Source organism: Triplophysa dalaica, chromosome 9, assembly GCF_015846415.1.
Source record: "Triplophysa dalaica isolate WHDGS20190420 chromosome 9, ASM1584641v1, whole genome shotgun sequence".
Taxonomy (NCBI): domain Eukaryota; kingdom Metazoa; phylum Chordata; class Actinopteri; order Cypriniformes; family Nemacheilidae; genus Triplophysa; species Triplophysa dalaica.
In genome coordinates, this window is record NC_079550.1 from 4,782,737 (window position 1) to 4,926,915 (window position 144,179).

At 40.9% G+C, this 144,179-nt stretch overlaps 6 protein-coding genes and 2 pseudogenes across 11 annotated transcripts; 1 reads left to right on the forward strand and 7 right to left on the reverse strand.

Annotated features, from left to right (window-relative positions):
- The first annotated feature begins 4,269 nt into the window (after positions 1 to 4,269).
- Positions 4,270 to 11,522, forward strand: LOC130429101 (uncharacterized). Its single transcript, XM_056757465.1, has 12 exons — positions 4,270 to 4,584; positions 4,675 to 5,083; positions 8,322 to 8,496; positions 8,714 to 8,888; positions 8,983 to 9,250; positions 9,338 to 9,515; positions 9,661 to 9,737; positions 9,831 to 10,011; positions 10,147 to 10,395; positions 10,503 to 10,674; positions 10,771 to 10,919; positions 11,043 to 11,522. The coding sequence occupies exons 2-12, from the start codon at positions 4,799 to 4,801 to the stop codon at positions 11,249 to 11,251; spliced, it is 2,118 nt and encodes a 705-aa protein (XP_056613443.1). The 5' UTR covers positions 4,270 to 4,584; positions 4,675 to 4,798; the 3' UTR covers positions 11,252 to 11,522.
- Positions 11,523 to 15,243: 3,721 nt separating this feature from the next.
- Positions 15,244 to 53,047, reverse strand: LOC130429261 (alpha-actinin-4). Of its 4 annotated transcripts, none has more exons than XM_056757726.1 (21): positions 52,732 to 53,047; positions 30,511 to 30,625; positions 29,924 to 30,043; positions 28,941 to 29,027; positions 28,728 to 28,815; positions 28,296 to 28,374; positions 27,957 to 28,038; positions 25,892 to 25,977; positions 24,250 to 24,342; positions 23,933 to 24,163; positions 23,686 to 23,833; positions 23,357 to 23,507; positions 23,095 to 23,203; positions 22,866 to 23,006; positions 22,031 to 22,213; positions 21,799 to 21,933; positions 21,530 to 21,709; positions 21,300 to 21,446; positions 20,034 to 20,099; positions 19,402 to 19,560; positions 15,244 to 17,300 (listed from the first exon to the last, which is right to left on the reverse strand). In XM_056757726.1, exons 1-21 carry the CDS (start codon positions 52,864 to 52,866, stop codon positions 17,142 to 17,144), a joined length of 2,694 nt encoding a protein of 897 aa, XP_056613704.1. In that variant the 5' UTR covers positions 52,867 to 53,047; the 3' UTR covers positions 15,244 to 17,141. The 4 variants fall into 4 exon arrangements, with proteins under 4 accessions (XP_056613704.1, XP_056613702.1, XP_056613701.1 ...); XM_056757724.1 differs by lacking the exon at positions 20,034 to 20,099 and adding an exon at positions 20,428 to 20,508; XM_056757723.1 differs by lacking the exons at positions 20,034 to 20,099; positions 25,892 to 25,977 and adding exons at positions 20,428 to 20,508; positions 26,374 to 26,459 and having other exon boundaries at positions 52,732 to 53,046.
- A 1,103-nt stretch (positions 53,048 to 54,150) lies between these two features.
- LOC130428708 (calpain-3-like) lies at positions 54,151 to 62,958 on the reverse strand. The gene is made up of 20 exons (XM_056756901.1): positions 62,755 to 62,958; positions 60,874 to 60,943; positions 60,451 to 60,569; positions 60,238 to 60,371; positions 59,963 to 60,134; positions 59,207 to 59,278; positions 58,785 to 58,876; positions 58,602 to 58,676; positions 58,391 to 58,530; positions 58,166 to 58,311; positions 57,895 to 58,067; positions 57,654 to 57,696; positions 57,486 to 57,560; positions 57,341 to 57,401; positions 57,048 to 57,112; positions 56,417 to 56,485; positions 56,037 to 56,115; positions 55,682 to 55,798; positions 55,341 to 55,399; positions 54,151 to 55,169 (listed from the first exon to the last, which is right to left on the reverse strand). Exons 1-20 carry the CDS (start codon positions 62,956 to 62,958, stop codon positions 55,143 to 55,145), a joined length of 1,992 nt encoding a protein of 663 aa, XP_056612879.1. The 3' UTR covers positions 54,151 to 55,142.
- A 26,064-nt stretch (positions 62,959 to 89,022) lies between these two features.
- LOC130429001 (uncharacterized) lies at positions 89,023 to 92,533 on the reverse strand. Of its 2 annotated transcripts, XM_056757335.1 has the most exons (5): positions 92,127 to 92,533; positions 91,017 to 91,686; positions 90,815 to 90,934; positions 90,609 to 90,728; positions 90,315 to 90,518 (listed from the first exon to the last, which is right to left on the reverse strand). In XM_056757335.1, exons 1-5 carry the CDS (start codon positions 92,202 to 92,204, stop codon positions 90,442 to 90,444), a joined length of 1,065 nt encoding a protein of 354 aa, XP_056613313.1. In that variant the 5' UTR covers positions 92,205 to 92,533; the 3' UTR covers positions 90,315 to 90,441. The 2 variants fall into 2 exon arrangements, with proteins under 2 accessions (XP_056613314.1, XP_056613313.1); XM_056757336.1 differs by lacking the exons at positions 90,815 to 90,934; positions 91,017 to 91,686; positions 92,127 to 92,533 and adding an exon at positions 89,023 to 89,993 and having other exon boundaries at positions 90,078 to 90,518; positions 90,609 to 90,704.
- A 10,037-nt stretch (positions 92,534 to 102,570) lies between these two features.
- Positions 102,571 to 105,999, reverse strand: LOC130428988 (titin-like). Of its 2 annotated transcripts, XM_056757319.1 has the most exons (8): positions 105,564 to 105,999; positions 105,076 to 105,210; positions 104,541 to 104,709; positions 104,339 to 104,458; positions 104,133 to 104,252; positions 103,980 to 104,042; positions 103,602 to 103,901; positions 102,571 to 103,517 (listed from the first exon to the last, which is right to left on the reverse strand). In XM_056757319.1, the coding sequence occupies exons 1-8, from the start codon at positions 105,639 to 105,641 to the stop codon at positions 102,880 to 102,882; spliced, it is 1,623 nt and encodes a 540-aa protein (XP_056613297.1). In that variant the 5' UTR covers positions 105,642 to 105,999; the 3' UTR covers positions 102,571 to 102,879. The 2 variants fall into 2 exon arrangements, with proteins under 2 accessions (XP_056613297.1, XP_056613296.1); XM_056757318.1 differs by having other exon boundaries at positions 104,541 to 105,210.
- Positions 106,000 to 112,116: 6,117 nt separating this feature from the next.
- LOC130428710 (uncharacterized) lies at positions 112,117 to 116,421 on the reverse strand (annotated as a pseudogene).
- A 783-nt stretch (positions 116,422 to 117,204) lies between these two features.
- Positions 117,205 to 120,692, reverse strand: LOC130428244 (titin-like). The gene is made up of 7 exons (XM_056756101.1): positions 120,293 to 120,692; positions 119,175 to 119,844; positions 118,973 to 119,092; positions 118,767 to 118,886; positions 118,614 to 118,676; positions 118,236 to 118,535; positions 117,205 to 118,151 (listed from the first exon to the last, which is right to left on the reverse strand). Exons 1-7 carry the CDS (start codon positions 120,368 to 120,370, stop codon positions 117,514 to 117,516), a joined length of 1,989 nt encoding a protein of 662 aa, XP_056612079.1. The 5' UTR covers positions 120,371 to 120,692; the 3' UTR covers positions 117,205 to 117,513.
- Positions 120,693 to 126,765: 6,073 nt separating this feature from the next.
- On the reverse strand, positions 126,766 to 139,043 carry LOC130428711 (calcium-activated chloride channel regulator 4A-like; annotated as a pseudogene).
- Positions 139,044 to 144,179: the final 5,136 nt, after the last annotated feature.

The following is a 144,179-nucleotide window of genomic DNA, read 5'->3' on the forward strand; positions in this document are numbered from 1 at the left end:
ACTCTGCGTACATACACATCTATAAAACACTCGCACATACATACAAACTCTGCGTACATACACATTTATTAAATACTCGCACATAAATACAAAATATGACACGCTTTAGTTTGCATATGTGGATGTTTGTGAACTTTTCAGTGTAAACAGAAGACATTTCAGTGTAAATGGAAGTATTCTTCATTTAGATCAGCATGAATCTGAGAGAGATAATAGCCTTAACATTTATTAGTACTTTGCTTGTGCAACCCAGCTAACAAACGTTCGCCTAACGTTAGTTTTTGGTTCCCAGAACGTTATTTTCTACGTTCGTTTTTGGTTCTCCAGGAAAGTTTTCTTTATGTTAGAACGTTAGTTTCTGGTTCCCATAACATTCTGGGACGTTACTCTAACGTTATAGAAACCATGAACCTAACGTTTTATTTCCGTAAACATAACCAAAAGCAAAACAAAAAAAACTTTCTGAGAACGTTAGCCTAAAATATTTTTCTCGCGTCCGTTTGGCCTTACTAAACGTCAGTAATGAATACATCAATGCTGTGTTTTTATCCATCGCTTGTCTAATCTAATTAAAGTAAGTAAAATAAATCATCACACACAATATGGAGGATGAAATCAATGCATTATATTATTCTTTTCGCCTATTAATTCCGGTTTCATTTCTGAAGTAGCCGATTTAAACAGCGCAGTATATAATTTATAATTAAACTACACTGTGTGCAGGCCAACCTCAACATTAGACATTTTAGATATTTAAATAAAATAACCAATGACTTAACATAAGATGTATTGGTATGGATTTCAAATTAGTGCGCACATGTTTTTCATATGTGTTTGCTTGAACATCCAAAAGTATACATGTATATGTGAGCCATGTATATATGTGTATGCACGCTCGTTTAGGGTCGTTTGAATTAAACCCTATAGGGCTCCTCATAGTAAATAGATTGTACTCTCATAGTAAATAGATGGTACGGACGTGGTCACTTTACTAACCTTTCTGTTTTAGTTGAACTGCTGACAATTTGAGGTCAATAAATAAATTCAAATCACTAATTATGTATTGCGGTTATTTAATTGCTTCTTTTGTGCCATACATATATTTATATTCTATCCTGTGTTGTTTGGTGTATAACTTACATATATTTACGTTTTTATATACAACTTAAATGTCACTGCACACACATATAACAGCCTATAACATCACTTATGTCTTAAATACGTTTTAATACAGAATTTTAAAGAAGATATTTATCAAATAAAATGTATTAATTAAAAAGGGTTTAAACTATGTTTTTCATGCTTCAATGTAACCATTATATTTCCAAAATGCACATATGTGGATAAGGGAGCAATTAAAGGCATGGTTAGAATACCAAAGGACATTAAAGAGACCTTTGTACTGACTCAAGCAGAGATGAACAGCCCTAAAAGGACAACCTTTCCGGGCATTAAATTAAAAACTTCCAGCTTCTTGCGTCATGAACAGCCCTGTGGCAGCAGTGGAGTCATTCAGGTTCCTGGGCACCACCATTTCTAAGGACCTGAAGTGGGACAATCACATTGGCTTCATTGCTAAAAAAGCCCAGCAGGGTATGTACTTCTTACATGAGCTGAAGAAGTTCAACCTACCACAAACTCTACCACAAACAGTTTTACTCAGCAGTCATATAGTCTGTCTTCTGCACATCCATCACTGTCTGATTTGGCTCAGCCACAAAGTCAGACATCAGAGGACTACAGAGGATGGTTCTTCTGACTGCTGAGAAGATCACTGGACCTCCCCTGCCCACCCTCCAAGAACTCTATACATCCAGAGTGAGGAAAATGGCTCAGAAAATCCTCCTGGACCTCTCACATCCAAGTCATCATCTCATCACAATGCTGCCGTCTGGTCGGCGCTACAGAGCACTGAGCACCAAAACAACCAGACAAAAAATAGCTTCTTCCCTCAGGCCATCTACCTCTTGAACAGTTCAATGTTTTATACCCAGCGTGAAATTATGTTTATTATATTGTATTTCTTATTTTTATACCCTTAGGCCCTTAAATAAATCATCTGTGTACTGTATTCTATTGTGTTATGGTCTCTGTGTACTGTTGTATGTGTTTCTGTGTACTGGATGCTCCTGTCACCAAAACAAATTCCTTATATGTGCAAACATACATACTCGGCAATAAAGCTCTTTCTGATTCTGATATTAAAAAATAGGAATAAATAAAAGAGTGTGTGGTTTTCAGTCATCATTTCTTTTATGATATCATATGGAATATACAGTGGTCGAAAGTTAACATACCTTGCAAAATCCTAAAAAAATTAAAATGTATTCAAATAAGTGTCATTTTAAAGATTTGTTTTTATTTTAGTAATGCCCTGAACAAATTATTTCACATATATTCCACAAAACAGAATAATAACCGAATATATAAAAAATCACCCCGTTCAAAAGTTTACATATTTCTTATTCTTATAATACTGTACGATGTACCTGGACAATCAATTATAGTTTTTGTGTTGTCTGGTTGTTGTCTAAGAGTTTTTTGTTTATGAGCCATTTAACTTGTACACTGATCTTCAGAAAAATCCTCCAGGTCCTGCACATGTTCTTTGATGTTCAGTATATTCTGCCTTTCCGACCTCTGTCCAGCAGTAACTCTGATGTTGATCTTTACACACTGACATATAATAGTTGTGTATGAGTCCTTGTTGTCAGTCTGTAAAGATGAATCTATCATTGTATAGTCACAGCTGGCATTGGTCAAACCTGCAAGAAAGTGCTGAAAAATCAAAGACCGGGGAACAGTTTAATGGAACAGGACAACTTTAAACTCTTAAGCCTGGCTCAGACTACAGGAGTTTTAAAATCCTAACAGATTTTAAATCTGGTTGCAGCTCACTCATAAGGAGAATCTTATCAGATTCTCTTATGTAAAATCCTAAACCTGGCTCAGACTACAGGAGTTTTAAAATCCTGACAGATTTGAAATTCACGTTGCAGCTCACACATAAGGAGAATCTTATCAGATTCTCTTATGTAAAATCTTAAACCTGGCATTACATCTACATTTGAATCTCTTTTTCAAGCACTACAAAAATAGGTTTGCCCTTTGTAAACTCGCATTTATGAATGTGAAATGTCAAGAGAAGAAACCTTGGGGGTAAAGTTGTGTTTATGAATAAGACTAAATGTAGCAAGTTCAAAAATTAAAATTAATTGATTGGATTTTTTTATTTCATAATTGCACATCATAAGACATTTTAAGACACCCAAATACAGGATAATATTAAGATTATCATACCAACGGACGCCTCTTACGTCATCTCACCGGGAAACAGAAGTAAACAAAGCGACATCGCAGTTAATTTCACGTGATCTATTTGTCCTATTATGAAAAAAGTGTATTTCTACGATAGATGAAGGAAATGCAGCGGCTATGCAACAGGTCTTGAGTGTGTAACTGTACCCGTTTAACTGTACTACGGCTTATCCGCGGTGAAAAGCAGATGTTTCGGTAGCAATTCAAAAGTAAGGGATTTATACGTTACTGTAGCAAAACTGTAGCAAGGTGTGTAACATTCAATCCTGGAATTCTGTGTCTTTGTCGCGCTCTGAATGATTCTCTGTCTGTCAGTCCAAAGCCGCTGAGACGTATTTTAAGCAGGTGATGCTATAATGCTTTTTTGCTAGGGCTGAAGTTATGACTGTGCTTTAGGCGAGCTGGTTAAGTTTAATGTTAATAAATAACGGAAGAAAACAATTGTCGCTGCCGAACTAAGATGAATGCCAATGAATTCCGTTGTTGTTGTCATGTCATTGTTTTTCCAGGTCACATACTGTATTAAGAATCAGGTGTATGACTTTTGACCACCATACTGTATATCTCTTCGTAGGCCTGTCTATATGTAATGTGCAGGGCAAATTTCAAAGTAAACGAAAGGCAATATGGTGCTGTATAATCCTTGGTAATATTAAAATCCTCCTATGTGATAAGAGGAAGCCAATCCAATCCAGTCCGTAAAGGTTCTTTGACAGTTTACAAGTTAAAACGTGGATTCTGTGACGAAAGATGAGATGACAACCTATGACATGGGACTGACATCACAACCAACGTATCACTAAGAGCTTCTACGTTTGCCTACGTACATGCCAACGTACAATTACGATCTCATTCACGAACAAATGTTATGTGTGACGTTTGCATAGGTATTTGATTACCTAACAGCGCATCATCCCTCACGCAAAAAATGGACGTCTGATGTTCATATACGTATATAGCAACGTGCCATCGCATCACAAATGCAAATATAATCTTAAACAGAGCAACGCTATTGGCTGGTATACGGTCTGAAGCGAACACCCGAACTCAACATTCGTATTTACGCGTCCAAATTTCACGCGTTTCGTGTTAAACGTATTGTCCCCGTTCGCGTTCCATACTATACAACGTGAACAACGCGTGAGCACGCCCCCGTGGGTGGCAAAACACTCTCAGTTCCGCACCACATTTTAGTGTCCACGTACACCCGAAATCCTTTGTAAGTCGTAGTGAAATCTTAAGGATCACCGTCGAGTCCAGCTGCTTGTAAGTTCTGCAAATAATTGGACGTTTTAGTCCCGGTTTCTTTGTTTCTCCTATTCTTCTAAGCCGTTTTGCTTGGTGTTTCCCCCCCAGGGGAGCATGTCCCGACGTGTTCACTTGGCAAAGTGACGTCAATGCACAACCTCTATATAACAACACTTCACAATGTAGACAGAAGGTCTTTAATTCTCATTGTTGTAGTGTTGACGCCGCCGCCATGTCGTGGAGACGCTGTGTGTTTCGTTGTGAAAGCAAATCTACATTGTTTGCCCTTCCAAAGGATGACACAACTAGAAATAAGTGGTTGAAGTTTATTTACAACACTATTCCATTACAGTACAATCCAAATATTCTAGTGTGTGCAGCACATTTTACAGACGATTGCTTCCTGAACCTGGGAGAGTACAAGGCCGGCTGTGCACAAAGGCTATTTTTAAAAAGTAAGCCAGTTCTAACCATTCCAACTTTGCAAGGACAGTCCGGGACTTCAGACCCAAAGTCTGTAAGTAATTTTTTTGTTAAAATGGTTTGCTACGGACTAACAAGAATGTTTGTGATTGTATCGCGTGTTGTTTGTAGCGCATGTTTGTCATTTCTACGATCACAAATGCAGAAATGTGCGCAACGCGGGGGAAAAGGAAGTCTTTTATGTTGCTAGGCAGCAACCGAAACAGTTGTACTGTCAGTCAAGGAATATAGCGCGAGCTCTCTAGTTGCTATTAACTGTCATATTAGCAGAGACTTTAAAACCGGTACAAGCAGAGGGTGATAGCTCCGACCCAGCCATCACAAGTTTCTCCTCCTTTCAGTCTGTCATGAAAAATTCGGCCACCGTGTGATCTGTGTACGTTTAGGACCCAATCTAGTAGGTAGTGGTTATGCCTTATCACAAAGTTATCTCGATATGGTGTTGTTGCATCCCTTCTTACAGAACTTTGGGGGTAAATTATATAAAAGTGACTTCAACGTTACTTACCCTGTTAGTAATGATTTAAATTGTATGTGTTGTAAGAAATTGTCATTGGAGGAAGTTAAGTTGGCCATTAATAACTTAAAAAATGAAGCACCAGGTAGTGACGGGCTGAATTCAGAACAATATTATACTTTTTGTGACCCTTTGTCTGAATTTTTGTTGGCGGTTTACTACGAAGAATTTCGGTAATGGATGCCTTCCGTCATCAATGAGTTATTACTCTAATAGCTTACAAAAATCTCAAAAATATCCTCTTTTGGTTGACAATTGGGGCCCAATTACATTATTAAATAATGAATGACTACAAAATATTGACATGTATTCTGGCATTAAATATGGTCTGGATGACTTGATTGATGTCATATCTAATAATATTAGGTTAGTTCTTGATTTGATTATCGTGATTTAGCGTTAGACCTTGCTTTAATTATGTTTTTCAGACTTCCAAAAAACTTTGGATACAACTAGCCATGCTTTCATCTTTAGTGTATTAAGTTTTTTGATGCAGTTAAAACATATGTAAGTAGACATAGTTGTGTTAAACTTGTATATGAAGAGTTTGGTTCCAAATTGAGAACTCCATTTAAAAAATATATATAAATCTATAAACAAAATTTCTCACCTCACCGTTGTGTAATTTTAAATAATCCGTACTGTTTACAAAAAATAAATCACTATTTTTTGAGAGGTTGTATTTTAATGAATTTTTTTGTTAATCAATTGACTGATGATAATTGGCGATTTTATTACTTTTTGGAATTTTCTAAGAAGTTGGATTTTGGATTTTCATTATAAGAATATAACAATATATTTAATCATGCCATTCCTAGTGGTATAACAATCCTTTCCGAAATGTCTGATCTCTTCCACACAAATATATATTATTAACAAACAAGATAAAGGAAATCACATTTAAAATATTACATAGTTGTAATCCCTGTAATTGCGTACTAATAAATATATGGAAAGTAGGGAAAACAAATGTACATTCTGTAATATGGACGAAACAATTATTCATCTTTTTGTGAATGTTTTTTTACAGCTTTTTGGAATGAGTTGTGTACCTGTCTTTCAGAAAATACAAATGTCAGAATATATTTACCTTTACTTTCTTACTACCTTACTATCTTTTTTTCTTTATCATAATTGTATCAATATATTGTTGGTAAAATATATATTATTATTTGGTAAAAGTTGTTACTGCTATTGTCATTTTTTGGGTTGATTTAATTCCAATATGTTGTCCTTGGTGGGCATAAAAAACAATAAAAAAATTCAAGTCAAAAATTACTCTCAATTTTTAATCTTAAATAATTCCCCACTCTGGCTAAAGTTATTTATTTTATTTATTTATTTTTTCTTCCTTGTATTATTTAGATTTTTGTGAAGTCTAACTATCAATATTGTTCTCAATAGTGTCAATTCAATTCAAGTTTATTTATATAGCGCTTTTCACAATGTGCATTTTTCCAAAGCAGCTTTACAGGGGCAAACAGGAAAAACAGAAAAGTTAAAACACAGCACAGTGCATGGTGTTTATACAACGAGTAAGATCATTCTAATCAATAATATCTAATTTCTAATTAAATAAATAAATGAATGAATGCAGTCTCCCGGTGAGCAGGCCAACACTGCCCTGCTGTGGCGAGGAACCCAAACTCCAATGATTGATTAATGGAGAAAAAAACCTGGGGAGAAACCAGGCTCTGTATGTTATGGTTTATTGGCATTAATGATAAACCTTTTTTTTTGGCTAACCGAAGCTTCGTCAGCTTCTGGCGAGCTAAATACACTGGGTAAAATAAAAGCATTAAAACGACATGCTAAAATTTAAGTAAACAAAAACATGAGCATATAAGCTTGATGTTACATACACGCCAGAATTAATGGGTCAACATCAAAGTTCTAGTTTGGTGAACTCTCCGACCTGTGAAATCAATAGAAGATCAAGACATAACAACATTGACCTCTCGCTACAGAAATGTAAAAGAAGAAGGAATCACTCCCGCAGAACCATCCAAACAAATTTCGCATGGTCATCTCTAATCGTTTAATTAATCTGAATGTTTTCTGTAAGAATTGCAATCTTGCACTGAAAAGAGTACCCATTAGAAGTTATTTAGGTAATAGGATCATGCGGGGTCCTAAGACTCCAACCGTTACTCAAAATGTGTTCCTCAGCGGGCTTGAGTCCTTGTGTCCTCGCTCTACGTCATCAATAACCGTCAAATACCAGTTCCAATCCTCAAGAACCGAGAAAGTATCCGGATGTGCTCTCGATATCAAGGATGCATCGTATGCAGCCTTGCGTGCCCACGTAATCGGCTTGAAGTCAGAGAAGTCTCTGCGGCGCCTCAATCCAAGTTTTGTTTTTATGAAGCTGCCTTGCAAGACCGGTCTCCACAAGAACACAAGTCCGTTCTTTGCTTTTGTGGAATTGAGAAACGTCCATGATTTCTCAAGACACCAGACGTTCCAAGCAACTGTGAAGTTCCGTCACTACAACGGAAGCCCCGCCTCTCCATTAATTAGATAGGACCGAGTGCTCAAGAAAGGCCGAAGTGTGCGTTCACAGTCCTCCCTGTTTACCATTTTCAGGGTTCTCACCTCCTATGATTTAATGTGGTAGCATCACTACTGTGACGCCAGCTTGTTTCTCTCCCACACATGCTCTGCATGATGTAGCCTATATGTTTGTTTATGTGTCAGAAGTAATCGTAATGTCACCATTATTTGTTTTTCTACTTGTTTTTCTGGTTTGTTTTAGAGTACATCTCAGCAGGGTTACCGTTTAGAACAATTATTAACTTCATCTCGAAGTCATGATGTTGGTTCTCAGACGGACAGTATTGAAACATTGGCTGCAGCGTCTCCAAAGACACGTTCAATTGGCACACAGCTGTCTTGGGGTACCTTGATGGAAAGGCACGTTCGGAGCAAAGGTATTTCACACGTAGTAATGTTCATGTTCATGTATTCAACAATAAATGCATTACTTAGTTGTTTATTATTGTAAAACTGAATGTAACCTTCTAGAAAATCCAGTACAATTAAGTGTTGCATGCGTAGCACGGTAGATGTTATTTCTTATGTTTAAATTATCTAAATACTTTGATTAAAATACACACTTTTTCCTTGCGGCTACGGTTTCTTCTTTAGATGTAGGTACTGAAGCTGCTCCCAGTTTCATTTCTTCATCTCCCATCAAAGCCGCTTCTTTCACACCACGCAAAAGGGCTTGTCTTGAGTTGGATGAAGAAGAGGAAGAAACAGTTTACGACAATTCCATGAATAACCCAGATGAATCAGTTGTTACAGAGGAGTCAGACTTATGGTAGTTTTTTAACCTTTTCATTTTTATGTTCATTTATTTTGGCAATTTGTAAATTTGACTTAATATAATAAATGTTTTTTTTGTCTTACTTTAGGCAGCAGACCGCAAGCAATGTCTCAAAATACATTGTTTTTGAAAGCTGCCTCCGAGAGTTATTTGACACATGCCCAATTTGCAAAACAAAGTGCCATGTGCACTTTCGACGAATGGGCACCTATGTGTCATACACCCAGCTTTGCCCAAAGTGCAGTTATTACAGAAAGTGGGAGAGTCAGCCTGTCATTGGAAGTACCCCTGTTGGAAACCTACTGGTGTCCGCAGCTATTTGCTTTAATGGTGCATCCTACTTTAAATTCAAAAAGGTGCTTTTATTACCCTTCTGATCATATTTCCGTTTCAGTCAAGCTTCTATTAATATATAGTTTATAATGCTTTTTATCATTTTTTAGATTTGCAACTCCATGCAGCTTCGGATCATACACTATGATTCATTTAGGAGACATACTAGGAACTACCTAGAGCCTGCTATTGTGCACAAGTGGAATGTGGATCAGAACAAACTTTTCAGGAAGTTGCAAGAAGGGAGAAAAGTTGCAGTTGCTGGAGAAATGAGGGCTGTTTCAACAGGTAAGTTTATATTTAGATCTAATGATATGTTTATTTGGAGTCTTCTGATTATTATTTGGATCACCAAAAACAGCACAACATAACATGGGATAGTACTGGTGTGGGCATGATGTGGGAGAGAAAATTCAGTCTTACTTTTTTTCAGGGGACACCGCAAAGTTCGGCAGCTACACCTTGATGCACCTGGACAGCAATACTATTCTTGACATGCAGCTTGTTCATGTACACTTAATTTATATCTTAAACTCCACAATGTTAACATATAAGAAGTATAACTTTGTAGGTTTAGGCCTTTAAAATTTTGTTTACACCCAGTGCAACAAGGTAGGTGGTAGCTACCACATGGAGAAGGAGGGCTTGAAGCGTTGTCTAGACCATCTGGACTCTAATGGTTTAGCTGTGGAATACATCATAACGGGTCGTCATCCAAAGATCCAGAAGTTTCTTAGAGAGTGCAACATCGTACAGTTCTACGATGTGTGGCACTTCGAAAAAGGTGACTACTAAGCTTTGTCATTACAGACCACTGTTGGTCACATAATACACAAACACTTTTTTTTCCTGTTGTTATGATTATTTTATGATGTTAATCTTTGTACCACTCATACACAATATTAATACTTTGTAACAGGTTTGTCTAAAAAGTTGGACAAACTTTCGCAAAAAAAGGGGTGTGAGATATTGAAGAAGTGGGTGCCCAGCATCAAGAATCACGTATATTGGAGTGCTATGTCGTCTACATCTGGTCCAGAGAAGGTGGCAAAATATACTTCGATCCTCAACCACATCCAAAATATACACATTCATGAGAACCCTGTATTCCCAAAATGTGTACACGCAGACAAACAGACTATAGATCCCAGAAAATGGTTCCAATCAGGTATGTATCACAATTTTTTTTTATTTTATAATGTGAACAAGTTTAAAAAAGCTTTCTACTATTAATATTAATTAAATGATTAATACTGTCTCTCTTTCTCATTCAAGGGTCAATGCCTCTCTACAAAGTAGAAAAGATCATGAACAATAAGCGAGTCCTGAAGGATGTGGAAAACCTCAGTCACCATTACCAGACTTCTTCACTAGAAGCCTTTCACAGTGTGCTCCTGCGTTTTGCCCCTAAGAATGTTGTTTTTCCTTTCATTGGAATGTTGTGCAGGTATAATATATCATAAAGATGATATCGAAATAATGAATATGCTTGATTATCTTTGTTTATGCATTCTTTTACGTATATTTAATCATTGTACTGCAGGTTGTACCTTGCAGCAATGCACTACAATGAAAATGGAGACCGTGAACAGGCAGTAACAACGCCAGGACAAGCAATGTACAAAATTGTTTTCCCCAAGTCAAAGAAGGGTGAAGCCACTGCAAAGCCACAAAAAACAGCCCCTTCATATGGTATGTTATATAATGCGTTTCATTATCATACACTTACAAATACAATCTACACTTAGTAATGCATTTGATTGTAACAACAGTAATATATACAATAAATTTTCCTTCTGTATCGTATATTTACAGACTATGAAACTGAGTTGATGAAGCTCGTCTTTGAGGAGGTGTTTGCAGACCCTGCACCATTTGTGGAGAAGGTGAAACAAATCCCCTTTCCTGCACCCCTGTCCTCTCCGTTTGAAAGACCTTTGAAGGAGGAAGTTGTTCACCCGCAAATGTCACGCTTCAGTCGAGGGGCGGTCAGAAGCCAACAAACTGTCCATCCGAATGCGTAGTACAACGCAGGACGAGAGAACAACTCTGAGGTTCTGTCCTAAATGGCACCAGCTTACAAAGCTTCAATAGACGAGATATCTGTACTGCCTTTAAAGACGGATGTTACCGTTATAACATTTTACAATTTCCTCCAAAATGTGTACATATTTACATCTGTATGACTTATTTTTATAAACAAATATTTTGATGAAAAATCTTCGGTTAATTTTATTTAAAAGAAATACTGGTGTGTAAAAAGCAAATGCAAGAAAATGACTTTTCCCTTTTGTATTTCCAAGCGTACTTTTTTTTTACAGTTTTCACATTTGCACCTACACATAAACAGTAAGAGAACATCAGTATGTTCTAAAACTTAACTTTTGCATCCTGCTCAAGTCGTGCTGGCAAAGTTGATGTATCAGCTTGCTCATCTGTATTTTCCATATCAGATTCGGGCTCAAATTGATACTACGATGAGATTTTATCAACTGTTAGCGTCCGTACAATCGCTCTCGAAGCTGATGTTCCAAATATGGGAAGGGCTGTTACATTTCCATCACATGCTTGAGGCATTCGGCCAATAACAATGCACTGACTTAGCTAGCTAACCGTTTTTAGGGCCCACCATGCAATTCTGAGCGATAAGCTTTGTAACGAACCATTTCAGAGAGGTGGGGCAAAGCGGAGCAACATTCCATTGCATTACACCAAATATCCTAAGGAATTAGCAGAGAAGGAGCTAGGTCATTTGACACCTTTAGTAACGCCTTTGTCTATTCCAATGTTTTACTTGAAAGAAAGAACACATTTGCCTATAAACCTGTTTCTGCCAGGTTTGCAATAACAGCAGCAGGAGACTGTAAAACCTCAACAACACCAGCTCTGTCAGAGAACAAGGCAGTTCTGCAGACCAGAGAACTATCTGACAATGTTATAACTAAATGAAAATAAAAACACACTGAGTGGACTCAGGTGGTTGGTTTAATACCAGATGAGATACATGCCACTAACTTGTAGAAAGGTGTGCATATTTGAATCAAGCATTTTTTTCTTTAGCCGCCTAATACATGCCTTGAAAAATGTGGGATTTAAGACAAAAAAACTTAAATCACATTTGGGCTTGTGTTTTTGAAGTTTCTCTTTCCATTTTTTTAACAAGATAATTCTGAATAATAATTGATTAATATTTGCCAAAACCACATAAAAGTATTTATATTTGAAGTAAGGTGAAGCCACGGCATAAGTCCCTTCAAAATCCACTTTGCAAAATAGCAATGCAGTATGTAAAATGACAATGCATTTATGTCTTTAAATATACATTTATAATAACATAGCCTGTGCAATGTTGCATGTGCAACATTAGGTGCAAAATAAAAATTAAATAATATAATTTACATTTGTCATTTCCTACACTACTTTTAATATGTAATTTAAATGGATATTGTATCGCTCTTTAAGTTGAAAATGAAAATGCACTCCCCAAAATGATCATATAGCCAAGATAGCATCATTGCCAAAAGGCAGAGCCTTAATGTGCAACAGTCTCAAACTCAACTCAACTTTATTTATATAGCACTTTTTACAATTTTCATTGTTGAAAAGCAGCTGTACATGAGACACATTGACTACAAGTAAAACAACTGAAGTCATACACCTGTTAAAACAAGAAAAAGGTGAAAACACAAAAGACAAACATACAAATACTCCACACACACAATGAAAGCACACATTTGAGATAAAGCAGAGAGACCCACAGGTCAAATATTACACAGACTATAAATTCCTATATGCAATATTAATTATGTAAAACTTCTGAATTCTAAAGCAGCCCCCCCAGCCAGGCAAATAGTGCAAAACAGTATGCAAACGGTGGCGAGGAACCCAAAACTCCAATCGAGAAAAAAAACCTCAGGAGAACCCAGGCCCAACCAGGGGATTCCAGTTCCCATCTGGCAAAAGCTGCTGCCTCTGCACAAGCTCAACAGTGCTTGCACAACAAGGCTAAATAAAAAATAAATAAACTTACTAATAAGGTAAATTATAGATTTAAGATTATCATTAACAATCTAATAGCTTTTGAAATTTTGTTGTGAAATCGTGTTAAGTCGCCACGTCCTTTATCCAGCTCTATCATCTCAGCTCTTGTCAGGTCACCGCTTCCCATTCTCAGCTCTGCCATCAGGTCTGGGCATGAACTGCATCCTGCGGTAACCTTGGAACAAAGAGACAAGACTGGCTGAGAGTAGAGTACATTCGGCACTCTTTGATGCAACAAGTACATCATTTGTTGTTGGAAGTGTTCCTGGTTCCGGTTGATCTAAATAATGTAGCCTAAAACCTCTGAGGATTAATATTATGGAAGTGTAGTGTATGCAAGATTAAAAAGATGCAGTCAGACATAGCTGATAAAAGCATTAAATACCTTGCACACTACACAAAACAGCATAAAAGTGCTTCTTAAGATTATTAGGTGTCTGTAGATGATAAAACTAGTAGCTACATTGTTAGAACATCTTGCAGAAAATGATCTGCCATATTATGCGGTGAGCTCGCTATGCTGAAAATCTCATGTTGTCTTTGTCATATGCGTGCAGACGAGTTTTCATCATAAACACATTCAGTATTTTGACTTTTGTCTTTTTAGTCATAATATCTTCGACACTTATTCAGAAAATTTCCGTTTTTTGGGACTGTCCAGCCCAATCAAGACCCATCCATGTGGAAAAACCCAAGTACACCTGTCTGTACTGTGGAACTTTCATGCTGGAGGCAATGTAAGAGAGATTTTACACAAAAATACGTAAACATTGCCAGGGTGAAGATTTTGGTTTCTTATTCATCCAGGTGCCGCCGATTGGGCTGTTGGGATGTATGTCCAATCGCTTGGATCGAACCCATGACATTGCTAGCGCCATGCTCTAACCACTGAGCCACAGGAAAGCTTTAATCTTCAACTTAAAGAGCGTTAAAATATGCATTTTAATAGCATATTAAAATTAAGTGTATGAACTGAAAAATTTAAATTATTTGATTGAATTTTCATTTTGCGCCTAGTGTTGCACATATGTTGTTTTAAATGTATATTTAAGGACATAAATGCGTTGCGATTTGAAAATTGCTACCAATATGCTTCCTAGGTCTACTATTACTGTAGGTTTAGTTAGCAAAAATAACAGTAGCTATATTAATGCTGAAATTTCTGCACAATAATGTAATTAAGGAATAGGCCTATTGCTTTAAATTTTTAAGTGAAAATATTTAATTATAAATTAAATGTCAAACCCAGCATGATACCCCAGATACTGCAACTGTCTGGATCTGAGCTTGTGCTCACTTCACCGTACTAGTGTACGCTGTCGAGTGTCGCTACAATGGCCTTTTCTGAAAGGCAATAACCTTTAAAACATTAAGAAACTCCCAGTCACGTTTCATTCGTATTAAACAAGACAGCCGAAGGATTACACTGCCAAAATCACCCTCAGAAAACCCCACTCCCTGCCTCAGGAAGGCTAATGGCAAGTTAACACCTACTATTGGAGGTTTTCTATTCTAAATACCGGCCATTCAAAACAAATTTTTATACATCTAATATAATATAATTACTTAAACTGTTAAGTAGACATTGAGCTTTATATAAACAGCATTTACCTCACTAGATTATACAGATTCCCTTGAAATTGCGCATCAAATTTTATGACTGAAATTAAAAATGGCCTAAAAGAGAAAGTCAGTAAATTTTGTCAGATTTGGCTCATGTCAACCAATTTGACGTTTGGGCTTCACTTTCAAAACAATCAATCTTTTAAAACCTATTGCCTTGACTATACATTATAAATTAACATTTCAAAACGTAATAAAAAAAAAAGAGGACTTGTAGTAATTTTCTGTGACAACTACACTTTGCCATCAATGCTATTGATAGACATCATTCTTAAACCCAATAATTTGACAGTTTTGTTCTAAATGTTAAGCTTTTGCTTAATTCCTAGCAAGCAGGGACACAGACAAATCATTCCAAGTGGTAATATTTTATAAGGAAACTTTATGTGTGCATGTGAAATTCACTTTTCATTTCAAGACAGAAAGCCGTTTTTGCAAATTTCCAGTACAGCAGATAAGGTTTGATATTAAAGAGTATAAAAAGAAAGAACAAAATCTGACTCCAAATGCTTTTATTCAGCTTTGCAGACGTTAAGAGCAGGCTTTTGGTCCAAGAATTGGGAAACCATCTGTCCAACCTCTCCTTTACCCTTACTTTGTTCTCACTTGCAGAAATCGAACACTTTTGATTGCAAATCACCCCTGCCATTCATTATTGAGCATGGTTGCTATCAGACATATGATTGCATAGATTTATTCAACAGTAATTTAATTTTAATTAAGACATAATGGAATGTTCATTAAGACTTCAGCTCCCCCACTCCTTCTCAACCTCCAGAGCTGTACATTGGGTCCCTGCCCTTTTCCTGTAGAAAGAGGAAAAATGAGCGTACAACGAAAGGAAAAAGAAAGAAAACGTGTGGGAGAAAGCTTATCCTGCACCTGCCAGGCACATTGCTTATTTCTAACTATTTTTTTTTTTAATTCAATAGCCGTGTCGTCATTGACACTACTAGAGGGGTCAGTACAAGGCTATGTTGCTCACATCATCAACAAAGCTCTTACATTGACATTCAGTAATATTTTAGAAACAATTAGAGATGGGTGTCATTATAAGTTACAGGTAGATAAATCCATAAGGAACACGACTGGGTCTAGAATCAATGAGGATGCTGTATTTATCGATTGTGTGGGGAAAAAAATAACAGCAGGTACTTTTGTAACTTCATTGTTCAACCCCAAAATAAAATCAAACCAGTTCTTCGCAGGGGTGAAACTGCACATTTTACAAAACCTCCATCATATGAAGCCCTATGTAACCACATGACCGTTTCGTGTACTGGAAAACAAGTATATACAGCGTCGAATCCCGCTAACTCAAAATTGCTGGAGAGGAGAGATATAAAAAGAGGAAAAAGCTGAGGTTAGATTTTCGAAGAGTTCCACTTATCCAGCAAAATGGGTTAAGAGGGCATGTCGCAAAAATCTATATCAAATCACTTTGACTCATTCTCTTCACTTTCCTACGATATACAGCTTTGCTATCTGTCAAACAACATATCCCAAACCAAACCTCCCTCCCCACCAACCCCAGCAAGAAAACAACAAAATTAAAAAGAAAATGGCATGTTAAGTGGAAAAGCTCATGCCCTCCCGGACAGGCAAAGGGTGCAGGTTAAGAGTGCAGGCATAGACTGCAACCAAGGCCAACTCTTTAAACTCACTTTAAGTAGATTCAAATTCAAAAATATCTTTTTATATTCAAGTGGCCTAAAGAGAAAACGTTATGTGTCTTTACATTACTGCTGGTATAAGAAAAAAAATTCCTTGTGCACCTTCAATTGTATTATATACATCAAGATAATGTGGTTAAATGAAATGAGTTTAAAGAGCCTGAGCGCCAGCAGCAATCCAGTCCCTCACACCCTCAACCTTGACACTCTGAACCTGTAATAATCATCTCCTATATCTTTAATCTCCATTCCTTAAGCTCTCTAAGACTGATATGAGTTACACTGAATCAAAAGTTGTTGCAAGCTTCATCAACAGATATTAGCTCCTCCCACAATGCCATGCTAAGCCCTTCCCCTACATCTATCCCCCCGCCCCTCAGATGTGCTATTAAGTCCCATTTCCAACACTCTTAAATATCTTCCTCTTCCTCAGGAGCGCTGATCTCTTTAAGGACTAGATGGGTGAGAAAAAGGCAGCATCATCCAGTGTTCTCATCTATTTAGTCTGAGAAGATCAGCACAGGAGAAAGAGAGAGAGAGAAGGAGAGAGCGCTGCTCCAGAGTTCTGGAGTTGCCCTTAGAGGTCGCTCTCTCCGTACAGGGCGGTGGAGAAGGACATGTAGTCAAGTGCACCCGGGATGCCGTCTGGGCCTGTATATGGTGCCATTCGGGCAATGCAGTATTCCGCCTGGTCGGGAGGAAGCTCGCGCCTCAACTCTTCTGCTGTGATGTAGTTCTGAAAGAGAAGAACGGATGAATAATAGTTTTAAACTAGGGATAGACGGATATGTACATTTTGGGGCGATAACCAATAATTATTTGATATTGGAAGCTGATAACCGATATATTGGCCGATATACAGTATCCTAATATTCATATAAAATTCCCTAAGACTTAAACAAAAGGCAAAAAGTGAAGAACTGATTTATATGAAAAAATTCACTGCAGAAAACAAGGAAAACCGTTAGTTCTCTTTTTTCCCCGGAAAATCATGTACAAAGTAATGCTGTAGTACTCAAGACGTTTTTTATGGTCTCGGATTTGCACCTCGGATTTGTTGGTATTTGAACTCCGACTTGTCTCGGACGTGGTCATTGGTCTCGACAAATGTTCTAGTCGGTCTCGTCCGAGTCCAGCAATATACGTTTTATTTTCTCCTTCAAAACAAAACATTGATAGAACAATATTCTTGTGAACCGAAAACGAATGATTTGAAAACTGTTGCGGACTCTCGACTCAAGAACGAGTGCTGGGCCTGCTCATAAGTTCTCTCTTCACACAGCAGTTCAGCTCAGTGTGTGCTGTTGATGAACAAATATACCGGCGTTATTTAGTTACAAGTCCGCGGGACCGTCATGCACGCCAGAAAGTGGTAATTTAATTAATTTGTGGATAATATAAAGTGTTTGCGGGAGACGCTTAAACGCAAAGGATTGAGCGGAACTGGTTTGACCGGTTCACTAAAAAGAAAGAATGAACGATTCGTCTGCGGCGCGAACCAGAGAACATCAATCATTCATCTGGCATGATGTCAGCAAGCAGCAGCATACTACAATTTAGTTTTACAAACCATAAAGAATTTATCGAAAGTGCGCATAAAAAGAAAACTTTCCCCGAAACCTGTGGTACAACATCCAATTTCGTAAGACACCTGCAAAAGCATCACAAAGAGAGGTAAGTTAATGCCATGTTTCAGAGTTAGCATTTCAGGTTGAGTATTTTTATAAGCTTAGAAAGGTGGGCTTCAAGATAAGATTGATCGTATTTTTATTGTCATTGCGATATGAACTTGTTATATAAGGATGGGCACAGAAACGTGCTTTTAAACAAGCCGTGAGGCCTCTGCTCTTTCTGGCAGCTCCTCTATCGAAGATCGACGACGCACAGACGAACACACGCAATGAGGCCGGGCAGTCACACGCACGCACGCACGCACGCACGCACACACACACACAAAGGTGTTTATTGCTGCACATCCTTGCTGTTAGGAGGGCTGTTAAAAAAGTGGTTTATTTTTTGGTTACTTTTGGGGACACCAAGTAAACAGTTCTAGAATGGGAACATTTTCAAGTGTTTGCTGGTTATTTGTTACATTTTCTATTGGTAGAATAAAATTGTTATACTTCAGTAAAAAAAGATGAAGTTACACTTCGGCTTTGTGACTTTAGTGCTATACCAAAATAAAATAAAATTAACTTATTTTATCTGCTTTATGATCATAGCAAACAAAATGAAAATGATTATCTTAGAATGGAAGATATGCTTTCTCTTGCATCACATAATTATCAATAGTTATGTATGTGGTCTTGTAGTCATGATTGTCTCAATCGGACTCGGTCTTGACTTGGACTCAAACCTCTCTGGAGTTGGACTCGGTCTTGCCTCGGTCTCGACTAGTCCTGGTCTTGGACTTGACAACAGTGGACTTGACTACAGTCCTAGTACAAAGCCTACTTTAAACTACTTAACCTTTAAAAATTATAGATTTCTTCCAGAGCAACTCAGGAAAATGTTCTTAATAGCCACGAGTCTAACAGGTCTTCAGACATAAAGCATTCAGACAGCAGTCTTCATACTATACCTACGTCAACAATGTTTTGCTCATAGCAATAAGTGAATAATCATAATATAAAGACAGTACTGTAATGTAGTTGAACTGTGAGCATTGTGCAGCTGAAGTAGTTTAACCAGAGGAAATGATCAATGATTTATCGGCTATAATATATCGTCCTGAATTTTATTTTACTGGCCGATGCTGATATGGCCAATAATTTATCGTGCATCCCTATTTTAAAAGTTTTACATACATACTTGTATACTGACATAAACATTCTTACCTTGTCTCCAGCTAGGATCTTAAATGAGGCGATGACCTGGTCTGCGGTGTCTGTATCAGTCGTTTCCCTCGACATGAAGTCTATAAACGCTTGGAAGGTCACTGCGCCGCTGTTGTTGGGGTCAACGATGCCCATAATACGAGCAAATTCAGCATCAGCCTGAACACCAAAGGTAAGAGGTTAACCAAGAAAAATCCCATGGACCGCAGGTACACTCCTTTTGAAATTTTATTTATGGGCTTTGGTCACAGTAGACATTGTATTTTATGTAAATGAAAACAGGGTTGTTTGATAACGTTGATAAACTACTTACAATGATTAAAAAAACAATAGGACTAAACATTATGTTAAACAATTGCTATAGCTCTAGGATACATATCCTAATTTCTTGAATCGCGATATGTCATGCCACAATATTTTTCATTACACTCCTACAATGACACAGCAATAAAAGCTAATGAACAGACACATATCTATTCGATTTACTCGTATAAAGATCATTAAACATTGTCAAAACAAACTAAGAGAAAAAAAGCCAGGGCAACAAAAATTTTGAGAAAACATAATAAACAAAAGCAGAAGTGGGGATTTAGGGTAAATTGCATAGCAATATATAAAAGAGGTAGCAGTACCAGGCTGTTCCCAGTGGAAATAAGCAGAGCACGGAAATCGTCGCAGTCCATTACCCCTGTGCGCTTCTATGGAACGCAAGGTGTAGGATAAGGAGATAGGAAAAGAACAGGTGGACAGCAGAGAAATTGAGGATAAAGAATCAGAGGAAGTTTGAAAAGTCAGAATTGTGGAAAGTTATGTCAGGGAAAAGAAAAGTGCAAAAAGGAAAGAAAAGGGAAGCATTAAAAATAGTTAAAATCAAGAAATAACCTCAGCCGACCTGCAGAGGGCACCCTTTCTCCAGCAATAGCACAGGCGAGTGATTGAGCAAGCGAGTTAGTTATGATGGAACTAATGAGTGACACAAACAGACACCATGCACCCTAAAGCTTCCCCTTTTTGTGTGTTTTTTACCTGCTTGTTGTTTTCTACGTCGTAACCAAGACTGATCAAACAAGCCTTGAACTCCTCAGCTGCTAAGACGCCACTGTGGTCCTGTAGCACGCAATGAATGGCAGTGGACGGAAGAATCACAGCATGCAGATAAAGATCGGTGGTAGCGATACAGATTGACATGATGGCATGTTTGGGTTTGAAGTGGATGCATGACATAAAGAGATGGAGACAAAACATAGAAGACGTCAGACAATGACATGGACTGATGGCAAACAAAGATCTTACACAAACTACCTGAATTCTTATGAATGTCAAGCAGAAATGTATACTTAAATATTCTGAGAGCACTACATTTGCTTTTCCTTCTCTTAACTAAACCTATGTCTAACGTAAAACGCCTGGCATTAACTTTCCACCATCCACCAGGCAATACAGGTGATACAAATTTCAGGTCAGAGGTGTTTGACGCTGTGTATATTTTAAGAGATTTTTTCCTTCCCATTAGTGCCACAATAGATGGAGAAAATGAAACGAGGGAGAAGGTATTAAAACAAGTCCAACCAAAACTTTAAACTGAGATAAACTTCTATCATGCATCAATCACGCTGAAATTAAACACAGCCTTGACATGAGCAGCATGCGCTACATCTACCGCATTCACCTTTATATGAACATCTTTTTGTCTGTCTTGACAGTCTAAAATGACTCCTTTCTAATGGTATTACATTGTGTATTAAAGGAACTTTTAGAATAACTAAACAATTTTTTTGTTTGAAATGACATCAAGGTGAAACTCCGGAAATTCTTTTTTTACTAAAATATTCAATTAATACACTGATGGTAAAATAACTTCAAATGTCTTAAAAAATATATGCTTTTGAGTCCCTGACCTTGTCGAAGTGATTGAAGGATGTGCGGTACTCGTGAAGCTGCTCCTGACTGATGCCTTTAGCGTCACGAGTGAGAATCTGGTTCTCGATCTCGTTGATAGTGCGAGCGATCGTAGTGAGGAGTTGCTCCCAACCAACACGCAGATGCTAGAGAAACAAAGTAAAGTAGATGAAGTTGGTATTACAACAGTAATTTTCTGAAAATGTTGCAGTTTCTTGAAGATACATACCTCCATTGTATATGTGGTGTATTTGTTGTCAAATATAAGTGCTTCCTGAATGAGCTGATGGTCTCCCTCCAGTTGATCAATGTTGGGTTTGTATTCAATGATACTTTGCTCATACTGACGCAGATGGGTTAGTTGATCCTCCAACGTTCCATTCATCTCGATTGATATTCGGCCGATCTCCTACACAAACATCAAGACACAATACAAATTATCTAGCATATATTCTTTCCAAAAAGAAAAATAGTCAGAGTCTTGAAGAGTAACTATACCTCCATCTTGTTTTGTATCCATGGTCCGATCATATTGGCCTGGTTGGCAAACTGCCGTCTGAGATGGTCATTAGACTGCTGGCGAGAGAGTTCTTCCTGAAGAGCCTGATCACGCTGTGGTACCAGTTTTTGCACCTTTGTGAGGATAAAAGAGAGACCAGCAATACATCAATATCTGCAAACTCAACTGTGGTGGAAGGGCAGAAGTGCAGGCAGCTATTCGCTATCTTACCTTGTCCCACTTGCTGTCAATGCTCTGAGGGGTGATGGTGGTGTAGGGATTGTTTCCAGCCAGTTTGATGCCATTGTACTGAGCGATTTTCTGAACTTCAGAGTGGATGGCTTGGATAGCTTCCCGCTCTTTATTCGCCTCTGGAAGAGTGGACTTGAACTGCTCGTGAGCTGTTATCAGTCCCTAAAGAAAGAAAATAGTAAAAAAGCATTCCATTATTCCATTCTTAAAAGAGAGTGACCACAGATCCCAGCAATGATTCACAAAGGCCTTTAACGCAAAGAAAATAATATTAACAAGATGCGCCACTGCCGTTAAAATGAATGGCGAGGAATGCAACGCTCAATATGGCCGCTTCAGCAAAGGAAGTTCTGCCTTCCAGTAAAACGAACCAATAGTCAATCAATAAAGACTGATGATTCTTAGGGGTGGGGATCTCGTGAGGCGCTTGCCAGCTTGTGTACAGTAGATGAGGCGACATCAAAAAAGGTGTTTTTTTGCACAATTTAAGCTTAGCAAACTAAAGTTATGAGACGTTCATAGGACGCCATGTTAATTATTGATCGGAAAAAAGTGCATTTTAATTTTGTTTTTGCCAGTGATTTTAGAGATATCTGCCTTCCCCCATTCAAGTAGATAGGACTGTGGACTTGCTATGACATAAATAGCTGCCCAGAGGCGTTGCAAACATGGCCACCGAGTGGCATAACATCAGTAAACGGACTTTGTTTAAAGAAAACAAAAAGGAGATTCACAACCTAAATTACTTGCGTAAAAAATGATAGCTTTTCACGTTAAATGTTCCCTTACATTCCAAACATTGTAAGTGTTGTACCTGGATCTCCTCTATGTTGTGTACAATGAACATGTCTTGAAGATCCTCCATGGCCCCTTCCATCCAGTTGTTGAATGGTGCTGCTCTCTTGGCGTACTCCAGATAGAGTTCGTCAATGGACTCCAGCTGTTTCTCTGTCCTCTGCACACAACATATAAACACACAGTGTGATGAAGATCACATATAAATGTATCAAAAAAAAAAAAGCTCTTCTAAAAAGCGAACATACCTCAAGAGACTCTCTACGGCTCTGTGTAAGAGAACCCAGAGCATCCCACTGCTCACAGATGTTCTGACAGCGTGCATTAACACTTGGAGAGTCATAATAGTCCAGCTCACTAGAACATAAGCATAAGCCTGTTATTCTTTTTCAATATCGCGAAACATCATTTTTTTGATTTTCAGGCGTTTCTTAACTTTCAGCCCTTAAATTCTGTTAATTTCATTCATTAGCTCTCATTTTGATGGCTTTGTTTTTGCCATGTTCTCACTTGAGCTCCTGTGCGATGGCAGCAATCTGCTCCACTCGGTCCTGGTGAGCGGCGAGGTCGCTCTCGAACGCCTCGTGCTTCTTAAGAAGAGCTTTGATCTCAGATAGAGTCGCAGTCTCATAATCCTTCTGTGTTAGCATGGCCTCTTTACCTACAAACAATCACAGATATTCAAGTAATCATATGACTGAACGATGAACACGTCTTAATTGATAATTGTAGGGATAGGGATAAATAGAAAATGTGTATTGATGAAGGTGAATTTGAGCATGAGGCCAAACATAAGTTTGTGATCTTTGCATATGAAGGTATAGTTTCTGCAAGCATACCATCTGTCCAGCTCTCGTGGATAGCTGCTTTCTGGCGGAATTTTTCTGCGAGATGGTCAAGCCTCTCCAAACGACGGATTTCATTCAGTAGCCACTCTTCATAGCCTTTCTCTGCGCCTTCCAGTTTATGCCATGACCCGTTAATGTCCTAGAAAAAAGAAATAATCTTATCAGCCAAATGTTTTACTTTGTCAGATAAGTTGGTTAAGAGTAAACATTACAGGACGGGTTGTGAACAGTTTCTTACAGACACCATGCGTCCTTCAGATGGCATAAAGGCCGGTCGGTTGCTCAGACGAAGTTTGGTCTGCAATGTGTTGAAGTTGATCTCTAGCTGACACTTCTCCTGGACTTTGGGTGGTTTGTGAACGCGCCGATAGTCACGGAAATCTTCCAGTTTCTGCTGCATTTCTGTCATGGTCTTTTCTGGAGCACGGTTTTCCAACCATGGAATTGTCCTGCGTATCCACTCCAACAACTAAAGAAAATGAACGAGAGGTAGAATTAGAAACTAAACTGCAAACCAACTACAGGATCTTAAACAGCACAAACAAACAGACTTACATCACTAGCCAGCTTTTCGTAGTCTTCCATCAGGTGCTCGTTCTCTTGATTGACAGCCAACACCTTGCAGATACGATTGGCTGCCGTCTCAGCCTATCATGGTCAGAGTTAAAAAAGATTGAACCGACTGAAATGCTTTCCATATATCCCGGGTCTAAAGAATACATCATACAGCATACAGTGTACTACAAAAGTATATAGTGTACACTGTATGTCGTATGATACAGTATACACGGTATACTTCAATGAGTAATCCTTTTTAGCCGCCTTGAAAATAACTAAAGGATTATTATGATTTTGGTTTAGTCAATGGGTTTAGCTAAATGTGCTTTACATTTACATTCAAACGCACGAAAATGGCTTATTGATCACACAACAAAACAAAATTCCAAGTGTTGTCAGTTAATGTTGTACAACAAAACAAAATTCAAAGTGTTGTCAGTTAATGTTGTGCTACAAAACATTCGCATGCGTTAAAAATAGCCAAAAACATTGAAGAACCAGCTTAACATCAACATTACCAATGCTAACTCTTATGCTAATTGACGTTCCATGCAAACACCAAACTTGGTTAGTTTTGAAAACGTGTAATCTAACTGTAAAATACACATGCCATTTTCCAAATCAAATCTGCATTCTCAATTTTTATACCACTGCTGGAGGATCTCACCAGATTTCTTTACAGCATTAACTAACGCTGAAACAGAAAGTGTTCAAACTGCTCACAATAAATGCTAAAGCACATTAAAACCAATATTAAAAATAAAATGGCTGAAATGTCCTTTTGCCCTTTGTTTGGTTTAATGAATTTTAGCTGCAGTTGAGTCCATGTAAACAAAAGTTAAACTATGCGGTTTCTCTAGACCGGACTTTAGTATAACATAAATAACATATATTACAGTGGTTGAGTGTATTTGTGTAAAGACAGAACCAACAGCAACACCAGTGATTCTAATAGAATTCGTTTTTGTAAACTGCATTATGATTTTCCAATTTACACTCAATGTTGGTCACAGTTTGCATTTAAGTTTTGTGACCTCACAAACATATGCATCAATGAGTGCAAATACGGAACGCTAAATTTTTAATCTCAACAGCATTTAAAGAAAGTTCTGATAGACTGGTAAACCCAAATAAGCATGTTGACCAGAAAGAAAAAACGTGTATGTAAAGAAGATGGCAGTGAGTTTAGGAATAGTGAAGTCAAAAGCTGTAATGACCAGCCAGTGGCCTCTACTCTTAATGTGCTTTCACACCTGGTTTGTTTTCATTAAGTCCTGATGTCTTCACACTAGATTACGGATGTATATCATATCCTTTATTTTATGTTGCAAGTAGTAGTAATTGACCAGATGTTTAAGACTTAATCTATAACATACTGTGCCTTTGAATCAAAGTACATCATGAGAATAATGGGGACGTTGTTCATTATGATGTGATGTTATATTTCACAAACAACAGGTTTCGCACACGCCTCTAGACACACAGTCACATGCCACTTTAACCTAGATATGAAAAGCAATGCAGATAAGAGATTTAGCCGATTTTATCTAAAATCCCTCAAAATGGCCTTGAACAAACCAGGTCTGAAAGCGCCCTTTCAGAGTTATGGGGCAAACATCAGGGGTCAAAGGTTTCTCACCTTCTGAGCACCTGAGAAGGCGTGATAGAAACAGGAGACGTAGGTCATAATAGCCTTCTCATCCGGCCGCAGAGTGCCCACGATATCTATAGCAAAGCCAGCAGAAAGAGAGAGAGACAGCGGTGAAGCGAAGCGACCCAAAGCGTGTGAGTTCCCATTGAGTGAGCAAGTGGGTGACTGGGGGTCAGTCGGTTATGCAGAGACAATTTATGGGCTCCCCCACTGAAAGGAAAACGGCGTTCGGAGTCCGGCGTTATAACCATGGCAACCCGCGTAGTGAGAGAGAGAGCAAATCCGCTGTTGTAGACCAGAGGAGGGCGAGTCGAGACACATACGCATTGTGGCTAAAAGCCGCATGCGAGGAAGTGTATCTTCAACCAGCACCCCTTGGGTTATTCCAGTAATGGTGGAAAAAGCCATGCTGAAGAGGAGCTGGGGTCACAGAGGTCAAGGGTTAGGGGTCACGGGAGGGGGCAGGGTACCTTCTGGGCTCCAGAAAATGCATGGTAGAAACTGGACACATAGGTCATTATGGCTTTCTCATCTGGACGTGCAGTGTTCACTATGTCTGCAGGGAAACAAGAGTTATACACACCCGCACATACTGTTGGACATAACTAACCGTACACAACACACACGCGCAGTCAACAGCTGTTACACACTCAAATAACATACATGACATGAAAAGGACGACAGTGGGTTCATATCAAATTCACAAACTTTTTTCAGGTTAAACAAAAAACTGCATATAGAAAACTACGTTTCACTTTAATATAATTTAGATCCAAGATGTACACTGACAAGATGTAAGGGTGATCGGTCTTTTGTAGTAGCAGCATCAAAGAGATGGAATAAGTCTTCCTACCCATATTAGACTTGCCCCAACACTAAACTGTTTTAAAAAGTGGCTGAGGGCTTTTTTTTCTCTGTGTAGTCTACGAGACTGAAGGGTGTTGAGTTGTGTCATTGTATTGATTATTGTTTTATTGTCTTGATATCTGAATAAGTTATTGTCTTGTACAGGACTTTAGTGCAACGTCCTGTTATTTTAATAGTGCTTTATAAATCAAACAAAAAAAATGTATTGTTTTTGCATTTATGCTTTAAATTACCTTAAAATTAACAAATTATTATTATTATATATTACTTTTGTTCAGTGCCACTAATGGTCCAGAAATGACACGTGTCATCTCTAAATTCGACACTCATGAATAACATTTATGCCACAAATTTATAGTCGTGAACTGAATTAAAATGTAGTTCAATTTCTTCACTTAGTTGAACACAGTATCTTTAAAGTACTGGTGTTAACACTTTACCCAAAAAGGAAAATTCTGTCATCATTTACTCATATTAGAGTTCTTCCAAATCTGAATGATGAACAAAGAGAAAGATATTTGGAAGAATGCTTATAACCAGACAGAATTCGCCCCCCATTGACTCCCATAGTAGGAAAAAATTTTTTTGCTCTGTTGAACACAAACTAAGACATTTTGAAGAATGTAGGGCAACAAACACTTGTGGGGCAGTTTTGACTATCATTGTATTTTTCCTATTATGGAAGTAAATGGGGGGTGAATTTTTGGGTGAAGTATCCCTTTAAATACTACAGCATTCTCTTATTTTGAATTCTCTTTAGGATTGATTGATTGTATGTGAATTGGAATGCAGACATATGCGCGGGATTACCATTAAACACACATTCACGTATATACTGTATAAAGCACCAAAACAAAATTGGTGCAACAGCGTGAATCCTGGAGACATCATGCTCAAGGGAGAAACAACATAATGCTCAGGGGGGTTACCATGGTGACACACTGTTTGTGGAAGATATTAGGTGTGGGTGTTTGCAATGTCTGTGTGTCTGAGACCAGGAACAACTCCTGGAAATACAGGGCATGTACTGACAAGCCAAACACACTATTACACATAGACTCATTCACTTTCACACACTCACACAAACACACCTGAGCACGCAACACTCCAGTGCAGAAACACATAACATATAATATAAAAACATACGTGCAGACACACGCACACTAAAGAACAGAACAGGTTTTACCCTCTGCATCCAACATTTTTGGGATATCAAGGTATCGCTCTGCCACTTCAAAAGCATTGTTCAGATTGGTCACTGGGTCATCCTGTTAACACAAATGGAAATCAATGATATATATCTGTATTAAAAGACATAAAGTCTGTCTCAAATCGTTGTCTGCATCTTAAAAGAAACATCAGGAGATTTCCATTGAAGACTTCTGGAAGTATTTTTCTATATAACTACTTTAAGCTTAAAGTAAATTATTTAGATTCAATTTCGCTATGCAAATCTGTGTCCATTGCATTTTTGATTTTGTAAACATCTCAGCTTTAGTCTTTGTTTTTTTCATGATATACACACCTTTCTCAGTTTGTCATAATCAATGAGCTCTGGTCTGTGTCTATGGATCAGAGCATTGAAGGCAAGACCATCCTTCCAGCTGTACGGAGCGAAAATAACAGTCAAATAAACAGATGATACATATTTTTCACATTGTCCAGCAGAGGGCAACAGTAATGTGTTTCTGAACTGATGTGATTGTTGGACTATAAAATAAACAAAGTTTTGCAAAATATGGTAAAGGAACGGTTTTATACAGTTTAGTTAACAGTAAATGTAGTTTGAAGTTTATTTCAAATCGCTCTGTATCTCGTTAATTTGCTTATTCAAATAAAGCAATGTCCATAACAATAATGTATGCAAAACTCGCTTTAACACTCCCTGGATGTGAGAATCTATGAATAAGCATCAATCAAAAAAAGAGTCAGAAGTTAACATGAGTCTGATGCAGACCTGATATGGAAGTTTTGAACGTTGACATTCTTGTAAGGAGCAGTCTTTCTCTGACACCAGAGCAACAACCCTTCTTTAGCCGAGGTTTCTGTGGAGTGAAGAAAATGTATAAACAGACCATTACTGGGCATTTGTCTTCTGTCCCCCAAAGCACAACATTTAATTAAGCCGTTCAAAATTCTTCAGAAAATTTCTAGAGTCCAAAAACTATACCCTCCACTGAGATGTCCTGGATGGCAAAGCGGAGGATGATGGTCCAAATCATTCCCAGAGTCATCTTGGCGTTTCCATCCACAATTTCTACAAATGCGCACATAGACACAAAACCATCAATGAAAAGGAACAGCCTCTATTTATAAGATAGCTGCCGAAAAGGACAATTTGTTTGCCATTTTGATGCTGTCATGACTAGTTCTGGCGGTTTATGAGAACCGACACATACCATGACACTGTCTTTACCGCATAAAGCTGACTATAGATGCTGATTCAGATAAAAGACAGATTAAACCAATTCACCATGCTGATAGATGTTATAAAGACAAATCGGTAAACTTTACTTAAAGCATACATGTATAATGCATTATAAAACTGGTTTTAATGTGTTAATTATGCCATGTAGTTCACCTTATAATGCATTGTAATGTCTCATGAATAATTGTAATTACAGTAAACACATTATAACACTTTTTAATATTGATTACAATTCTTCACAACAACATTTACTTTTTGACAACACACATTATGAACAATTATAATCCATCTTACCCTTTATGATGCATTGTACATAAGGGCTTTAAGTAAAGTGTTATCAGCAAATCTATAAACAGCCTTCAAGCATTACTAACTTTGAGATTTTCAATTTTTCAGTACAAAATGATCTCAAATTATCTACATCCATATAAAGTGGTTCCGGCTAAATTAATGGCAGAAGTTAAGAGATTTGTGCCTTGTAATTACACAAGAAAAACAGCCTCTGTTTCTCAACCACTGCATAAATATGGAGGAGGATCAGAAAGGTCACAATTTCCCGAACGCACACGCACACAAACATGCATGTGTCTTTATACCGCCGTGGGATTTCACTTGGCAGGAAAGGCAGTGAAACGTCTGTCAATAAATGGCCTTTGGATTTCTGGTCACCATTGTATACACACAAAACACGTTGAAAGGATTTCAGTGCAGGAATGCATTTGTACCTTCGGCACCAATCGACACCAGTTTGACTCCTTTGCTGGCGATGAAGTCCAGCGCTTTGTTGACATTGTTGATCTTGTGCACTCTCATCTTGCCTCTTTCAGGTTTTGGTAATCTCTCCCCTACACACACACACACACACACACACACACACACACAAGCAATTAGTTGTCAAACTCCCCGATAACACATTTTCCAACAGCATTCTAAAGAGTCTGGTCACATTCTTCTCTGATAAACATCATAGACTATATTTTCTCTAGACAACTAAAGAAGATATTCTGAGAAAAGTCAATGGGGCCATGTTTTTTGGTTATCAACCTTCCTCAAAATATCCCTAGTTGTGTTCTGCAAAAGGAAGAGAGTCATGACATGTGGGTGAAGGTGAATAATGAAAAAAGTTTCTTATCATAGAAAAAAAATATATATTTTTAAGAACAGAGGTGCATATAACCGTAGCATGAACAACAGTCTGTCACACTATGGTATGAAGGTGTGGTGCATGAATGAAGAACGACCCACACAGATGAGTCTGATTACAATCTATTCCATTACACGGTGTCAGGTGATACGACTGAAGCTCACAGACCTGCGATGACCTCTAGGAGCAGCATTAGTTTGAGTCCATCTCTGAAATCCTCCTCGATGTTGTCGATTTGCGTTCCCGACTTCCGCAGGTGAGAGTTGCACCAAGCCGTGAAAGTCTAGAACAAACAGGAAGTTACGTCAGAGGAAGCGGGGCCATACAGTCAGGGGAACAGGAAATGGGTTTGCGTTCTGCTGCACCCTGGAATGTCCAAGATGTTTTGGAGGAAAATCGATGTGGGCATTTCCATTTCAGCATCTAATTCAAAGCAAAAAATTCCCTTCTTCTGAAAGTTTGACATGAGAAATCTGCGTATCTCTGTGCTTTAATATAATCTAGAGGAGAGAGCTGTTAAACTCAAAACACCTCAACATGAACAAGCATTTATAAACACAGAGACCAGCATCACATCACACTAGGAAAAGGGTCTCTGGGCCCGCAGCCTCTCCCGCTCGCTCTAATACAATGATTCCATTGAGTTTAGTGGATAATGAGCCCCTTCACCCACCCCCCTCGTACGACATCCACCTACCAGGGACAGGACTGCCAGAAAAACAATTCAGCATTCATTCACACACACACACACACACACACACACACACACACAGAGAGAGAGAGAGAGAGACACAGACACACATACCAGTCAGGAACGTGAACAGGTATATCCACACTGTAAACAAATGCCATTTGACAGGGTCTGCAAATACCTCTGCTTAAACAGGGGACTCTATATGTGTGGGTAGGGAAAGCCAAGCGGGATGTCTTTGATTAGTTGGGTGTGGGTGACATCATTCCATCACGCCACGTTGCAAGAATTTCAGAGAAAGAACCACTTACCCAAACATACGCTCTTTAGGCCAGATTCAAATTATATACAACTACAGGGTTGCCCCACACACTAAACGCACATACACCCCTCACAGAGTGAGAAATGTGGGTGATAACTGCTGTTGTCATGCTCTACCTGTGTGCGCTTAAATGCAGTCTAGGCAACCCTTGAAAATAAATGAAAGATTGATGTACCATACAGTCTTATTAATCGTATTATTTATAGGGCTGCTCGATGATGACGAGACCACAATTATATAACATCATTACTCTTTGGTTTTGGAAACAAAGTTAATAAATTGATCAATTATAAATAATAACAATAATAAATAGCCAATTTAACACTGAATTCAACTTTATCAATGTTTTACTTTTATTTGTATTTATTAAGTATAAATGCATAAATAAAAAAAGAACAAAAAAATGATCAGATCCTTTCAAAACGAAATGCAGCACAATTTTTTTTATACCACAATTATTTTGTTTTTATAATTGTTTGAGGACAAGATTTAAATTGAAAACAGATTACGATTAATTGCACACTCTTTACTTCATTTACAGTTAATACGTTTTTTATTAATGAGATTATCAACATTGGTCAATGGGCATGACAATAATCATTTGGTGCCTTGTGTCAGTACCAAAGAGTACCATCAATGGATAATAGCCAAATAATCACTCTAAACAGTCCGTAAGCATTGACCAATAAAACTGTTTGTTCGCCAGCAAATTCCAACAGCAGTATAATGTTTGGAAGACTTTGATAGGTGGGTGTGTGATCAGATGACATCAAAGAGTTTTGGAAATGAAATAAAACTCTCGGTTAAAGTGAACTGCCAGTGCCACTCCCTTCACAAGAATACATACGCAAGATAGAACTATAACCTTCCACAAACACATCCCTGAAGCACCAGTGTGAATGGCGCACGCGCGACTGACAGGTTTAGGTGTCAATGCACATAATGCAATTCCACAACTGCCTACCCAGCTCAGCATGCATGATAGTTCAATTCACTTGTATATCAATTCATATTTATTTAGGCTTAACGACATTTTTTCCTACGTTATTTTACCACAAGTTATTCAGCAACATTGAACACAAATACGAAAATTTACTCAAATAATATATAAATTGATTATCAAAATACAAAAACATATAGCTGCAGAGCTTGGCAAACAAACCGGCATAGAGGTTCTCCTTTTATCTAACGTTAATCCTGGACACATAGTCTCTGTCGAAGAACACAAAAATAAATTTTACAGGACTATGAGAATTGTGATGGACACTTGCACCTTTTATTTTAAATCCTGATTTGACTTTGTGTAAAGTGTAAATAATGTAACCAATCAATATTTTATAAAATATCTTCGACTGCAGCTCCTCAATTAAATCGTCAACACACAGCAGTGTTTGAGTATACATGATGCTAATGCAAACTTTTAAATGAATGTTCAATAATAACTAGTTTCTAAAATGCATTGTCATCTGCAACACAATCATTAGCATTCATCTCTAAAGAGGGTTGGGTGCAGCATGTGGGCTCGGACAGGACGATGGAAAAATGTGAGTGTCCTTTACACATTCTAAACAAAATACAACTTTAGCACAAGCTCAGTTTAAACGAAAGTAATGCAAGGTGTGAAGCTATGACATTTTTAACATAATTTGGAAACATTTCTTTAAGAACGGCATTGTTTTTAATACAAGCCGAACAACATAGGGGGAGCTAACAAGAGATCAAATTGAGGCAGATGCTTTATTCACATATCAGAAAACAATGTTAAATGTTTCTCAATGAAAAGTTTCAGTAATCCACAAAAAAACTAAACTCAACAATTGCCAAAATATTTACATTTAGCCTCACAATGCTTAAATAATGAAATACCCCAATCACCCAAAACCTTACAAAGGGTCTGAAGTATGTCTGGGTAAGTGCTTATGTAAAATCATCCTTTAGTAAAATATTTTACAAATCACTTACACAGATCATGTTCAAAGTTTATTAATCGACCAATATTTCAAATCTGAGCAGTCAACCCTGACATAGAAGCAATATTATATCAACAGAACACTAAGATGAAGAGAACAGAGGACAGGAAAAAAGAGAGGGAAGGCAACGGGGGGGTGTTGTCTCTGACTTCCATGCTCTACAGGAGTTGCTCTGGTGAATGCCATGTTTATTTTTTGATTTATTTATAGTATTTCCTCCCTTTGTGAGACTCCCAGCAGTGTTCGATGGGGTCGGGTTTCTTTCCAGACTGCATGAACTTTAACCCTTAAAGGATAAAATGGATTCTTTTCAAACCCCACAGGCAACACAAAGCGAGCGAACAGAAGCTAATAAAGATACAGATAAACACATGAAGTCATGAACAGTTGAAAGAATGCTAGACAGGAGTGCCTGACCTAGCATTTAGGAATGTGCAGGAATGAAAGACATCCCAATAACGCACAAGAGTGATTTTAAGAATGGTAGACATGCGTATCATATTCAGAGAAAGGTTACAAGAACAGGCGTGTTGGTTTAGAGACAGAGTGAAAACACTATGTCATGTCAACAATGTAAAGTGTCTGGTACATTTGCATTTCATTCTCAATACCAAAAGCATTCGCCCAACAAACACATGCGATGATAATCTTAGTTTTGTGCTTTAGATTTGACAAAATGCGTCTAGAGTCTAAAGTCGACCTCACTAACAAACTAGTCGGCCATCTAGATCCCTCCCAAGTGGTAAACATGTTTTTACACATGTAGATCCATGGTTGATATAGGAAGTTCTTAACTATCCCATAATCAGACCATCAAGAGTAAGATCAGCTACTCACCCTCTTAACATTTCAAACCTTTATGGATTTCTTTCTTCGACAAAAAGATATTTTGAAGACTGGTCCCCATTCACTTCTATTGTATAGACTAGACCAATGCAAGTCAGTGGGGGCTGTTAACAACATTTTTCAAAATATAATCTTTTGTGTTCTGCGGAAGAAAGACATACAGGATTAAAATCACAGGAGGGTAAGTATTGATAACAGATTTTTTTTGTGGGTGAACTTTAAATGTAACGTGTATGGTTTTATTACGGGATGTTACACAGGAAACATTTCTTTAGCCGAATAAACAAATGAAAATCTGTCTAGTATCAGCTGACCTTTGAGCCACAAAAAAGAAACCAAACAAGACAAACAATTTCACAATAGTTCATTCTGAAATCATTCTGGTGATTCATGTCTCCGTCAAGGAAAGGGCAGGGCTCCAGGTGTAATGATAACTATTCCTTTCACACGGGGAAGGAAGGAGGGTCCTCTCTCTCTCTCACACACCTAAAAGGAAATGCCTTGTCAGCCACAGAATGATCTGAATATATAGAATGGTTCATCTACACCGTCACGACCAGTAACAATCACCTCACCCCTTAACCTGACTTGATGACCCAAAGTAGATATCCTCACTGAGATGTGTGTGACAACACAAATAAAAATGCACTACAAAACAATGCAATTGTACTAAGAATTTGTACGGGCAGCAAGGTGGCTTGAGTTTTCCTGTAAACTGGTGAAGGTCTTTCCCGTTTCACAGGCCCAACGGTTAATCTGGCAGCCGATATGCTCATTTCCCTAAGTGATTCCCTCAGCGAAGGCTTTTTTTAGCACAGTACTTGTTTTGCACATTACGGTTTTGCCTGCAGAGTGGCACTTCACCAGCGCTGACTCACGGTTGGAGCGGGACTTTCTCAGGCCTGCTTTCACTAAGAAAAGAGAGTCGGATTAAACAGAGGCCTCATGGGGACACTGGAAATCCAGTCTGCCAATACGGTCATCCGACACACCGCAAAAGTCACTGCTCTGATCACCAACCCACCTGAAATTAAAGACTGAATATCAGACCCATTAAAAAAGTATCCTGCTGGAAAAAACTCTCAGAGTGCTCAGAACTAAATTAACAAAGTGGTTTACCTTATTAGGTACAACAAGAACGTAAGGGAAGTAAAAAGGCCATCAAGCCATGGCTAAGAATAAAACTGCAGAACTGATGAAACCACAAAGGCAGTTTCTATATGTCAAGAAACTTGCAATCAAGAAATCAGAAACTAAACAAACTTCAGTTCAAGAACTGAAAGATATTTTGACCTGGCCCACATTCTCTGACACTGGCTCAAAGGGCAAGCACAACCAACAGCGCATGGCAGCAGACCACAGATCAGATCTTCTCTCTCTGGATGGATTTGATGACTTGTTTGGTGACAGGAAAAGCCATTGTGTCTCTATTTCAGGGATTCACCGTCCTCAAATGTGGTTCAGTCATAATAAAGGGATGTTATTTTTCCGTGAAAGCAACTTACTCAACTATAAACCAATTTAAAACTTTAGGGGTAAAAATAAGGAACCTTGGATAATCTGTAATTTATACACTAAGGTAGCAAAAAAGGGCAGTTTCATTTCAAGATCGTATTATGTTGTAGTTGTAGTGTTTATTATTTTAAAAGCAAAAGCCGGACTGTTGTGCTGACTAAATAGAACTAAACTCAAAAAAAATCCATAGTTGGACCTAAATGCTATATGGTAAAAATAAAACAATAAATACTATCAAATATGGCTGGGTGAAAATCTTTTTTTTTTAATGTGGTCGATTCAACTTCGATTCTCAAAAGATGTGAATAGATTTTTATTCTTTTCCATTTCCGCAAGGACTGACGTTCATTAACGTGAATGGTTGTGCTACTACTATCCACTAGATGACTTTCTTTTTTACAACGGGTGGATGTTACAAAAGTGAGCATATCATTCATTGCTTAATTAAAGTGGCAGATGCGGGCTTGTCATCAAATTTAACATCACCTTTCACATGAAAGGCAGCGTTCATATGATTGCAGCCTATCTTTACAGCTAATTTTGGGAAAGTTATACTGCATCTTTAATTTAAAATAACCTGATCCTGTTTGATCCATTTCCGTTTCAATATACCCAAGTGTGTTAAAAGTTGAATATACAGGTTTGTGGCTCTTCATTTAATATTTTTATTCACCATTATAAAGTGAAATTTACTGATCTCTTTAAGAAATATCTATAGTATTTGTATTAATTCTATAATTAGTGACTTAAATCGAGAATTGAATCAAGAGCTTGTGAATCGGACTCGAAACAGCATAATCGATACAGAGGCTGTTCAGCTCTTCACAGCCCACTTGAGGATGGAATGTGCCTTTTCAGCATTTAAACAAACACTCATTCTCTGTCCTTCTCTGGGCTAATATTTACTGTGAAGAGCTCTAACAGTGTCCTCCTAGGAACAGGAAGGTTCTGGGGTCCCTTCATATTCCACATCACACCGGTCAATGAAGTTACACTTGATTTTTACTTTTAAACCAAACAAACAAATCATTTATGCTTCACCAGACGACAAAACACAATGTCCAAGCTATATGAAGTAACGGCACAGCCACATGAATAAAAATGTCAGTCACAGGAAACACAAACAATCTGGCGTCCAGTTATGCCCCAATATTTAAAACCCCAGTATGAGCAACAGCATCAACACTTGTCAATGCAAAAACCACTAGTGAAGGTGCTTGTAAGTTCTGCATGACCGATAATGTGGTATGGAGAGAGAGCGAGAGAGTGAAGCCTAACAGGTCAGTCCAGTCAGCCCTGTCTCGTGGTATTGTCATTATAACCGCCTCTTCCTGCATCGCTTGTAATGCTCACTTTCCCTTATAAGGCAACACACACTCAGTATTGCGTGACGCAATGGTCCGCACTTGGCCCCACCCCCTTTATCCCACAATGCATACAAAAGAAAACACACAGTTGCACCTGATCAAAAAGACCACACCCTTTCCTGCTTTGCAGTCCCGACTGACATCCAAAAAACACATCTCTAAAAGGAATTCGTCTAATATTGAAAAGTATGCATGCTCATTTATGTTTGTTTATCCTTCGGTTGCAGGAATGTGAAATATGAGGATGTCTGGCCCCCACAGCAGGGACGCTTTCAATGAGGCAGCAAAAAAACTGAAAGAACACAGGCGCCGGGTGGTGGTGGGGGTCAAAACTGCTGCGTCTGTGCTGTTCACAAACTTCAACCCCACTTCCTGTTCCTGTGAGAGCACATCAGCAGCAGCCTGTTGAGGACAACACAAGAGGTGTGTGTGTGTTTGCACTGTGTGTTGTGGTTAAGTGTTGCTTGATCTGTTCACAGTCACTTTAGTAAAACGGTTTGCGCTTCTCTACACAGACACACACACAAACTCCATGCCCCGCATCCTTTCAAACATTCCAGAGCTAATGAAGTCACACTATGCCACTGCTTAATCTGTCAGACACACACGCACACATATCTACATTAATCTGTTTCCTTAAAAAGATAAAAGTCTGAAGTACACAAACACAGTCTTTTACAATAGGTGTGGCAAGGCTTAAAATGAACCAACAGTGCATAGTGATACACTCATACACACACACTTGTGGTGGAAGTAAATCGGAGTGAGTTCATCTTTCTCGTCAGTGAAATGGCTTTTGTCGACATCTGTTTCTACACAGTGTGTAAGTATGTGTGATGTGGTAACCAGTATCGAAATAAACTGGGGATTGCAAGGCAGTTGGTGATACCAAACCAACATAGCTTCATAACCCTCAATGGCAATTTCAACTGCAAAAACTGTGTAAAGTAAATTAACAATTATTGTATTGGTAAAGTACAAAAACATTCAAAGCTGAGCCCAGTAGTCAAATTGTTTGTATTCTTATTTTATTTATATTAGGGATGCACCGAATATTCGGCCACCGAAAGACTTTTATCACCGAAACAACACGGCCGAAATGTTGTGATGACACAAACAGATACCGCTCCTTTGATGCATCTGTAGCGGACGTTATTCCTTTAATCGCAGCACTAAAGCGTCTCCTAAATTGCATGCACCCTCAGGGCTCTAGAGTGTGACCAATATTCCTTTACGTGTGTGAACCAGAGGTCGCGTAATCCCCAAAATTATTTGTCATTGACAGATTTTTTTTTACCAGTGACGGAAAAATCTGATGGCCGCCCGTCATTCTGGCAGATTACAATGAGGGCAATTTGTAAACACCCGTTTCCCTTCAGCGGGATATGCTCGTGAAGCTACCTACGTGTCGTTGTCATTTGACTGACTAGACATGTGATGCGATTTGGGAAAACCCGGATGTCGCGCTGGGACGCGGGAACGACAGTTCACCTATCAAAGTAAACCACATAATATGAAGAATGAAGAAGTATTAATGCACAGTTCCCGCCAGTCCTGTGTAAACTATGGCATGCAAAGGTTTTTATACATTGTTTTCGCGAGATGACAGAGCTCTCAGTCTACGGCACCAGAGTTATGCCCGCTCCACTGCTCACGCGAGCCGGACCGCGATCGCAAAATATACGAGAGATGATCTAAAGTCCAGACACTATGCAGACGATAAACAACTTAAAACTTGCTTCACTGCTTATTAGTTGATGTCCGTAATGTTTGTCACTTTCCTTGTGTAGTGATTATGGCAGAGCTCTCGTTCTTTAAACGAGCGCTGCACCATTTTCCTTACTTTCGTTTTATTCCAACGGTTTTGTACAGTATTTTTTTAGACTTCAACACTAGGACATGTTTTTTTTTACTAAATTGTTATAAGAGTAAGTCTCTTACCACTGTAAAGTGTTTTTTACTTGTGTTATTGGACTGTTGGGCTTTTATTTTCATAACTTAACTTTAAACACGTTTTTCTCAAAATTCCGTTCATGAACATCATAGCGCTTCAGACGACAGAATAAGTTGGTTATTCTATTCTTACGCTACTTATTATCAACTTTGCACATCTGCAATTCTTGGTGCATTTGTTGTTGTTAAAGTTCTACAGTTAACATATGGGCTGTGGGAGTCTTTGTTTGGATACACTATTATGTTGAAGGCCTACAGAGAAAATATTGTTGTATCTTTAAGCAGTTGGACTTGTTCTGAATGCACTTTCTTGTAGTAGTCCTACAGAGAAAAATGTAAAATGCACTTGATCTAAATGCACTTTGTTTTCACGAGAGGACATTTAATTGTTCAACTTTTCAGCAGGCCAGTAGACCTGTACATTATTATTTAATATACACATGAGTGGGGTCAAGTTAAACATCTTAGTTTAGTTTTATTTTATACTGTACATTGTTGCAATTTGCTAAATAAATATTTGCATAATTTGTCATTTATTTATTCTTTGAAACTTTAATATTTATGCAATTGCAATGCCTTGATTTTAGTAAAGTTAGTAGTCATAGCCATAAATGCAAGGGTACTAATAATTGGCCTAATTTCTTTCGGTGTTTCGGTTTTGGCCAAGGATTTTCCTTTCGGTGCATCCCTAATTTATATTGTTTTCTGTTTGTTTGTGACTTGGTTAAGATCTCTAGAAAATCTGGAAAAATCACATCCTGAAACGATCTGCACACTCACTCATCAGACATCAATGACCTTAGATTGAGGTGTTATATGTGTAACCCACCCGAGAAGCACACATCCCTCTTCGCAGAACCCCCCCCCAGGACAACCAGGAACCAGAACCACACACTTAAATGCCCAAGAACATACTGACCACTAGCACTCCAGCATGAAACCAAACGCCCGAGCGGAGATGTTTCGTAGCATGCGCAGTCAACAATCAAGATATGAAACCATCTTTTCAATCGCTGGAAAATTACAGACGTTCATTTAAAAGATGCAAAACAAGCAGGCTGCGGTGACATCACTACCGCCCCGTGTAGTGTACCTGGAGCCAACACACACATCTAGACAGGCTCAAGTGAACGATTGCACAATCTGATGCTTTTCACACATTGAGATCTCACACATCGACTCTCAAAAAGTGTCTAGGAAATATTTTAGCAGCAAGGCGGAAAATCAGTCAAATAAGCACACACTCTCCCCCACGAAGCAGACAGTGCTGTCTACAGGCAGGAAAACTGTTCAAATTGAGATTATTTGACTAATTTAAATCACCAGTTTATACTGAAAGCTAACAGAAAAAAACTTATCAATGAAATTATAGATGAACTCAACTGGATTTTGTGAATTTGATGCCTTATGCTTCTCATTCATAATAAACAACTGCCAAAAAGTAGACATAAAATAAGTTAACAACTAACATGAACTGAATATTGAATGAAATATGAAGAATGTTCACGTATAAATTAAAATCAGTTCAAATTTCATACTAAAACATGTGCTACCAATGTAAAACCGTATATTGAGATTAACGCAGAATAAGGAATGCTGCTAAAAAGTTAATTGATAGACAGTTTATGATACCTGCATAAATCTGCATAATTTAATCCTATTAAATTGAAATATTATGAAGCGTTACAGCCAGAAACAGGATGGTCATGAGCATATGAGCATTGCTGACTAAAAATATTCAAATTCATAATTTATTCTGTGCTTGATCATATTTTAGCGTCTATCATAAAAACACGAAAACTGACAGTACTACAGCTGACCGGATATCTATAACAAAAATGCATTCAAAATTACTGAGAGCACACGCACACACAAAAAAAACCCACAAGCCTGGCGACAAAAAGTCATTGATTTAATTTGAACACTAGTTTCCCATGAGGCAGCTGGTGCTCAGGGTCACATGTTTCCTTACAAATGAATGCTCAGAGTTCTCACCATAAGAGGTAACAAAACAGAAACCACAGGAACCACAACTTCCTCCTGTTAACAAGAGTATGACAAAGACATGAGCAGAAGACCTGAACATCTCTGCTGGGACTATTCACTTCAACGCATGTCAATATAGGTCAACACTTATGTAAAAATGCTCTTTCCTCAAATGCAATTTCATTTCATTACGACTCCAAAAAGTGCTGATCTACCGTAAAGGTAGCACGCATCTGCAGCCAAACCAAGGTTTGGAGGGAGCACAATGACATGCAGCCGCAAACCAAACCATATGCCACGTTGGAGGGGTCAAAGGTGATGGTTTTATAGCCTCCGAGCAAAACAGCATTATTTGATTAAAAGAGGTGACAAACTGCTTTCTGCCTCTATGTACAGAAAACATCTACTTAAATGATTGTGGCTAAAAAAACTAAATCAATTATCAGAACATCTGAAAGAAGAAATTTAAAACCTGATCAGATCAAATACTCAACAAGTCAAAGTCAATGAAATTTTTTAATCACCCATAGAAAAAATTGCATGACTTACAGAACTTTAAAATTCTCCAATAATTAGGTTTTTCATGCCCGAGGGAACCCATTTGCTAATTTATTTGATGTTGCCAGTACAACTCTTTTCGGAATTACTTTATTGCTTTCGGGTCTACTACAGTATTAGTGACTTCGGTTTTAGCCAGCCGTAAATGTCACGTCAGATGTCAAACAAAACAAATTCGATTTAACATATCAGTCAGGCGGTCTCTTCCTGTCGTAAGCGGGTGGTCTCTGACTGACAAGATTAAACTGAAGACAGGGTCGCGCCAATTCTGATGTCCGTCTTTACAATACAACAAAGACAAACTCACAATAGATAATGATGCCCTCGGGGGAACAGCTTACCCAATAAACATCAGCTGAGTGTGTCTTTGTGAATTTTATGGCGGGTAACGTCACTGGACGTGTACCTCGCGAGCAAAAAAGAACAAGGAGGTTTAAGAATTTCCATTTAAGCTCAGAAAGACTGAAAGAGTCGTAATAATGTACGAGGGCTGCAGTTATCAAATAATTTTGTAATCGAGTAATCTACAGAAAATTCCATCGATTTATCGAGTAATCAGATAAAACTTGTTTTTGGTAAAGTAAATAGCAATATTAAATATAGAAGAGAAAATAAGACATGTTTCTTAAAATGAACAACTAATTTGTTTCCTTTTTAAATTGGATAGGATTCATGCAACAATTACCTGATGGATTGATATTTTTCACAAAAGCAAAATATCATTGTCATACTGTGATATGTTCATGTCTGTGCATTTATAAACCCTATTCATTGCACTCAAACTAAAATTAAACAAAAAGAAATCCACACCTGCTGTTTTGGAGCATATCATTGTTATTCAATGTTCAGCTCTAGCATTCAAACAAAAGTAAGCTATCAACTGAGTATTTATCCAGGCAATGGTAAAAAGAAAGTAAATACGTTTAAAAAAAATCTTGTGTTGTTATGCCCCTCCGCATCCAAAGTCCGGTAAGTTTCTCACAGACTTGAACTGGCCATCGTGCTTTATCCCTTATATAAATAACGTATATTATTTAAAAGCCTTTACCTCGACGAGAATTCACATTGATTTAACGCTACATTTACATTGTCTCGGGTGACGGTCCTCCGGTCTCTGAGTAGTGTGGAATGATATGTTTTCTTTTGAGATGCTGCAGCATGGACGACGTGCTGTTGTGGAAAGCTAGCTCGATCCTGCAATGGACACACACCACTGTGTTCTCTTAAGTTTTCAACTTGAAATGATCCCAAACCTGGGACAGTTTCCGTCGTATTTCCTGGTTGATTCTTCGCAACCGTTACCGCTCGCATCCATTTGCATCCTGTGCCTGTGACTTCAAATGAAAACACCGCCTATCCTTGCGTCTCCTTCCGCTTTGTGCGTAACGTTAGCGCAATCGTCAAACATTAATAAAAAAAATGAGAAAAACGTTACGTGGGCTTTGAAATTTTAAAGATGCACTCGATTACACAAAAATACTCGATTAACATTGCTCTGCCTCGAAGCGTTGCAGCCCTTTAATGTGCATGTTTTTGACATTGTTCTCATCATGTGAATTTGGACCAAAGACTGTTCAGACAGACATAAAGAGTTACATTAAGATCACACAGTTACACAAAACACTTTATGACAGACTACACAGCTCCGTGACCAAACAACGGCAACTTCAGGCGAGACCTCAGCGCCAGGTCGGTTACGAGTGCTGACGTGATCACTTGGTGTGGGCAGATGAGATCCGTATAACTGATGACGTATAGATGCCTTTGATTTCTGGTTGGGTGACTCAGATGAGAAAAATGGGCATTATAATGACTCTGTGCAATTCAATTTGATATATGGATGATTGATAAAAAATATATATAAAACAGATTTATTTTCATGCTGCTTGAAAATTAGTGAAAAACATGCTTACAAAAAAATATTTCTAAAGAACTATTGCAAGAAAGAATATAATGAAATCATTCCTTGTATTAAGTGTACTGAGAAATCATAGGTCATTATTAATGATTAGAAAAATTAGTCATTTCAAAATCCTTGCGGTTGACACAACTTTACCTCTCTCAGATAAAACATAGAGCTGACAGACCCAGAGAGTAAATAGAGAGAACAGATTTAAAACAAGAAAGATTTTTTTTCTGATAGTATTTATAGAAGTGTTTCTTTGGCTGGGTGTGACTGAAGCAGGTCAGTTGACGTAATGAGACCCCAAAACGCCTCGTAGCATGACTGTCGGTATCAGTCACTCCCACTCACTGTTTTCAATTGGACACACCTGAACTCTCTCCAAACATCTACTAGAACAAACCAGAAATGGACTTGCTGAGCAATTCAATTCATGTTGATGAATTGGTGACCAAATCATCCACATTTTCTTCTAGTGAGCCAAGTTAGCCAACGTTATCATATAACACAATCTTGTGGTTTAAACAAGCAAGAAATATACATTTTAATACCTGCTGAAAGTCTTGTCAAAAAACTATTTAAATATGATTTTGTGACTCTGTAATTTATCATGAAATAAATATGCAAGTGTGTCATCAGTAATAATGGCAACACAGGAAGAACACAACCAGATGACCTTTCAGAAAAAAGTCAACACAGATTAAACCGATGTTATAATTCTTTGACTGGAGGCTGGCACACAGCGGAAGTGTCAAGTGATTATGCAGATTGTCAAATCCAACAAACTAAAAAAATAAACTAATATCTACAACAATTACTACATTTACATGCACCCTAATAATGTGATTATAATAGGATTTTGGCAATACACTGTGCTGTATATTATATATCCTGTAGGTGCTGTATCCTGTAAAATTGTAAAAAGCGCTATGTAAATAAAGTTGAGTTGAGGTCAGTGGTTAGAGCATGGCACTAACAACGGCAATGTCATGGGTTTGATCGGTTAAAAGCAAATGATTAGGATAGGATAATGCATTGCAAGTCGCTTTGGATAAAAGCATCTGCAAAAATGTAAATGCTCAGAATAATAAAACTTCCATGTAAACGGGAACAAAGAGAAGTTCTCATGTCATGGAATCATGTTACTGCGATTAAGACCTTATTATTATTATTATTGGAAATAATCGCATTATTGATGCGCATGTTAACGTAGTCAATAACTCCTGAACACTTTCATCTAAGCAGAAGCTCACACATACAGAGGTGCATCTGACACGCATGTCCTCACACCAACTTTACAGCTAAAAGACAACATGGTGTGAAATAAACATGTTAACGTCTGAGACTAAACCACAGTAAAACTGACACACAGTACAAGTACAAAATATCACTAAACCAAGTGTTACGCTCTACAGGAATAAACTTAGTTACTAAAAGCAGCATTATTTTAAGAAAATGATGTATGGTTCTGGTAATTTAACCTGGTAGTGTCAAGTACGATCAGAGGCACGGAATACAGAAATTTTCTGTGCAGTTACACTCTTTACACTCTAAACTAAAACAGTGTGTCCATTCAGTTCCAGCTCCTCACATGAATAACTGAATCCTCATTTGCATAACTGAGTCCTAATTGCTCTGTCAGTTTCACTTATGTTGTGTTTGCATGTGTAGCTACAACACTAAACTCCAGGAACTCATAGCATGATTATAAAGAAAAACTCAGTGACCACAAACACATAAGGATTACTTTATTCGGTTTATTTAACTACAAAGTTAACATTAACCGTATCGACCTGTTAATGCAAATTTTCATAGATGGCGATAAAGAGACAAGTTATAGAATGCAATTTATGTTTGAAACATAAAACTGAAGGTAACTTTACATTCATATCTTAACGCGTGCGTTTTTAAGTAAAAGAAAACTGACATTTTCCTCAAAATTGTACCTGAAAGTGTAACTTAAAGCGGCGGTGACATGCTATTTCACGCATTCTTTACCCTGTAAGATGTCCTGGCTTCTCTAGCTTAAGATTGTCAACTTGTCAAAAAACAAGTTGAACGTATGACTTATTTCTGTGCTCGATTCACTCTGCCAGGGTTCGTTCAGGTTTCGCAATTTTTTTTTCAAACAGAGATTCCCGTTTTTTAACAAGGAGTCTTAGTCCTTTTTTAGACAATTCTCCCGGAAAAGCACACCCAAGCTCCATCCAGTGAGCGAAAGAGCATACCCACATGCAAGTGTGAGTGAAATGTATGCCCACGCACCAACCAGTTTGTTTGCTCGCTGCATTTCGGTGATGAATGTTATATAAACGGTGGATATAAAACTGGATTTGGAGACAGATGGAGCAGTCCCAGTGCTAAAAGATGCCAGACATGAACCGCACGCGGCAAGTCAAACTAAATCATATGTCTGTGTTTTGTTGGCAATAGGCATGTTCGTGCACAATGTGAACAACACAAACTTATAGTGAATCAATTCAATGATATATTGTGTGCTCGTGCTGTAGTTATTGCTGTAGTAAATTATTATCATAAGCTTAACGTTATGAATCAGGGTAAGGTAAGGAGACAGCTTTAAACATTGATATTTGGTCTTGCTCAGTAACTGATTTTGGTTAATTTTTACCCAAACAAAGTGATGCATATAGCACATATGCATTTGGAAGATGCTTTTATCAAAGCGACTTACATTGCATTATCCTATACATTTATACTTAGGTATGTAAAATCCCCTGTGATCGAACCCTCAACCTTGTGTCGTTATCGCAATGCTCTTACCACTGAGCTACAGGAAAGCTCAGTTGTAAGATCACTCTCTCTATTTTTCTGTGTTTTTAACTGGCTCTTCCATGCTGATGGGTTGGAGACTTGTGTTGAACTAGACCGGTTAGTCTTATTGTTTGCTGTTGGCTAACTTCACCCAGGCTACGAGGAAAATGTGACATATGCAGTAAAGCAGGTGATGGGCGGGGTTTGTGAAACTACCTGCACAACAAAGTTACAAGTGTGATTTCAGCCGATAGAGGGCCGCTTGGGTAGCAGCAGCAGTATAATTCATCCAGCTAAGGGTTGTCCAACCACTAAAATTATTTCAGAGATATTATTATTTTAAGGTCGAAAAACTCTCTAGTGTTGCTTTAATACGTAATTTTGGCATTTCGTTAAATGACTGTAATATAGAGATTGAGACCCTAAACGCAATGCAGAATGCTACATTAGCTTACCCTTGTGGATCGTTGAGCAAATCATGACCGCTGTCTGCTCTTTTCTGTAAGATTTCCCAAACTCTCTGGTATTTTTAGTAGTTTTTTGTTTTGCTGCCGCTCATGTGTTGCGATGACAATGATGCTACAGCAGCTAACCCAACTATGACGATGAGCACTTAACTGCTGTGGAAAAGCAAACGTAGCCGAAGTGAAGTGAGCTGTACCGAGCAGATTCTTACTAACCCAGAAGGTACAATGCAATGAAAAAGAACCAATAGATAAACTAAAAATGTTAAGAACACAAAACACATTTTACATTCTCATATTAAATAGTAATTTCATTATGGCAGTGAAATTATGCAGTTTATACATTTCAGAAAAGCTAGTCGGCACCAAAGGACGACTGCCCATTAAAGGAGTGATGAATTAAAAAAAATTTTTTAGGAGGTAATCGTATTCACGCGAACATCATGTAAGTGTTAGAATTGAAAACGCCCTTGTTAATAAGATTACACATGTTATTGACACCAGGCTCAGCGAACGGCAGGTTCTGGAATGCACATACCAATGACGACGTTGATAGGTTGAACACCGCCTCTAAAGAAAAATATCAATGTCTACTTCTCTAGCCACGCCCACTGGTTCACGAATGTCAATTTTGAAGTGGCGTGTAACTAGATAGAGCGAGCAAGCAAAAACAAACATACCGTTAAAAATCCTTCGGATTCCGATATTACTAATGCGGGGTTAAAGTTTATTTTTAAAGACGTTCAAGCTCATGTGAGAAAAACTTGCAGTGTTTGTTTGTTTCATTTCTCAGAGGATTCCTTCGGGAACAAGGCAGAGATCGACACTGGATTTGTGAAAGACTAAAATTTAAAAGCAGTGCCGTGTCGTGAATATTGGATCCGATAGGAATGGTTAAGCAATCTTATGGCAGCAAAACATTTTTGTACTATGCGTCCCTATGCTTTGTTAGAGATCGCGTGATGAGCCCTGAGCACTATTCACATGAGATTAGTATTACCTGTATTATAATTTGTAATACTTGCAGAGGTTGTCTGTGATCTTAAGCCTGTGTGAACCACCATCTCTGTGATTTGGTGGACTCATAGATCATTTTTCAAGGTTTTATACACCGTTTGCGAATAATGGAGGCTGTTTTGAAGTGTTTTGGTATTATTTCGGATGCTGGGTGATATCCATTAGTTACCTGGAATCTCCCGTTTGTTTATTTGTCTCGTAACATTTGAGACCTGCGACCGCGGTGATCTTTCTTCCAGTTTGCGATCACCGGTCTCACATGCAGACAGGTACGGTCATATATCATTAAAAGCAAAACAACTTTAGCCTTTACAAACTATACTAGGGATGCACCGATGTGAATATTGTTGGCTGATAACGACAACAGACAATTCTTTAACGTTGGAAGTCGATAACCGATATATAGCCGAAAAAACAGTATCTCAATATTAATATAAGATTCCCTAAGACTGAGCCAAAAGGCCAAAAGTGATCAACTGCTTTTATTTGAAAACATTGACTACTGAAAACAAGCTAACCATTAGTTCTCTTTTTTCTCCCTCAAAATCATGTACCAAGCCTACTTTTCACTAGTTAACGGTTCTTTAACCTTCAAACTTTTCTGGTACATTTTTTATTTAATAAACAAATTGTAGATGTTCGTCCAGAGCAGCCCAGAAAATGTTTCTTTATTATTTACATGTCTAACAGGTCTTAAAACAGAAAGCATTCAGACAACTGTTTGATTCAAACAACATACTTTAGTTCCTATAATTTACACATTTGTAAATACTTTATCTACATACTGGGCCTACATCAACAAGCAACAATGTTTTGCTAATAGCAATAAATGAATGATCACAACAGAAAGACACTACTGTGCAGTATATTAACTGTGAGCAGCATGCAGCAGAAGTTTAACCAGAGGAAATTATTTATCGGCTATAATATATCGGCCTTAATTTAAACGTGTCACATGAAATACTGATGTGGGAAGGTCATTTATAAATAACAGGAGGTCTCCAGATAATACTGATGTAGTGTGAAAACTGTGAATGGTGCTGATGTGTAACCTAACGTTATGTCTCTAACCATATTCACAGAAGGCTCCAACTACTCAAACTGTTATCCAATCAAAGCAGTGAACGTTTACTTAAAAATTCTTAAATGTGGCACGCCCATTAAAACTGAGAATTTGCAGAGCTAGCCTCAAAACCGGTGTAGAAAATAGCCTACTTCTTATTGATTTTGATGATTTCAAATGGAAAAACCATGCGAATGTCATGAGTTGACCTCATATTAGAGGTGGGCGATATATATCGTCTGCGATAATATCGAGTTTGTTGTGTAAACGATGTGCAAATTCTCATTATCGAGTATTTAAATTACTCCGAAAAAACACGCATTAAAATGCCACACATTCAGAGGCTGCAGCAGGGCGTCACATGATTGCTGTTCTGCGCATACACGTCGTCATCTCTCTCACAGGCATAGTAAGCGAATGGCCGCCCGCAAGTTGAACACCGGCGCTGTGCCGAAATCTGTGACCCATCGAAATCTGTGACTAGAGAGCTGTATCGTAATTATTCACGCGAGAACGTGCCTGGCGCACGTGAACGCGAGCGCGGAAGGGGAGTTTCTTAACTGTTTACCTGACCGCCCACTCCACGATGACGTCATGTTGCCTCGCGCTCTTGTGTTTGTGTAGCTTATGCGCGAAGCCGACTTCTGGAGGAACAGAAGCGGCGACTGAATACTGCACAACAAGCTCTTTCATTTAAAAGACAAACCCGAATACATCCTGTATTATCATGACGGATTTGTCTTGGCTCATAATTTGAACTAAATCTACATGTGAACAGTGAGCAGTTTGCCTATAATGTTCTATAAAGTTTCAGAATCTGTCCATGCCAGTGTGTGCTTTAATAATAGTGACTATATTTTATTTGTCTGTAAATTGTGGACCTTGTTTACTTTGATGTCATTTGTTAACAAATGTATATTATATTATTTAAGATAATCTGATTTGGAAGTGCACCTTTTGGGCAGATTTTCCTTTTTATTTTTGTGCAATCTTTGTACCGGGCAGTACTTGAAGTTAGGTATTTGTTCAATAAGGCCATAGGTGGTAAGGCAATAAGGCCCTAAGGACACATGGTTGTGTGCAATATGTTACAGATCAGAGTACTTTATTTACAGATGCTATTTGTTCATTATTATTATTATTATTTCATCTTGCTTGTATGCTGCACAATTTACATTACAGCAGAGGTGTACAACTGAATGTTTACTCAGAGTTTGATGTTCTTACACTAGTTCAATTAGTATTTTGTATGTCTTTGAATTGTTTTTACTTCAATACTTACATGTTAAAGAAAATAAATAAGCAATGTTTTCATTTTACATTGTGCCCATTATTATCATCAGTGATGAATTAACTCTTTTTTTTAAATCTATTTAAATTGCCTTTTTAAATCACATTTTTAATGGATATCGTGTAATTATCGTTATCGTTAAAATCACCAAAAATATCTAGATATAATTTTTTGTCCATATCGCCCACCCCTACCTCATATAACAGTATAAAACAATAAACAAGCACAGTTCATAAAACTTTTAAAAAACACATGCTCTAATCATATAGAGCCAAGTTAAAAACCTTGCCTTTGTTAACACAATACACATTATGACTCAAATACTTAATTGACCGGACGCGACAGCGACCGTCAAGCAAGGCTACCGTAATACCGCAAGACGCTAAACCTCAACAAATACAGCGCTGTGAAGAGGTGAAACAGACCCTAAATAAAGCACGTGCATCATTGTAGAACTAAAAAAGAAAGACTGTCTTTGTAGATTCAAGAAGCCTTTAGCTGCGGTGATCATTTCACTCCTACAACACCTTAAAGAGGCCAGCATAAAGAAAGAGCGAGAGAAACACAGATAGAGCGAGAGAGACCTTTAAACACAGCTACTAAATCAACTGTACTCTACAAACACCAACCTTCCGTGTAAGCCCTGATGTCTGAAGAATTTTTATGATGGTCTATATTAGTTACTGACTGGAATACTTAACAGATCCAAACACAAAACAATAAAGCAATAAGGCACCCGAGGCCATGCGTTACAGTGATTTTACCAAGGATGCCATAAACCACCTTGTATGTGATAAAATCTCTGTATCGCACACAGGTTCTTTTAAAAAAGCCTACAACAGTTTATAACACTATTACAGTAAGATATAGAAAATATGACTTGTGCACATCCCCAATAGAACACGCTGAAAACATCAAGTGTGATACAATGATAGAACAAATAAAACAACTTTCTTAGAGTCATTAATAAACTGCAGATATTGAAATTATAAAGGGCAGATTAAACCCTCAAAGCACAAAACACAACGACTGCCTTAGACATCTCTTATCAAACACAACACCCAGCCACATAGATACAGCCAGCGAAACCACTGTCTTTTATTTCAATGCGCATATGCTCAGTTTTTCAATCCAAACAGGTTGTTTAATGGAGACAGAGACATTTGAAAGACCTTTTAGGCATTTTGGGTGGAGCAGAGAGGCAAGTCTTTGCCGGTCACAGGGCGTTTTGCATTTGTTAGAGTAATTTCAGTCTGTCACTGTTAAGGGGTATGACAGAGGAATAATCACACACACCTTGTTTCAGTAACATGAAATTGGGTAACGTTATCATGAAACTACGGGATTTGAATAGGAGATAAAGAAGACACATCGGTTTAGTAATCATGAGTGAACTTCAGCCTGTCTGTGAATATCCACCCACATGCAATAGAAATTCTGCAGTTAAAATGTCAATTTATGATCAAAGCGTGACAGACCATTTGCTACACACATACATTTTATACATGGACATATTGTATAGATTCAAATGTATTTATTCTACTTGCACCATCATACAGATGCCATCTAAGACATACATAGTCTAAAAACACTATTTTAATTTCATATAGAGTTTAACTGTGTTTAAGAAATTGCTTAACTCAAGCACACGCCCATTCTACGAAACCCCGCCCTCCAAAGCCATGTCAGCAAATCGGACGTTAGCAATCCCTAAAACAAAATGACTGACAGGTAGAAAACTACTTGTTGGCTTTTCAGTTAACTTTCATGCCGTTTACAAAGCCTAATGCTGTCACAGACACGAATGTGGTGTAAGGTAATAGGGACGATACACGTTTAAATATATTGCTTTAGAAATGTACAGTGTCCCTGCACTCGTGTCAAATAAATGTCTCGTTTATGGTCTCTCTCACAGACTGTGTAAAAGGTGGAGTTCGGGGCTCGGGTGAGTTAATCATTGGCTCTCGGTTTTTCTCCTGGCCAAACTTTGACCTCCAAACTCTGTTAAACCGACCGTGTCCCGCTGAGAAACGCTGTCATTCGCATTTCAAAAAACCTCAAATGTGCCCCAAAAGGACACACACCCAAAAAACGTCATTCAACCCTGAAGCATTCCTCAATGTTCCTCAATCACAATCATTGGTTTATTAAGCACCAGGGCACATTCAAAAACCTTGCTGCTGAAACACAGCAGACTCAAATGAAAGGATGTTTTTCCTATATTATCTTACACCCACAGCACTGCAGATAAACACCAGAAACATTATTTCTGAGGCAATTTAGGCTCTAAAATCTACAGCCATTTTAAATCCGGATGTCTGTTGACTAATGAAACCGAGACGAAGAAAATATCCAGTAGCGAATGAAACTGGCGCTAGTAAAACAGGTTCAGCCGTTACAGTGTATCTCTCTGACGCACGCACGCAAGATTCTGATACATTGTTACACTCGAAACGCGCGCTTTTGTTTAAAAACACACTCAATCACTCACTCGCTCACACACACACACACAAATAAAATGCCCAACTAGTAATAAATCATGCAATGCATACTGCAAAATACAATTAAGACAAATCTCTAATCCATTCCACACGGGCTCCTCTAACCCCTCACAGGCCCCTGCGGCGATCCTCGATCTTTCCCGATCCCCCAAACCCGTCCAAACACTTACCTTCCTTTGCTGTCTCTCCCAGGCCGGGTCGAGCAGCATGTCTCGGTCCCAGTCGTTTTCTTGCTCCATGTAGGTCTGTTGCGCGCCCGACGAATATTGGACTGGATTATTAGTAGCGGCGTGATAATCTACCATGTCAGAAACCTGAGTGCACCTCAAGGACTCTACCTGAAAGGTAAACGAACAAAAAAACTTGTCGTGTTCGTCGCCCTCAAAGCCTTTTGTCGCTGGGTGTTAAGTATGCTATCCGCTGCGTGGAATGACAGTATCCCCGCCGAGAGTGCGTTTCACCACCACCCGTCAGACAAAAATGGAGTAGGAGAGGGACGCGCCGCTCCCACTGAGGAGGAGGTAGGCCTAGAGACTCATGAATATTTAATTTACGTCGTCTTTTATTCACGAGATATCCGATCGTAGCTACGCCCACCAAACGGCCGGTATGGTGTCATTAAAATATTTGGAGAATATCAAATGTAACTTTTGTTTATTATATGAGAATGTTAACGGTGAGGTCTGAAAGAACACATCGGAAATCTGAGATTTAAAACAATGATCAAATAATCAACATTTTAATATAAAACAAATTATACCCTGAAACTCAGAAAATATTTTTGCCTATATATTAACTGACAATAAATTATATTATTTTGTGTACATTTGAAAATCTGTAAAATAATAATTGTTAATATTTACAATATAAGTTTAAAAAATAAAATTATTATATATGAATATCTGTTCATCACTGTTGTTCATTGTTATTTAGTTATAGTTAGTTAGTAATTAAAACAAGACATTTGTTTGTTTTTGTCTGTCTTCTGTTCTTACACAGGCACACACATACACGCTCCCTGACAAACAGGAAGAGTTAATCAATTATTTATGCACTTTCCACCAAACACTCACCAGCCCCTTTGTTGTTTCTTTAACTTTGATCGAAATGTCACACTTTTAGGTTTAATAACACGCATAGGTTTTTGACAATGCATAAACACGTATGCCTTGATTTTATTGTGGTTAGAAAGGGACGGACTCTCAGCCAGATATAAACTGCTTAATCCCAAAATTAAAATTTCATGGTCTGTCAGACAAGACGTGAAGTGGGTCAGCATCAGTTGTATAGGCCCAGTGAGCATATGCTGTTTACATTGCTTTTATTTAACAACAAACCAAAGAATAGAACCTCTGGTTCATTTTCTCATAATAAACACAATCTGAATTATTTATTACAAGGTGATTTATAGAGAACCTATTCTAGTATCTGTTGATCTAAATGCAAATGTTTTAGTGATTTATTGATTTGCAATTCAAACTAGCAGCGATGGTTATTAACACAACATGGATATTTTACAGATCCAATGCTTACAGACAATTCACGAACTGCACAATTTGAATGTGTTTATTGTTTGTTATCATTTTCACTCATATATGCTGTGAAAATGTATTCATATGAACAGAACAGGCCACCGGTACAGACAAGGAGGGAAATGTAAAAAAATCACAATTGTGTAAATGGCATGAATTAGAAACATTTGGTTAAATCTGAAGAAAAACTGATGTCAACATGCAGAAATCAAAGATATAAAATAAAGAAAAACTAGAGACGCACCGATATAACGGCCAATAATCGGTCGATAACATCAAATTTTCACGCTATCAGCTATTGAAAGATACAGCGATGATCCGGGTCAATATATCCTGACAATCAAGGACCAGAAATGCTATGAATTTGTGCTATGTGTAAAGAAAATGTAAAGAAACATCACCAGTTTGATGTTCATTATATGAATTAATAACATTCAAAGAGTTAAGAATAATCTTTAGAATTCAGAATTTCAAACATCGTCAACTACGGACACAGAGTTATTGCCTATCGATGGAGAAATTTGTATCGGTGTATCTCTAAACAAAACCGATGTCAACCTGCAAAAATGAAAAATGTAAAAAACCTGACACCATCATGCAAAAATTTTAATGTAAAGAAAAAAAAACTAGAGATGCATCAATATAACGGCCAATAATCGGTATCGGTCGATAAAGTAATTTTTGTTACACTATCGGCTATCATACGATAGTTCAAAAACAGCCAACGGTCAATGAGAAAAGTATATAAAAACTGATGTCATCATGCAAAAATAAAAAATGTAAAAGAAAATGTAACTAATATGAACATGCATAAATAAAAAATGTAAAATAATAAAAAATCTGATGTCAACATGCAGAAACAAGAAATATTAAGGATGCCAATTTTCATAGTAAAATGATTCAGTGAAGCACATTCATGATGTGTCTTTCATCTGCTGTGTGGTATACATCAAACTGTAGACCCTGACATGTAAACTTGGCTGGAACATGCCCAGATGAAGATGTTGTGTACAGTAGCTCCACGCGAGAGTCCCACAGCTGGTATGAGTTCAGTTGTACATGGTCATAGTCAAGAACTGCAAATAAAAAGGAAGGATTTCATGAATATTTTAAAGATTTTACTCAATGTTGTCATGTCACAAAATCACTAATGAAGAATTATAAGGGCTGGATTACATACATCAAAGAGTTTTAAAGTTAGGAATACACAATGTGTTTGTATTGAGGGTTCTCATGGAGTTTTTTACCTGACGGCATTTAATTGTAATACTTCCCATCTCCATGATATCAAAGGACCGAAACTTACCTGCAAAAGACAAACAAAAACACAGTATATACAGCGGCCATATAAATTGAATCCTAATTTTAAACAGATTATCATTTGTTTGTATTATTTGTATTGTATCATTTTAAATTTGTGTTGAAATATTTGACAATTTGTATAACATATGACAGAAGGTGGATGTATGCTTTGAACAGTATGTCCTGTAGCTATGTATTTGTGTGAAATTTGGTACATTTCGTCTTTCAAAAACATCTTTACAGTTGTGCAGTTAGAGTTTACTGTGATGTGTGCTTGTTCTCTTACTGATCATGCAGGCCAGTTTGAGGAGCAGGAAGAGGAATCCTGGGAAACTGACGGTCATATCTGGCTCTGTGTAACGCAGGCTGATCAGCTGCAGAATGAAATCATCCACCTTTATGCCTAGACCAGAGCAGACGATCACAGAGAAACACAACACATGAACGAACCGACATCTGACAGCTAGGTGTGTTAACACAAAAAAGAACAGATTCACTAGCCTGATATCATTGTAATATGATACCCATCACTTCATCAGTATTCTGAAGAAATTAACTTTTATGTCATTGTGTGTGTGTGTGTTTGTGTGTGTGTATAAAGGGTGTGTGTGTGTACATTTATATGAATGTGTCAGTTTCACCTGCTGCTGTTAGAGCGTCTGGGACTTCTTTGTGCTCCAGCGTGTGATTCTTGTTTTTGTCGAATTTCATGAAGATACACTAGAAAACAAAAAGATGGTGGCACAATCTTTTGCTCTAAAACTCTCTAAAGCCCTCTCAATGTATATGCTTCTTTATGACTATTGAAAGATGATTCAAATGATTTTTTTTTTAATATTTACAATATAAAGTAATATGTAGTTAATTTCTCTCTCCATCAGGTCACAGCAGAGCAGTGAACAGGTCAGGGGTAAAAGGTTAACCGATGATTTTGGGTTTACTCAACACACAACAACACAGCGTTAACAATCCTGAACAAAACCCAAATACTTTATTTCATCAAACAGAGAAACATCCTCACCGTCCACTGTCTGAGTTTTTCCCACAATGCCTGGAATTCCATCCAGTCGAGATGACCCGTTCCTTTGCTCTGATTGGTGGAGTTAAGGTAACATACCGATCTCCACCCAATCTGTTCAAACGCACCTTAAACCAGCACACCCACACTCACACACCTCACGCAACCGAGATAAGACACTGGCAATATTCCAAATCTATTAACACACAGTATAAAATACTGCTTACTACCCTTTATCATAATAATGTGAATGTGTTGAGGAACAATAATAACCACATTATTAAGATATGTTGGTTGACCTAAAAATAAAACTAACTACCCTGAAGCAATTTCAAACCTGTCTGACTTTCTGTCAAAAATATTTTTAAGAATGTTGATCACCAAATAACATTGACTTCTTACATATGGGCACAAAACTATTTCTCATAATCTCTTCTTTTGTGTTTCACAGTAGAAAGAGTCATATACAATTTTGAACAACATTAGGGTGAATGAACGATAACAGATTTTTTAAGGTACACTGTCCCTTTAAATCTATAACAAGTTTAAATTGAGGAAGCAAAGCTAATTATTAACTGTGAAAATCAACACTACGCTGTCAAGCATACTTGTTAGGACATAGCGTGGAGGATACGTCCATGAGCACCACAAAGCTCTTGCACATCTCCAAACTCAATTTCTTCTCACTGCCTCCAAAGACTGAACCAAAAGAAAAAGAGAAACTGTCACGAAACTTCCTCACTGGTTACCGGTTCACGTCCTGCGAAGTTTTCATCACTTCTCGCTGTACTAATACAAATACTGTAAGCGGAACTGTAAACCTTACCTCTCTTGCCAACAGCTTTATGCGTTAACATGCAAATCTATATGAAAAGCATTACAGAGATGAAAAACACAAAAAAGAGTTAAATGAAAACATGTTCTCACCTCCATTTGCGATTGCTTCCGTCAGCAGATTATACAGATCCAGTGGCCTACAGAAAGATCCCTACAGACACACATGTACAAACCATAAACACACGTATACTGTAATTATACGCATGCAATATGCAGAGGGGTAACATGTTTTCACCTTGGTACAGTGTTTCATGAAGAGATCTTTAGCTTCAGTAATAGACGGCAGTCCTGACAGACATGGAGACAATGGCTACAAAAAAGAAAAATGAAACAAGTGTATGATAAAAAGAAATCATCACAACAGTAATGCCATATTTATGCCAAATCATTTTGTAATTTTTACCCCAGAGAATGACGTTATATCCGTTACAGGCTTCTCAACAGGCCTGGAAGCACAGACATTCATCAACATACAGGTATCAGTTGCGTTTCATTTAGCTCTCAACTTAGATTTTCTTTTAAAATGATTGAGAAGAAACAACATCAAGTGAGAGAAAAATAACTTAGTTAATAAATGCATCTCTTTTCAAATTTTCATTTTTCATTCAATCTTCGACAGAGATGTGAGCGTGCGAGTCTCCTACACGGTGGGGTTTCCTTTTTCCGTCAGAACTCTCAGGAGATATTCTCCCGTCCTATTGGTCTCTGAGGTGGCAGGAATGATGATGTAATGACCAGGTGCCAAGCGTTCGCGCAACACAACCTCCCGGAAATGTTTGTTAGTGAACTGGATCACAGGTTCACCCTCAGATCCCACCTCATCAGAAACACACGTTTGAGAAAGTGCAGTTCATTTTTGAAAGCATCATCTGAGATCATAATAATGATATATATAAAACAGAAACAAACAAACACTTGTACCTTGTATACCCGCAAATCTACACACATCAGAAGGTTACGATGTTGTTTTTGCATGAGCGCCAACAGGAAAGAGCATGTTAGCTCTGGGTCACTGGGGTCATCGTCCTCCTCCAGCAGCGTGAGCTTGTACTGCTGTGGATCTGCACACACATACACACACTCAAAAATTATATGTGTATATGTTAGTTTGTGTATGTGTATATATGCACGGTTTTGTACCTTGAAAAGGGATCCATTTTCCGTGATACGATGTGCAGTGCCAAGGGCGCTTGATGGCGCCGCATGCACTCAACGTGTCATCGCTCAGGTGACACACCTCCATTTCCTGAAAGTTGTGCTGGAAGTCAGACAGAGCCATCCTGATGAAGAGAGAGAGAGATAACCATATGTAAACCAATCATAAAATGGCCTGAGTTAGGGTTAGGCTCACCAAAATTCCCCATCCTCCAGATTTTTTCTCTGCACTCGGTTCTGCTCTTCCTTGCTCACCCTAACCCACTCGATCCTACATACAAATTCACAACCTCAATACAAACACATACAAAAGTTACAACTAAAGCAGAGCAAACTTACGATTGAATACACACAATTAAACCAAAAAATAAACTAATACCCATATTTGTCACTCCAGGCTCCCTCCCACTCAGTTTTACCCCACGGGTTGTAAATCCGCACCAGCTCAACAGGACCAGTTTCAGTTTGTATCTAAAACGCATAAATCAAAGGTTGACTGAGACACTGCAGTGTGATATTGTCCAGTAGAGGGCGGGTTGTTCCATCGAAAATGTCCCATCCTTTAAAATGATTTAAAATCAATACTGGAAATGGAAGTCCCTGAATCAAGTACAATTCGTGGTGGTATAAAGTTACACCAGTTTCGCTGTGAAGTACAGCACATTTTAGCAAATGTAAAACATCATCTAGCAATTCTATGCATGTGATATCGCACCCTCTATTTCTTTATTTCATGGCGCCCTCTGCTGGAGTTATGGGTGTAAAAGGAGGTAGCGTGGAACGACAGGTAATTTGTCTTACCATCTCCAGACCCGTGACAGAATAAGCATGACCGTTTATAATCCCAAATCCATTATTTTCCCCAAAAGATCCCTACACAATCGAAACAGAGCAGAGATAACAGATCAAAATATCTGGATTTCCTGGAACACAGTTTAAATCCTTTAACAAGTAAAACACGAAGACATGCACAATATGTGTATTCTTACAAAAAGAGCTTCATGTTTTAAACCTAGCACATGTTATCCTTGAAGTGTGCATATGCAGTTCGGTGCCTCTATTGTGCATATGCAATGTTTATAGCCCACATCCGAATCTTCAAACAGATGGGCTAGAAAATTAAAAGTTTGACTACATACTATCACATGAAAATTACCATTAACATGGTCGTGAAAACACATTTGACTGCGTATTCATGAACTGAAATAAAAATCGTTCAACATACTGTATATAGCTACATTGAAACCATTAACAAGTCTTGATGTTCACAGAAAATCTAGAAAATAACTGTCTCATGCGAAGCATTCTGCGAACCAAAATTAGAAATAGTATGATGAGGACTTCTGGTTCCCAGAATGCTTTGCATGAGGCTGTTATTTTGTTATAGTTTTTTCTATAGACTTGCTAGCGATTAATGTTCTTTTATCTTTCAAAATTTTGCCAATAAATTAGATAAATCTTCCATAAATTACTGGCAACTGGCTGCATAACTACAACAAACATTTTTACTGTGTGGTGACTGTCCCTTTAAATAAGTGCCTTAAAGAGACAGTACACCTTGGATGTGGAGCAGTTGATGAGAGCTCCTTTCTGCAACAGGCGGCGTATGAAAAGGCCCAGATTGCAGGACGAAGGCGCCAAACGGATGAACTCTGTAATCCCACCAGTCATGTCCGCCATCGCCTCGTGAGAAAAACCCATGTTCAGAGCGGTATATCCACCCTTCAGCCTGAGACAGACAGACAGAGAGAGATGAAGTCAAGATGATGCAGTCAACACACAAAAAATAAAGGCTGTTGATGTGCATTCATTTCTCTCATATTATCACTAACTTGGCATAAGCTTTTTCCAGCAATGAGGTCCAGAACTCGTTTTTGTTTGAAGACTTCAGAAACATCAGCTGGCCATCACGCATGGGCAAACGGTCGTCCACTTGAACCTTACACCACTCGCCATACTGCCAAAACTACAGACACAACCGCACCCATTACCCCATGTGAACTTCAAGAACATCTTCACATCGTTTGCTATCATGTGACACAAACCTGAAAGAAGAAGCAGCCGTTGTATCCCTGCTGAAAGCTTTGACCCGGTGGGACAACACGTTCCATTAGAGACGGATATAGTGAGAGGGACGCCACCGCCGACAAGAACCAGCAGTCATCTGTGACACAGCAATACAACACAATAACATTCTCTGCTTAATGAATTTCCATCTGCTCCAAAAAATTGTTTGCTTCAAGGAGCCAAGAGACACAATACCAAACTGTGCTCTGTACAAGAATAAATTAAACGTTTGTTATTTTATTTTTTCAGGACACGCACACCACTGAGAAGCACTACTGTACTAAATATCTCATCTATCTGATACCTCAGCAGCTTTTATGAACCACTTGAACCTGAAGCACCTTTACATTGTCAATCTGGACTCTTATTGGTTAAATGATTCATGATTTAGCAAATCTCACTCAGATCTCCTTGGCAGATGTCCAAATGTGTGGCTCCATCCACGATGAACTGAGGAGACTCGCAGATCTCCTGCAGGTGAGACAGAAGTGAAAAAAAACAATGGATCTTTATAAAGAACAATTCAATTCAATTCAAGTTTATTTATATAGCACTTTTCACAATGTGTATTGTTTCAAAGCAGCTTTACAGGGGCAAACAGGAAAAACAGAAAAGTTAAAACACAGCACAGTGCATGGTATTTATACAACGAGTAAGATCATTCTAATAAATAATATCTAATTTCTAATTAAATAAATAAATGAATGAATGCAGTCTCCCGGTGAACAGGCCAACACTGCCCTGCTGTGGCAAAGGCACCCAAACTCCAATGATTGATTAATGGAGAAAAAAACCTCGGGAGAAACCAGGCTCAACCGGGAGGGCCAGATCCCCTCTGAAGTGTCATAGCTGCACTCAAACTGGTTACATGTGATTTTAGTTTAGCATTTAATACCAAATATTGTAACTTCAGCATTAATAAGACAAATAGTCCGTCTTTGTTCTTGGTTGGGGATGTAGTGGTCTGAGCTTGGATGGTCCGATGCTCATATTTCTCTTGGAACACAAGGAACACAAGAACACAAAGAACACCTTCTTTGAAACACAAATGTTGAGAAAACAAAAAGACTGGAAATGTGGAACAGAAAAAAATATGTATAACTACATGAATCCTGTGTTTTTTACATAGCAAAAAGTTAGAAAACAAACTTTTAATAATGTATTATTTTATATTGTTAATATTCATAGATACAAATATCTGGATTTCTTGGAACACAATTTAACAAGGAAAACATGAAGACATGCGCATACAAGAAAATTTGCACTCTTACAAGAGGAGCCTCATATTTAAAACTTGATATTAATATTTATACTTATGATATAAAATAGCCAAAAATTGAAATAGTTGCTGTCCATGGCACAGGACACATTGACAAATACTTGTAAATTTCCCATAAATAAATGTTTGATATCACAGATGTAAACCTGGAGCAATGGACACCCAAAAAAAAAAGATGCTTAAAAGGTTCCAAAAAGAACCAAGAACTTTGTTCTTACTTTTTATTAATCTGAAGAAGCTTTTTTCAGCACAAAGAACTTTTTTGAAACAGAATGGTTCTTCAGACATTGAAGGTTCTTTTGGAACCAAAATGTTCTTCTATGGCATCAAAAGAACCTTTTGAATCACCATGTGAATCACCATTTGTATCTCCTGGCATTATTTAAAATACCAAGATCTGTAGAAAACCATCTATGTCCAATGATTCAAGGAACCTAGAAATGAGCACAAGAACTTAAAATGTAGCATCAAGAACTCCATGACTCTCTAAACGTAAGCAGTGAAGATGACAAGCTTCATTAAATCATGTCATGAAATCAAACCATCATTACAAGATTTAAAATAATGTCCTCTGGGTGGTTTGTGCAGATGCGTGCCCGGACATCACCTGTGGTATTTGCCGTCACACATTGCATTACATTTGCGCATTTGGCAGATACATCCAGCACTCAAAGTTAAACCATTTTGCATGATTGTGCAGTATTATTGTGTTTTGTTCCTATTTCATTATATTATCTTTGAAAAACTATTTTTTTTCTAAATATCTTCATATTAACTATGGACGTGTTTCAATGTTTTGACCATAAAAATTAAAACAGAAACTAAAGAGACTGGAACTGTCAAAATAATCTGGGTTAACCTAATGATGACGCTACAGCATCTTCATTAAAACAGACTGAACTCTGAACTCAGTTTTTTACATTCTTAACATCTCATCAGCCATGAGATCTTTTCTGAATCTTTTTCAGGACATGAAGATTAGATTTTTGGGATGTCAACTCACCTTGGGTCGTTTTAAAATCACGTCGGAGTGAAAATTAAAAGTGGAATCCACGTAGGGTCCATCCTCTAGTTGGGTTTCAGAGGGAAACTCAAAGGTTGGGCTCTTCACTCGCTCAAAGACCTTCGAATAAGATTCAGACAAGCTTGATTTTCTTGATTCAGTTTCGTATTTAAACTCAATCTCCTGCTTCTCAAACAGGTTCATTGTTCTCAAATGTATGGATGGATAGACTGTATGTCAACACTCAACTGCGCGATTCTAGTGTGAGTGATCATCCTCGTCTCCAGTCTCTTATCTGCTCAGTCAGCTCCGCCCCCTGCTCTTACCTGTACACACCTGTACAAACTCTTACATACATGCAAATGTTTCTTTTGGCATCTTCGTTTTAATTTTATCATGGACTTCTGCTATTTTTTACTTGCCTAATAATATTTTCTATCCCCTGCCAATAACCACAGCCCCCAACTCCACCTAAAAATAAATCTTTCTACATCAGTACATCTACAACTAAGCATCATTTAGTTTTTACAGTGTTTACTAGTTTAACTCATTTATTTTTCTATTATAATCAAAGAACAAAAATAAAGTACAAAAATAAAGATAAATACGATCTGAGAACCCTGGTGAAAAAAACAGCATGTCCTGGGTTAGGTATGTTTTGATGCTGGTCTGCTGGTTTGTGTTGGTTTGCTGTTCCTTAGCTGGTTTAAGCCGGTGAGTTAACAGCACATGACCAGCTTAAACCAGCTAAGGACTAGCACATGACCAATTTACACCAGCACAAGCCAGCATTCAAATTTACCTAACCCAGCATATGCCGGGTTTTGCAATTCAATTAGCATTGCTACTCCCTTAAAACAATCTAGAAAATTCCCAAAAAGTTTTTCTCCAAAACATGTTGGCCACAATTATTTGCACACTTGTTTTCGAAACGTTCAAAGAACAGCTCTGAGTCTTTTGACGTAAATGTCTTCTTTTGTGTTCAACAGAACAACAAAATTTATAAAGTAACTTTTCCTACAATGGGGGTTAATGGGGGAAAGATCTGTTTGGTTATTAGCATTCTTCCTAATAAATGTCTCTGTTTTCATCAGAACAAAGACATTTAGTAATACATTATTTATCGGTGCACTTGTTACACATGTTTCATGTATTTACTATAGTATCAATATCAATGTTTGTTGATTTCAGGAACCTAGAAATAAGCAAAAGAACTTAAAATGTTTTATCAAGAACTCGTTGAATCTCTAAACTTAAGCATCATAGAGACTGCATTTGAATATAAGTGAAGATGACAGGCTTTGTCAAATCATGTCAAGAAGCTTTACCATCATAACAAGATTACATTTTTATTTCCTCAGGCTGGTTTGTGCAGACACATGCTCTGGAATCTTCTGTGATATTTGCATATTATATGCTCAATAACTAAGCCTACAGGATCTTATACATTCCAGCACTTTAAGTTGATGTTATAAAGTTACAACATTATATTGTTTGATGCCAACGAAATTAATGTGTATTATTGTGAGTAGTGTTATCATATAGGCTACTGTGTGTAAAAAGGTTGATTGGTTTATGACCCCCTGTCAAAGTTCTGTCAACCAATCACTCAAACGGAGACTTTTATGGCCTGTCAATCTTGATAACAGTTATGTTTTATGGCTGTTGGTGGGCACTCCTCTGACCCCAACCCTTCCTTCAGTGGGTCTATTTACCTACACCCCCCTCATCTCTCCCTAATCAAGAAATGTGTGTTCATCCTGTTTGATTTTACTATAGGCTATTTGTGAAATACTTTTGTAAATTAGAGAGATAAAATAAATGATTTATGGGGAATTTTCTTCTAAGAGTGTTGTTTCCTTGTTTTATGGCTTTTATCGTGCTATGAGTAAATTGAGACTTGAGGTTTGCAATCTTCTCAAAGTGTGACTGTCCCCCTACTATCTCAGGCAAGCCATTTGACCAGTGAATCAAAGTAAGGTGGGTTTTTTTATAATCTGTCAATCTTGTTTGACCATTTATATTTTACGACTCTTGTTGTTGTAGGCCTATCCGTAGTTTTCAATCTTCTCTGATGTCAACCTGATAATGGTTATGTGTTGTTTCATCTAAGAGTAAGTTGGTTCCAAGTTTAAGATTTTTATCTGATAAATGATTAAAGTTTTTGGGTCACCATTTTATCATTGTGTCACATATAAGGGGTGCGTTTCTAACAAATGGTATTCTCTTAAGACAATGACCCCCAAAAACTCAACTCAACTCAACTCAACTTTATTTATATAGCGCTTTTAACAATTTTCATTGTTACAAAGCAGCTGTACATGAGACACATTTAATACAAGTATGAATTCTAAAGCAGCCCCCCCGGCCAGGCAGAAAACAATATGCAAACGGTGGTGAGGAACCCAAAACTCCCATCGAGAAAAAAAACCTCAGGGGAACCCAGGCCCAACCAGGGGATTCCAGTTCCCCTCTGGCAAAAGCTGCTGCCTCTGCACAAGCTCATCAGTGCTTGCACAACAAGGCTTAATAAAAATATAAAAATTAAAGATTATCATTAACAATCTAATAGCATTTGAAATGTTGTAGAAAAAACAAAGTTGTCGCGTCCTTTATCCAGCTCTATCCTCTTAGCACTTGTCAGGTCACCGCTTCCCATTCTCAGCTCTGCCATCAGGTCTGGGCACGAACTGCATCCTGCGGTAACCTTGGAACAAAGAGACAAGACTGGCTGAGAGTAGAGTACTGTTCTGCACTCTTTGATGCAACAAGTACATCATTTTTTGTTGGATGTGTTCCTGGTTCCGGTTGATCTAAATAATGCAGCCTAAATCCTCTGAGGATTAATATTATGGAGGTGTAGTGTATGCAAGATTAAAAAGATGAGTCTTTAGTCTAGATTTAAACTGACAGAGTGTGTCTGCCTCCCGGACCGTGCAGGGAAGAATATTCCAAAGTTTAGGCGCTAGATAAGAAAAGGATCTACCACCTGCACTTGATTTTGAAATTCTAGGTATTACCAACTGACAGGACCCCTTAGAGCGTAATGTACGTGGAGGTCTGTAATACAATAGAAGTTCATTCAAATACTGCGGCGCTAGACCATGTAGGGCTTTATAGGTAATAAGCAAGATCTTAAAGTTAATGCGATGCTTTATAGGTAACCAGTGCAAGGTTGACAGAACCGGGGTTATATGCTCATACTTTTTTGTACGTGTAAGAACTTGAGCTGCCGCGTTTGAAAAAAGGGTTTGGATTTCCATCCTGACTGATTTTCTGGATATGTCTGTGTGTCTACGATCTGGTGTGACAGAAAATCTTTCATGTTTGTATTAGTAACTCCATTTGATATTTTGGCATAAAAAATATCAAACATGTACTAAATCTGGTTTAGGGATAAACTTTTAAAACCAGGAATAAGAAAAAAAAAACCGAATCAATATCTTCATCTTCAATTGTCATAGTTCTACACTGTTTTATTTTATAAATTTTAAGTTTCAGATGAAATCTTAAGATCTTCAAGAAGGATGGTGCTATTTTTTTGCCAGAAGGACGAGAGTCAATCGCAGTGTCACAAAAATATGGTTTTATTCACAACGGCAGAATATCACAATAAGTGATCTTTAACAATTTCCGAATTTGATAAATGAACACACTGCTGTGGCGCATTTCTCAAAACTAAACCATCCTCATCTCCAATTTCACTATCAAAAGAAGACTTAACCTCGCAGGTCATCACACAAGATGTAATAGGCTGTAATTTATTCTCAACATTCTCTGATAAAGATGTATGCAAATAATAAGCCTTCAACATATTAATGTGACACACGTGTGTCTGTCGCTTCCTATCGGGAGTGCTAATAACATAATCGGTTTCACTGATCCTTTTCACCACGGTGTATGGTCCAGAGAAACGTGCGGACAAAGCAGCTCCAGGAACTGGCAACAACACCAAAACTTCATCAACCGCTTGAAAACAACGAGTAACAGCCTTTCTATCAAAGCGCTGTTTCATTCCCTTCTGTGCTTTAGACAACGACTCGGTTGCTGGAGCGCAAGCACGATGGAACTGCTCTCGAAATGTACTTACATAGTCTAACACGTTCTGTTTAACAGATGACTCAGTCTTTAGCATTTGCTCTTTTAAGACTTTCAACGGCCCCCTGACTGAATGTCCAAAAACGAAATCTGCAGGACTAAATCCCAAGGACTCCTGTTGTCATGGTTCCACTACCATGTCATGTTTTATTCCTGTCTCAAGTGGAGCCATGGGATTGCCTGATGGTTTATGTAAGAAAGACATAGTTCTTTCTCGTGTCTCGTCATTGTTCCCTGCATCACGTTCCTCGTCAACCTCTCCTTAGTGCTAATCCCCAGCACCTGTTTCTCGTTATGATCCTGTGTCTGTCTCCCCTATAAAGAGTCCTCATGTTTCATTGTCCTGTGCTCGTGCATTGTTTGCTGTATGCTGTTCTTGTTCCTGTATGCTGTTCTTGTTCCTGTATGCTGTTCTTGTTCCTGTATGCTGTTCTTGTTCCTGTACCGCTGTTCTTGTTCCTGTACCGCTGTTCTTGTTCCTGTACCGCTGTTCTTGTTCCTGTACCGCTGTTCTTGTTCCTGTACCGCTGTTCTTGTTCCTGTACCGCTGTTCTTGTTCCTGTACCGCTGTTCTTGTTCCTGTAACGCTGTTCTTGTTCCTGTACCGCTGTTCTTGTTCCTGTACCGCTGTTCTTGTTCCTGTACCGCTGTTCTTGTTCCTGTACCGCTGTTCTTGTTCCTGTACCGCTGTTCTTGTTCCTGTACCGCTGTTCTTGTTCCTGTACCGCTGTTCTTGTTCCTGTACCGCTGTTCTTGTTCCTGTTTTCCGGTTCCCGATTCCTTCCTTCCTTTTATGGAGATGTGTTACAGTGGTGCCGAAACCCGGGAGGAAGGAATCGGGAACCGGAAAACATTAAACAACTTTTAATATAAATAATAACAGCCGGCGGCCCCTCACGGACGACCGCCGGCGAACAAAACATAAACATAAATACCAATATAAATACAAACGTAAAACAAGTTCGGGCCCGGTCCTCTCTCTTCGACGGTCCGGTCGCTCGTTCCTTTTATGCTCCCATCTCCTACGTGATTCGAGCCCGGTGTGCGCACAGCTGGCGCTAATTCACAATTACTCACCGGACTCGTACCACGGTCTCGCCCCGCCTACTCTACTACACCCACCATGGGTTTTTGTTTTGTTTATTGTTAAATAAATATCTGTTTCCATCAATACCGTCTGTGTCTGCCTGCACTTGGGTTCCCACGCCATGTCTCATACTGAGAATCATGACACCTGTCTTGACTCACGTACAGCAAACAAGACCAAAGGTACACCTAAATCCCAATCTTTCTGAGTATCCAAACAATACTTTTTAAGCATAGACTTTAGCGTTTGATGGAACCGTTCGAGCGCTCCTTGGCTTTCAGGATGATATGGAATCTAAGTACGATGAGTTATATTCAAAGTTTTCATGATTTGATTAAATAATGGGTAAGAGCGGATCTGGAAAGTGTGGCACGTCTTACAAAACCTTGACACACCTTTCTTTAACCCTGGCCAAAAGAAATGCTTAAGTATATGGTGGTAAGTTTTCCTAACTGCTAATTGTCCAGAAAGTTGATGATCGTGAGCCAGACTTAACACATGCTGTCTGTAATCTGTCGGAACAACAATCTGACATATTGTACTTACATCATCATCAGGTGAGTGAGTCACTCTCACACCATTTCCTCATAAGAATCTCCTTCTCTAAAAAATAAGAAATACAACAGAGGAAAAACATTTAGACAGACTCTCATAATTTTTCTGGGCCCCGGAAATCTGTTTCGCAAATAACCGGCAAAATCAAAGGTTTCTGATCTATCAGATCATTGGACTTTGAAATTGATCCCTTTTTCTCAACATCAGATTCCTATCGATACTCTAACCCCTCCTCAATAAACATCAGTAGCATAAAAGAATCATCCAAACCAACGTCATTATCTGATTTCTTACTTTGCGCTCGTGTAACTGCGCAAGCAAGAAAAATATCAGGATAAGTTACCGCTAACTCGTCAGACTCAAGAGTTATTTCAGGTTTGTCCAACACCTCTAACATTGGAAGTATTTTTCCTCCAGCCAAGTCATTTCCCAGAATAAAAGCAACGCAATAAATGGGCAGAGAAGGGTGTATGGCCACTTTCACAAACCCAGTGACGATCTCACTTTGCAAATGAACAAAATGTAATGGTACTTTAACTGTTCCCATTTCAAAACCTCTCACAAACACGTTTGAGCCACAATAGGATTTCTCCGGAATTGGCAACACAATGGACAATAGAAACGATTGTGCAGCTCCCGTATCACGCAACATCTGAATTTCCGCCTGATCGTCCGATTTTCCAGTCAAAGGAACCAAACCTTTCATCAAGAACGGTTTAAATCCATTATCAAGAACCTCCTGTCTAATTTCTGAACCAAAGATTTCTGGAACGGTCTTAATCAACCCCACATTTTTTTGTGGTGATTGCTGCTGTTTTCGTTTCAGCACAACACAATCCGCAATTAAATGTCCGGCCTTGTGACAATAGAAACATTCTCGAACCTCTTGTCGAAGATTACTGTTAACCTTTGGTCGAGAATATTGTGTCTGAGAAAATGTAACAGACGCAGTTTTCTCAGCACGTACGGGTGGAAATGCCACTTTGTGCATAAGCACAAATTCATCCGCTAATATTGCCGCATCAGAGACTGTAGAAACTTTTTGCTCATTTAAATATACTACAACACGTTCAGCTACACAAGATTTAAACTCCTCAAGTAACATTAATTACCTTAATGTCTTAAGATCTACCACTTTGCTTGCTACGCACCACTTATCAAAAAGAGTACTTTTATCCCTGACAAACTCGACAAATGTCTGACTGTTACTTTTCTTATGTCCTCTAAATCTTTGACGATATGCTTCTGGAACCAAGCACGAAGTATGGCTGTTTTCACTGACTCATATTTCAAGCCTTCCTCTAGAGAAAGAGTAGCGCAAACCTCTTGGGCTTTCCCAACTAATTTACATTGTACTAACAAAGACCAAACATCTTTTGGCCAACGAAGAGAAGAAGCAATCCGCTCAAAAGCATTGAAGGATGAATCAACTTCCGTTTCTCGAAACGGTGGCATCAGTGCTACATGTCTACTTACATCAAACGTGATCGAAGGAATATCCGTCACTAGAAGATTTTCTTGGACTAGATTTGACATCAGAGCCGGCCGTAATTCTTGACTCCTCCAGCTCTAACTGTCGTATACGAATCGCTTTATCGGTGTCAATTTCCGCCTTACGGATCTTGAAACGCAGTTCCATTTCGGCTTGTCGCACTTGGGCTTTCTCTTGAGCTTCTAGCTGCATTCGCTTTAAGCGAACTTTCCAACTTAAACTCTCTTGGGACCCACTAGAGAAAGGAGAATCGGGATCGAAAGGTGGTAAAACACTTTTAGCTTTGGTTTCATCCTCCGCCTCAGTCGTTACCCCTGCCCTTCGTCCTGACTCAACATACTCGGTCCCTCACTTTGATCAATCACGGACATAAGTTGCGAACCCGAAATAGACGTGCTTAACTCCTCCGTACCTTCCGTTCCTCTCACTACCAAAACTTTAAGCTCAACTAGTTTGCTATAAATTGTAAACTTAATATCCGGCTTATGAGCTTGTTTATCAACAGGATTTTGATAATAATCAGCCAGTGAAAACAAGTCCTTCTTTCGGCACTTCTCTAATTGTTCCAGAGACAGACTCTGACGGACAAAATTCTCCAAATCAAAACCTACCATGTTTACTCAACTGCTACTAAATACGCATGCTATATTATGCACCAACGAAACATATATCTCAAAACATGTAAGCCCTATACCATCGCACATTGACACACAACAAAATCATATAAATATTTAAATGGAAAGAAGGGACGTGAGCGGTGCTAAATCAAAGAAAGAAACAAAACAAAACACTTCTAATTCTTATAAAAAAAATCCCTCTAAATGTATTAACCCAAACCCAGACAAAAATAGACACTAACACAAAGGAACAAATCTTCCACATCAACGATGTCTTAACTAAACTATTCTCTCTAACTAAAAGTACTGAAGAAAACTTACATTGCATGGCACCCGCTCCTAACCTAGTGAAATAATACAACGTCTCGTATCCTACGTGTTTGACGGAATGTAGGTCACGTGACATTTTTCCTGTCCACTTCTCTCCCAATCAGATTTTTATCTGACAAACACACAATTTAGCTGCAAAAATTACCAAGACCGCGTTTTCACGACAGCCTTCTCTCTCTCGCCTCCTTTTCCGCAAGTAGTCACGAGGGTTCCTTTTAAGTGCTATAGCGATCGCTGATTGAACGATCAGATAGTGACATCATCCCAAAGGAAATTGAAACAGGTGGATTCACCGACCTAATGATATCTGTATAAACAACACAGAGAGAACAACAAAAACACAACCAACACAACTCACGGACGTAACAAACCCCCTGAGGGAGAATCCGGTAAATCCGCTTGAACAACCCCGGAGGGAGAACCTGATAAATCCACTCGAAATGACCTAAACGGAAGAAATGGAGCCTCCGGGGAGAACTCCTTTGAGCAGTCAACCAGCAAAGGTACCAAGATCGCGGGCACAATGATCTGTGTGAGAATGGGAGACCAAAGAAGGGTGCAAAAGAGAACTGGAGCCTTGACAAACAAAACATCTTGGTTACGTATGTAACCTCAGTTCCCTGATGGAGGGAACGAGACGTTGTGTTGAGAACGACAGATGGGGTTCGCTCTTGAGAACCAATAAACTCTGACTACTATAGAAAAGGCCAATGAAATAAGGAGAATGAAATTTGCATTCCGGGCTCCGCCCCCGGATGTCCGGTATGAAAGGAAGCCGGCATGGAGCATTCATTTTCCTCTTTTTCTGAAGAGCCTGAGATACTCTCAGGACTGCAGTAGAATACGATAAGTGTTTGTGGCATAAGGGATACGGGGTTGTGTCGAGAACGAGCTTGGCAAAAGGGTTGTGTCGAGAACGACAGATGGGGTTGCCTATGGAAAACGGCACAACGATGTATCACGTCACAATCTCTAGCGAAGTGACGGTAACAGGCCTGGGCGTGTCAGCTCGATGCTTTCGCGAAACTGTAACCTTCGAGTGTGGTGTTCGGGGGGTTCCAGAGCTTTCTTGGATGCCAGTCCTACATGTCGCCACGCAGGACGTGGGCTGACACCGGGTTTAACAGGGTCACCTGTTGACTCCACCGGAGGAGGCGTCGAGCAATTTGTGTTAGCTGCTGTGAGCGAACACCACCCTGATGATCTTTGTACACTACAGTTGTAGTGCTGTCCTCGGACCAGCACGTGCTTGTCTCGCACGAGAGACAAGTAGCACAGAACACAACTCATGGCAATTGATATGCCAGCTCAGGCGGAGGTTTGTCCAAAGCCCCTCCTTCGTGCCCGTTACAAACTGCACCGCACCCCTGCAGGGAGACATCAGTCGTCACCACGACCTGTCTCATAACCTGCTCAGAGGGACCTGAGTCCGTCGAAAAAGTTATGGAAGACTAGGGGTTATGGTGCGTCGGAAGCAGGGCGTCATCACCATGCACCTGCTTCCGGTTTGCCACGCTCTCCTCGGAACTCGACTCTGAAACCAGTGTTAGAGCGGTCTCATGGGCATCAACCCGCATTAACCGGGTTGGGGGTATTAACCCGCAAGGAGGCCATGTCCCAGGAGCCTCTGAATTGTTTCAGGGGGACCGCTGAATAAATTTCAGGCAGATCAACACTGGTTGGGCGTGTACTGCGGACAGTTACGCCGACATGGTGACAGAGTTGAGTTCCATACCGAGAAAGAGGATGCTCTGCACTGGGCAGAGCCTGCCCCTCTCTCGGTTGACCTGGAGTCCCAATCGATCTAGGTGCCGGAGCACCAGGTCCCTTTGTGTAAATAACAGATCTCACAACTGTGCCAAGATAGGCCAGTTGTTGAGATAGTTTAGTACCCGCACACCTTTCTCCCCTCAGGGAGAAAGGGCGGCTTCAACGATCTTCGTGAAGACCCGTGGAGACAGGAACTCTGTACTGATATGCCCGCCCCTTGAACTCAAACCTCTGTGAGCACCCTGAACGGCAGCTTGTGAAGGTGCTCTGTTCAGGGTACGCAGACCTATGGGGCAACCCGCCGTCTTACTTGGAAACGATGAAGTGCGGGTCTTGACCCACTGAACATCTTGGTTTTGAGGGACGAACTTGATGCCCGTTTTGCCAGAAGGGTGGTGATCTCTACCCGAAGTACGGAGGCGTCCCTGCTTCTGATAGAGGAAGAGATGATGCCCCAAAACTCTGGGAGAGTCTCTGGCGATCTGGATCGAGTAACCAAGACGGACCGCCCTCATTAGCCAGCGAGACAGTGTGGGCAGCTCTCAAGCTCCCAGGGACTGTGACAGGGTGACCAAGAGGGTGGTTTGCTTCATCATTCCACGGGGGGTGGTTCGTTGGCTGGCGGAGCTAACCGTCTGTCACGGGGGTCCCGGACGGTAGGTTGGCTCCGCCAACTTACCTGCCTGGCGGGACAGCTGCACGCACTGTCGGTTTGAGAGTGGTAGTAGCTGTCGTGTGTGTACGACCCTATGCCTTGCCAGGGCGTGAGGTCGCGTAAGCATACCCGGGGAGAACCAAAAAACTCTGCAAGTAAGTGGGCGCCAGGCCCTGAAAAGGGTCCGGCTTTGGTGACGAGGCAGGAGCCATCCTGTACCGACCGATCAGAGCCGTAGCTGTGAAGGTTCGGGCCCGATGTTGTTCTCCCTGGGGTCTTCCCCTCAGTGTCCCTTCTCCCGAGAAGGTTACTGATGGGGTGGAGGTTTCCCCCTCGACTTCCGCTTCCGGGGTGCCACACGGGAACCGGAGCCGAAGTGGTCCTGGGCTGCCGGGAAGCAGACATCAGGTGAGATCTCGGAGGCCTCTGGGGGGCCGAGACGCAACCCGGTAAGGTGTGTCTAATCGCCAATGCTGCTTCTTCGCCATCAAAACCTGGCGAGCGCAGTCCCCGACGATGTTTCCAACAACCCACCCTGCGAGACGGATGCATCAAGAAAGCGGACTTTCTCGGTGTCATTCATCTGCGCAAGGTTCAGCCGGGGGTATCTCTCCTGGACCACTACCGTGGACATCGTTCTACCCAGGGCCCGCGCCGCCTCCTTAGTCGCCCTTAGAACGCTTTCAGTGGCGGCACGGAGATCCTGCATTATACCCGGGTCGGCCTTACCCTCGTGGAGCTCTCTCCATTTCCTGGCCTGGCGGACCTGCAGGATGGCCATGGTGTAGAGCAGGGCTATTCAAATCTTACCCTGGAGGGCCGGAGCACTGCAGAGTTTAGATCCAACCCTGATCAAACTTGCACACCTGTGATTTTCTAGCGATACTGAACAGCTTGATTAGCTTGCTCAGGTGTGTTTGATCAGGGCTGGAGCAAAACTCTGCAGTGCTCCGGCCCTCCAGGGTAAGATTTGAATAGCCCTGGTGTAGAGAGAGGAGGCAGCCTGGCCCGCGGCAGTGTAAGGCTTCGACAACTTTGAGGTAGCCGCCAGGAGGTAGCCGCCCGCGGCACAGGTGCACCGCAGGCGCCCGTTCCACCCTTTGGCTGCCCCACCAACGAGGGAAGTAAGGGAGCCGGAGCTGGTTTCAATGGAATGGTCCGTGAGTGGAGCGGTTGGGGTACGTTCAGAAGAGCAAATCGGGGTGGGATCGGCCCTTGAGCACTTGGCTGGCGGGTTTACGTTCGCAGAGTTCCCCATATCCCTAACTCTGCTAACGTGGGTGGTCATCGGGGCCGAGCCACAGATGTCACAGCCCAGGTAGGAGACGAAATGGGGGCTGGTTCCCGTAGGAAGACAGCCACCCATGACCGCAATTTCTGAATGACAATCTGCCCGCAGTGCGGGCAAGATGTGTCAACCAACGCCCAGACGCCTAACGCAGTGATCGTGTCCATCCCCCTCCTCGATGAGGGTGCCGCACCCAAGAGAACAGCGGGACATGCCGCACTGGAGAAAAAATCTCTAACACCTCCGGAACCGCCGAGACGCACTGGAGAAGGTCGCTGCAGGTAGGGACGATATGCTGCAACACGTCGTAGATCCGGCAATGTAGAAGAAGAAGAGAATTCATTGAATTCGTTCTGTTCCTAGTCATGAGCGAAGGCTCTGAAGAACAAAAGGTAAATGAATGCTGCATGCCGGCTTCCTTTTATATCAGCCTTCCGGGGGCGGAGCCCGGCATATTTAATTGGCCTTTTCTATAGTAGTCAGAGTTTATTGGTTTTCAAGGGCGAACCCTATCTGTCGTTCTCGACACAACGTCGAAAGACCGACAGAAAGGGAACTACATTTACATCACATTACATTTAGGCATTTGGCAGGCGCTTTTATCCACTGCTATATCCTATACATTTTACATAGGTATTTGCAATCCCCTTGGATCGAACCCTCAACCTTGCATTGTTAACGCAATGCTCTAACCACCGAGCTACAGGAAAGCTACTAATTAGCCAAGAATTCAACCGGACAGGACAGGACTAGACTAGACTATGTTTTCAAGACAAGACAAGACTAGAATATATTTTCAAGACTGGAAGTCAAGAGGTCTAGAAATCTAACAGACTGACGCGGGACCAAACGAGTTCGGGCAGTATAAGAAGGGAGAGAGGAAATAGCGAGAGTGGAAACCGGTGTGGTGTGTGTAGCGGGAGTAGAAACAGGGGTTCGGTGATGAGTGGATAACAAGGGGGGCAGAGCACCCAAAGGTAAAGGCCGAGTACATGTGGAACTGTCAAAAGGTCTCTCCCATGTGCTCGGCGAGAAGGAACATAAGACAGACACACACACATAACAAGCAGGTGCTCAGACCCGGGACCTGACAGCCATCCCCTCTAGTTCAAACCATGGGATAAAATGCAATTGTTTATCACTCCTTTCAAAATTCAAGATCTTTACTGTATTCTTAAAAAACTGTGGAATAGTCCAATAACTTCTTGGATTCCTGTAGAGTAAAGACAGAGTCGCCACAGTGGGGTTTCAAATGTAGCTTCTGTTAATAGAGTTGCATTAAAGATAATCTTTTACGTGTAAAAAAAATCTAGATTTAAAGTTAACAACAAACGTACAAATAAACTTAAAATGGCTTTTGAAGTGCAGGAAAATAAGCAAATTATGCAGACAATGCGTCTTGTCAAACGCTGTATATGGGGTTTTAAATGTTTGAAAACATAGAGCTACAGAGATAGATTTTCTAGGGTTTTCACTTTAAGAAAGTTCTTCATTTTAAAAGATTGGATGTTACCTCTAGGTTTTAGCCTAGTTATATCTGATTTAGACAAATGTTTTGGTCTTCATCTTTTCTTGATTGCTCTACAAGTATTGCAACTTGAATATCATTAGCATTTTAATTTACCTTCACCTTATGTCTATATTGCAGCCATTTGCTAATATCATTTAAGTTCATTGTTCTTCCTCATTAATGTACACACAGCACCCAATTTTGACAGAAACACAGAATTGTTGACATTTTTGCAGATTTATTAAAAAAGAAAAACTGAAATATCACATCGTCCGTATTCAGACCCTTTGCTCAGTATTTAGTAGAAGCACCCTTTTGATTTAATACAGCCTTGAGTCTTTTTAGGAAAGATGCAACACGTTTACCACACCTGGATCCTCTACCATTCCTCCTTGCAGATCCTCTCCAGTTTTGACAGGTTGGATGGTTAATGTTGGCGGACAGCCATTTTTATGTGTCTCCAGAGATGTTGAATAGGGTTTAAGTCAGGGCTCCGGCTGGGCCATTCAAGAACAGTCACAGAGTTGTTGTTAAGCCACTCCGTTATTTTAGCTGTGTGCTTAGGGTCATTGTCTTGTTGAAAGGTAAACCTTTGGCCCAGTCTGAGGTCCTGAGCACTCTGGAGAAGGTTTACGTCCAGAATATCCCTGTCCTTGGCCGCATTCATCTTTCCCTCGATTGCAACCAGTCGTCCTGTCCCTGCAGCTGAAAACACCCCCACAGCACGATGCTGCCACCACCATGCTTCACTGCTGGGACTGTATTGGACAGGTGATGAGCAGTGCCTGTTTTTTCTCCTCACAAACCGCTTAGAATTTAATCCAAAAAGTTCTATCTTCGTCTCATAAGACCAGAGAATATTATTTGTCACCATATTGGAGTCCTTCAGTTGGGATTTCATGTGTCTTGCACGTAGGAAAGGCTTCGGTCGGGCCACTCAGCCATAAAGCTATGGTGGAGTGCTGTAGTGATGGTTGACTTTCTACAACTTTCTCCCATCTCCCGAGTGCATTTCTGGAGCTCAGCCACAGTGATCTTTGGGTTCTTCTTTACCTCTCTCACCAACGCTCTTCTCCCCCGATACCTCAGTTTGGCCAGACGGCCTGCTCTGGGGAAGGATCTGGTCATCGCAAATGTCTTCCATTTAAGTATTAAAGATGTTGTGTCGAGAACGACTGATGGGGTTCGCCGTTGAGAACCAATCAACTCTGACTACTATAGAAAAGGCCAATGAAATTTGGCGAATGAAATTTGCATGCCGGGCTCCGACCCCGGATATGTGGTATAAAACGAAGCCGGCGTGCACCATTCATTTACCTTTTGTTCTTCAGAGCCTTCGCTCATGACTACGAACAGAACGAATTCAATGAATTCTTCTACATTGCCAGATCTACGACGTGTTGCAGCGGATCGTCCCTACCTGCAGCGACATTCCCCTGGGAGTCTCGGCGGTTCCGGAGATGTTAGAGATTTTTTCTAAAATAGTCCTTTTCAGGACTGACTGAGCATTTACCAGTGCGGCATGTCCCGCTGTTCTCTTGGGTGCGGCACCCTCATCGAGGAGGGGGATGGACACGATCGCTGCGTTAGGCGTCTGGGCGTCCAGGATGCTGAAGCAGTGTTGGTTGACACATCTTGCCCGCACTGCGGGCAGATTGTCATTCTGAAGTTGCGATGACGGGTGGCTGTCTTCCTACGGGAACCAGCCACCATTTCGCAACTACCTGGGCTGTGACATCTGTGGCTACGGCCCCGATGACCACCCACGTTAGCAGCGTTAGTGATATGTGGAACTCAGCAAACGTAAACCCGCCAGCCAAGTGCTCATGGGCCTATCGCAACCCGATTTACTCTTCTAAACGTTCCCCAACCGGCGGTGGCATACCGTCCGGATCCTCACCCACACACTCGGAAACGATGTGTGACGTAGATGAGATGTCGCTCGCAGCATCGGAGGGAGACTGGCATCCGACTCTGACGAATCTGAGCTCCACCCCCAGCGGTTGAGTGCAGGAGGAAGCAGAAGTGATGTCATCCGTGCTATCCCAGGGATGAGTGGTTCCTGAGGTCGGTGCAAACCGCGCCCCCCCCCCGGGTGCCATGTTTTTCCCGCAGGTGCATGAGGAGCTGTGTAAAACTCCCTTACTTCCCTCGATGATGGGGCAGCCAAGGACTACGTTGAGATCCCCCGGGTGGAACGTCCGCCCGCGGTGCACCTGTGCCGCGGACGGCTACCACTTGGGGGGGAATCGGCCACACCATGACCATAGCAAGTAAGACTTCTGCATCACTGGTGTCGAAAGCTTGCGATGCCGTGGGCCAGGCTGCCTCCTCTCTCTACGCCATGGCCATCCTTGCCTGTCCGCCAGGCCAAGGCATTGAGAGAGCTCCACGAGGGAAAGGCCAACCCGGGTATAATGCAGGATCTGGTGCCACCGCTGGGACCACTCTACGGGCGACCAAGGCGGTGGCACGGCCCTGGGTCGGACGATGTCCACGGAAGTTGTCCAGGAGAGACACCCCCGGTTATACCTTGTGTAGAAGAGTAGCACCAATGAAGTCCGCTTTCTTGATGCACCCATCTCGCAGGGTGGGTTGTTGGTAACACCGTCAAGGACTGTTCTCAGCAGTTTTTGACGGTGGAGCAAACAGTGGCAATTAGCCACATTTTTTCACGCGGCGACTCGGCCGCCTAGAGGCCTCCGAGATCCCGCGTGACGTCTGCTTCCCTTCAACCCAGGACCCCTTCGACATCGGCTCCGGTTCCTGTGCCCCCACAGGCAGCAACCCGGTATCAGAGGTCGAGGGGGAAACCTCCACCCCATCAGCAACCTTCTCGCAAGAAGGGACACTGGCGGGAAGACCCCAGGGAGGACAACATCAGGCCCGAACCTTCACATACACGGCTCTGATCGGTCGGTACGGGACGACTCCTGCCTCGTCACCAAAGCCGGGCCCTTGTCAGGGCCTGGCGCCCACTTACTCGCAGAGTTACACCCCGGGTGTAAATACAACCAATCGCACACTCCACTGGACTGTCCTCGGCGAACGGACCGACAGCTGTCACCACTCTCAAACCGACAGTGCATGCCGTTGTCCCGCCAGGCAGGTAAAAAGGCGGAGCCAACCTTCCCTCCGGGGACCCCCGCGACAGATGGCTAGCTCCGCCAGCCGACGACCCCCCCCTGTGGGAATGAAGCAGACCGTCCCCTTGGTCGCCCTGTCACAGTCCCTGGGAGCTCGAGAGCTGCCCACACTGTCTCGCTGGCCTTGCGGGCGGTCCGTCTTGGTTAATCGATCCAGTTCGCCAGAGACTCTCCCAAGTTTCAGGGCATAATCTCTTCCTCTGTCAGAGTCAGGGATGCCTCCGTACTTCGGGTAGAGATCACCACCCTTCTGGCAAAACAGGCATCGAGTTCGTCCCTCAAACCAAGATGTTCAGTGGGTCACGACCCGCACTTCATCATGCCCAAGAAAGACGGCGGTATGCGCCCTATCGGTCTTCGTACCCTGAACAAGCACACAAGCTGCTGTTCAGATGCTCAAGCAGAGGCGCATCCTGACATCTATCAGGTGTCAGGATTGGTTCGTGGCAATCGACCTGAAGGACGCTTAGTGTAATGTCTCGATTTCCTTGACACCGGCCGTTCCCAGGGTCCATGTTCAAGGGGTGGGCATATCAGTACAGAGTCCTCCCTTTCGGTCTGTCCCTGTCTCCACACGTCTTCACGAAGATTGTGGAAGCCGCCCTTTCTCCCCTTCGGGAAAATGGTGTGCGGGTACTAAACTATCTCGGCGACTGGCTTATCCTGGCACACTCGTGAGATCTGTTGTCTACACAGAGGGACCTGGTGCTCCGGCATCTAGATCGATTGGGATTTCAGGTCAACCGAGAAAAGAGCAAACTCTCCCCAGTGCAGAGCATCCTCTTCCCCGGTATGGAACTAAACTATGTCCCCATGACGGTGCAGCTGTCCGCAGCACGCGCCCAGCCAGTTTTGAACTGACTGACGACGGACGCCTCGCTGCAGGGGTGGGGTGCAGTGTGCAACGGGCACGCAGTAGCGGGGCGCTGGACGGGCACCCGTCTGCGCTTGCATGCAATTGCCTAGAGTTGTGAATTGTGCTGCTTGCGCTGAGAAGGCTCCACCCTCTAGTGCAGGGACAGCACGTGTTGGTCCTCCGGGACAGCACGACAGCCGTAGCGTACATCGCCAGGGTGGCGGATGCTCACGGCAGCTAACACATCTTGCCCGACGCCTCCTCTTGTGGAGTTAGCAGGTGATCCGCTCCCTGCAGGCCAAAAACATCCCACGCAAACTGAACCAGACAGCCGACGCGCTCTCTCGTCAGTATATGCCGTGTGGAGAGTGGCGACTCCAGTGGCGACCCCAGGTCCAGCTCATTTGGGTGCTGTTCGGACAGGCACAGATAGACCTCTTTGCCTCCCATGACACCACCCATTATCTGCTTTGATACTCCCTGACCGAGGCCCCCCTCCGCACGGATGCCCTGGCGCACAGCTGACCACGGGACGGGCGGAAGCACACCTTCCCCCCCCAGCAGCCTCCTTGCACAGACACTGTGCAAGGTCAGGGAAGAGGAGCACCAAGTGTTATTGGTTACATCGCACTGGTTTAACCACACTTGGCTTCAGAGCTGATGCTCTGGACAGCGACTCCCCCTAAACCATTACCCTGACAGAGGACCTGCTCTCTCAGGGGAAGGACACGTTCTGGCATCCCAGATCAGACCTCTGGAACACCCATGTCTGGTCTCTAGGATGAGAAGATCCTGAGATGGCTACTCCCCCTATACGGCTGAGACCATCACACAGGCTAGGGCCCCATCTACTAGGCGGTTACACGCCTCTTGACGGTGCCTCTTCTCCTCCTGGTGTCTTTCTCAACGAGAAATACCCACTGAGGTGCTTGATCAGGATTGTGTTCCCCTTCTCACGAGACTGGAGACTAACATCTCCCCTCCAAACTGAAAGTGTATGTAGTCGCTATTGCCACTCATCACGAATCAGTTGATGGAAAGTTTCTAGGGCAACACGACCTGGTCACCAGGTTCCTAACGGGCACCAGGTTCCTAGAGGGCGGAATCCCCCTCACCTCCGCTCCATACCCTCTTGGGACCCTATCATGGGTCCAAGAGCCCCTCGGAGGCTCCGATCTTCCTCACCTGAGTAAGACGCCCCCCCCTTTGACGCTCGCTTCCTTCAAGAGGGTCGAGGACCTCCAAGCAGTCTCTGTGTCCCCGGATTGCCTTGAATTCGGCCCCGGTAACTCTCACATTATCCTGAGACCCAGGCCCGGAGACGTGCCCAAAAGTTCCCACTACTCCCCTTCGGGAGCAAGTGGTGAACTTGCAGGCGCTCCCCATCGGGGAGCCGTCCTGGACCGCACGCAAAGCTTCAGTAGCGGTGACCAGCTCCTTGTCTGTATTGAAGGACAGGTAGAAGGGGAAGGCTGTCTCCAAGAAAAGGCTGGTGCACTGGGTCGTTGATGCCATTACGACGGCATTCCGATCTCAGAATCTCCCATGCCCACGGAGGGCTTACTCCACACGGGGTATAGCCTCCTGGGCACTGGCTAGAAGCGCGTCTCTAGCAGACATATGTAGAGCTTTGGGTTGGGCTACGCCCAAACACCTTCGCAAGGGTTATTACCTTGACGTAAACCCAATGTCAGCCCACGTCCTGTGTGGCAACATGTAGGACTGGCATCCGGGGGGGCGTATGCCTGCGAAAGCACCTTCCCACCCTCCAAGAGGTTGGGTCAGTGTGCTATCTTCCCCTTTCTTCTTACTCAGATACTGGTTAAGAACAGGCATTCCATCCATCACTAAGCAAGCACCCCCTGGGGGTTGGCTGGGCAGAGCAGCCTTCTCCCTTAGGCCGGGATACCATATGACCTATCACAGATATTTCCGTCTGCTATACCCTCATGACAGTGGTTCCCACACATGGTAACCCATGAGCTTCCCCAGGTGGACCTCCACCTCGCGGTTAACTACCCAGTCCGCACGTTCCATGCGTTGTCCTCCAAGGACGAGACCATACTTATCTCCACCATATTCCTCCCCACCGGTATGAGGTGGCCTCTGCAGCGCTTCTCTGATTAAGAGTTGCGCTCACCCGGTGTAAACCCGAGCCGGACGGCCTCTCGCCAGTAGAGAGCTAAGGCCCCGTCCGTGAAAGGTTACCGGTCAGGGCTTTACCCATCTTTCTCCAAGAAAGCTCTGGGACCCCCGACCACCACACTGGAAGGTTACAGTTTCACGAAGCTTCGAGCTGACACGCCCAGGCTTGTTACCGTTGCTTCGCTGAGATTGTGACACAATACAGCGTTGTGGCGTTTTCCTTAGGCAACCCCATCTGTCGTTCTCGACACAACGTCGAGAGACCGACAGAAAGGGAACGTCTTGGTTACGTATGTAACCTCAGTTCCCTGATGGAGGGAACGAGACGTTGTGTCCCTTATGCCACAAACACGTATCGTATTCTGCTGCAGTCAAGGGCGAACCCCATCTGTCGTTCTCGACACAACGTCTCGTTCCCTCCATCAGGGAACTGAGGTTACATACGTAACAAAGACGTTTTTCTTTCTTAATATGTCTGCAAAAATGTCAACAATTCTGTGTTTTTCTGTCAATATGGGGTGCTGTTGTGTACATTAATGAGCAAATGGCTGCAATATAACAAAGAGTGAGAAATTTAAAGGGGGTCTGAATACCTTCCGTACCCACTGTATCTACAGTGTTGATCAAAACTTTTGACTTTGTATCCTCACCAGGTGAAAAGTCAAAAACATTTTTACAAATGTTCTTCTTTTGCAAACCTTTTGTATGGTTTCAACATTTGCATTTAGTCAGTACAAAGTTGTCAGGCATTTACACTTTTACACTTGTTTGTCACTGTTTTGTGAATATTTACAAATGACAAATTTGATGTGATGTGTGAGTGACGTTTGTTAGCTTCATTACATGTTTTACCAAATCTAACAAATTTATCCGATGGTCTGCATTTCAACTGCTAGCCAGTAAATGTAGTACAGCTTTTTCATATTCTGAAATAATCTACAGAAAGTGATAAAACAGACATGGTAAGGCTACTGATTTGTATACATTTTATTATGTAAAGTTTCTCATTTTAACTTTTTCATAATGTTTTCATTAGTTTTTCAGCGTTGTTTTCTTGCTTTACCACTTCTTAGTTATAATTAGTTGCATGTATACATTTTGGGATTTTTACTTTGGGTCAAAGGGTCAAGCAAAGCCACTTGCTGTTGCAAAACATTAAAAAGTTTATTCCAACAACTAATAATTAGTTGTAAAGTTCACACAATGTGGCGAGGCGCAGGTCCAGGATCAGCGTCGCCTGGGAAACGGCCCGGTAGCTGATGCTGATTGCGTCCACCTGACGCTGATTAGCTGCCGGGAATATAAGCTGCGGGTTCCCAACACTCGGGGTTCTGGTTCCAAAACGCCTAACGCGGTGTCTTCTCTTCCCCCGAGTGAGTGAGAGCGAGTGAGGAAGAGACTGTATGAAGGAAGCACGGAGGACGAGAACGGATCGGCAGATGGCAGCTTACGGGCACCCCAGATATCGTCAATATATATTAAGTATTGTTTACATTATAATAAATTCCCCACTGGGGTTGCTCGAACCAGCGCTGTGTGAGTGTCGTGTCTCTTACCCCCGTCACACACATTTATTGTGCTTGGACACTGGATGCTTGAGCGGCACATTAATACGCAATTTATTCAAATCTTTAATGACAATCTTACTCAGCAATTCGACGGGAGAGTCAATGATAGAGTCTGGGAATGCAATGGGCAAAATAGGGCTTGAGCAATCGGCCACAAAAATAAAGGGACAGCAAAGAGGCTTGTGTCCAGTGGGGAATCTGCAACAGTGGGCGTGGTTCATAGTGCCAGGTAGGGCCAGATGATTCTCTGCGGAAAATATCCGGTGAAAGAAACAGAAGATCAAACCTTACATGTCAGTTAAATAAACCAGTTTGAGAAAGGGTTACCGTAGAATCCACAAAACCCAAAGGAGAATCATATTTTAAGGAAAATCCTCTACCAACAGGGCAGAGGTACTTGGATGAAATCTATTTTGACCAACCGGAGAATTGTTTTCTAATGATAATCCACTAGACAAACAGGGTTAGGGTACTTGGACGAAATCCACTTTGACTGACAGGAGAAGCACACAGGGACCAGTCTCCAAGACTAGGAAGCAGTTCCTTTTGAGTCTGGGAACGTACGAAAAAAAAATGATTAGCACGATACCCAAGACTAGACTAAGCGACCGGTAAATCGGCATAAATAACACTGAAAATTTGACATGGGATGGAGTCACAAGTAGATTTAAAAAGGAGAAGAATCACAGGAGAGAAACCAGGAGGGGAGAGAGAAAACCTGAGTCAGCTCAGCTGAAAAGAGTGAAACAATAATGAGGTAATTAATGCAGACACGCGAGGGCGGGGCTGTCACAAAGACACGTTGAAGCTGAACTATGTGTTCGACAAGAAAAAACAACAACAACAAGTGCTCAGACCCGAGACCCCACAAAATTGTAGCCAGGTTTTCACAAATTAAATGCACTAGATTTCTCCATGGATGGCGCCGTCTTTGATTTAGCAAAGACATTTGCTGTATCGCAGTTTGACTTAACTCCATAACACAATCTTACTCTTTAAAAATACTCCAAATTCTTTGGGTAGCGGTGATAATTTAGATGAATGTACAATAATTGTCTTATACAATACCTAAAATTTGTTATTTGCCATGTACGCCACCATTTTGTGAGCATGTTGGAATCATGTTGGAGCAGAGACGGAAAAGAGTGTGCTCACTGAAGTTTCAGGAAGATCTTCAGGAAGTTCATACCGCTGAAATATTTTATTTTTGTTTTTCATTGTTTTGTTTACGTTTCATATCTTTATTGTTCATGCTCCTCTCATCTAAAATCTTAGCTAATAGAGCTAAATTGTTGATGTTGATTTGAGGTCACTTATGCTAAGATGTGGGGCCGTCTTAGCTGTCTTGTTAGATTTGGGAGATGGGTGGGTTGCACACTCACTTACACTAGTTCACTGCACACAAAAAAAAAATTGGGTGGGAGCACCAAGCTCCTGTTGCTCACTCAGTATTCCTTAGATAAGCTTCTGATATAACCCCTAGAAGGCAGTAGCACGGCTGCCACATATTGGCGTCAAGAACAGGATACACCAGTAAGTAAATCAAACAAGTCAAGGTTCCAGGCGTTTCAGTCAAAAATTATGGCCAATCTGGAGGAATTGAAGAAACAGTTTGAAGACATGCAAAGACGGTTTGGTGAGCAGGCTGGAATGTTGGAACTGGCCAAGGCAGATCAAAAGGAAGCGTTGTCTCTTAATAGAACTGTTATTGACCAGCAGGCTGCTGCCCAGAGAGTGCCATCGACCCTATATATTCCAAGAGATCGTCCAGATCTGGGGAGCTGAGCGTGGAGGAATGGACATGTTCAATAAAGTCTGCTCTGTACGTGGTGAAAATTCCTGAAGGATACAGGATTGAATTTGTGAAGTAGTATTTGAAAGAAGAAGCAAAGATGACCGTTAAGTTTATGCTCAACGGCAAAGAGAAATCCGTGGATGAGATCTTTGAGGCTTAAGACAAGACTTATGGTGACAAACTTCCCATTGGAAGCAGACTGAAAGAGTTTTACGACTGTAAATAGATGCAAGATGATACCATTCACTCCTACGATTATGATCTGCTCGAGAAACTGGGTACAGACTTCCTATACAAACCTGCAAAAAAACCACACATACATTTTTTTTTTAATCAACTTAAACACTGTCTGCCAGGAAATATGTTTGAATTTGTCTTTAATTACAAATAAACCGCTGCTTTATAAATGTTTGGGCACAACTAATGAATATGTCATGATTTTTTTTTACACACTTTGGAAGTGACTGTCCAACTTTACAATTTTAATGTAAGTAGTTGCAAACGTTCAGTCAACTGTGTCTGAACATTTGAATGTTAGTGAAAATTAAAGAATTAATTTACCTTAAAACTGAAGTATTCTACTAAAGCCTTTGTAAATCCAGTCAAAAAGAAATGACATTGCAAAAAGTGATCATCACACAACAAAACAAAAAGTAATAATAATGTAATAATAATAATAATTCAGTTTTCATGCTTAAAATGTTATGAATAGTTTAATGTCATTGGTGTTATTGTCACTGGTAATACACTAACAGTGACAAATTCCCATGAAAGTCACCTCAAAACTGGCATGGTGATGCACACTTAAATCTCTACATATACCGATTAACATGTTTTATCCTAGCCTTTCCAATATATTCCTCCATACTGACACAAACTAAAGCAACACAAATGACGCTTTTACAGAACCCCTGCAAAAATCGACATTTTTAATAAAAGTTCTAACTTCTTTTAAGGAAAGTGACTCTCACATTGTGTTTGTCTGAATAGATCGTTGACCTTTGACCTTGTAAGTACTTTTTTACTATTAATGCCAATAAACCAATATAACACTAAGAAACTATTGAAAAAAATATTGATAGTTAGACGTCAAAAAAATCATAATCATACAATGAGGAAGAGAAACAAATATTGATAGTTAGACTTCACAAAAAGCATAATCATACAATGAGGAATAGAAAAAAATAACATAAACCAGAGGGAGGAATTATATGAGATTAAACCATGAGAGCAATTTTTGAATTTTTAATTATTTTTTGGTTCCTTATGCCCACACTAGACTACATTTAGGCATTAAAATCAACCCAAAAAATTGACAATAGTTGATTTTTACCAAAATATGCATTTGTGGATACAACATTTACCAAGTATAGTAAAAAGATAAAAAATATATTCATTACTATAGAAAAGTATCAAATGATATCAAAAGTATTAAAATATATTCTGATATTGTTTTTTTGTGAAAGATACTGTGCAAAACTCATTACAAAAAGGCTTGTAATGAGGAATATCTAAACCCAAATCTTTCTCTCAGGACATCTTCATGTGTTCTGTTGGAGGGTCTCTGGAAGATTCAAACATTCAACACATCTAGAAACAATACCTTTTGTTTCGAGTTCAAGAGTCATGATGTTATATAGATGCTCATGGGGTTTGTAAGTTTCAAAACTAGAAATATTTACTTTTACATAATTCCTTATTCCTCCGTATTATTTACATAATGACTTTATATCCCCAAAATAAGTGGCATAATCACAGAATCAAGTGTCTTAAAGATATATATATATATATATATATTATATTTTGAACCAAATAAAGAAATCTTGGTAGGGTGACCATTTTAATTGCATTTACACAGCCAATCATTGTTAACGGGAGTACCCGCCAGGCCTCCACATCACGCCTCAGTCTGTCTACCATAACTTTGTAATTTGTTTCATGTAATTTCATGTATTTTCTGGGCACAGTGACACCAAGATATTTTATTTACTCAAAGTTTTAAACGGAAGATTATCGAAAAAACCTCTGTCCAAAGTATCATATAATGGCATAAATTCACTTTTCTTCCAGTTAACGTTGTATCCCGAAAGGGTACCAAACTCCTTGATAAGATCAAATAAAAAAGGCAAACATCTCTCCGGTTCCGATAGGAAGAGAAGGACATCATCCGAATACAAGGAAATCCGATGTTCCATGCCCTCCATCTTGACAGGGGATATCTGCGGATGACCCCTTATACTCACTGCCATAGGTTCCATCGCTAAGGCGAAAAGTAAAGGGCTCAATGGACAACCCTGGCGGATACCCCGATGAAGAAGAAACAAGGGCGATTTATTGCTGTTGGTGAGCACCGAGGCAGAGGGGCAAAGGTACAGCATCTCTACCCACGAGGAGAAGTTTTGTCCCAGACTAAATTTTCTATGGTCCTCAATATGTAGGGCCACTCAACACTATCAACTGCTTTGTAAGCATCTAGGGCTAAAACGGCTATTTTATCTTGCTTTCCATGCCCACTTTCCAGCTCTGCAGGAATCATATTTGAATTTAAAGACACTTTTACACCCAAATAATTAATTGCATCTTTAATCAGAATTTATGCGCCATACAAAAGAGTTAAATGTAGGATGGGGACATTTGTTTTTTCAAGTAGCCTACAAATGAAATTCAAATTAATTTAGAAAAAAAGTTAAAAACTATAAAGACTTAATAGCAATCATTATTATAAAAAGGTGCTGAGTTGCATATTGCCGACTAAATCAGGTGGATTTTTTTCATTTGGAAGCTTTCACATGCCTGTAAAGTGTAGGGATAGGCTTGTGAGCATATTTTGAAAATGACCCAGCCCGTAGAATCTCTTCAATGTTTGGTATCAGACACGCATGCCACTCTGAGACAACTTCCGCTCAGGATCACCTGTTCGTTTACGGAGCATTTGATGGCTGGAGAAATCAGCCGGCACTGCGCACTCGAACACACCTGCCTGAAGCTAGTTGAGATGTATTTAATGTAATCGTTAGGTAAAATTTAGAAGAAGCGGTTCATCCTCACGAGGCGATGGTTCTTGCGTTTATTCTATTTGAGAGTTTGATAGACGTTAATGGTCATTGTGTGGAAAAGCTGTGAAGAATCTAACACGACATAAGGGTGAGTGAATGACAGAAATCTATATAATAATAATAATATTATTTTCTATCAAACAATGACAAATGTACAACTTCAAAAATGTGTATTTAAACAAAGACAAGTTTATTCATTGCACACATGTTAAGTAAAACTTTACAGGACTTTTCTTTGCACACACTAAAGGAAAATTGCACATACGTATTTTATTGCACATATACTTGATTTTATTTGCACATATACTTAATTTTCTGCAAATATGCTTAATTTTTCTGCACATATACTTCATTTCTTTTGCACATATACTTCATTTGATTTGCACATCTACTTCATTTTATTTGCACATATATTTCATTTTTTGCACATATACTTCATTTTTTTGCACATATTCTTAATTTCTTTGCACATATACTTTAAAACATATACTTATTTATATCACACATAAACTTAATTATTTTGCACATAAAACTAAATGTTTTTTTTCCACACATGAAGAGAAAAGCTATGTATAGGAGGTTTGGGGTTCATGAGGAGCAGATGAGGAGTCACTACTGTTACAGTAGTGTGAGTTATAGAAGGAGATTCGGGATATAGTACGAGTTGTTCTTATTAACACACAAATGCTTCAATGCTGGACTCTTGAGGTATCTCTCCCGCAGTAGCTGTGTTTCTGTTATTTCCCTTTCTTTTCTAATTTTCTCCGCCTGTCGTTCTTTGGTCTTTTTCTCAAGCCAGTGATGAAGAACAAACAATCCTTTTGTTTTGCTGGGAGCTTTGGTCTTCTCTGGACCTTTCAGGTGATCTTGGGTATCTCCAGCGGGACCATAAGGATCTGTCATGATGGTGTTTTCATGAGTGTCTTTCTCCTTCTGAAGGGTTTGTTGTTTGTTAGTGTTGCTCTCTGGATGGGATTCTTTCACAGGTGTCTCCTGCTGCTCTGGAGCTTCTGGCTGAACTTCATCCATTTCACTTTCACTATCCAGCATCTCCGTGTTCTCCATCCAACAAAACATCGGTTGATCTTTTATCATGGGCTTGGGTCTTCTGTGTCTGGTGTCCTTCAGCTCAAATGGAGAGATGAACTTCACCTCAGGCTCATCAGACTCGGTGTTATCATTCACCTCCATGAGGATGAGATCAGACTGTGATGAAGGTGCTGACAGTGATAGCGCCTCGGTATGTTCATATGGGATGTAAGGAGATGATCCTGAAAAATGAAGACGTTGAGAGAGTCACAATGTTTTATCTCGACACAATGTACTCTTGTCACATCTGATATACTTTCTCTTACCTGCATGGTCCGTGTCTTTAGCATTGTTCACTTTCTTCGCTGATCTTTCACTCTCCAGCATCTCTTTGTTCTCCTCCATCCAACTAAACATTGTTTGTTTTTTCCTCATGGGCTTAGGTCTTCTCTGTCTGGTGTCCTTCAGCACAAATGGAGAGATGATTTGCACCTCATCTTCATCTTCAATGTCCATGAAGACAAGTTGTGTAAAGAGATCAGACTGTGTGGTGACCAGCTGTTCAGGCACTGATGAATGATGGGAATTTACCCTCTCAGCTGTTGGAGCTGGTGTTGGTGGACCAGCTGATATTGGCAAAGGAGATGAAGTGAGTGTTGATGTTTTTAGTTTCATCTTGTCATACATCACCTACTTTCTCTTACCTTCATATTTTGTCACCTCCGTCTGTTCAGGATTCGGGTCGGGTGAGGCAGATCGACGAAACCCTGATGAATGAAGAGATGGAGAGAGTCTCAAGGTTTTACCTCAACATACAAAGTGTTTCAACTGTGAAAACTTTAAAAACTTTCTCTTACCTTCAGGATCCATGTTTTCAGCTTCCTTCATCACTTTCCTCCTTGAACGTCTCATCTTTGATCGCTCAGGTGATGAAGTTGATTGTTTAGGATAAACACGTCTCACCAGCGGTTCAGGCACTGATGAATGATGGGATTTAGAGAGTCACAATGTTTTTACCTCAGCACAATGCACTCTTATCACATCTTTATAAACTTTCTCTTACCTTCATGATCCGTTTTCTTTTCACCCTTCTTCAGTTTATTGACTGAAAGTCTCTCCTCTGATCTCTCAGGTGATGCAGCTGCGGGTTGAGGATCCACAAGTATCGCCAGCGGTTTAGGCACTGATGAATGAAGAGAAAGAGAGTTTCAAAGTTTTACCTCGAAAAATTTAATATTGTCATGTCTTTATAAATGTTTTCTTACCTTCATGATACATGTTTTCAGCTTCCTTCCTCTGGTTCCTCCTTGAACGTCTCACCTTTGATCTCTCAGGTGTTGCAGTAGAAGGTTGAGGATCAACACGTATAACCAGCGGTTCCAGCCTTGATGGTTGACGGGATTTTATTCTCTCAGCTGGTGGGCATGGAGCGACTTGTATCGGTGGAGGAGATAGTGAAAGTGTCAAGGTATCGATGTTCAATGGAGAAGCATCTCTGGATTCTTTCCTAGACTTTCTGTGAACTGCAGGACTTGTTTTGTTGTCAGTCTGCATCTTCTTCATATCTCTCTTTTGTTCCGATACGTTCACATGTTGCTCTGAATGTTTGGCTCTTTTCTTGGCTTTCTTTGACCTCACAGGTACTGAAGCAGAGTTTTTCACCAGCGGTTTCAGTGTTGACTCTCTCCTTATACCTTCAGCATCATCTGTCTTTCTCTCTCTCTTCCTCATCTCTCTCCTACCTTCCCTGGCTTTCTTTCTCTCTCGAATACTTTCAGTCTTTGTTTCAGATGTGCTCACCTCCAGATTCTCTGAGATCACTCCCTCTTGCTCTGTTATGGAGTATCTTTTCTTGATCTTCCTCATTTTCTTGTCATGTCTGGAACTTGTCGGTGTGGAGTCATCTTGACGCTGTGCTCCTCTCTGATCTTGCTCCTGTACAGTGTTGGTTATATTGAGTTACTAAGTAATTAGTTACTGTAATTTAATAACATTCCTTGAAAAAGTATGTAAGGATTACTCTTTTTTTTTCTGTAGTTTAATTACAGTTTCTTCTGATGTAATTGAACTAAATACTGTGTAATATATTCAATAGTGAAAATGACATCAACACTAAGTCTAAATTTAAAATGTATGCTTTAATGTATCCTTCTCACATTGGTTTACTTTGGTCAGTTAGTAAAAATAATTCATGAAGTTATTTATTTGAAATAATTAAGAAAGCCGTTTCATGTCTATCCTTGAATCAATGCTAATCAAGATTGATGTAGGACGTAGAAAGTAATTAGGAATGGATGGAGAAATTTGTACAGTAATGTAATAACACTATTTAATATTTAGTTAATAGTAATTATCACTTTTTCAAAGTAACTTACCCAACATTGCTCCAGTGTTTGGTTGCATTCCGGATCTGACGTCTCGTGGCCCAAACATCCACAGTTAACTTGTCCCATGATGTGAAACTATACTAAAGTCACCTACTTACTTTATTACTAAAATACTAAAAAAAGTATTTATGGTACTTTTTTGCAAAGCGCAAATGTAAAAGTAATCGTGAATACAAACTAGTAACTCCGGCACTTGCTCGCGCTGATAAACAAATTTGCGTTGATCTCTGACGTCATCAACAATATTAGTAACCAATGGAAACCAAAGCAAACCTTAAATATAAACATAAACCATTGAAATAAAGACTTAAACTACAATAATCATTTAAATTGGAATGTTTCATCAATTTGTTACAGCTGAGAGCATTAGGCAAATGTTTAACAAGCAGAGAACACGAATCAGTGACTGTAATAAAGTTTATGGTGTAAAAGACGCCATCTAGCGACTCTTTGAACTAAGTGCATTATTTAAAGGAATCTGTGTGATTAAATAAGCCGTTCGCGTTAAACATCCACGTATCGCGAGATCACGCTGCTCCCGTTTGACGTGCGATCTGCGCAGAGCAGCTGAGGTGATTTGATTTACATCTTGATGTTTTCATTGTCGTTGGTAAAATTTCGGTGTGAGATTTATCAATAAAGTCGTAGACTCTACAAAAGAGATACGAACAAAACTCAGATGTGGGCTCAGCCTCAGTATTATATACACTAAACTTACAGCTCCATTCTAAAATGTACATGTAGATGTTTTGAGAGATGTCTTTTAACTCATGGGTGTGTTATTGAATATTCTCTTATTTTAGTCACAGATGTGAGGGAGTATATATTGGTTTGCCTAAAGCAGCTCTAGTGTGTATTATCTTTATGTATTTGCTGTAATATTGTTTAAACTAATGTGAAGTTTTTTTCTGGGAAATGTTTATAATAGATCGTGCTTGTTTTCTGCTCGTGTCTATTGCCTCTCATCACACAATAAATCAAAAAGTAAAAAAAATAATTCAGTTTTCATGCCTAAAATGTTATGAATAGTATTCAGGGCACGTTAACATTGTTGCCAATAATAATGGTCAACTTGAATCTTGTTTCATATTGAATTATTTTAATTTACTATTATTTGCTTTAGTTTTCTGTCATTGTTAGTGTATTACCAGTGACAATAACACCAGTGACAAATTCCCATGAAAGTCACCTCAAAACTGGCATGGTGATGCACACTTAAATCTATACATATACCGATTAACATGTTTTATCCTAGCCTTTCCAATATATTCCTCTATACTGACACAAACTGAAGCAACACAAATGACGCTTTTACAGAACCCCTGCAAAAATCGACATTTTTAATAAAAGTTCTAACTTCTTTTAAGGAAAGTGACTCTCACATTGTGTTTGTCTGAATAGATCGTTGACCTTTGACCTTGTAAGTACTTTTTTACTATTAATGCCAATAAACCAATATAACACTAAGAAACTATTGAAAAAAATATTGATAGTTAGACGTCAAAAAAATCATAATCATACAATGAGGAAGAGAAACAAATATTGATAGTTAGACTTCACAAAAAGCATAATCATACAATGAGGAATAGAAAAAAATAACATAAACCAGAGGGAGGAATTATATGAGATTAAACCATGAGAGCAATTTTTGAATTTTTAATTATTTTTTGGTTCCTTATGCCCACACTAGACTACATTTAGGCATTAAAATCAACCCAAAAAATTGACAATAGTTGATTTTTACCAAAATATGCATTTGTGGATACAACATTTACCAAGTATAGTAAAAAGATAAAAAATATATTCATTACTATAGAAAAGTATCAAATAATATCAAAAGTATTAAAATATATTCTGATATTGTTTTTTTGTGAAAGATACTGTGCAAAACTCATTACAAAAAGGCTTGTAATGAGGAATATCTAAACCCAAATCTTTCTCTCAGGACATCTTCATGTGTTCTGTTGGAGGGTCTCTGGAAGATTCAAACATTCAACACATCTAGAAACAATACCTATTGTTTCGAGTTCAAGAGTCATGATGTTATATAGATGCTCATGGGGTTTGTAAGTTTCAAAACTTGAAATATTTACTTTTACATAATTCCTTATTCCTACTTATTATTTACATAATGACTTTATATCCCCAAAATAAGTGGCATAATCACAGAATCAAGTGTCTTAAAGATATATATATATATATATATATATATATATTATATTTTGAACCAAATAAAGAAATCTTGGTAGGGTGACCATTTTAATTGCATTTACACAGCCAATCATTGTTAACGGGAGTACCCGCCAGGCCTCCACATCACGCCTCAGTCTGTCTACCATAACTTTGTAATTTGTTTCATGTAATTACTTGTATTTTCACAGTGACACCAAGATATTTTATTTACTCAAAGTTTTAAACGGAAGATTATCGATAAAACCTCTGTCCAAAGTATCATATAATGGCATAAATTCACTTTTCTTCCAGTTAACGTTGTATCCCGAAAGGGTACCAAACTCCTTGATAAGATCAAATAAAAAAGGCAGAGATCTCTCCGGTTCCGATAGGAAGAGAAGGATATCATCCGAATACAAGGAAATCCGATGTTCCATGCCCTCCATCTTGACAGGGGATATCTGCGGATGACCCCTTATACTCACTGCCAAAGGTTCCATCGCTATGGCGAAAAGTAAAGGGCTCAATGGACAACCCTGGCGGATACCCCGATGAAGAAGAAACAAGGGCGATTTATTGCTGTTGGTGAGCACCGAGGCAGAGGGGCAAAGGAACAGCATCTCTACCCACTTCACGAGTTCACCTTAGCAAATAATTAAAGGGGGGGCAGCGTGGATACGCTGAGAATTTAGTATGCGTATCTGGCATGCTGTCCGGGGAGAGGGCTCCGGGGTCGGCATTCTCTCCCGACCCCGGAGCGCTCCCCCTTGTTCGGGGCGAGGGCTCTGGTCTCTGTTTGCCCGTGCCCCGAGCGCTTTCCCCCCCTTTTGGGTAGAAAATAGTTTTTTATGGTGAGGAGTCGGGGTGGAGGTGGGATGCTGCAAAATCTATGAATGGAGGAGGTAAGGCGGTTTCACGATTTATAGAGCTCGTTCTGGTTTGGAAGGATAGTGATGTGATTGCTAATGCCGGGCAGCTGCGTGATTTCTGATGCCGTGCAGCTGCTTAATTATTTGCACGTGCTCCTCCCGAACTTTGTTAATAAAACATAATTTCACGAGTTCACCTTAGCAAATAATTAAAGGGGGGACAGCGTGGATACGCTGAGAATTTAGTATGCGTATTTGGCATGCTGTCCGGGAAGAGGGCTCCGGGGTAGGCATTCTCTCCCGACCCCGGAGCGCTCCCCCTTGTTCGGGGCGAGGGCTCTGGTCTCTGTTTGCCCGTGCCCCGAGCGCTTTCCCCCCAAAATGCGACTAATGCAGGACAGCAGCCAAAGCTGGGCGTTATTGCCCCCCAAAATATTAGCAAGGTTTACAGCTGTGAGTTGCTGGCCTTCGTTTTGAGTAGGGTCCCGGCTGGAGCCTCTGCGGAGTTTATTTCTGTGGGCTTATGTGCGGTACTGATATTGGTGTGGTCATTGGAAATGTGGATGAGGCCCCTGTGCGGAAGGTGCTGCTGCTGCGGTTTAAACGACGTGTATGGGAACCCCTACTGGGACGGTGCTACGTCTGAGGCGGTAGAAAGATACTGCCGGGGCGGCGTTGCTGCGGCGGATTTAGATATATGTAAAAGGGGGCCCCGGCTGGGGTAGCACTGCTGCGGTAGTGTCAACAACGGATAAAGGCCCCTGCTGGGGTGGCGTTGCTGCTGCGGTGTGTAGAAGAGAGACCCCTGCTGGGGTTGCGCTGCTGCTGCAGTGTGGAATATAGGTAGAACCCCTGCTGGGGCGTCGATGCTGGTGCAGTGGGAAATACAGATGAAGGCCCCTACTGGGGAAGCACTGCTGCTGCAGTGTGAAATATAGATAGAGACCCCTGCTGGGGTGGTACTGCTGCGGCAGTGTGAGATAGAGGCCCCTGCTGGGGCGGTACTGCTGCTGCAGTGTGAAATAAAAGCCCCTGCTGGGGCGTCACTGCTGTTGCAGTGGGAAATACAGGTGAAGGCCCCTGCTGGGGAAGCACTGCTGCTGCAGTGGGAAATAGATAAAGACCCCTGCTGGGGTTGTACTGCTGCGGCAGTGTGAGATAGATAAAGACCCCTGCTGGGGTTGTACTGCTGCGGCAGTGTGAGATAGATAAAGACCCCTGCTGGGGTTGTACTGCTGCGGCAGTGTGAGATAGATAAAGACCCCTGCTGGGGTTGTACTGCTGCGGCAGTGTGAGATAGATAAAGAACCCTGCTGGGGTTGTACTGCTGCGGCAGTGTGAGATAGATAAAGACCCCTGCTGGGGTTGTACTGCTGCGGCAGTGTGACATAGAAGCCCCTGCTGAGGCGGTACTGCTGCTGCAGTTGAAATAAAAAGCCCCTGCTGGGGCGTCACCGCTAGTGCAGTGGGAAATACAGGTGAAAGCCCCTGCTGGGGAAGCACTGCTGCTGCAGTGTGAAATATAGATAAAAGACCCCTGCTGGGGTTGTACTGCTGCGGCAGTGTGAGATAGAGGCCCCTGCTGAGGCGGTACTGCTGCTGCAGTTGAAATAAAAGCCCCTGCTGGGGCGTCACTGCAGGTGCAGTTAGAAATACAGGTGGAGGCCCCTGCTGGGGAAGCACTGCTGCTGCAGTGTGAAATGTAGATAAAGACCCCTGCTGGGGTGGCACTGCTGCTGCAGTTGGAAATATAGATGGAAACCCCTGCTGGGGAGCACTGCTGCTGCAGTGTGAAATATAGATAAAGGCCCCTGCTGGGGTGTCACTGCTGCTGCAGTGGGAAATACAGATAAAGACCCCTCCTGGGGTGGCACTGCTGCTGCAGTGTGAAAAGTAGATAAAAGCCCCTGCTGGGGCGTCACTGCTGGTGCAGTGGGAAATACAGGTGAGGGCCCCTGCTGGGGAAGCACTGCTGCTGCAGTGTGAAATATAGATAAAGACCCCTGCTGAGGTGGCACTGCTGCTGCGGTGCGAAATACAGGTAAAGACCCCTGCTGGGGTGGCACTGCTGCTGCAGTGTGAAATATAAATAAAAGCCCCTGCTGGGGCGTCACTGCTGCTGCGGTGGGAAATGCAGGTGAAAGCCCCCCTGCTGGGGAAGCACTGCCGCTGCAGTGTGAAATATATGTAAGGAGCCCTGCTGGGGTGGCACTGCTGCGGCAGTGTGAGATGTAGGTGAGGACCCCTGCTGGGGTGGCACTGCTGCGGCAGTGTGGAAAATAAGAAAGAAGACCTCTGCTGGTTTGACTCTGTGGCTGTGGGTTGCTGGTGTGTGTGGGCGGTTGGCGGCAGACAGGGATTTACAGTTTGGTTGGTGAGGGTTGGTTGTGCTCTTTATTAGGATTGTGTGTTTCTAGCTGGCGGTGGGTTTGGGTTTTTTTTGGATGGTTGGAGGTTCCTAGCTTAGGAGGTGATGTTGTTGAGGGAGGCGTTGGGAATGGGCTTCGGCGGGTGGTCTAAGGGAATATGAGTTCCGAATAGGGAGGTACTGGGGTGGGGTGTAGGTCCGCTTCCGGTGCCAGCTGCCTGAATTTCTTGAAAGCGAAACGGGAGAGTGAATCTGCTATTTGGTTTTTTGACCCGGGGATGTGTTTTGCGGTTATTATGAATTGGTCGCAAGCTGATATCCAAGTTAGTCTTCTTATCAAAGGCGTTAGTGTGGGGGAGTGTGAACGGCCTTTGTTGATGCAATGCACGGTGTAACACATCTCAATAAAATGGAAGGAAGGAGGCGGGAACCGGCAAACATTTAAACATTTAATAAATTAATATAACAGCCGGCGGCCCCTCACGGACGACCGCCGGCGAACAAAATATAATATAAATACAAACGTAACACAAGTTCGGTCCCGGTCCTCTCTCTTCGACGGTCCGGTCGCTCGTTCCTTTTATATGCTCACATCTCCTACGTGATTCGAGGCCGGTGTGCGCACAGCTGGCGCTAATTCACAATCACTCACCGGACTCGAACCACGGTCTCGCCCCGCCTACTCTACTACATACCCCCATCACCCCTCACAGGCCGGGGGGTACCCCCGCGACTGTGCAAGCTCCCTCCCCCTCCCTCGGGGGGGGTGGGGTGGGGGAATGCAGCGACGAGACAACGGAGACGGGAGCCCTCGGAGCGACCGGAAAGAGAGAGGGGAGAGAGGAAAAAAAAAATCCGGTTCCCCGACATGCTGCCGCTCGTTCCACAACCAGCCGGAGTACTCTCCTTCGCGGAGCCTTGCGGTGGCCCTGGGGCTTCGGTGGACGGCTCGACCGTCCGCCCCCTGGCGGCCGGCGGTGGCTCCTCCTTTATCCGGGAGTCGGGGTGGGTTCCCCGTCCCCTGTTCCTCCCCCTTGGGCGGACGGACGCAGGCTCCGGCCTCTGGCAGGCGGTGGCTCACCCGGCACTTCCGCCCCCTGCTCCTCCCCCTCGGGGGACGGACACAGGCTCCGGCCTCTGGCGGACGGCGGCAACCCCCTCGCTCCCACTTGGACGAAAGCCATCCCACCTCGACCCAGGGGCGCGGCAGCAAAGGTCGCCGTTCCACCGAAGTTTTGACGGTGGCCGCACTGTGCACTTCCGTTTCCCCAGAGCCACCGCTTCGGGCAGCCACTGGCGGACGCCCTTCGTCCGCGCTGCCCGAACTCTCCGGCACCGCGAGGCCCCTCGGCGGCGAGGACTCTCCGACAGCATGTCTCTCCTTCCTCCCGGGTTTCGGCACCACTGTAACACATCTCAATAAAATGGAAGGAAGGAGGCGGGAACCGGCAAACATTTAAACATTTAATAAATTAATATAACAGAACAAAACATAATATAAATACAAACATAACACAAGTTCGGGCCCGGTCCTCTCTCTTCGACGGTCCGGTCGCTCGTTCCTTTTATATGCTCCCATCTCCTACGTGATTCGAGGCCGGTGTGCGCACAGCTGGCGCTAATTCACAATCACTCACCGGACTCGAACCACGGTCTCGCCCCGCCTACTCTACTACACACGGCTGCTTCGTTGTCGCAGTAAACTGAAATACTGCTAGTTGACCATTCTTTCCCCCACAAAAAGGCTGAGATGACTAATGGGTAGAGCTCGAACAGCGCCGAGGACGAGGAAGACTGGGGGAGATTTTGTAGTTGGGGAGGCCATGTGGATGCGAACCAGCGCCCTTGGTAATACCCTCCGAAACCGACGGATGGGGCTGCGTCGGTAAACAATGGTATTTCTTCTGGGTTTAAAATCATGTCGTTGTAGAAAAAGGAGAGACCGTTCCATTGTTTCAGGAAAGTTATCCACAGACTCAGTTCGTTGCGGCACGCGTTGGTGAGGGATAACTGGTCCTCGAGTGCGGGAACGGAAGACGCGAGTGAGAGGAGGTGGGAGATGAAAGGGCGACCTTGCGGGATGATGCGTACGGCGAAGTTAAGGTGGCCGAGGATGGAAAGCAGTTCGCGTTTGGAGCAGTTGGGGTTATCTATGAGAGAGGTGGCGACCAGAATGATCCTGTCAATTTTCTCTTTAGGTAGGGAAGCTTGAAATTTTTTTGAATCTAAATTGATTCCTAGAAACTCTATGGATGTGCTTGGACCTGCGTTTTTTCATGTGCGAGCGGGATCCCGAGTTTAGCAAAAAGCTTTTGGACTATTAAGAGGTGTGCGGCTGGGATGGAGTTGTGAGGGGAGATTATTAGAAAATCGTCTAGTAGGTGAATGATGTATGGAATTGCGTAGTTGTTGGACAGAATCCAACAGATTGCTTCTGACAACATGTCGAAAATGTTTGGGCTGCTTCGGCATCCGAAGGTCAGGCGGACGGAAAAATAGAACTTTTGGTTCCAACGAATTTCAAATAGGTGCCAGAAATCTGGGTGAATCGGCATTATTTTAAAAGCGGAGGTGATGTCGACTTTGGCTAGCCATGCGCTGCGCCCTGCTTTTTTGATCCGGGTTATTGCTTGTTCGATGTCGTGGTAGTGGAGGGAGAATTCTTCGAGTGGTATGATGCTGTTGATGCTTGGGATTGTGGAATTATGTGGTGATGAGAGGTCGATAATTAGACGTTTTTTACCGGAAAAATTTCTGGTTGCTATGCCTATGGGGCTGATGCGGAAAACGCTGAAGGGGGGTTTGTGGAATGGACCTATCATGAAATTTGCGTCGGTTTCGCTTTTGATTAAATTGTCGACTATTTCTGGTTCGGCGAGGGCGGACTGGAGGTTAGCGCAGGTGGTGCTCTCGGATGGGAGGCTTTCGACACCGGGGTTGAAGCCGCGTTTAAGCCCTGACAGTAGAAACTCTGAGAAATTAGCGTTGGGGTGTTGTGACAATTCTAGAGAAAGGTAATGAACGTTCACAGGAGTCGAGAGGTAGTTTCTGAAATTTTTATTTGCGGATTTTTTCACAGGGCATATAAAGCGGGCATGGGCGCCGCCACAAAAATCGCAAATATGCAAATAATTACAACGGTGCCTGGTGCAGGTGTTGTGGTTGAAATTCAGGCAGACTTGGTTCTTGGTCCGGTTGCGGTAGTTGGCTGGTGGTGCGGAACGGGTGCTTGTGCGGGGAACGAGATAGTCGCCAAGCTCGCGTCTACTGTGTGGAAAGATGGTGCATATTATGTACGTGTAGCGTGTGAATGCAATAGTGAACTCGGTGAATGACAATAGTCGTGAGTGGTTATGTGCAGTGTTTTTTAAAGTGACGGAGAAATCGCCGCAATTGATGTGGCGATCAGTGGGGGTTGGAGGGATGGGAGATAGGAGGGTGAAGAGGTCGATGTCAGCTCCTGCGAGGATCTGATCCCTTATTCTACCGGCTACTGGGGGAGGTTCTAGGGCTGGGGCGTTTGGGGGTATGGCCATGGGTGTTGCAGAGTGGAGGGTAAAAGCGGTGCGAGAGCTGGATAGTGTGGGCGGGAAGATTGCGGCTGCTGGAACCGCGTGCGGATGTGGCATCGCGCTCTGTGCGGCTCCAGAGCCTGTGGTGATAGGAAAAGTGAAAAAGGTTTGGGCCTGCGCCTGTGCCGGAGGCAACCTCGCGGCATCTGATGGCATTGGGGCTGCAGGCCAGAGCCCGGAGGGAAAGTGGGAAGTAGGATAGCCTGATAGGGTAGGAAAAGTTGCCGCTGGCAGGCGCGTGCTCGCGCTGCCGTGGCGGTGGAGAGTCAGCGTGGTGTCGTCGGAGGAGCTGGACTCGGGTGATCTTGCGCCCAACTGGTTGCGGGTATCCGCTCGGTCCGGGGCGTGGCCTGAGCTGGCCGAGGGCCGTCGATGCTTGCTTTGTGAACGGCGCCTCTTCCTCGGTGCGGTTGGAGTGGTCGCTGCCTGGTGTTGGGAGATCGTGGTGTTTTGTATCTTGGCAGTGGCTTTTGGTTTTGCAGATGGCGCCGTTGTTGGAGCTCCGGGTTGGCTGGCGGTGTAAATGTTGTACAGCTCCGATTTGGTTGCTTTCCTGGAGAACGGGATGTCTGCGTTTCCTAAAGCCTGTCGTAGGGTTTTCCTTTCCAGCTCTGCAGGAATCATATTTGAATTTAAAGACACTTTTACACCCAAATAATTAATTGCATCTTTAATCAGAATTTATGCGCCATACAAAAGAGTTAAATGTACGATGGGGACATTTGTTTTTTCAAGTAGCCTACAAATGAAATTCAAATTAATTTAGAAAAAAAGTTATAAAACTATAAAGACTTAATTAGCAATCATTATTATAAAAAGGTGCTGAGTTGCATATTGCCGACTAAATCAGGTGGATTTTTTTCATTTGGAAGCTTTCACATGCCTGTAAAGTGTAGGGATAGGCTTGTGAGCATATTTTGAAAATGACCCAGCCCGTAGAATCTCTTCAATGTTTGGTATCAGACACGCATGCCACTCTGAGACAACTTCCGCTCAGGATCACCTGTTCGTTTACGGAGCATTTGATGGCTGGAGAAATCAGCCGGCACTGCGCACTCGAACACACCTGCCTGAAGCTAGTTGAGATGTATTTAATCATTAAATAATTATAATTAAATTTTAATGTAATCGTTAGGTAAAATTTAGAAGAAGCGGTTCATCCTCACGAGGCGATGGTTCTTGCGTTTATTCTATTTGAGAGTTTGATAGACGTTAATGGTCGTTGTGTGGAAAAGCTGTGAAGAATCTAACACGACATAAGGGTGAGTGAATGACAGAAATCTATATAATAATAATATTATTTTCTATCAAACAATGACAAATGTACAACTTCAAAAATGTGTATTTAAACAAAGACAAGTTTATTCATTGCACACATGTTAAGTAAAAATGTACAGGATTTTTCTTTGCACACACTAAAGGAAAATTGCACATACGTATTTTATTGCACACATATTTGATTTTATTTGCACATATACTTAATTTTTTGCAAATATACTTAATTTTTCTGCACATATACTTCATTTCTTTTGCACATATACTTCATTTTTTGCACATATACTTCATTTTTTTGCACATATTCTTAATTTCTTTGCACATATACTTTAAAACATATACTTATTTATATCACACATAAACTTAATTATTTTGCACATAAAACTAAATGTTTTTTTTCCACACATGAAGAGAAAAGCTATGTATAGGAGGTTTGGGGTTCATGAGGAGCAGATGAGGAGTCACTACTGTTACAGTAGTGTGAGTTATAGAAGGAGATTCGGGATATAGTAAGAGTTGTTCTTATTAACACACAAATGCTTCAATGCTGGACTGTTGAGGTATCTCTCCCGCAGTAGCTGTGTTTCTGTTGTTTCCCTTTCTTTTCTCATTTTCTCCTCCTGTCGTTCTTTGGTCTTTTTCTCAAGCCAGTGATGAAGAACAAACAATCCTTTTGTTTTGCTGGGAGCTTTGGTCTTCTCTGGACCTTTCAGGTGATCTTGGGTATCTCCAGCGGGACCATAAGGATCTGTCATGATGGTGTTTTCATGAGTGTCTTTCTCCTTCTGAAGGGTTTGTTGTTTGTTAGTGTTGCTCTCTGGATGGGATTTTTTCACAGGTGTCTCCTGCCGCTCTGGATCTTCTGGCTGAACTTCATCCATTTCACTTTCACTATCCAGCATCTCCGTGTTCTCCATCCAACAAAACATCGGTTGATCTTTTATCATGGGCTTGGGACTTCTGTGTCTGGTGTCCTTCAGCTCAAATGGAGAGATGAACTTCACCTCAGGCTCATCAGACTCGGTGTTATCATTCACGTCCATGAGGATGAGATCAGACTGTGATGAAGGTGCTGACAGTGATATCGCCTCGGTATGTTCATATGGGATGTAAGGAGATGATCCTGAAAAATGAAGACGTTGAGAGAGTCACAATGTTTTATCTCGACACAATGTACTCTTGTCACATCTGATACACTTTCTCTTACCTGCATGGTCCGTGTCTTTAGCATTGTTCACTTTCTTCGCTGATCTTTCACTCTCCAGCATCTCTTTGTTCTCCTCCATCCAACTAAACATCATTTGTTTTTTCCTCATGGGCTTAGGTCTTCTCTTTCTGGTGTCCTTCAGCACAAATGGAGAGATGATTTGCACCTCATCTTCATCTTCAATGTCCATGAAGACAAGTTGTGTAAAGAGATCAGACTGTGTGGTGACCAGCTGTTCAGGCACTGATGAATGATGGGAATTTACCCTCTCAGCTGTTGGAGCTGGTGTTGGTGGACCAGCTGATATTGGCAAAGGAGATGAAGTGAGTGTTGATGTTTTTAGTTTCATCTTGTCATACATCACCTACTTTCTCTTACCTTCATATTTTGTCACCTCCGTCTGTTCAGGATTCGGGTCGGGTGAGGCAGATCGACGAAACCCTGATGAATGAAGAGATGGAGAGAGTCTCAAGGTTTTACCTCAACATACAAAGTGTTTCAACTGTGAAAACTTTAAAAACTTTCTCTTACCTTCAGGATCCATGTTTTCAGCTTCCTTCATCACTTTCCTCCTTGAACGTCTCATCTTTGATCGCTCAGGTGATGAAGTTGATGGTTTAGGATAAACACGTCTCACCAGCGGTTCAGGCACTGATGAATGATGGGATTTAGAGAGTCACAATGTTTTTACCTCAGCACAATGCACTCTTATCACATCTTTATAAAATTTCTCTTACCTTCATGATCCGTTTTCTTTTCACCCTTCTTCAGTTTATTGACTGAAAGTCTCTCCTCTGATCTCTCAGGTGATGCAGCTGCGGGTTGAGGATCCACAAGTATCGCCAGCGGTTTAGGCACTGATGAATGAAGAGAAAGAGAGTTTCAAAGTTTTACCTCGAAAAATGTAATATTGTCATGTCTTTATAAATGTTTTCTTACCTTCATGATACATGTTTTCAGCTTCCTTCCTCTGGTTCCTCCTTGAACGTCTCACCTTTGATCTCTCAGGTGTTGCAGTAGAGGGTTGAGGATCAACATGTATAACCAGCGGTTCCAGCCTTGATGGTTGACGGGATTTTATTCTCTCAGCTGGTGGGCATGGAGCGACCTGTATCAGTGGAGGAGATAGTGAAAGTGTCAAGGTATCGATGTTCAATGGAGAAGCATCTCTGGAGTCCTTCCTAGACTTTCTGTGAACTGCAGGACTTGTTTTGTTGTCAGTCTGCATCTTCTTCATCTCTCTCTTTTGTTCCGATACGTTCACATGTTGCTCTGAATGTTTGGCTCTTTTCTTGGCTTTCTTTGACCTCACAGGTACTGAAGCAGAGTTTTTCACCAGCGGTTTCAGTGTTGACTCTCTCCTTATACCTTCAGCATCATCTGTCTTTCTCTCTCTCTTCCACATCTCTCTCCTACCTTCCCTGGCTTTCTTTCTCTCTCGAATACTTTCAGTCTTTGTTTCAGATGTGCTCACCTCCAGATTCTCTGAGATCACTCCTTCTTGCTCTGTTATGGAGTATCTTTTCTTGATCTTCCTCATTTTCTTGTCATGTCTGGAACTTGTCGGTGTGGAGTCATCTTGACGCTGTGCTCCTCTCTGATCTTGCTCCTGTACAGTGTTGGTTATATTGAGTTACTAAGTAATTAGTTACTGTAATTTAATAACATTCCGCTTGAAAAAGTATGTAAGGATTACTCTTTTTTTTTCTGTAGTTTAATTACAGTTTCTTCTGATGTAATTGAACTAAATACTGTGTAATATATTCAATAGTGAAAATGACATCAACACTAAGTCTAAATTTAAAATGTATGCTTTAATGTATCCTTCTCGCATTTGGTTTGATGCGATTGATGTAGGACGTAGAAAGTAATTAGGAATGGATGGAGAAATTTGTACAGTAATGTAATAACACTATTTAATATTTAGTTAATAGTAATTATCACTTTTTCAAAGTAACTTACCCAACATTGCTCCAGTGTTTGGTTGCATTCCGGATCTGACGTCTCGTGGCCCAAACATCCACAGTTAACTTGTCCCATGATGTGAAACTATACTAAAGTCACCTACTTACTTTAATACTAAAATACTAAAAAAAGTATTTATGGTACTTTTTTGCAAAGCGCAAATGTAAAAGTAATCGTGAATACAAACTAGTAACTCCGGCACTTGCTCGCGCTGATAAACAAATTTGCGTTGATCTCTGACGTCATCAACAATATTAGTAACCAATGGAAACCAAAGCAAACCTTAAATATAAACATAAACCATTGAAATAAAGACTTAAACTACAATAATCATTTAAATTGGAATGTTTCGTCAATTTGTTACAGCTGAGAGCATTAGGCAAATGTTTAACAAGCAGAGAACACGAATCAGTGACTGTAATAAAGTTTATGGTGTAAAAGACGCCATCTAGCGACTCTTTGAACTAAGTGCATTATTTAAACGAATCTGTGTGATTAAATAAGCCGTTCGCGTTAAACATCCACGTATCGCGAGATCACGCTGCTCCCGTTTGACGTGCGATCTGCGCAGAGCAGCTGAGGTGATTTGATTTACATCTTGATGTTTTCATTGTCGTTGGTAAAATTTCGGTGTGAGATTTATCAATAAAGTCGTAGACTCTACAAAAGAGATACGAACAAAACTCAGATGTGGGCTCAGCCTCAGTATTATATACACTAAACCTACAGCTCCATTCTAAAATGTACATGTAGATGTTTTGAGAGATTTCTTTTAACTCATGGGTGTGTTATTGAATATTCTCTTATTTTAGTAACAGATGTGAGGGAGTATATATTGGTTTGCCTAAAGCAGCTCTAGTGTGTATTATCTTTATGTATTTGCTGTAATATTGTTTAAACTAATGTGAAGTTTTTTTCTGGGAAATGTTTATAATAGATCGTGCTTGTTTTCTGCTCGTGTCTATTGCCTCTCATCACACAATAAATCAAAAAGTAAAAAAAATAATTCAGTTTTCATGCTTAAAATGTTATGAATAGTATTCAGGGCATGATAACATTGTTGCCAATAATAATGGTCAACTTGAATCTTGTTTCATATTGAATTATTGTAATTTACTATTATTTGTTTTAGTTTTCTGTCATTGTTAGTGTATTACCAGTGACAATAACACCAGTGACAAATTCCCATGAAAGTCACCTCAAAACTGGCATGGTGATGCACACTTAAATCTCTACATATACCGATTAACATGTTTTATCCTAGCCTTTCCAATATATTCCTCTATACTGACACAAACTAAAGCAACACAAATTACGCTTTTACAGAACCCCAGCAAAATCGACATTTTTAATAAAAGTTCTAACTTATTTTAAGGAAAGTGACTCTCACAGTGTGTTTGTCTGAACAGATCGTTGACCTTTGACCTTGTAAGTACTTTTTTACTATTAATGCCAATAAACCAATATAAAACACAGAAACTATTGAAAAAAATATTGATAGTTAGACTTCAAAAAAATCATAATCATACAATGAGGAAGAGAAAAAAATAACATAAACCAGAGGAAGGAAGTATATGAGATTAAACCATGAGAGCAATTTTTGAATTTTTAATAATTTTTTCATTCTTTATGACCACACTAGACTACATTTAGGCATTAAAATCAACCCAAAAAATTGACAATAGTTGATTTTTACCAAAATATGCATTTGTGGATACAACATTTACCAAGTATAGTAAAAAGATAAAAAATATATTCATTACTATAGAAAAGTATCAAATAATATCAAAAGTATTAAAATATATTCTGATATTGTTTTTTTGTGAAAGATTTTTTGTTTCGAGTTCAAGAGTCATGATGTTATATAGATGCTCATGGGGTTTGTAAGTTTCAAAACTTGAAATATTTACTTTTACATAATTCCTTATTCCTACTTATTATTTACATAATGACTTTATATCCCCAAAATAAGTGGCATAATCACAGAATCAAGTGTCTTAAAGATATATATATATATATATTATATTTTGAACCAAATAAAGAAATCTTGGTAGGGTGACCATTTTAATTGCATTTACACAGCCAATCATTGTTAACGGGAGTACCCGCCAGGCCTCCACATCACGCCTCAGTCTGTCTACCATAACTTTGTAATTTGTTTCATGTAATTTCTTGTATTTTCTGGGCACAGTGACACCAAGATATTTTATTTACTCAAAGTTTTAAACGGAAGATTATCGATAAAACCTCTGTCCAAAGTATCATATAATGGCATAAATTCACTTTTCTTCCAGTTAACGTTGTATCCCGAAAGGGTACCAAACTCCTTGATAAGATCAAATAAAAAAGGCAGAGATCTCTCCGGTTCCGATAGGAAGAGAAGGACATCATCCGAATACAAGGAAATCCGATGTTCCATGCCCCCCATCTTGACAGGGGATATCTGCGGATGACCCCTTATACTCACTGCCAAAGGTTCAATCGCTATGGCGAAAAGTAAAGGGCTCAATGGACAACCCTGGCGGATACCCCGATGAAGAAGAAACAAGGGCGATTTATTGCTGTTGGTGAGCACCGAGGCAGAGGGGCAAAGGTACAGCATCTCTACCCACTTCACGAGTTCACCTTAGCAAATAGTTAAAGGGGGGGGCAGCGTGGATACGCTGAGAATTTAGTATGCGTATCTGGCATGCTGTCCGGGGAGAGGGCTCCGGGGTCGGCATTCTCTCCCGACCCCGGAGCGCTCCCCCTTGTTCGGGGCGAGGGCTCTGGTCTCTGTTTGCCCGTGCCCCGAGCGCTTTCCCCCCCTTTTGGGTAGAAAATAGTTTTTTATGGTGAGGAGTCGGGGTGGAGGTGGGATGCTGCAAAATCTATGAATGGAGGAGGTAAGGCGGTTTCACGATTTATAGAGCTCGTTCTGGTTTGGAAGGATAGTGATGTGATTGCTAATGCCGGGCAGCTGCGTGATTTCTGATGCCGTGCAGCTGCTTAATTATTTGCACGTGCTCCTCCCGAACTTTGTTAATAAAACATCATTTCACGAGTTCACCTTAGCAAATAATTAAAGGGGGGACAGCGTGGATACGCTGAGAATTTAGTAAGCGTATTTGGCATGCTGTCCGGGAAGAGGGCTCCGGGGTAGGCATTCTCTCCCGACCCCGGAGCGCTCCCCCTTGTTCGGGGCGAGGGCTCTGGTCTCTGTTTGCCCGTGCCCCGAGCGCTTTCCCCCAAAAATGCGACTAATGCAGGACAGCAGCCAAAGCTGGGCGTTATTGCCCCCCAAAATATTAGCAAGGTTTACAGTTGTGAGTTGCTGGCCTTCGTTTTGAGTAGGGTCCCGGCTGGAGCCTCTGCGGAGTTTATTTCTGTGGGCTTATGTGCGGTACTGATATTGGTGTGGTCATTGGAAATGTGGATGAGGCCCCTGTGCGGAAGGTGCTGCTGCTGCGGTTTAAACGACGTGTATGGAAACCCCTACTGGGACGGTGCTACGTCTGAGGCGGTAGAAAGATACTGCCGGGGCGGCGTTGCTGCGGCGGATTTAGATATATGTAAAAGGGGGCCCCGGCTGGGGTAGCACTTCTGCGGTAGTGTCAACAACGGATAAAGGCCCCTGCTGGGGTGGCGTTGCTGCTGCGGTGTGTTGAAGAGAGACCCCTGCTGGGGTTGCGCTGCTGCTGCAGTGTGGAATATAGGTAGAACCCCTGCTGGGGCGTCGATGCTGGTGCAGTGGGAAATACAGATGAAGGCCCCTACTGGGGAAGCACTGCTGCTGCAGTGTGAAATATAGATAGAGACCCCTGCTGGGGTGGTACTGCTGCGGCAGTGTGAGATAGATAAAGACCCCTGCTGGGGTTGTACTGCTGCGGCAGTGTGAGATAGATAAAGACCCCTGCTGGGGTTGTACTGCTGCGGCAGTGTGAGATAGATAAAGACCCCTGCTGGGGTTGTACTGCTGCGGCAGTGTGAGATAGATAAAGACCCCTGCTGGGGTTGTACTGCTGCGGCAGTGTGAGATAGATAAAGACCCCTGCTGGGGTTGTACTGCTGCGGCAGTGTGAGATAGAAGCCCCTGCTGAGGCGGTACTGCTGCTGCAGTTGAAATAAAAAGCCCCTGCTGGGGCGTCACCGCTAGTGCAGTGGGAAATACAGGTGAAAGCCCCTGCTGGGGAAGCACTGCTGCTGCAGTGTGAAATATAGATAAAAGACCCCTGCTGGGGTTGTACTGCTGCGGCAGTGTGAGATAGAGGCCCCTAATGAGGCGGTACTGCTGCTGCAGTTGAAATAAAAGCCCCTGCTGGGGCGTCACTGTTGTTGCAGTGGGAAATACAGGTGAAGGCCCCTGCTGGGGAAGCACTGCTGCTGCAGTGTGAAATAGATAAAGACCCCTGCTGGGGTTGTACTGCTGCGGCAGTGTGAGATAGATAAAGACCCCTGCTGGGGTTGTACTGCTGCGGCAGTGTGAGATAGATAAAGACCCCTGCTGGGGTTGTACTGCTGCGGCAGTGTGAGATAGATAAAGACCCCTGCTGGGGTTGTACTGCTGCGGCAGTGTGAGATAGATAAAGACCCCTGCTGGGGTTGTACTGCTGCGGCAGTGTGAGATAGATAAAGACCCCTGCTGGGGTTGTACTGCTGCGGCAGTGTGAGATAGATAAAGACCCCTGCTGGGGTTGTACTGCTGCGGCAGTGTGAGATAGATAAAGACCCCTGCTGGGGTTGTACTGCTGCGGCAGTGTGAGATAGATAAAGACCCCTGCTGGGGTTGTACTGCTGCGGCAGTGTGAGATAGAAGCCCCTGCTGAGGCGGTACTGCTGCTGCAGTTGAAATAAAAAGCCCCTGCTGGGGCGTCACCGCTAGTGCAGTGGGAAATACAGGTGAAAGCCCCTGCTGGGGAAGCACTGCTGCTGCAGTGTGAAATATAGATAAAAGACCCCTGCTGGGGTTGTACTGCTGCGGCAGTGTGAGATAGAGGCCCCTGCTGAGGCGGTACTGCTGCTGCAGTTGAAATAAAAGCCCCTGCTGGGGCGTCACTGCTGTTGCAGTGGGAAATACAGGTGAAGGCCCCTGCTGGGGAAGCACTGCTGCTGCAGTGTGAAATAGATAAAGACCCCTGCTGGGGTTGTACTGCTGTGGCAGTGTGAGATAGATAAAGACCCCTGCTGGGGTTGTACTGCTGCGGCAGTGTGAGATAGATAAAGACCCCTGCTGGGGTTGTACTGCTGCGGCAGTGTGAGATAGATAAAGACCCCTGCTGGGGTTGTACTGCTGCGGCAGTGTGAGATAGATAAAGACCCCTGCTGGGGTTGTACTGCTGCGGCAGTGTGAGATAGATAAAGACCCCTGCTGGGGTTGTACTGCTGCGGCAGTGTGAGATAGATAAAGACCCCTGCTGGGGTTGTACTGCTGCGGCAGTGTGAGATAGAAGCCCCTGCTGAGGCGGTACTGCTGCTGCAGTTGAAATAAAAAGCCCCTGCTGGGGCGTCACCGCTAGTGCAGTGGGAAATACAGGTGAAAGCCCCTGCTGGGGAAGCACTGCTGCTGCAGTGTGAAATATAGATAAAAGACCCCTGCTGGGGTTGTACTGCTGCGGCAGTGTGAGATAGAGGCCCCTGCTGAGGCGGTACTGCTGCTGCAGTTGAAATAAAAGCCCCTGCTGGGGCGTCACTGCAGGTGCAGTTAGAAATACAGGTGGAGGCCCCTGCTGGGGAAGCACTGCTGCTGCAGTGTGAAATGTAGATAAAGACCCCTGCTGGGGTGGCACTGCTGCTGCAGTTGGAAATATAGATGGAAACCCCTGCTGGGGAGCACTGCTGCTGCAGTGTGAAATATAGATAAAGGCCCCTGCTGGGGTGTCACTGCTGCTGCAGTGGGAAATACAGATAAAGACCCCTCATGGGGTGGTACTGCTGCTGCAGTGTGAAAAGTAGATAAAAGCCCCTGCTGGGGCGTCACTGCTGGTGCAGTGGGAAATACAGGTGAGGGCCCCTGCTGGGGAAGCACTGCTGCTGCAGTGTGAAATATAGATAAAGACCCCTGCTGGGGTGGCACTGCTGCTGCGGTGCGAAATACAGGTAAAGACCCATGCTGGGGTGGCACTGCTGCTGCAGTGTGAAATATAAATAAAAGCCCCTGCTGGGGCGTCACTGCTGCTGCGGTGGGAAATGCAGGTGAAAGCCCCCCTGCTGGGGAAGCACTGCTGCTGCAGTGTGAAATATATGTAAGGAGCCCTGCTGGGGTGGCACTGCTGCGGCAGTGTGAGATGTAGGTGAGGACCCCTGCTGGGGTGGCACTGCTGCGGCAGTGTGGAAAATAAGAAAGAAGACCTCTGCTGGTTTGACTCTGTGGCTGTGGGTTGCTGGTGTGTGTGGGCGGTTGGCGGCAGACAGGGATTTACAGTTTGGTTGGTGAGGGTTGGTTGTGCTCTTTATTAGGATTTTGTGTTTCTAGCTGGCGGTGGGTTTGGGTTTTTTTTGGATGGTTGGAGGTTCCTGGCTTAGGAGGTGATGTTGTTGAGGGAGGCGTTGGGAATGGGCTTCGGCGGGTGGTCTAAGGGAATATGAGTTCCGAATAGGGAGGTACTTGGGTGGGGTGTAGGTCCGCTTCCGGTGCCAGCTGCCTGAATTTCTTGAAAGCGAAGCGGGAGAGTGAATCTGCTATTTGGTTTTTTGACCCGGGGATGTGTTTTGCGGTTATTATGAATTGGTCGCAAGCTGATATCCAAGTTAGTCTTCTTATCAAAGGCGTTAGTGTGGGGGAGTGTGAACGGCCTTTGTTGATGCAATGCACGGTGTAACACATCTCAATAAAATGGAAGGAAGGAGGCGGGAACCGGCAAACATTTAAACATTTAATAAATTAATATAACAGCCGGCGGCCCCTCACGGACGACCGCCGGCGAACAAAATATAATATAAATACAAACATAACCCAAGTTCGGGCCCGGTCCTCTCTCTTCGACGGTCCGGTCGCTCGTTCCTTTTATATGCTCCCATCTCCTACTTGATTCGAGGCCGGTGTGCGCACAGCTGGCGCTAATTCACAATCACTCACCGGACTCGAACCACGGTCTCGCCCCGCCTACTCTACTACATACCCCCATCACCCCTCACAGGCCGGGGGGTACCCCCGCGACTGTGCAAGCTCCCTCCCCCTCCCTCGGGGGGGGTGGGGTGGGGGTATGCAGCGACGAGACGAGACAACGGAGACGGGAGCCCTCGGAGCGACCGGAAAGAGAGAGGGGAGAGAGGAAAAAAAAAAAATCTGGTTCCCCGACATGCTGCCGCTCGTTCCTCAACCAGCCGGAGTACTCTCCTTCGCGGAGCCTTGCGGTGGCCCTGGGGATTCGGTGGACGGCTCGACCGTCCGCCCCCTGGCGGCCGGCGGTGGATCCTCCTTTATCCGAGAGTCGGGGTGGGTTCCCCGTCCCCTGTTCCTCCCCCTTGGGCGGACGGACGCAGGCTCCGGCCTCTGGCAGGCGGTGGCTCACCCGGCACTTCCGCCCCCTGCTCCTCCCCCTCGGGGGACGGACACAGGCTCCGGCCTCTGGCGGACGGCGGCAACCCCCTCGCTCCCACTTGGACGAAAGCCATCCCACCTCGACCCAGGGGCGCGGCAGCAAAGGTCGCCGTTCCACCGAAGTTTTGACGGTGGCCGCACTGTGCACTTCCGTTTCCCCAGAGCCACCGCTTCGGGCAGCCACCGCTCTCCGGCACCGCGAGGCCCCTCGGCAGCGAGGACTCTCCGACAGCATGTCTCTCCTTCCTCCCGGGTTTCGGCATCACTGTAACACATCTCAATAAAATGGAAGGAAGGAGGCGGGAACCGGCAAACATTTAAACATTTAATAAATTAATATAACAGAACAAAACATAATATAAATACAAACATAACACAAGTTCGGGCCCGGTCCTCTCTCTTCGACGGTCCGGTCGCTCGTTCCTTTTATATGCTCCCATCTCCTACGTGATTCGAGGCCGGTGTGCGCACAGCTGGCGCTAATTCACAATCACTCACCGGACTCGAACCACGGTCTCGCCCCGCCTACTCTACTACACACGGCTGCTTCGTTGTCGCAGTAAACTGAAATACTGCTGGTTGACCATTCTTTCCCCCACAAAAAGGCTGAGATGACTAATGGGTAGAGCTCGAACAGCGCCGAGGACGAGGAAGACTGGGGGAGATTTTGTAGTTGGGGAGGCCATGTGGATGCAACCAGCGCGCTTGGTAATACCCTCCGAAACCGACGGATGGGGCTGCGTCGGTAAACAATTGGATGTCTTCTGGGTTCAAAATCATGTCGTTGTAGAAAAAGGAGAGACCGTTCCATTGTTTTAGGAAAGTTATCCACAGACTCAGTTCGTTGCGGCATGCGTTGGTGAGGGATAACTGGTCCTCGAGTGCGGGAACGGAAGACGCGAGTTAGAGGAGGTGGGAGATGAAAGGGCGACCTTGCGGGATGATGCGTATGGCGAAGTTAAGGTGGCCGAGGATGGAAAGCAGTTCGCGTTTGGAGCAGTTGGGGTTATCTATGAGAGAGGTGGCGACCAGAATGTTCCTGTCGATTTTCTCTTTAGGTAGGGAAGCTTGAAATTTTTTTGAATCTAAATTGATTCCTAGAAACTCTATGGATGTGCTTGGACCTGCGTTTTTTTCATGTGCGAGCGGGATCCCGAGTTTAGCAAAAAGCTTTTGGACTATTAAGAGGTGTGCGGCTGGGATGGAGTAGTGAGGGGAGATTATTAGAAAATCGTCTAGTAGGTGAATGATGTATGGAATTGCGTAGTTGTTGGACAGAATCCAACAGATTGCTTCTGACAACATGTCGAAAATGTTTGGGCTGCTTCGGCATCCGAAGGTCAGGCGGACGGAAAAATAGAACTTTTGGTTCCAACGAATTCCAAATAGGTGCCAGAAATCTGGGTGAATCGGCATTATTTTAAAAGCGGAGGTGATGTCGACTTTGGCTAGCCATGCGCTGCGCCCTGCTTTTTTGATCCGGGTTATTGCTTGTTCGATGTCGTGGTAGTGGAGGGAGAATTCTTCGAGTGTTATGATGCTGTTGATGCTTGGGATTGTGGAATTATGTGGTGATGAGAGGTCGATAATTAGACGTTTTTTACCGGAAAATGTTCTGGTTGCTATGCCTATGGGGCTGATGCGGAAAACGCTGAAGGGGGGTTTGTGGAATGGACCTATCATGAAATTTGCGTCGGTTTCGCTTTTGATTAAATTGTCGACTATTTCTGGTTCGGCGAGGGCGGACTGGAGGTTAGCGCAGGTGGTGCTCTCGGATGGGAGGCTTTCGACACCGGGGTTGAAGCCGCGTTTAAGCCCTGACAGTAGAAACTCTGAGAAATTAGCGTTGGGGTGTTGTGACAATTCTAGAGAAAGGTAATGAACGTTCACAGGTGTCGAGAGGTAGTTTCTGAAATTTTTATTTGCTGATTTTTTCACAGGGCATATAAAGCGGGCATGGGCGCCGCCACAAAAATCGCAAATATGCAAATAATTACAACGGTGCCTGGTGCAGGTGTTGTGGTTGAAATTCAGGCAGACTTGGTTCTTGGTCCGGTTGCGGTAGTTGGCTGGTGGTGCGGAACGGGTGCTTGTGCGGGGAACGTAGCTGGTTGATTATTCCTGCTGCGGTTCGGGGCAGGGCGGAATGGAGGGGTTGATTTGGGGGCATGCTGTGGTTGAGTGGGTCAGTGATCGGCAGACGGCACAGGAGTTGTTGTGGCATCCAGTGAATATCCTATTATGGAGTTCGTTGTCGAGGGCTCCCCAATATGGACATTGGTTCCACTGGGCGACTCTTATCGCGCATTTTGCGGAAAAAAGCTTGTGATAGGTGTAGAAATGGGTTCCTCCGTATGACAGCGCAAGCTCAGCGACAATTGCTAGATAGTCGCTAAGTTCGCGTCTCCTGTGTGGAAAGGTGGTGCATATTATGTCCGTGTAGCGTGTGAATGCAATAGTGAACTCGGTGAATGACAATAGTCGTGAGTGGTTATGTGCAGTGTTTTTTAAAGTGACGGAGAAATCGCCGCAATTGATGTGGCGATCAGTGGGGGTTGGAGGGATGGGAGATAGGAGGGTGAAGAGGTCGATGTCAGCTCCTGCGAGGATCTGATCCCTTATTCTACCGGCTACTGGGGGAGGTTCTAGGGCTGGGGCGTTTGGGGGTATGGCCATGGGTGTTGCAGAGTGGAGGCTAAAGCTGTGCGAGAGCTGGATAGTGTGGGCGGGAAGATTTCGGCTGCTGGAACCGCGTGCGGATGTGGCATCGCGCTCTGTGCGGCTCCAGAGCCTGTGGTGATAGGAAAAGTGAAAAAGGTTTGGGCCTGCGCCTGTGCCGGAGGCAACCTCGCGGCATCTGATGGCATTGGGCCTGCAGGCCAGAGCCCGGAGGGAAAGTGGGAAGTAGGATAGCCTGATAGGGTAGGAAAAGTTGCCGCTGGCAGGCGCGTGCTCGCGCTGCCGTGGCGGTGGAGAGTCAGCGTGGGGTCGTCGGAGGAGCTGGACTCGGGTGATCTTGCGCCCAACTGGTTGCGGGTATCTGCTCGGTCCGGGGCGTGGCCTAAGCTGGCCGAGGGCCGTCGATGCTTGTCTTTGTGAACGGCGCCTCTTCCTCGGTGTGGTTGGAGTGGTCGCTGCCTGGTGTTGGGAGATCGTGGTGTTTCGTATCTTGGCAGTGGCTTTTGGTTTTGCAGATGGCGCCGTTGTTGGAGCTCCGGGTTGGCTGGCGGTGTAAATGTTGTACAGCTCCGATTTGGTTGCTTTCCTGGAGAACGGGATGTCTGCGTTTCCTAAAGCCTGTCGTAGGGTTTTCCTTTCCAGCTCTGCAGGAATCATATTTGAATTTAAAGACACTTTTACACCCAAATAATTAATTGCATCTTTAATCAGAATTTATGCGCCATACAAAAGAGTTAAATGTACGATGGGGACATTTGTTTTTTCAAGTAGCCTACAAATGAAATTCAAATTAATTTAGAAAAAAAGTTAAAAACTATAAAGACTTAATTAGCAATCATTATTATAAAAAGGTGCTGAGTTGCATATTGCCGACTAAATCAGGTGGATTTTTTTCATTTGGAAGCTTTCACATGCCTGTAAAGTGTAGGGATAGGCTTGTGAGCATATTTTGAAAATGACCCAGCCCGTAGAATCTCTTCAATGTTTGGTATCAGACACGCATGCCACTCTGAGACAACTTCCGCTCAGGATCACCTGTTCGTTTACGGAGCATTTGATGGCTGGAGAAATCAGCCGGCACTGCGCACTCGAACACACCTGCCTGAATATATTTGAGATGTATTTAATGTAATCGAAGAAGCGGTTCATCCTCACGAGGCGATGGTTCTTGCGTTTATTCTATTTGAGAGTTTGATAGACGTTAATGGTCGCTGTGTGGAAAAGCTGTGAAGAATCTAACACGACATAAGGGTGAGTGAATGACAGAAATCTATATAATAATAATATTATTTTCTATCAAACAATGACAAATGTACAACTTCAAAAATGTGTATTTAAACAAAGACAAGTTTATTCATTGCACACATGTTAAGTAAAAATGTACAGGATTTTTCTTTGCACACACTAAAGTAAAATTGCACATACGTATTTTATTGCACACATATTTGATTTTATTTGCACATATACTTAATTTTTTGCAAATATACTTAATTTTTCTGCACATATACTTCATTTCTTTTGCACATATACTTCATTTTTTGCACATATACTTCATTTTTTTGCACATATTCTTAATTTCTTTGCACATATACTTTAAAACATATACTTATTTATATCACACATAAACTTAATTATTTTGCACATAAAACTAAATGTTTTTTTTCCACACATGAAGAGAAAAGCTATGTATAGGAGGTTTGGGGTTCATGAGGAGCAGATGAGGAGTCACTACTGTTACAGTAGTGTGAGTTATAGAAGGAGATTCGGGATATAGTAAGAGTTGTTCTTATTAACACACAAATGCTTCAATGCTGGACTGTTGAGGTATCTCTCCCGCAGTAGCTGTGTTTCTGTTGTTTCCCTTTCTTTTCTCATTTTCTCCTCCTGTCGTTCTTTGGTCTTTTTCTCAAGCCAGTGATGAAGAACAAACAATCCTTTTGTTTTGCTGGGAGCTTTGGTCTTCTCTGGAGCTTTCAGGTGATCTTGGGTATCTCCAGCGGGACCATAAGGATCTGTCATGATGGTGTTTTCATGAGTGTCTTTCTCCTTCTGAAGGGTTTGTTGTTTGTTAGTGTTGCTCTCTGGATGGGATTTTTTCACAGGTGTCTCCTGCCGCTCTGGAGCTTCTGGCTGAACTTCATCCATTTCACTTTCACTATCCAGCATCTCCGTGTTCTCCATCCAACAAAACATCGGTTGATCTTTTATCATGGGCTTGGGTCTTCTGTGTCTGGTGTCCTTCAGCTCAAATGGAGAGATGAACTTCACCTCAGGCTCATCAGACTCGGTGTTATCATTCACGTCCATGAGGATGAGATCAGACTGTGATGAAGGTGCTGACAGTGATATCGCCTCGGTATGTTCATATGGGATGTAAGGAGATGATCCTGAAAAATGAAGACATTGAGAGAGTCACAATGTTTTATCTCGACACAATGTACTCTTGTCACATCTGATACACTTTCTCTTACCTGCATGGTCCGTGTCTTTAGCATTGTTCACATTCTTCGCTGATCTTTCACTCTCCAGCATCTCTTTGTTCTCCTCCATCCAACTAAACATTGTTTGTTTTTTCCTCATGGGCTTAGGTCTTCTCTGTCTGGTGTCCTTCAGCACAAATGGAGAGATGATTTGCACCTCATCTTCATCTTCAATGTCCATGAAGACAAGTTGTGTAAAGAGATCAGACTGTGTGGTGACCAGCTGTTCAGGCACTGATGAATGATGGGAATTTACCCTCTCAGCTGTTGGAGCTGGTGTTGGTGGACCAGCTGATATTGGCAAAGGAGATGAAGTGAGTGTTGATGTTTTTAGTTTCATCTTGTCATACATCACCTACTTTCTCTTACCTTCATATTTTGTCACCTGCGCCTGTTCAGGATTCGGGTCGGGTGAGGCAGATCGACGAAACCCTGATGAATGAAGAGATGGAGAGAGTCTCAAGGTTTTACCTCAACATACAAAGTGTTTCAACTGTGAAAACTTTAAAAACCTTCTGTTACCTTCAGGATCCATGTTTTCAGCTTCCTTCATCACTTTCCTCCTTGAACGTCTCATCTTTGATCGCTCAGGTGATGAAGTTGATGGTTTAGGATAAACACGTCTCACCAGCGGTTCAGGCACTGATGAATGATGGGATTTAGAGAGTCACAATGTTTTTACCTCAGCACAATGCACTCTTATCACATCTTTATAAACTTTCTCTTACCTTCATGATCCGTTTTCTTTTCACCCTTCTTCAGTTTATTGACTGAAAGTCTCTCCTCTGATCTCTCAGGTGATGCAGTCGCGGGTTGAGGATCCACAAGTATCGCCAGCGGTTTAGGCACTGATGAATGAAGAGAAAGAGAGTTTCAAAGTTTAACCTCGAAAAATTTAATATTGTCATGTCTTTATAAATGTTTTCTTACCTTCATGATACATGTTTTCAGCTTCCTTCCTCTGGTTCCTCCTTGAACGTCTCACCTTTGATGTCTCAGGTGTTGCAGTAGAGGGTTGAGGATCAACACGTATAACCAGCGGTTCCAGCCTTGATGGATGACGGGATTTTATCCTCTCAGCTGGTGGGCATGGAGCGACTTGTATCGGTGGAGGAGATAGTGAAAGTGTCAAGGTATCGATGTTCAATGGAGAAGCATCTCTGGATTCTTTCCTAGACTTTCTGTGAACTGCAGGACTTGTTTTGTTGTCAGTCTGCATCTTCTTCATATCTCTCTTTTGTGCCGATACGTTCACATGTTGCTCTGAATGTTTGGCTCTTTTCTTGGCTTTCTTTGACCTCACAGGTACTGAAGCAGAGTTTTTCACCAGCGGTTTCAGTGTTGACTCTCTCCTTATACCTTCAGCATCATCTGTCTTTCTCTCTCTCTTCCTCATCTCTCTCCTACCTTCCCTGGCTTTCTTTCTCTCTCGAATACTTTCAGTCTTTGTTTCAGATGTGCTCACCTCCAGATTCTCTGAGATCACTCCCTCTTGCTCTGTTATGGAGTATCTTTTCTTGATCTTCCTCATTTTCTTGTCATGTCTGGAACTTGTCGGTGTGGAATCATCTTGACGCTGTGCTCCTCTCTGATCTTGCTCCTGTACAGTGTTGGTTATAACTAGTTACTAAGTAATTAGTTACTGTAATTTAATAACATTCCGCTTGAAAAAGTATGTAAGGATTACTCTTTTTTTTTTCTGTAGTTTAATTACCGTTTCTTCTGATGTAATTGAACTAAATACTGTGTAATATATTCAATAGTGAAAATGACATCAACACTAAGTCTAAATTTAAAATGTATGCTTTAATGTATCCTTCTCGCATTTGGTATACTTTGGTCAGTTAGTAAAAATAATTCATGAAGTTATTTATTTGAAATAATTAAGAAAGCCGTTTCATGTCTATCCTTGAATCAATGCTAATCAAGATTGATGTAGGACGTAGAAAGTAATTAGGAATGGATGGAGAAATTTGTACAGTAATGTAATAACACTATTTAATATGTATTTAGTTAATAGTAATTATCACTTTTTCAAAGTAACTTACCCAACATTGCTCCAGTGTTTGGTTGCATTCCGGATCTGACGTCTCGTGGCCCAAACATCCACAGTTCACTTGTCCCATGATGTGAAACTATACTAAAGTCGCCTACTTACTTTAATACTAAACTTAAAAAAGTATTTATGGTACTTTTTGCAAAGCGCAAATGTAAAAGTAATCGTGAATACAAACTAGTAACTCCGGCACTTGCTCGCGCTGATAAACAAATTTGCGTTGATCTCTGACGTCATCAACAATATTAGTAACCAATGGAAACCACAGCAAACCTTAAATATAAACATAAACCATTGAAATAAAGACTTAAACTACAATAATCATTTAAATTGGAATGTTTCATCAATTTGTTACAGCTGAGAGCATTAGGCAAATGTTTAACAAGCAGAGAACACGAATCATTGACTGTAATAAAGTTTATGGTGTAAAAGACGCCATCTAGCGACTCTTTGAACTAAGTGCATTATTTAAAGGAATCTGTGTGATTAAATAAGCCGTTCGCGTTAAACATCCACGTATCGCGAGATCACGCTGCTCCCGTTTGACGTGCGATCTGCGCAGAGCAGCTGAGGTGATTTGATTTACATCTTGATGTTTTCATTGTCGTTGGTAAAATTTCGGTGTGAGATTTATCAATAAAGTCGTAGACTCTACAAAAGAGATACGAACAAAACTCAGATGTGGGCTCAGCCTCAGTATTATATACACTAAACTTACAGCTCCATTCTAAAATGTACATGTAGATGTTTTGAGAGATTTCTTTTAACTCATGGGTGTATTATTGAATATTCTCTTATTTTAGTAAAAGATGTGAGGGAGTATATATTGGTTTGCCTAAAGCAGCTCTAGTGTGTATTTTCTTTATGTATTTGCTGTAATATTATTTAAACTAATGTGAAGTTTTTTCTGGAAAATGTTTATAATAGATCGTGCATTGATTTCATTGTGTCTATTTGCAGGTGTGTTTTGCACGAGCTGTGAACACCAGATGTCGCTCCTCTCATATACAGTTCCTGTGCCCAGTTGCATAAAGCACCTTAAGTTTTTCTTAAGTGATTTCCCTTTACCAAAGACAATAGGAGAATAACTTTAGTAAAACTTAAGGTATATTTAAAGGCACACTTAAGGGTAAATTACACTTAAGGTGCTTTATGCTAACAGGCCCTGAAATACAGGCTGCCACACCGAAGCCAGTTAATCTGCAAAGATCTTTAGAAGACCTGCAGTAGCCCCATCAGGACTGAATGCTTTCTTCTTGTTTATGGATCGAAACACTTTCCTCACATCCTCCGTATTGATAACAATATTCTCAGGTGATAAAACTAAAGAAGCTATATCACCTGTAGTTTCATTGCGGTTTACATTTTCACTTGGTGATTCAAATTTGGTAAAGAAAGTGTTCAATTTATTGGCCCAACATAGTTGATTATTAATTACAACAGATCTTGTTGAATACTCAAAGATTTCCCAGTTTGTCCAGTCAAAACATCTATATTTTCAGGCAGCCATAATCTGATGGTTCTCTTTTCGGGCCTACTTTGTTTAAGTTTTGTCCTGTACACAGGAATCATATATTCAGTATTGGTGGCAAACATTTAGACACATAGGCATCTCTTATGTTTACAAAACAGTTATCAAGAATGTTGTCTTTACATACTGTTCAAAACCAGGCATCACAGTCTCCAGTTTACACTGGTTTAAATCACCCAGCACTATCACCATTGTATCACAAGTGATTTGGCTGTAGTTCATGAACATGGTCCGCTATCAGTTTGGCTGCCAAAGATGTTCTGTTAAATACACGTCAAAGTACACGTAGAATACACGTAAACAACGCGTGATTCAGACGCCAGTTTCCAGTTTAAACAGGTCAATATCATTGGCTGCCTAAGAATTGGGTCAAACCATTTCTGCACACTTGGGGGGTCCTATAGACTCTGATTTACCAATATCAAACATGCTGGATACTTCTATTTATTTGTCTTTTTTTTGTCTTTTATGTATTAATGTTATGTAGATAAACTAATATGATTGCTGAAAAAAAAAATTACCTGCTTTTACTCCACTCATGATTTTTTCTTAAATAAACACAGTAGTAGACATACTAGCTTTACCATTTATCATATTTTGGTTAGCATCAAAAAATTATATGTTTGTGTGGGAAAACAGTTACAGCAAAGGTACTTAATTAAGACAGGTATAGGATAAAGAGATTTTGCTCTTAAACACGTGATATCATTTAAAATGAATTAACGACTTTCAGGATTAGGATGAGCGCTTGTACCTAACTTTATCAAACACTTATTTGTGAAATGAGTGAACACTAACATAAAAGAGTGACATCTGCGCCTAGCAACCAAATAATATAGTGGTACTGGCAGCTGATCAAGACAAAATATAATTAAACATTTTTTGAACCTTTATAAATGTCTAACAAAGAAAGAAAATACACTTTCTGTGTGCATTGATAGAAACCTAGAACTTAGAAATTTAGCACGGTGGAAAATGCACAGAGCTATTCTTTATTGCACATATTTGAATGTGAACATAAATTACTGTCCCCTTCTTTAGGAAACTGAAGCCTCTACATTCAGTTGGTACAAGAGAAATATAAACAAAAATCTTTAATTGCTGTATATAAATAAATTTAGTCCTATGCTACGAATGAATGCCACTTTCTCTGATTTAAAGGTACAGTGTGTAGCATTTTGAAGGATTTATTTACCAAAATGTAATATATAATACAAAACTATGTTGTGAGTGGTGAAGAAATACCTTACAAAATGAACCGAAATGTTTATATTACCTTACAATGAGCCATTTTATGTATATACACCGCGGGCACACCCTTACATGTAATTTATCAAATTGCACAGCCATGTTTCTATAGTAGCACTACACGGACAAACTGAGCGCGTTTCGTAAAAGGCAGAAGTAGCAGAAAGAACAATAACAACATTTTCTCGTCGTGTTTTTTATTAGAAATAGAAACGGTTCTTTGTCGCAGTAAGAAGTGAAATTTGCGCTAATGGCGGACCACACATACTCTGCACACGAGCCGACAGAGCATCAATCTGTGTCGTCAAAAAAGAGAAAAAACGATGCAGCAAGGCGAAGTCGAGACAAAAAATGGCAGAAAGCCCGAATAAACATCGGCGAGGTTCTTTTCAAAAAGACATGAGGGCATGAAGCAGGAAACGGGTTTGCTAAGCGACGCCGAAGTTGCCAACTTTCTGCTGGACCGGTAAGTTTGTCTAATTTCCGCAATATAAGTGAACTGTTTGTTTGATAGCTTTAGCTAACAGATGAGCATGATCATCAAGAGAAGTAGCGTTTTTCCTTGTAAATTTTTAGTACTTTGTAATTGTATTATAAGTCCTTGTTGCATGGCCGTGTGCAAATCAAGTTAGAAATCATGTTTACAATCAGAATTTGCATAAATCGGGTGTAAGTTATATTATAATACTGCTTTGCTTCCACATCCTCTCTTGTGGGGTCCTCCCGGGTAACGTTAGCTCCTCTGCCTCTCCTCGCCCTGCCTGCATCTCCAACACCCCTACCTCTCCAACACCCCTTCCTCACTGCCCTCTTCTTCTCCCTCTTACTACCTGTGTTAAGTCCTCTGATTGACTCTGTGATGATAAGAAAAACGTCTGCTAAGACTTTCCCGGTTAGATTACACGCCTTTAGCATTAGCAAGCTATTTCAATAGGCTGTAAATTACGAACCAAGTTACCGTGCCAAAAAATGCTATGCAAAATAAGCGAATAAATCACTGACACAATGTTAACAAGTAACAATAATATTCACTATAACGATTAGAGTAAATGATGAATTAAGTAAATTTAATTTAATTATTTTTCTTTGTAAATAAACCTCGTCACTTGACTTGCAAAGGTTACTCTCTTCTGTCTCAAACAACGACATCTCTGTCCTGTGTCCGTCAATTCAGTCTGTTGTTCGCCTGTGATACGTAGATTGCAATTATCAACACCACCGATAATGGCCGCTATCATTTACGGAACCCTTTTGTCCTGTGACGGCAACCGTAGCCTCTCTAATGGAAGGGAGAGGGGGGTAGAGGAGCTGTATGTTGCAATTTCCTACATCGCCAATAGTGGCCTCTGAAATTTACACACAGAACCTTTAAATTACATACCTAATCTAACCTTACAGATCATATTTGTTTGTAAAACTTTGTCAGGGCCTTTTAAGAATCCTGCAACCCTCTCAGTGCACTCTTAAGGTGCTGGATTGTTAATTAATAAAACAAATTTAAGATAAAACAGGTGGAAAACAGATGTCAGTATGTAATCTCATATAATTAAGCAGCAGTATAAACACTATTCATATATATCAATATAGAATTTACTTCCTCTATTTAGCCATTTAACAAACAATAAAAAAATTGGAGAGTCATATTGATGTCATTGATGGCTGGTCCCAACTGACTGGTCAGCTGAAGCATACAATTTTAATTATTTGGGTCATAACCATCCTGACACTGGTTTAAGTGAGGCCACACTAAAGTGGTTCTGTGGTCATAGCAGAGAACTCTGCAAAAACATCTGCATGGCTATCCGCAACCAACAGGCCATTAATCGCCCTGTCTTAGAAAAGGGAAAATTGTACTTAGGGTTTCTTTTCCACAATCCAAGTGTTCTGTTTTGTTCCCATACTTTACCTCTCAAGCACTGACAGAACACAGATTCATCCACTGAGCCAGGCCAGTTGACATCCACGCTTAAGTTGGTCATCAATATAACTATTCTTTACAATTTTTAAATAAAAACTGGTGTCGCTGAGAAGACAGCTCACATGCACAATAGAGCTATAAGTGTCACGTCTTTCCTTAGTTTCGATTGTTCTGGTTTTGTCTTCTGTGCCTAATTTCCTTGTCAGTTAATAAGTATCTCACCTGATTCTGTTTTAACTGATTTTGTTCCCCTATTAAAGCCTGTCTGTTCATTTAGTTCATTGTCCAGTATTGTTTTTATGTGTTAATGGAAAGCTATATGTGTCTGCTCCTGGTTTATCATTTTCAATTATTACTTAACTATCTTTGGGATTCTACTTTTTTCATATGTGTTTGGATTATACAGTTTTTGTGACAATACGAGACTTTCTGTTCTACTTATATGCAGAAGATTGGTCTTGACATTGTAACTCTAGGTATGCTTGCAAAGGATAACATCAGAAAAATGTATTATTCATCTTTTTAATCTGTACTCTATGATACATTATTTGCTGAAACCTGCTTTTCTCTAAGTGAATCCTACTTTTTCAGAACTAAATGAATAAAACATGTTATAATAGCAGCGTAAAAAGGGAGTCAATTTAATGTCACCTGTCAATGTCTTTCTAATATATTCTTCTCTGAACTGTGCCCCACTTGATAATTGTTTATTTGCATTAATCAGTGACATTTAAAATATACATTTTGTTTCATATTTTATTCAAGTGTATGTGGTTAAATTGCCATTTTTTTAATACAGTATTAATTAGGTGAGTTAATTACATGACAACTCATTCTAGAATAAAAGCATTTGATGCTTTTGATGCATATATTTTATTAGTAGTGTAGGCATAGTATATGATTGTTAATGAAAAGATAAAAGTGATTTTATTTTAAGAATTGTATTTTAGCAAAAATATACTGCATGTAATTCTAGTTTTTTTGTGTAAACATATGCAGCAGAGTAATCATGAATCATTTAAAATATTTCATGAATATTCATGTTTTAAGAGTAAGAGTGACGGTGTATTTCCACCACAGCAGAGCGTGCTACTTGCAACGCTGCAACACGATCGCTATGGGGAGTGCCACGGTAGAGCACTCCTCCAAAACAATGTTTCCACCTTGTATAAGCTTGCACATTTGGGAAATTTTTTTTTCCATTGCTCGTTTAACAGTACTGTCATTTAAAAAAAAAAGTGTTTACTTCTTTATTAAAATGAATGTATTATTATTGTGTATTATATGATGAAAGTTAAAAAACCTTAAAAGGCATTTTCTGCCTTAAAATCATTTTTAAGTCTCTCCTGTGTCTAAGGCAACAGAACTGGTGAGCTGAAAGCAGGTTTATAAATTGTTATACTGTCATTGTTCTTGTTACATTTATTCATGTGTTTTATTTTTGATAAGCATTTTCTGTTTAATTTTTAAACAGTTTTATCTTGTTGCCTTTTATAGACTACTAACTGTAATGGTTTATATTTTTGTCAGATTTTTCTTGAAAACAGAAAAAAACATTATCCAAGAAAAACATCCAACTCACTTAACATTGAAGAAAATTTAATCAAATCAAACTTTTGCAGTACAGAAATAAGAATTAAGAGTCATAAAATAAGTAAAACACCAGTACAGTAAATTTTTTTTAGGTTTTACATTTTCTAAAGTATATTCTTGTTTTGTTCTTCTGTTCTTCTGATTTTGGCAATAGTTTGCATTAGATTGTTAATGTCTAAGCATCAACATGTTTTCTTCGTTTCAGTGCCCATGCTGTTACAGCAATAATCAAACAAACCACTATAACTGCTACACAAACTGAAATGATAATTACTGTCAAATTCAGGCCCGGATTTTAGAATCCTGGTGGGTTGGGAGCAGGCAGGATCTTTGATACTTGAGCAATGTTGGATATTTCAGATATTGCATCAGCTTTGTCATCAGAGCGAAGAGCAAAGAAGAGTGTGGTACCATTCTCAATTGTCATATTAAATGAGTGATGTTCTACTGATCCAGCCTCCTTAGATGAGGCGGCAGATGTGCTGACTAATGAAGATTTGCTGAAGTTCATTCGAAGCATTTCAATGTCATCGCTCCATCTGATCTCATAGGATTTAGCTTAAACGAAATTTATATATAAAAAGTTTAAAGCACAATAAGGTGACTGTTATTTTAATATATTTATTTCAGCACTCAAGATTAAGTTACACAATAAAAAAAAAACTTTTATAAACAATTATTATAGCAAAATGTTTTTACCTGTTCCCTGGTCTAAGTCTTCACCAGGAGCTGTACAGATGAGAAGGACTGTGTTCTCCTGGATTTCTGCATTAAGATCTGTGATTTTGTTTGGAGGATAATTTGGTGGTTCTGAAGTAGTAACCTGAAAACTTTCTCCAGTGGCTGTTCTGCTAAAGTTTCCTTCAACAAGTGGTTGTTCAGGAACCGGAGGCTTCGGAGGGTTCAGCTCTACGTTATCTAAAAAGTGAAATGAAAACGATGCCATGCAATGCCACATTTCACAATATCACTAGAACTACTGCCGGTTTCAAGCAACATTGCACAATATTGATGATGTCATAGTTTACCATCCAACACGTATCCAGGTACATATAGAGCGCCACTCTTTCTGTGGACAGTAAATCTGGATTGTCCGTCTTTATTCTTCACTCTCACTTTCAAGCTGATTCTGCCTTTTACTAACTTCGTGAAATATCTATAATAGATCCCTTCATTTTTGAAAGCATCAGCTCCTGTAACAGATGAAGATTTACAGTTTGTTTATTTATATTTTAGCATGTGTGTGTGCTTGAAAAAGGATTATGGGTAATTTACCTGCTCCATTATCCAGTAGGTCTAATTGTTGCATTGTCCAAGTTTCTGATTCCAGTGTGGCCTTCACTTCAGCATTTATTACAGGTCTGTAAATCAGTCAGGACCTTTCAAGTCAAGAAAAACCCAAGTAAAAATTGAAGACAAATAATCTTTTATTTGGCAGATTTGCTTAATTTACATTTGGTGGTATGGCTCTGTTCTAAATTCCCCATCCTTTTCATGAGCTCCATGAGAAGTAAGATGGGGAAGCAGCAACAGCAGCATCTGGGGTGACTCTCCCGGTTTAGCTGGGAGAGCAGCTCAACCCCCCTGAGAACAGAGTGTGCAAAAAAAAAAGGACAGCAGAGTACGGTCGATCAAGTAAAATTAAAGGAGGAGCTGGGGAGGTGGTGGGTTTAGAGCAGCATGCATTAGAAGCAGTGAGGCAGGCTTGCCTGAACCGATATTTAAATAGGGCGCCCAATTGAGAGAATATGGGGTGACTCTCCCGGTTTAGCTGGGAGAGCAGCTCAACCCCCCAAAACAAAACCATACAAGGCAATCCTCTTCCGAGGCAAACCTCGGAGAGCCAGCAGAGGAACAAAATGAGCGGTCTCTGAAACTAGATTTATTGCATTTCTCATGTTACTGCCTTCCCAGACTATCGCTTGATCCTCGACTTTATTCATATGGCTAAAAGCATCTGCCGAATGAATAGATCTGAGGGGAGTTGACTGATTTGCAAGAGCATAAGAAGTGTAGCAATATTTATAAAATACGTTCTAATCACCACATATTGTATACGTTACTAAAATAAATAATTAAGAAAGAATATGCAGAAAAGCATAAATACAAATTATTGTTATTCAAATGAATAGCACATTAATCGGTCAATCTGCAACATTTATATTTCAAAGTGACAACAGCCACAAATCCATAAAATAAATATCACAATCAACTGCTGATTTATTATTTAGTAAGAATAACTTAATATGTTTCCCGGCCATTCATTCTGATTAGCACTAGCGCTGTCACTCTCTGCATGACTGTGTGTTCATCTATTACCTCCACAATATGTTTTCAATTAATGATAAAAATACTGAAGCGTCTGAAAAACGACATAGAGCTTCTGTACACTTTTATTTCCTCGGAACTCAGAACAATGAATAACACTGCCGCACCGGGCTGATCTACAGTAACTCTGCCCGTCCTCTTTCCGGAGCTGTCAAAACTACCGTCAACTCTCTATAACTATAGCACATCATCATTAATGACACTTTCTGTGCGCTACAATATCATCTTGATCGTGGAAGTATGCTGTCATTGGTGTTTGGTGCTTTCATTTGGCTTGAGGTAAAGTTAACAAATAGTTAACGAGGGGTGAACGCACATAAAACTTTTAAACAGTGGATGGGAAAGGGTCTTGTATCGCTTCCACATCATATTAAGATGCATTTATAACAAAGAATGGCAAAAATGCAGACGTCATGTTAATGAACACACCTTATAACGTTACTGCTAATGACGTTAACTCCAATGTGCTACTGTGTGAACTGAAGAATGCGCTAAATAACGCAGCCTAACGCCGTTTTCATAATAAGAGTTTTAAAGGGGGCTATAAAGCGATCTCGAATTCTTGTACAGATTACATTACACACAATATTTTAGGGGGGCTGAGCTAGAACTTTAGGGGGGACTTTATCTCCCCTAAAAAGGGCCTAGCAACGCCACTGAGGCCCGATATAGCTGAAGCTGTAAATTTTGTTATTTTTGCCACAAATTAAAGAGCTGCACTCATAGCTTTTTGAGCCTCGAGGATGGCTCGAGGATCAGGTCGAAGATAGTGTGCGTAAGCGGCTGAGGACCATCGTCCCATGGCCTTCAAAGTGGAAACAGTGGTGGAAGAAGCCGCTGCTGTTGCGGCACCGCTGCGCAGCGAATGTGCAGTATAGCGGTCCCGAGGAAGCCCGCAATATTGGCAAAGCAGACGAAGATGGGTGAGGAACCAGCGCCTGGAAACAGGCGTTCCTTCCTCTGTGGCAAAAATGAGTCTTTCGGACCAGCATGTGAACGTTTTTTTAGGTAGGCCAACATGGAAGACAAAGGACAAAATGCAGTGTTACTTTCAGAGATGAATACGACAGTTCCTTCCTAGTTTCTATCCGTTTTTGAATGTTTTAGAAATAAGTTGAAGTGTTGAGCATAGATTGATACATCTAGAACTGTTAGGTCATGTGATAGATTGAAAGAATCTGTGAGAGTAGTAAACTCCCCACCTCTAAGAAAACCATAGAATGCCGTGAGCAAAACAGTTTCCAGCAATACATCAAAATAAGGCCCAAAGCACCCTTCTCTTAGCAGTGATATCATCTTTCGTAAGAGTGACAGTGTAAAAGGGAGACGCTTATCATTGGCTTGGGGTTTTTCTCTTTTGAGACCATTTAGCAGAAGACGAATTGATGAATTTCCTAATAGGCTGATGGTGGACGGATCCAGGCAGCGCAGGTGGAACTGGATGCCGGCAATCATATTTTTTATACTAGAAGGCTGCATTTTTCTCGATTCAAAACAATGAACAATAAAAGCACTGACACATGAAATGTCAACTGGAAGAACAGATACAGAAAATGTGGCACAGAAGGAACTGAAGTGAAACCAAGCAGAGTCGTACATTTTAAATGTGGATTTAGCTAGACCTTTACGCATATAGCGAGCTGCAGAGTGCAGATAGGATTGAAGGGTTGTGTCTTATCTAGTATGGTTTGGCTAAAAGAGGGGCAGACCAGGCTGGATGGAGCTGCTTCAGGGGCTTGGAAAAGGGAATTTCTGAAATTCAAATCGAGACAAAGATGCAGCATATTGATTGTTTAAGCCTGGAATGTGAGCTGCCTGAAATTTGAAGTTACCGATGACTGATGACCAAGTGAGGCGCCTAAAAAACCTATTTATGAGTGGCACTGAGGATCGACCCTTGTTAATTATATAGACCGTGACTCATGTCACAAAAGAAAAGGATTTGTTTCCTAGCCAAGTATTTACCCCATAAAATGCAGGCTATTATGATAGGATATAGTTCCCACAGAGCAGTTGACAAAATTTCATCTGGTGCATGTTGCAGCTCATTTGGCCACGTGCTAGCAAACCATTGACCATTAAAGACCCCACCGAAACCGACGGAAGGCGCAGCATCTGTGTACAATTTAAGGGCTGCGGAAGACTCAAGGTCGTCATTATAGAAAAAGGAGATGCCGTTCCAATTGTCGATGAGCAAAGACCAGAAGCTGAGATCTGATCTGCAGCCTGCATCTAGGATAACTATATCCTTAAGATCCTTGACAGACTTGAAAAGGTCAAGAAGCCTTGCTATCAAGGACCTGCCCTGGGGAATAATTTGCATGGCAAAATTGAGGTGGCCTAACAACGATAGCAAATCTCTTTTCTCATAACTTCTCTTATGCGATTTAATTTTTCCATGGGAAGAGAGGCTTGCATGAGATTGGAATCCAAAGTGATGCCAAGAAACTGGATGACTTTGAGGGGACCTACCATTTTTTCCTCAGAGAGGGGAATCCCTAGGTAGTAGAATGTGCATTTAAGTGCCGATATACAGCGATCTGGCTTGGAGTGTGGTTGTGGATAATCTACTAGCAAAAATCGTCTAAAAAGTGAAGCACGAACGGCAATTTGGAGTTGTTGAGAAGAATCCAACACAACGCTTCTGACAGTGAATTGAATATTTTTGGACTGCTGCGACAGCCGAAGGTAAGCCTCACCGAAAAAAACAATTGGTTTCTCCATTTAACACCAAATAAATGCCACTGTGATGGATGTAAGGGCATGATTTTAAAGGCGTCTGAGATATCCGCCTTGGCTAGCCAAGCACCTCTCCCTGCTTGCTTAATGAATTTAATTGCATCATCAACGGAGGCGTAAAGGAGAAAAAGGAGCGGAAGGAATAAGCCTGTTGCTACTTGGAGTATTGTCATTGTGAGGGGCGGAGAGATCAATAATTAATCGCTTTTTTCCAGAATATCTACTGGTAGCGATTCCTTTGGGATTAATTCTAAGGGTTGTGAAGGGGGATGTATCAAACGGCCTGATCATAAAACCTTTCTGAACCTCCTTCTCTAACAATAAATCTACTACTTCGGGTTCGTTAGAAGCAGGAAGCAAAATATTGCAGGCAAAAGAGGACTTGGGTAACAGAAATAATCCTGCAAAAAAAACCATGGACGAGACCAGTTAATAAATAATTGACAAAACAGCGATTAGGAGGATTTCTCAATGCTCTTGAGTTGAAGGTTTTATTTCTTTTTCTCCTTCCTCAGAAAGTGAGTTTGTCTTGGGCAAACTGATTTTGGATGACCCTCCCCGCAATAACTACAAGCATGAATGTATTTACAACTATAGAATTTGCAAAAATTTTCATTAAAATTGTAGCACAATGGAGTTGCAAATGGCATCACCTTAGAATCACCAGGCTTGGGACTTTGGCCAGATGGTTGCAGGGACACAGTTTTTGGGTACAGATTGGATGTGTGAGAGCCACAAATCGAGCAGGAAAGAGCTTGGTGACCAGTGCCAGACATGTCTGCTGATGAGGGCCAAATCGACTACCGACCAGTCCAGTCTTTGATTGAATCGCTGAATTTACATGGCGGATTTAGGGGAGAAGGATTTATGATACTCATAGAAGAGAGTTCCACCATAGGTCAGAGCAAGGTCGGATATAATGGCAAAATACGTGTCCAACTCTGCCCTATGAGCAGGATAAACTTCGCATATGACATCTCTGTATGCTCCGAATGCCACATTAAATTCCGCTAGAGTTAGTGTCTTTGAAAGTCGGGGGTCGCTGTCTTTCAATTCAAGTTTATTTATATAGCGCTTTTCACAATGTGTATTGTTTCAAAGCAGCTTTACAGGGGCAAACAGGAAAAACAGAAAAGGTAAAACACAGCACAGTGCATAGTATTTATACAACGAGTAAGATCATTCTAATAAATTATATCTAATTTCTAGATAAATAAATAAATGCACTCTCCCGGTGAGCAGGCCAACACTGCCATGCTGTGGCGAGGAACCCAAACTCCCATGATTGAACCAGGCTCAGCCGGGACGGCCAGATCCCCTCTGATGTGTCATAGCTGCACGCAAACTGATGACATGTGATTACAATTTTAGCATTTAATACCAAATATTGTAACTTCAGCATTAATAAGACAAATAATCCGTCTTTGCTCTTGGTTTGGGGTGTATTGGTCTGAGCTGGGATGGTCTGATGGTCATATTTCTCTTGGCTGGTGGTGGAATTGCCTTGGATGGAGCTGGGATGGTCAGTCAGTCTGCAGCTGTAGCTGGCATAATCTCAAATTGGGGATGGGCATCTGTCGGTCGTCTGGACATGGTGTAACTTCTTCCTACCTCGGGATGGGCCTCCCGAGGCAGAGGCAGAAAGAGAATAAAGAGAATGATTAGCGTAGCTGCTGTTCAATAACTATGCATTAAGTGATAGCTTGGCTGAAAAGATGTGTCTTTAATCTAGATTTAAATTGGGAGAGTGTGTCGGACCCTCGAATAGTATCAGGAAGGCTATTCCAGAGTTTAGGTGCTACGTATGAGAAAGTTCGACCCCCTTTGGTGGATTTAGTTATTCTAGGTGTTATCAAAAATCCTAAATTTTGAGATCTTAGAGAGCGTGATGGGTTGTAACGGGATAAAAGCTTGGTTAAGTAAGTAGGGGCTAAACCGTTCAGGGCTTTGTAAGTAATTAAAACGATTTTAAAATCAATACGATACTTAATGGGTAGCCAGTGAAGCGATGATAAAACTGCGGTTATGTGATCGTATTTTCTTGACCTAGTAAGAACTCTGGCAGCAGCATTCTGAACTAACTGTAGTTTGTTTATCGATGATACAGGACAACCACTAAGTAGAGCATTACAATAGTCATGAAAAATCGTGAGGTAACAAATGCATGAATAAGCTTTTCTGCGTCAGCAACACATAAAATATTTTGTAATTTGGCAACATTTCTAAGGTGGAAGAAGGCTGATTTTCTGATATTTGAGATGTGATTTTTTAAATGACAGGTTGCCGTCTAATATAACGCCTAGGTCTTTAACTGTATTTGTTGGAGTAACAGTCTTTAAGCGTAAATGATACATCGCCGCAATCTACAACACGTCTGTCGCATGATTCTGAGCCCAGTAATATTTTAATAAGGTTGATATCGTTACCTGCTAGGATTTGGCTTCCCAGCTGATGAGAAATTACAGCAGCCTGAAAAAAAAAATGGAGAGCCGGTGGACACGGGAACTGCACCTCCCATCCTCTGCGAGATGGCCATTGGAATGACGTCATCATCCTGATCAGGAGCCGAGGGTTGCAGCAATCTCGCCGATGTGAATTGCGATGTTGACGGACCGTGGAAATGGGGATCTGCCAGATCGCGGGTTTTTGAACCTGATTCTAGAGCCTGAATTCTGGAGTTCATGTCGGAGAGCGAAGACTGGATACTGGACAATGCTGACAACACTGGATCGTTGCTTTGGGCCGTCGAGTGGATTGTTCGGGCTAAACCGGCGGGACCAGCTGACCGTTTAGGTGTAACGTAAGCCTCAGCTGGAGTGGGTGCGGGTTCGGAATTTTTTATCTTATGGGTGTTTTTCTTGCTGGATAAAGGAGGAGGTATAAGCAATTGTGTCGAAGACATGTCGACGTTCTCACAGAATAGAATGAACAAATCTTTGTGAGTAGCTCCCGTCGGAACCGGAACATTGCTCTTATACAATGTCTCCAATATCTTAGGCAGTGGCCAATCATTAATGCTGGGAAGGCTGGAGGATTTGCTTGCCAAGCGAGAGCTCCGACGGACTGGAACAGTGCTCTCCTCTTGGGTGACATCCTCTGCATGGATGGGATGTTGTTTCTTCGATGGATTCGAAGTGTTACGGATCTTCGTCATTTGCGGCGAAAAACATTTTGAGGAATCGGGTGAGTAAAATCCAAAAAATGAATAACCTCATTGCGAAGGGAAACGCTAAGGAAAAAAAATCGCTTGGTAGAGCAGCAAGCATTAGAAGCAGTGAGGCAGGCTTGCCTGAACCGATATTTAAATAGGGCGCCCAATTGAGAGAACGTATCAGATCGGCTGATGGGCTGGGTTAGGGTTGTGATCAGCTGATAACCAAGCTTGACTACAAGGCCTGCCGGAACTAACGCTGATGCTTAATTTCTGACTAACCTCAGCAAACACAATCACCGGTTTACTGCCACTGATCACCTGCTGATTCACATGTGCTTTGACTATGATAGGAGGAACATCAGAGCGAGCTGCTTGACTGGTTACTGTTATTGTCAAAGATTGAAGTTGTACACTCAGAATACTGTACTTCCAGTCTCCAGACTAACAAATACAACATAGATCACACAAACCTTTTAAGACTTTGTCTTAAGGATAACACTTATCTAAATTATTCATGAAAAATAATTAATTTTGAATAATTTTGTTTCAAAACTTTTTGTTAATGATTATTTTGAACATTTGGCCTCAATGCCTTTTTATTATGCACGGAAACACTTATGCTTAAATCTTATGGTTTGAACAATAAACTTCAGCCATAACCCCTGTATTGCTATTAAAGTCGTCATACCTCTGCAGATCCTGGAATTTTTAGTGTGAGTGTCTTTGCTCATATCTGCTTGACTGTGGTCGGACCCATTTGGCGTCTGTATATATGCAGTAGGTGCACTGAGTTCATATATGATTAAAAAGCCGGTTTTGTTACCGATGGTCGAATCCACTGACACTGTTCCATTGAACCAGTCAGCTGTTGTCTTTCCCGTACTCTCCAGCTGTAAGCGTACAATAAAAAGAACACATGAACACGTACAATATAAAGTGTATATATGTAACCCTCTTTCTCTCTCTCCTCGCGCTTACTGGGCCCTAGCACCGCCTCTGCTACTCTGCGTTGTGTTGTGTTTGTGGGTGGGTGGGTGGTGGTGGTGGTATAGAGCGGGGATTCAGACAATAAGGGGTTCGGGATCGTGGCTCGACCGTTTATTCCACAGCACGGAAACTGTAGTGTTGATAACATGAACTCACTTAAGTTTCAAACTAACAAAGTACATTTCAATGCACAGGCAATTCGACAGCAAGCTCGTGCTGCTTATATCATCATACGCAGCTTTGCATTAGCCAACATGTATAAATCACATTTAAAAGGAAAAACAAAAGATTTTAATTCTCTAGATTACTCTGCATTTAGATTGTTAGCAGTTTATAACACAAATATCTCAATAAAATGAACTTCAGTGCGATAACAAAAAATATATTTTACATTTGCCCTTTTCCACTAACGTTAACGTGGCTTACCTGTAGTGTTGATAACATGATCTGAAGAAAAGATGGCACACTACTCATGTTATCACCACTACGGTACATCAAAAAGCTCAAAATAGCGCGAACGGCACTTGGAACATTGCTATGGGGACATCTGGTGGGCAACTCAATACACTGCCTTACATATACATACAATATATAAGTCATAAAATGGGTAATGAACTTGCCAAACCTGAACTGGTTCTTTCGTGTAATCTCCAGTTGGTATTGTAAGTGAAGCAAATGCATCCACTTACAGATTGGAGGTGATATCATCAGTTGCTATGATAAATTTACCATCTAATTTCAAAATGGAACAAAAGAGAAATTTGCATATGATTGACTTTTAATGCATTCACTCACAGACAAATACCCTGGCTGAAATTTTTAAGCCAATTGAAAAAATACATAGATTGTGGAACTCAACGTCAACGTTTTGGTGGCCTATGCAAACCCTGGGGATGGGGGAGGATATTGGTCATAAGTGGTCCAATAACCATTAAAAATCTACTTGTGGTCCAGTTGGTGATAGAAGTTATAAATCCGTTGTTTGGTGTCTGCATCTCTGGGACCCAATTTGTGTACACACTTACCAGTCCTGTCCGCTATATCCTGCAGTTCTTTGGCAGCCTTAGGACCCAAAGCCAAAGTGTGTATAATGGCACCACTTTGTATTGCAGCAGGAGCACAATCATTGATGTTGTCTGTTGCCTCACCATCAGTAAGAAAAATAATTTAATCTCCTAATGCATCCTTATTATCTGCTTTAATCACCTGATGGGTATAAAAAGAAATACATAACATTTACATGTTTTATTTATACACTTCACACAAACATACAAAATTAACATAATTAACAGTGCACCTCCAATGGCAGATGATTTGTTTGAACCTTGTTTGGATACAACCATTATTTCTGTAATTGTTGTGCCAATGATGGTGGAAAAATGACACACTTTATGTTTAATGTATGTTACTGCCACATACTCCCATGCTTCCTGAGACATCAAGGATGAGACAAACGACACGTTGCATTCTCTGCACAACATTGAAAGATGTTGCTGGTGGAGGGGATGGCAGCGGTTTTAGAGATTGAAGGGCATCACTGTCCACAGAATCCTCAAATATTACTGTCCACGTTGCTTTATTTCCACATTTCTCATTTTGCATGTTTGGGGCCGCACCACTGTGATCATCTTTTCGACAAAACGCAACTACCAAAAATGTTTTTTTAAATTGCAGATTCAAAATAGAGTTTTCTAAGATCATTTGTGAAAATGCTTTTATTCATTTTCTAATTTAAAATGTATTTTCTTAATTACAAAAATATTAAAACGCAATTTGAGTAAATGTTGTTTTAAAAATGTGCACAAATATCAATATTTATAAGTATTCTCTCAAGACTCTTATTGTTATTTTCTGTTAATGTCACTGGAGTTAATACTTACAGAAGCCACACTTGGTAAATACATAATGGAGCTTTTTGTGTTTTGATGTTTGTTTGGAAAGAACTGAGACTCTTTGGTAGGTAGTGAAGTTTGAGGGTCAAGGACACACGACTGAAGAATTCTAGAAGAGTAATCGTAATACTGGCCTGTAATCTGTTTACTACATCTATAAACGAACACATAGACAATGTTGGTCATCCTTGCTAAATTATAATAATTTGGTATCTTTTTGATAGTAAATTATTGGTTTATAACCTTGTAGCTTGAACACCATTAGAAATGTAGAATGTCTTGTCTTCATTGTATTCATCATATACTCCCCATCTCAGATGAGCCCATTCATGAACCAAAACCTACAATGGTCCTACAAACAAAAAAATAAAAACATTTCAGAAAATCAAAATAGCACATACAATAGTTTGAATAATTTCATGATAAATGGATGAATAGTGACCTTTTAATCCATAAATCTGATTGAAACTATCATCTAGGAGGAAGTTTGGGGTGAAATGAATGTATGGACTCTCTGATCCACAATCTTCATACTGGTTAGTGTACGGATCATCACCACGTGCTGGATTGTCAATTCTTATTCTGGCCTGCATTGGATTTACAGTTTGTGTCAGAAACATGTGATTGAACATTTATTTTGTCCAAACAAGACAATACTTCCAAATCTTCCATACCTTCTCAAAGGATTCTGTTCTTGATTTGTTAAAATCGGTGCTGTTCGAGTGAGATGGTACTAATATTGTAATGTCTTTGAAATAGACCCTTTTCTCCATTGCTTCAAAAAGATACGGAGAGCCCTCAGTAAACATCTCCTGTCCAATAAAATAGATAAAATGACAATGAACTTCCAAATGTATTTATACAAAATGAGGACAGTCTATACAAGTCTCGCTTGAAATCTCATTCTAGAGCTATCACAATTACAGATTTGCAGTACAACACTATCATTGTCAAAAGAATTGGTTCTCTCACAATGTCTATTTGAAAAATAAAATAAGAAAAAATAAATAAATGAAATATAACAAATGCAAGCAGTTAAATTCATCCTAAGTTTTATTAATTTAAATGCCTGTATATTCCAACACCTCATTTTATAAATTGGATTCATCATTCTATTAAATATTTAAAAATGGATAGGAAGGAAATACAATGGACAAAATATTACTTATAAAGTTCATTAATAAGAGGAAAACTCTTTATATTCACCTTTATTTTATCAATGATTCAGTTGTCCTGCTTTACTGCTGAACTGATCGCCACCGAAATTTCAGTGTATCCATTTCCCTCCAGTTTAATTCCAGAGCAGGTGGATGACAGCAGCATCCACAACCAGACAACAGCTCTTGGGTCCATAACTGTATATTTTTTAACTGAAACTCCAGAACCTAATTTTAAAGATGTTAAGACAATAATTGACTTGAAAGACATAGATAAGAAGAATCTGCCTTTTATCGTAATAAGCTTACGAGTCAGGTATAAAGAGCTATAATGTAACCTTATTGAGAAACAAACATGATCACTATGAAGAATTGCAGAAAGGGATGCCCAACCCAATTTGTTGTGTGAACATATTTTCTTACAGATCATTTCCTTATAACTGTAAGATTACAGTTATAAGCTCTAACAAACTCGTGAAGGCTCACACTTGATGGTAAAGAAGTAACAATGTAACACAAACTGCAAACCTGCTTAATGTGTACATGTACTTACTGTAATAATAAGAATAAATGTGTGGTAACTAGGTATCAGATTAGATTCAATCCATTTAAACCAGCACTTGGCTGGTTACACCAAGTAATTGTAGTAAAAACAGTGCAAAATCTTTTGGTCCAGTGTTATTTAAAAAAACAAAAAATACTTGTGCACTGCCTGCTAAAGGCTACTCTGTAAAAATTGTTCTGTAAAATATCGGAAAAATACTAAAAAGCTGAGACGACAGTAATTTACTGTAATTTTACGTTATTCATGCTGTGAAATAAATTTATGGTGGATTGCTGTAAGAATTAAAGACAGAACATAGCTCTTTATTAACTTACTCCTTATTGCACAATATTGTCCTTTGGGCTACACACGTTCGCTTGAAATAAAATATAAAATTAAAAAATATTAATACAATTATTTTAAAAGAATATATAAAATAAGCAAATGTTTTCGAAAGGACATAATTTTTTTTTTTTAGAGCAGAAACACAAAAAAGGATGACACAAGTACCAAGCCACCAAGTCAAGTTTTTCACTAGCAAATCTAATAATTGCTACTTAAAAATAGAACAGTGGCAAGCAGAACAAATAATTGAAATTTAAAAATGAAATCATGGTTCTACCCCAAGGCTGGTAAAGCCTGAACAGAAATGGTAGAACCATGACAAAAACAATGGCAATAAAACAGGTTAAATAACAGAGGCTGTACCCCATCTAAACTTAACACATTAAAAACATGAGCGTCCTTTTATTAAGAGTCTTATGAAATACTGAAGGTGCTGGCATTCAAAAATTAGGAACTATCCAACAACCATCTGTTGCAGATGATAATAACGTTCGTTGTTTGTTTTTCTCCCTAATTTTCTTCCTTGGTGAGGGGAAAGGTCGACTATAAGGACATACAAGGGAATAGTGGAGCTGCCGTTTTCTGTAATAACACAACATCGTTTTCATTTCTTAACTTATTTTAATGCAATGCATTCCAAAGTCCGGGGGCAGGAACAGAAAAAGCACAATAAACACTAGATCTAAACCTACACTTTGGGATACACAGTAAACTCTGGTTGGATGACAGAAGAGAAGCAATGGGGCTATATTCAGTTCAAATGTCAGATATATAGCAAGGAGACAGACCATTTAATGCTTTAAACGCTAATAAAATAATGACAATGAGCTCATTTTTAATAAAAACAAGTGTAAATCATGTATCATTCGAAACCCCCGGAAAAGTGTCAAGATAAAGAGGCACCTGTTTTTGAGAGGTGCACGCTACAATTAAATCCTAATATGGTACGCCGGAACTATGAGCGCAGAGTGACGGGCTAATGAAAAGGTGATGTCATATGAAACCTGATTGGAAGAAGATGATATCATGCACACATGATTAGTTTAAACTGTGATAACAACTTGAAAAGTCAGATGTGTATTCGTTGGATCACTTCAACTCAACTCAACTCAACTTTATTTATATAGCGCTTTTTACAATTTTCATTGTTACAAAGCAGCTGTATATGAGACACATTGAATACAAGTATGAATTCTACAAAGTATGAATACAAAGATGAACTCTGAATATCCCACTTTGCTTGCCCGGGCAAATAAAGTTTAAACTCTTGGCACCTTGGAACCCTTGTCTCTGAGATTTCTTCCTGAAGATGGAAAGCTGATTCGCCACAACATATTTGGTGACCCCGACGTGATCCAGGTTAGAAGGCCTGTGGCTGATGATTGTGATGGGTGAACCAGACAAGCTGATCGCACAAAAAAGGGCCCTAAAACAGGTGAGCATATTTGCTTTATAGTATATGTTTTGTGCGGTCAGCTAAAGGTAAACTCAGAATGTCGTTTGTCCTCTTAAAGCCTCTCCTAAATTGAACAAAATTTAATGTTAGAAATTTCCCCAGGTTGCCAAGTCTTTAGGGTATCCAGATCTCAAGAAATGTGTGTGCCTGATTGTGTGTATGAAAGAGTGTAAGTGTGCCGAGTAGGTACGCGGAGAGATTGTACATACGACTCCTGCCAGTGGTGCAGACGATATCAAGAGGATATAAATCTTGCTTTTGGGGGCAAGTCACACTGAAAGTGAGGTGTGCTGCGTAGGTACCATACTCAAGAAACCTGGGGGTGATCCATTGAATTTTGACAATTTCTGTCCAATTTCAAATTTACCATCTATTTCTAAGGTAATAGAAAAGTGTGTTGCCATTCAGATTCATGAATATCTCTCCAATAATAACTTGTATGAACAATTCCAATCTGGTTTTCGTCCCCACCATAGTACTGAGACTGCTTTTGTCAGAATAACCAATGATCAACTGTTGGCAGCAGACTCTGGGCTTCTAACCATACTTATCCTTCTTGACTTGAGCGCTGCCTTTGATACTGTCTCACATAAGATACTTTTTGACAGGTTAGTTTCCATTGGTATTACTGGCACTGCTCGTCTTGGTTTAGGTCATATCTATCTGGACGCAGTCAGCGTATTCAATTAAAAGGTTTTTATTCAAGAATATCTACAGTCACCACTGGTGTTCCCCAGGGTTCGGTGTTGGGCCCGCTTCTTTTCATTATTTATATGCTCCCTCTTGGCTATATTATAAGGAAGTATAACATTCATTTTCACTGTTATGCGGATGACACCCAACTTTACCTGTCTGCTAAACCTACAGCCATCCTCATCCTTTTCCTCCGCCATCTTTGTCAAGCTGTTTAGCTGAGATTAAAGATTGGCTCTCAGCAAACTTCTTGAAGGTAAATTGCAATAAAATTGAGGCTCTGCTTGTTGGCAATAGATCTGTTGTGTCTAAATCTAATTGATTTTCCCTATACGTTGACAATACTGCAATCTGTCCGTCCTCTCAGGTTAAAAGTTTGGGTGTCATCATGGATTGCACACTATCTTTTAAAGCTCAAATTAACAATATCACGCGGACTGCATATTTCCATCTGCGCAATATTAACCGTCTCCGTCCCTTTCTTTCAAATAGTAATACTGCAGTTCTTATCCACGCACTAGTCACTTCACGTATCGACTACTGCAATGCTCTTCTCACAGGTATTCCCTCCAGATTGCTACCTAAGCTTCAATCGGTTCAGAATTCTGCTGCCTGTGTTCTCTCTAGAACACCTTATACTGAGCACATTTCTCCAGTTCTCCAGCAATTGCACTGGCTTCCGGTTAAACATAGAGTTGAATTCAAAATCTTGCTACTCACTTATAAGGCACTTCATAATCTTGCACCACAATATCTTACTGAACTTCTTCATGTTTACACTCCATTACGTGCACTCAGATCTTCATCCTTAATTTCTCTTGTGGTACCTCGGATTCGACTTACTACTATGGGTGCAAGATCTTTTAGTTATGCTGCTACCCGCCTATGGAACTCTCTTCCTCTTGATGTTCGCAATAGCGAATGCTTGCTGATTTTTAAAACGCGTCTCAAGACATATCTTTTTCAACAGGCTTTTTTTAACCTTTTAACATGATTTATTGAGACTTTATTGGACTTTATATGTATATGCTCTTTGTTCGTTGTGTGTTTTGTTTTATGTAGTGACCTGTATATTGCTTGTGAGGTGACCTTGGGTGTTCTGAAAGGCGCCATGAAATAAAATGCATTATTATTATACGATTCCTGCCAGTGGGGCAGACAATATAAAGAGGATATAAATCTTGCTTAAATAAGCAAGTCACATTGAGAGTGTTCAGTCTAATCAGAACTGTGAAGAAATTAAAATGACTCTCGGAGAATCTGATATGTTACGTAAGGTCTACAAGATGTCATCACTTGGGAAGAACCCTGAGACAAAAGTGTTCACATATCTATGTGGAGACAACAACCAACAGCACTACCAGAGAGGCGTGTCTGAGATGCCTGAGAAAAGTGCAGAACAGGAGCAGCAAATTACTATACATGTTCCGGACAAAAGAGGCGCTGGAATCATACAAAACAACTACTGGCTGTGTGGGTACTGAGTGTACTTATAACTGGACAGGACTTTGTTCCCTAATAAAGTTACATTAATGAGTGATCATCATACCACATGAAATGATGACACGACAACAGAGGACACGAAGAGGATTGTTTGATTTCCTATCTGATAGCTCCTTGCCAAAGGATCATCACATCTGGACTGTGGCGGAGAAAGTCTCAGCTGCTTTTAGTCCAATGTTAGGAGTCAGCTCTTTAATGAATAAAGTTGAGATCACCAGATTTGAGTTTACATCATTTATGAACACAAGAAACATTTTAATAAAAGCCATTAAGGAAGAGCTACGTGGACTACGACTGACAGTTTTGCAAAATCGCCTGGTCTTGGACCAGTTAACACATGCGAAAGGAGGACTTTTGCAGTAATTGGACAAACCTGTGGCACCTATATTCCAGAGAAGAATGAACATCTCATCGGCAAGGACGGAAGATCATCTCTTTAATGATTGAGACTTTCACCAAATCTGAGGTTGACTAAGAAGAATTGAATTGGGACTGGATGACAAGTGTGTTTACTATCATGAACATTTTGTTTTGATTGCGGCTTGCTTTATTGCATGCATTATATTGACGTTATGCATTTGGCCATGTATCATGAAGTCATTTCAACGAACAGATGCAGCCACTGTTCCTAGTCAGATGATTGTTTATGCTGTATCACAACATAGCATGAATAATGGTCACACATATACTATTGACTAAAAAAGGTCAAGAAACTGATGCATATTAGAGGGTTAAAAACAGAAATACTAATGTTATGAAGTATTTACAGAAGGGTGGAAGGATTTTTACAT

Coding starts and splice junctions, on each gene's coding strand:
- LOC130428708 (XM_056756901.1), bottom strand. CDS start 62,958: ATGAACCTGTTTGAGAAGCAGGAGATTGAGTTTAAATACGAAACTGAA. Junction 58,531..58,601: donor CTGGAGGATGGGGAATTTTG/GTGAGCCTAACC, acceptor TCTCTTCATCAG/GATGGCTCTGTCTGACTTCC. Junction 57,697..57,894: donor GAAAAAGGAAACCCCACCGT/GTAGGAGACTCG, acceptor CTGTGCTTCCAG/GCCTGTTGAGAAGCCTGTAA.
- LOC130429101 (XM_056757465.1), top strand. CDS start 4,799: ATGTCGTGGAGACGCTGTGTGTTTCGTTGTGAAAGCAAATCTACATTG. Junction 9,251..9,337: donor CCTACTTTAAATTCAAAAAG/GTGCTTTTATTA, acceptor ATCATTTTTTAG/ATTTGCAACTCCATGCAGCT. Junction 9,516..9,660: donor AATGAGGGCTGTTTCAACAG/GTAAGTTTATAT, acceptor ACTTTTTTTCAG/GGGACACCGCAAAGTTCGGC.
- LOC130429261 (XM_056757724.1), bottom strand. CDS start 52,866: ATGGTAGATTATCACGCCGCTACTAATAATCCAGTCCAATATTCGTCG. Junction 20,509..21,299: donor CCTTCAATCACTTCGACAAG/GTCAGGGACTCA, acceptor TGCGTGCTACAG/GACCACAGTGGCGTCTTAGC. Junction 17,301..19,401: donor AGATCCTAGCTGGAGACAAG/GTAAGAATGTTT, acceptor CTTCTCTTTCAG/AACTACATCACAGCAGAAGA.
- LOC130429001 (XM_056757335.1), bottom strand. CDS start 92,204: ATGGGACAAGTTAACTGTGGATGTTTGGGCCACGAGACGTCAGATCCG. Junction 91,687..92,126: donor AAACACTGGAGCAATGTTGG/GTAAGTTACTTT, acceptor AACACTGTACAG/GAGCAAGATCAGAGAGGAGC. Junction 90,935..91,016: donor TGAAAACATGTATCATGAAG/GTAAGAAAACAT, acceptor TTCATTCATCAG/TGCCTAAACCGCTGGCGATA.
- LOC130428244 (XM_056756101.1), bottom strand. CDS start 120,370: ATGGGACAAGTGAACTGTGGATGTTTGGGCCACGAGACGTCAGATCCG. Junction 118,536..118,613: donor GCAGGTGACAAAATATGAAG/GTAAGAGAAAGT, acceptor TGCCAATATCAG/CTGGTCCACCAACACCAGCT. Junction 118,152..118,235: donor TAAAGACACGGACCATGCAG/GTAAGAGAAAGT, acceptor TTCATTTTTCAG/GATCATCTCCTTACATCCCA.
- LOC130428988 (XM_056757318.1), bottom strand. CDS start 105,641: ATGGGACAAGTTAACTGTGGATGTTTGGGCCACGAGACGTCAGATCCG. Junction 104,253..104,338: donor AAAGAAAACGGATCATGAAG/GTAAGAGAAATT, acceptor ATCATTCATCAG/TGCCTGAACCGCTGGTGAGA. Junction 104,043..104,132: donor TGAAAACATGGATCCTGAAG/GTAAGAGAAAGT, acceptor TTCATTCATCAG/GGTTTCGTCGATCTGCCTCA.